At 50.7% G+C, this 137,005-nt stretch overlaps 11 protein-coding genes across 26 annotated transcripts in view; 4 read left to right on the top strand and 7 right to left on the bottom strand.

Annotated features, from left to right (window-relative positions):
* The window catches only part of Spred3 (sprouty related EVH1 domain containing 3), a 10,487-nt gene extending 5,649 nt beyond the window's left edge, over positions 1-4,838 (bottom strand). Inside the window, exons 1-4 of one of the 4 annotated variants that reach the window (XM_036191371.1) lie at positions 4,191-4,244; positions 2,571-2,751; positions 1,364-1,532; positions 1,194-1,270 (exon numbers count right to left, since the gene is read on the bottom strand). In XM_036191371.1, coding sequence (XP_036047264.1) covers positions 1,194-1,270; positions 1,364-1,532; positions 2,571-2,747 — 423 coding nt within the window. In that variant the 5' untranslated portion in view covers positions 2,748-2,751; positions 4,191-4,244. Of the gene's footprint in view, positions 1-1,193; positions 1,271-1,363; positions 1,533-2,570; positions 2,752-4,190 lie in introns of all 4 variants that reach the window. The other 3 variants (XM_036191367.1, XM_036191377.1, XM_036191365.1) reach the window with 3 other exon arrangements.
* A 272-nt stretch (positions 4,839-5,110) lies between these two features.
* Positions 5,111-8,623, top strand: Ggn (gametogenetin). 2 transcript variants are annotated; one of them, XM_036166424.1, is made up of 3 exons: positions 5,111-5,173; positions 5,868-7,784; positions 8,412-8,623. In XM_036166424.1, the coding sequence occupies exons 2-3, from the start codon at positions 5,887-5,889 to the stop codon at positions 8,527-8,529; spliced, it is 2,016 nt and encodes a 671-aa protein (XP_036022317.1). In that variant the 5' UTR covers positions 5,111-5,173; positions 5,868-5,886; the 3' UTR covers positions 8,530-8,623. The 2 variants fall into 2 exon arrangements, with proteins under 2 accessions (XP_036022317.1, XP_036022308.1); XM_036166415.1 differs by lacking the exon at positions 5,111-5,173 and having other exon boundaries at positions 5,728-7,784.
* Positions 8,624-9,371: 748 nt separating this feature from the next.
* On the bottom strand, positions 9,372-15,605 carry Psmd8 (proteasome 26S subunit, non-ATPase 8). The gene is made up of 7 exons (XM_036176934.1): positions 15,212-15,605; positions 14,142-14,214; positions 13,924-14,026; positions 12,247-12,412; positions 11,360-11,460; positions 10,698-10,809; positions 9,372-9,939 (listed from the first exon to the last, which is right to left on the bottom strand). Exons 1-7 carry the CDS (start codon positions 15,575-15,577, stop codon positions 9,802-9,804), a joined length of 1,059 nt encoding a protein of 352 aa, XP_036032827.1. The 5' UTR covers positions 15,578-15,605; the 3' UTR covers positions 9,372-9,801.
* Positions 15,606-21,370: 5,765 nt separating this feature from the next.
* Positions 21,371-51,444, bottom strand: Catsperg (cation channel sperm associated auxiliary subunit gamma). Its single transcript, XM_036185738.1, has 29 exons — positions 51,384-51,444; positions 51,073-51,260; positions 50,908-50,961; positions 48,066-48,210; positions 47,829-47,955; positions 47,600-47,696; positions 46,209-46,364; positions 37,360-37,528; positions 36,142-36,279; positions 34,060-34,119; positions 33,825-33,944; positions 33,282-33,332; positions 33,042-33,171; positions 31,815-31,926; positions 31,417-31,575; positions 31,216-31,325; positions 30,164-30,377; positions 29,226-29,288; positions 28,937-29,135; positions 28,723-28,841; positions 28,457-28,537; positions 28,318-28,374; positions 24,775-24,931; positions 24,551-24,614; positions 24,355-24,450; positions 24,042-24,131; positions 22,058-22,150; positions 21,832-21,931; positions 21,371-21,745 (listed from the first exon to the last, which is right to left on the bottom strand). Coding segments are annotated over exons 1-29 (3,408 nt in total). The 5' UTR covers positions 51,385-51,444; the 3' UTR covers positions 21,371-21,487.
* LOC118593590 (serine/arginine-rich splicing factor 4-like) lies at positions 51,424-53,049 on the bottom strand. Its single transcript, XM_036203109.1, has one exon. It carries the CDS (start codon positions 53,047-53,049, stop codon positions 51,424-51,426), a length of 1,626 nt encoding a protein of 541 aa, XP_036059002.1.
* Positions 53,050-59,264: 6,215 nt separating this feature from the next.
* On the bottom strand, positions 59,265-67,353 carry Kcnk6 (potassium two pore domain channel subfamily K member 6). Its single transcript, XM_036185798.1, has 3 exons — positions 66,925-67,353; positions 59,725-60,120; positions 59,265-59,501 (listed from the first exon to the last, which is right to left on the bottom strand). Exons 1-3 carry the CDS (start codon positions 67,244-67,246, stop codon positions 59,278-59,280), a joined length of 942 nt encoding a protein of 313 aa, XP_036041691.1. The 5' UTR covers positions 67,247-67,353; the 3' UTR covers positions 59,265-59,277.
* On the top strand, positions 67,278-83,065 carry Yif1b (Yip1 interacting factor homolog B, membrane trafficking protein). Of its 5 annotated transcripts, XM_036185759.1 has the most exons (10): positions 67,278-67,432; positions 72,517-72,669; positions 72,740-72,934; positions 79,045-79,283; positions 79,380-79,484; positions 79,573-79,651; positions 79,758-79,815; positions 80,705-80,860; positions 80,935-81,028; positions 82,783-83,065. In XM_036185759.1, the coding sequence occupies exons 3-10, from the start codon at positions 72,880-72,882 to the stop codon at positions 82,936-82,938; spliced, it is 942 nt and encodes a 313-aa protein (XP_036041652.1). In that variant the 5' UTR covers positions 67,278-67,432; positions 72,517-72,669; positions 72,740-72,879; the 3' UTR covers positions 82,939-83,065. The 5 variants fall into 5 exon arrangements, with proteins under 5 accessions (XP_036041652.1, XP_036041645.1, XP_036041660.1 ...); XM_036185752.1 differs by having other exon boundaries at positions 72,517-72,934; positions 82,783-83,064; XM_036185767.1 differs by having other exon boundaries at positions 67,280-67,432; positions 72,517-72,925.
* On the bottom strand, positions 83,058-83,811 carry C1H19orf33 (chromosome 1 C19orf33 homolog). The gene is made up of 4 exons (XM_036203049.1): positions 83,790-83,811; positions 83,572-83,723; positions 83,394-83,459; positions 83,058-83,228 (listed from the first exon to the last, which is right to left on the bottom strand). Exons 1-4 carry the CDS (start codon positions 83,809-83,811, stop codon positions 83,130-83,132), a joined length of 339 nt encoding a protein of 112 aa, XP_036058942.1. The 3' UTR covers positions 83,058-83,129.
* A 10,882-nt stretch (positions 83,812-94,693) lies between these two features.
* Positions 94,694-117,602, bottom strand: Spint2 (serine peptidase inhibitor, Kunitz type 2). The gene is made up of 6 exons (XM_036200947.1): positions 117,058-117,602; positions 98,436-98,495; positions 97,591-97,644; positions 96,702-96,863; positions 96,446-96,484; positions 94,694-95,148 (listed from the first exon to the last, which is right to left on the bottom strand). The coding sequence occupies exons 1-6, from the start codon at positions 117,161-117,163 to the stop codon at positions 94,982-94,984; spliced, it is 588 nt and encodes a 195-aa protein (XP_036056840.1). The 5' UTR covers positions 117,164-117,602; the 3' UTR covers positions 94,694-94,981.
* A 5,511-nt stretch (positions 117,603-123,113) lies between these two features.
* On the top strand, positions 123,114-127,141 carry Ppp1r14a (protein phosphatase 1 regulatory inhibitor subunit 14A). The gene is made up of 4 exons (XM_036200961.1): positions 123,114-123,532; positions 125,354-125,434; positions 125,875-125,907; positions 126,937-127,141. Exons 1-4 carry the CDS (start codon positions 123,332-123,334, stop codon positions 127,063-127,065), a joined length of 444 nt encoding a protein of 147 aa, XP_036056854.1. The 5' UTR covers positions 123,114-123,331; the 3' UTR covers positions 127,066-127,141.
* Positions 127,142-135,664: 8,523 nt separating this feature from the next.
* Positions 135,665-137,005, top strand: part of Dpf1 (double PHD fingers 1) — a 13,927-nt gene continuing 12,586 nt past the window's right edge. For 3 of the 8 annotated variants that reach the window (XM_036195429.1, XM_036195409.1, XM_036195400.1), the window contains exons 1-2: positions 135,837-135,899; positions 136,335-137,005. The exon at positions 136,335-137,005 is cut by the window's right edge. Coding sequence is in view for 5 of the 8 variants with exons in the window: in XM_036195419.1 (XP_036051312.1) it covers positions 135,757-135,899 (143 nt within the window). In the remaining 3 variants the exon portion in view is untranslated. Of the gene's footprint in view, positions 135,900-136,334 lie in introns of all 8 variants that reach the window. The other 5 variants (XM_036195446.1, XM_036195381.1, XM_036195419.1 and 2 more) reach the window with 4 other exon arrangements.

The raw sequence follows: 137,005 nt of genomic DNA, 5'->3' as shown, positions 1-137,005 counted from the left end.
CCTGTAACCCCACACTTGGGAGACTGAGGTGATGGAAGGATCGTGAGGTCCAGCTGCCTTCATCTCCTGACAGAACCATGGCCACAGCTCCATGGCCCTCCCTCCCGACGCCTGCCATCAGTTCCCTCAGCAGAGCCAAGGAGATTCTACTGATCATTAACTGACAGCAGAGCCTTCCTTCACTCAGAACCCTCTATGGCTTCATCCCTCAAGGTAAAGGAGAAAGCCCTTACAGTGGCCGGTAAGATCCCACACCATCAGGCCCTGGGTCACATGACCTGGCCGTGTGGTAAGGCCTTGTCTAAAAACACAAAACAAACAAACAAAAACCGATGGCATCAAGGATGACTCCGAGTTTACAAGCCTGCAGCTTGGGCAGTAACTAGAACATAGAATTATCAATGCATAGCCAGGTGGGGAATGCATATGCCTTTAGCCCCAGCACTCAGGCGACAGAGGTAAGCGGATCTGAGTTTCAGGCCTGCCTGGTCTACAGGGAGGGCTACACAGAGAAACCCTGTCTCCAATAAAAAAGAATTATCAATTCATTTGTCCATGTTCTCATTTTAAAGTTCATTGCTTTTTACATTTTATCTTTTTCTCTCTCTTTCCCATTGGACTAAAGCACTAAGAAAAAAAGGAAGTTTGCTTTGCTTACTAATATATCCCTGGTGCCTAAAACGCTGCCTGGTGCTTTTTAAGTACCCTTGACCAGATGTATGAGTCACAGCAACAGAGAAAAACGAAGCAGGCCGTGAGGGTGCGCCCCTGTAATCCCACCATGTAAGAGGATCCAAGCTGCAGATCAGCCTAGGCCACAGAGTGAGAGCCTCTGCCACCATACCCCCCCAATCCGTCCCAAAAAAAGGAAGGAAAGAGAGAGCAGTGAGCAAGCAAGCCACAAACAGGGACACACACAAATGATCCCAGCACTCAGGAGGACCTAAATCCAAGGTCATCCTCAGATACATATGGGACTTTGAGACTGGCCTGGGCTACATTAGACTCTAACTAAAAATAAATTGATAGATACATATAAAAGAATAGAGAAACTACAATGGCCACTATCCATTTGAGCCTGATTTTGTGTCCCCAGCATGTGGCCTTTTGCCAGATCCACAGCAAGTATTTAGGAATATTTGCTGACTAGAACCACCACCCCCCATCCTCCCATGGCAGATTCCAAGACTCACCGTCAGAGGGCAGGGGGTCTCTGCAGTGTCCTGGGAAGGGGAGGAGGAGGAAGAGGAAGAGGAGGGAGTGAGCGAGCCTAGGGCAGGGAGAGAGGCAGAAGTGAGTCCCCAGACCCCAGCTTCACCTATATCTGTCCCCCAGCCTGGGAGTGTGTGCCTACACTACTCACCTCGGCTGAGTTCAGCCAACGCAGCTAGCAGACTCTTCTGGAACTCATCAGCCTCTGCGGGACTCTGAAACGTCAGCCCAAACTTGCAGTCACCCAGGCTCCAGTGGTGGAAGATAGGGTTCACTTTGTTGTAAACCAAACCTGGCCTCAGGGGACACTCCAAGGTGGTCTGAGGGGCAGAAAGGGGATAGGGTGGTGTGCCAGCCCCTCTGTATATCCCAACTACTTCATTCTCAACACCAGGTGTACCAAAACACAAACTAACATATCCTAATCTTAGGGGACATGTCTCTGATTCTGCAACATTCCTTCAATCCTTTGATTTCTATACTTATCTAATTTCTTCCTCTGATGTCCCAGTAGGAACCTCCAATCTTATTAAATGTCAAAAAAAAATTAACCTTTTCTTATAACCTAACATGCCCTGCTTTGACTGAAGAAAAAACGTTATTCACACTTTACTGGACGTATCAAAATATTACAGCCAATTCCCTTCTGATGCTGTAATAATCCCCTGAAAGCTGGCCCAGAGATGCTAACCTCCTACACAGCCCACTCAATGCTGACCACCCCTTGATGTCCCCTCCATGTCCTTGTCTGATCCCAACACTTCCTCTACACTGTTCCTAATGCCCTGCTTTGAAATGCATCATCCTTCCCAAGCTTTCCTTTCAAGAAAAGGGTCTCACTACCTAGCCCAGGTTGTCCTGGAACTTCACAATCCTCCTGCCACAGTGTCCCTAGTGCTGGGATTAGAAGCATGTGACATAGGACTGTCAATCATATGTGACATATGCAGACCCCACAGATGCCTCCAGATACTTAGGGCAGACAAGAGCCAGTTGGTAGAGGGCATCTCTGAACAAGATGGAGCCAGAAGAGGATTCTGAGCAGAGAAGGGACATGATGTGAGTTGGGTGTGAGCTGGGTCGTTGGACAGACCGGGGTTGGAAGAGGAGCAGGAACAGGACAGGAAGGCCATTACCCAGTAGCTGTATGACAGAACAGCCAGAGAAGCAGCCAACACAAGTTTCCCAATACCCCATCCCACCCCCAAATCCCAGCTCTTAATTCCAAACTCCATCCCATGGCCCTCTCTGAGTCCCAGTTGTAGGGGGACAAATGACCTCTCCTGTCCCCCCCTCTCCCCAGGCCCTTCCCTCCTTCCCCAGAGTTCATCCCATTCCCACACCCCAGGGTGGCTCACTTTCTGGTCCCGAAGCCGCTCCCCGTGGATGACGTAGTGCCCCTGGCGGGCCCCCCCCTCGGGCCTGGCCCCTCGGACCCGACATACGCTCACCTGGCTGAGGCCCCCGCCCCCCACAGGCAGCCAGCCCCCACTGGAGTCATCTCGGGCCATCACCACGGCTCGGACCCGCACCATGTACCTGGAGGAGGTGAAGAGGACAGGGACAACACAGGCCGTGAACTCAAACCTTGCTCCCCGATTTTAGCTCTCCCTCCTTTGATCTGCTACCTCTGGATGGGCCTCACCCTCTAGCCACCAGCACCCCCACCCCTTGCCCACTTTCTTCTATCATGGCCTCTTTCTTCTTGGTGACATCTTGCCCACCTACCTCTTCCGTCTCTACCTTTTCTCACCATCCCCACCTTTTCAGCATCTTCCCCCATCCCCCCCCCCACAGCCTGGGTTGGCTGCTTCCCCTCCCCCTACTGCTTCTCCCCTCAACCCCAGTCTCCTTCCCTCCCTCTCATCACAAACCCATAGCCCCACCCATTGTCCCCCTCACAGCTGGGTTCCTGCGCATATCTATTTTCTCTGGACCCATCAACTCAGCTTCAGTGCCCCCAACACTGCCTCCGCACCCCAGTCGCCCAGGCCACTAGCTGGGTGAGAAACCTTGGCTCTTTCCCCCCACCCTTTCCCGGATTTATGAATGAGACCGGATGCAAAGCTCACTGAGTCACCCAGCAACCGGGAGATGGGCAGGGAGCAGAGAGAGAACCAGAAATGGCCAGAAAGAGAGGCCGAGAAGGAGATGGAGGCAGAGGAAGCCAGCAACCAGCCACCGAAGAGATCCAAGGAGCATTTCATTCACAAAAATCAAGGCTGCTCCCTTTGGTCTCAGTTGAGGAACGCCAAAGAAGACAGATGGAGGGGGAGATAATGATCCATCCCCTCACCCTCCCCGGTCCTTCAGAAACATTTTACCCCGCCCCCAGCTTAGGGGATGCAGCCCTCCGCCCAGCAATCAGGATTAGCATCCAACCCCACTGCCCACCAGCTCAGGGACCCCGGAGTCCCAACCTTAGGGAGCCAGGCAATGAGTTCTAGCCCCCTCCCCCACCTGCAGGCTGTCGGGTTTCCCCAGCCTTTCAGGAGGGGAAGGGGCGGCCACAGCGCCCCCAGCCCCCTTTTCTCAATGGGATGGGATTTTGTGAATGAGCAGTCACGTGACACTGCTTCCTTTGTCCGCCCGCCTCCCCCAACAACAGGTGAAGCTGGGAAAGAGGGCAGGGGTCCCCCCCAAAGGCCTAGTTGACATGGGGCACTGAGATCTCGGGGTGTCCTATGTTCCCCACACATCTATTTTCCCAGGGAGAGTAGTCCTCAGAGTTCCTCAATGGCGAGGGTCCACGACAGAATTTTGTGAATGGGGCATGCTCGGAAGAAGTCCAGGACCCCCAAATGGAAATTGGTACCCAAATGGCTACCGCGTAGATTGGGGCCCCCACCCCTCTTGTTCTCCCAGCCGGTGTCCGCAGGGAGCAAGGGTGGGCAGAAGGGTGCAGCTGCGGTCCTGGCTGCCCCCTCTCCAGGGCCGGCGAGCTCGTCAGTCCCCCGCCCCCTCGCCGCTCTGGGCACCTGCCTGGGAGGCTCCGGCCGGGCTCCGAGCGGCGGCGACGCGGCCTCCTCCTCCTCCTGTTCGCTCCCGCTCCCTCGCTGGCTCCGGCGGCGCTGGAGACGGGCACCGGGAGCCGGGGCGAGGGGGGAGCGAGGGGGAACCTGGAAGACGTGGGGGGGGAGGGGGCGGCTTGGGGGAGGGGTAGGAGCAAAGCGGGCGTACTTGCCCGCTGGGTCCTAGAGCCCGGCTCGGGCTGCAACGAACACCCCTTATAGTCCCCGTCTTCTCGGGACCCAGAGGGGGATCCCCCATTTTCCCACTTATCTGCACGGTTGGTCCCTGATGATGTGCGAAGGGAACAGAGATGGGGCCTGGTCTCAGGATTCTAGAAGGAAGGTGGTCCACGGTCTGGGCTCTGAATGGGAGGGGCGGGATGCCTGGCAGGGTTCGAAAAGGGAAGGGGCCTGGGAGCCTGAGTAAGGAGGAGGCTCGGACGCTGAAGGAACAGAGAGGGTGCGTCACGGAAGGGGCGGCAGGGTGGGCCTTCTGAGCCGCCCGAACCAGACAGGGTCTTGGCCAGAGACGCTGCCGGGACTTAGTAGGGCGGAGCTTGGAGATAAATTTCCTTAGGGGCAGGTCAGATAAGAGGCCCAAAAGGAGGAGCTACGTAGCAATGTTCGCAATGGGCGGGGTCCAGGGAGGGGCCTAAGGGAGGGGCGGGGCACTTTAAAGGGTGGGGCATAAGGTGAAGGGGCCTGCCCGGCAAGACACCCTAGCATTTCTAAGGCTGATCAAGTTCGAAGGGCTGCGCTCAAGCTGGCCCACGGGGGCGTGGCCTCGAGCTCGGGGCGGGGCCTAGATCTCGGGGGTCGTCCTGGCCGTCTCGCCCACTTGCCTTCACCCGCACACCCGTTCTTTTCGGTTATTTTCTGCTACGGCCGTTCCCCATCCTGCCCTGGGTCCACGGGGCCATGGCCTGATCTTTGGTCGGCTGTAGGAGTCGGTGAGTGGGGTCTGCTGAGCGGAGGAGCCGGGGCGGAGCTTGAGGGAAAGGGGTGGAGCCTAAGTTAAGAGCTGTCACAAACGGCGAGCGGGAAAAGTTTAGGAGGCTTGAGGATTTGCTGCCGGCTGAGAAGAGGGAGGGATCCAAATGATCGACAGAGAGAGACGGTGGGTGATCGGAGAGTTAAGACTGAAGGGCCGGGGGATTAGTTAGACCACAGTCCTTGTACTTGTCAGCGGAGGCGGACCTGACCCGGGTGGGGGCGGGGCTTAGGCCTCGGGGACCTGGTCAGAGTGTTAGGGTAGAAGCCTCTAGTTAGTCCTTGTTGGCTACTGGGCATAACCATCATTATCGGTGTGGTTTAAAACTCAACAGAGAGGCTGGCGAGAACTGACCCCTGAAGCCTTGAGACCCCCAGGGTGGCCAAAGTGTTAAGAACATGGCCTAAGCACCCGAGGAGTCAGGGTTGGCACCTCAGCACGTTAATAAGTTGGGTTCGAAGGGTAAGAACCGCAGCTTGGAGAGCATGGGGGAGTGGGCGTGGTCATGAAGAGTCGGGAACTGGAGACTGGAGAGAGAGTATTGGAGGGCAGGGCAGACCAATGCAGACAGGGACAGTCCAGCCAAGAACAGCCCGAGCCAGGAGTCCCCGCAGAACCCGCCGACTGACTGGTGGAAGCTTATTTAACCACAGTCTCCGACCTCCGTCGAAAATGGGGAACGTTCAGTCGGAGCCTTCCGCGGGCGGGGGCTCCCGGAAAGAGCAAGCCTCAGACCGCGCATCCGACTCCCGCAGGACGCCTCTGGTGAAGCCCGAGGTGACCCCCTCATCCCCAGCCATGCACCTGGCTCGAGGGCTGGGCGTCTGGTTCCCTGGCAGTTCCGGGCCCCCGGGACTCCTGATACCCCCGGAGCCCCAGGCCTCACCCTCGCCCCTGCCCCTGACCTTAGAGCTGCCCTCGCCAGTGACACCACCTCCAGAGGAGGCGGCTACGGCGGCGGTCTCCACACCACCCCTGCCCCCCGTGGGGACCCTGCTGCCCGCCCCATCTAAGTGGCGAAAACCCACGGGCACTGCAGTGCCTCGGATCCGCGGCCTGTTGGAGGCGAGCCATCGTGGTCAGGGTGACCCTCCGAACCTCCGCCCACTGCCACCGCTGCCCCGGCAACTGACCGAAAAAGAACCGGTCCCGAAGGCCCCAGCTCCACCTCCGACGCTCCTGGAGCCTCGGAAGCAGCAACCGCCAGCACCTCCGCCTTGCGACCCGCAGCCTCCGAGCCGCAGAATCACTCTGGCCTCTCCGGCCACAAGCCCCACAGAAAGCCAGGTCAGGCACAGCAGCGAGGGTCAGGCGGCCGGGGGAGCCCGCGGAGGGGCGCCTCCCCAAGCCGGAGAGGGCGAAATGGCTCGGTCTGCTACTTCCGAGTCCGGTCTGAGCCTGCTGTGTAAAGTCACCTTCAAGTCCGGGCCCCACTTGTCCCCCGCGTCGGCCTCGGGTCCCTTAGCAGCCAAAGCCTCACATGGGGCCGGCGGTGGAGGAGGACTGTTTGCCTCTTCGGGGGCCATCTCTTATGCTGAGGTCCTGAAGCAAGGTCTTCAGCCTCCTGGAGCCACTCGCCCCTTGGGAGAGGTCCCTCGTGCAGCTCAGGAAACCGAGGGCGGTGATGGAGATGGCGAAGGGTGTTCTGGTCCCCCTTCGGCGCCTGCTCCCCTTGCCCGGGCTCTACCGCCACCCCCTTACGCCACCTTCCCAGGTTCAAAGCCCAAATTCGACTGGGTGAGCCCTCCCGATGGCAGTGAACGGCACTTCCGATTCAACGGGGCTGCCGGGGGAATCGGGGCACCCCGACGACGCACAACCACGCTCTCAGGGCCTTGGGGCTCCCCTCCACCAAGGTCAGGTCAGACGCATCCAGCTTCAGGGCCCCGGAGGCTCACACCAGCCTTGTTGGCGCCACCCATGTTCATCTTTCCAGCGCCCACCAAAGGCGAGCCTGTACGCCCAGTGCCTCCAGGTCCACAGCAGATACCTCCGTTGCCACCGCCGCCGCCACCGCCCACACCACCAACCACTCCGCCACCGGCGCCACCACCCACACCGCAGCCACGGGCACTTCCGAGGACGCCAATACTGGTGGCCCACCCACCTAACCCAAGCCCTGGCCACGTGGAGTCAGCCTTGGCTCCTACCCCTGCCCCTGCTCTGCCCCCTACCGTGGCTGCGGACCAGGCTCCGCCCCCGTCCCCGGTCCTGGCTCCGGCCACATCCCCAGCTCCAGCAACCACCACCGTTGAGCCGTCACCACCAGTGCCCCAACCCACCAAGACTCGCACTCGCAAGAACAAAGGTCCCCGAGCGGCCCGGGGTGTGATCCGGGAAGAGGTTACATCTGGAGATGGTCCTCGAGAACTGACTGCTGCTACTCCAGTGACTGACGGCAGCAGTGGAGGGGGTGGCGGTGGCAGCAGCGGAACACCCACAGCGGGGGCCCCTAACAAGGGTGCAGTGCGCCACTGGCCGCCTTTCGAGGTGCTTCATTCTTGTCCTTCCAAGTGCTACTGCCGCCATCAGCCCCGCCACCGCCGCCTGCCCCGCAACGTGTCTGCCTGGTGAGGGAGATGGAGGGATGGAGAGTAGAGGGCGCACTCCCAAGTCCAGCACCCATTTCCCTCGATAGAATAAGATTCAACGCTCTGGCATCCTGACCATAGGCTGACCCCTTGACCTAACTGAGCCCCAGGAGCCTTGACCCCTGACTGCCTTTAGCTCAACCCCTCAACCCTTGGTCCTGTGGTCTTCCTGTTGGTCTGACTCTCTTCTGCTCTAACCCTGTCCCTGAGGGCACTAGGGACAAGTTTTCTCAGGGATGGCACAAGGAAGCAACTGTCTTTCTGGAACCTGAGGGTGGATAAATAGGCCCCCAACTTTCCTGGGCCCAGTGAAATCCCCACCTTCCACACCTTTTCCCAAGGCCCTGCCCAGACGCAAGGCTTTGGCTGCAAAGGTTACTTCCCATCGGGGAGCACTGTCCCTCCCCTACCTTCGCTGCTCTACTATGCCCCTGGCTTGTTGCCCGGTCTAAGCCCAGCTATGGACTAAATCCTGCCTTGGCCTCCTTTGGGGGTTTAGCTAGGGCTCATCACATTCCAATTTCACATGGACGTACCTATGCCCATGGGGAAGGTGAAGCCCAGAAAACTACACAGACAGACCCTGTCAATTCTTCCTTCCCCCAGGCTGAGTACGACCACCAACCACCTGAGTGAGCCTCCCTGGGTGGCCACCGTCAAGCTGGCCGGCTCCCTAGTAGCTGGCCTGGAGCACTACGACTTGCAGGCCACCCATTCCAACTGAGTTCGGTCTGCCCAACACCCTCTCTCTCACCTTCTTTAATAAAGTACCCAGTCTACACAGCTTGCCTAGCTGCCTATCCGTTACCACCGGGGAGGCTGAGGTGCAGAGATGAGGAAAGCCAGGCTTTAAAGAACAACTGCGCGCACCAAGTAAGGTGACCGGGCCCAAAGCAGTGATGAGAAACCAGTGAGCATCCACCAAGTAAGGTGACCGGGCCCAAAGCAGTGATGAGAAACCAGTGAGCATCCACGCTTAGGCCCAGGCCCAGGGTCTTGTCCCCTTTACATCACCAACGTTGTGGCTGAGCCAAGGTCATGGGTCCCTCTGGAGCAACAGTGAAAACCAACTGGCTTTCTCAAAAACTCCGCAGGTACCTTGGCCAGACTTGGAATCGTTCCTTAAACAGTTTCCCAACACAGGCTAGTGGGCCAGCAGGGTCTGCCGTGGATATCACTCTGTATAAATAAAATGCTGATTGGCCAGTAGCCAGGCGGGAAGGAGAGGCGGGACAAGCAGAGAAGAGAATTCTGGGAAGTGGAAGGTGGAGAGAGAGACACGGGCAGCCGCCACCATGACAAGAGAGAAATAAGGTACTGGTAAGCCATGAGCCACAGGGCAAAGTATAGATTAATAGAAATAGGCTAAATATAAGAGTAAGAGCTAGACAATGGTAGGCCTGAGCTAATGGCCAAGCAGTTTAAATAATATAAATGTCTGTGTTTATTTTACAAGTGGATTGTTGGACTAACAGGGCTTGGTGGCACCAAAGAGAAGCTCTCCAACTACAAGGGTCTACGTTATAAATTACAATGTTGGCTCAAGGAGGTCAGACAAGGCATATCCACATCATGGCCCATACCATTTATTACAGAGGGCACAAATGGTAGCCCACAGACAAGCTCAGTTTCACGTGTCATTTGAAAAATTATTTAATCCATGGCCAACATTTTTAAAAAATTGAGACACATGGTGCTTCACTGAAAAATCTAGTCCCCTGGCCCAGCACCATAATGCATCCACAGCTGGCTAGAAGAGTCCTCAAGCTGGGCCTGTGCTCTCTTGTGGGCTGCTGGGCATCTACACTTAAAACCCAGAGCAATGGCTACTGGGTAACACATACCCAGGAGGCCCAAAGGCCCCCAAACTCCCAGGAGCAACTCTCCCACTGTCCCACTGGGAGACTAGGGCCCATAAAAGGTTAATTCGCCTTTATTGAAGGCCAGCCTACACTGGGTTTTTGGACTAGCCATGTCCACCCGCCCTGGCTGAGGCTCAGACAATCATCTCCAGCTGCCGGGCATACTCGATGACCTGTCTGGCCAGCTCCGTGGAGGGGATGGTGGTGTCTTCTGGCTTCTGCTGCTGGCTGGCAAAGCTGTAGTAGTTGTGAGGGCCCAGGACCCAACCTCGCTGAGGGAAGAGAAATCAGAAAGAAATAAATGGGTGATCCCACAAGCTGCTCCCCACCCCATGTAGCCACCTCTCAGTATATCGTGACTCCTCTCTTCACAGTTCACTGCCACCAGATTAACTGGAGGCAAGAAATGTCACTCCACATTTGACATTGGCACCGTAATCACGCTCCTCTACGGGTCTGTAACGGGACTGTTAGTGCCTCTGAGCAATGAGAACAATATCTGGTCCAGTCAGCAGTTAACAGCTGTCACCATCACTGCTCAAATCCATTGCTTTGACAGTCTGCTCTTGAGCCTGGTGTCTCAGACCACTGGGCTGGGCTGGCAGCTTCAGTCTGTTCTTGGCCCTTCTGCTTCCTGGACACCAAGGTCAGTGTGCAGCATGAGTCAGCATCCCACGGGGCACTGCTGTACTCACATGTTCCACCCCACATGAAGCAGTCTTATGGGACAAGCTGCTTCGAAGGGATTCTGCTAAGGGCAAACCTAACATGCAGAGCATCCTTGGACCTAGTGCCAGGCACTATGCTAAGCTCTACACCTATGTCAAACTCTAGCCCCCTTCTATGGAAAGGCCAAAAAGCTCAGAAAGACTGAGCCATTTATCTGAGGTCTCGCAACTGGATTTAGCATGGGCAGTCTTAATTCTTCTAGTGTCCCCAAGACTACCCATACTATGTACTGTTGGGATAGGGTATTACACCCTCCATTCCCCAACCCCGACCCACAATCCTTGTCCCACACCCCAGCCACCTTCTTGGCATAGTCTGTCATCTTTTTGGGTGTGTTGAAGAAGAGAATCCGGGTAGCCTCAGCAAAAAGGATTTTCTCATAGGCCTTCTCAATGCATCCTGCGATTTCATCCCTGTGGGAAGGTGATAGTTCTCACTATGGAGCAGACAACCTCCTAGAGGACCCTGTCCTCCTGGGGCAGTCTCCAGCACTGAGGGCTTAGAAAGAGGAGACTACCTTGAGCAGTCAGTCACAGCAGGCACAGGGAGTCTTTTCACATAGGAACCTTCACCAGAGCCCAGCACCCTTCTTCAGTGCAGAAGAGTGCTTGTCTAGCCCACCCCGAGCACAGGCCCACCCCGAGCACCACATAAACCCAGCTATGCTGGTGCGTGCCTGTACTCCCAGCAACTGGGAGGTGGAGGCAGGAGGATCAGGTTCATGGCCAGTCTCGGCTACATGAAACCCTTTCTCAATTGCCCTACCTTCAAAAAAAGACATCAGGGCTGGGAGTACAGCCCAGCACTAGAGCACTTGCTGAGTCTGCACAAAGCTCGGATCCAACCCCCAGAAGGGGGAAAATCCACTATGAAAACCACCAAGGCATCAAATGACAGGAATCGGGGAGGGTGGCATCTGGGGAAAGCAAGGCCAGGAAGTCTGGGGACCCAGACCCCACATACCTGATAGTATCCAGTAGGATGTCAATGAAGAAAGTATAGCTTTCAGCCGGGATGTTTCCCTTAGCCAGGAACACCTTATTGTAGCTACCCTCCATCAGGTACTGCCAAGGCCAAGGAGGAAAAGGAAGAGGATGAGGTAGCACAGGGGCCTCCCTGCTCCCTTGGTGCCTCCCAATGCCTGCTCTACCAGAACATCTTGCCACACAGCCCACCCATTCCCAGGAGATTAGGTTCTTCCTCTTCCAAGAAGCCTTACCGGCTTACACACCCACCCTGGCAGCCTACTCTGGGCTGGCATCCAACCACCTTTTCTCCAGTCGTAAGGGGAGACAGAGGTGTACCACCCCAGCCCCCACTCCACACACCTAAACTGCTGCACCTACTTGCCACTCTGCCACCCTCCCCACAGGAAATCCCCTGGAGGCCTCAGCACCGGATGCCACTTCCTCCCGGCTCCCAAGGCTCTACCCTAGCCGTACCCCCTTGTTGCTCTACCTTCTCTGCTGCCCTCAGATACTGCAGGCGGGTTTTAGCCTCAAGACACAGACAGCCTCTGCCACATGACCTCTTAGTCCTCTCAGATCCTCACTGACCCCTGGCAGGCCCAGGTTCCCATAACCCTTTGTGTTTCATGCACCACACAGATGACTCATTCTTTTGGTACTCAATGCTTCCTCCCTCACTGTCTCAAGATGAAAGGTTTTACCTGTTTGATTTGCCTTAATGTGAAAACTACCCTGGTGAATGGCACACATCTGTTTTTACTGCTGGTTAACTGAGTTGGTGGGCTGAAAACGGCTGAACCCCGATCATTCCTCCAGGAAAACTCACCTCAACTTCTGAACTGACACCACCCACCTCAGCCAGGTTCCCCTGCCCAGACTCACTTGCTCAAGGGACACAGGGTGCTTGATGTAGACATTGGTCTGGATGTCCTTGGCAGGCAAGCGTTCTAATTCTGTGTGGAACTCAGCCACTCGGTTCTGGGATAACAGGAAGAGGAGGTTGAGGCCCAGGAGCTGGTGCATGTAGGCTGACTCAGGAAGTTGTTCCCTGTAAACCAGGAGGGAGGGAACCAAGGTTAGCAGGTCTTAGGGACCTAACCAAGTGCCTCATCTACCTTCTAGAATCCTTACAACTACTTGTAGGAGTTCAGACAAGTGAGGTACAGAGAGGCAAGAAAAGCCCCACGTCCTATGGACCAAGTGAGGCACCTCAATTCACAGTCCCCATCTATTAGATAGCTGTCACTAAGCACACACCACAGAGGCAGGTAAACACAAGTGAGTTCAATGGCTAACCTTGGTATAAAACCGTAAGAAGAGCATCCAGAGGTTAGGTACTCAGGAAGTAGAATGTTTACCTAGCATGAACAACACTCTGGGCTCAGTCCCCAGCACTGCATAAACCAGACAAGGATGTGCACACCTGTAATCTCAGCTATTGGGAAGGGGGGGTAGGAGTATCAGAAGTTCACCCTGAGCTACACACTGAGTTCTCAGCCAGCTTAGGGAACAGGAGACAAAGTCTTCAAAACACAACAGCTGGGTGTGGTGGCCCATGCCTTCAATGCCAGCACTAGGAGGCAGATGGGGATGGCAACAAATTTAAGGACTTGAACTACACAGCAAAAACTCAAAAACAAGTGGTGCCGCACGCCTGTAATCCCAGCATTGGGAAGGCAGACGCAGGCGGATCTCTCTGAGTTCCAGGACAGCCAGGGTTACACAGAGAAACCCTGTCTCAAAACAAACAAAAACCCAAACAAACAAACAAACCAGCAGGGGGCAGCACTACCCATAATCTCCAAGTAAAGGCAGGTGGACTGCAGTGAACACTGTCTTAAAACCAGCAAATAGTGAAGCAGAACAGCATCCTATTAGCTGCTATAGACATGTCAGTTAGAGGAGTCAAGAGTACAGCCTAGCCGGGAGGTGGTGGCGCACGCCTTTAATCCCAGCACTTGGGAGGCAGAGGCAGGCGGGTCTCTGTGAGTTCGAGGCCAGCCTGGGCTACAGAGTGAGCTCCAGGACAGGCTCCAAAGCTACACAGAGAAACCCTGTCTCGAAAAACAAAAAACAAAAAATAGAAGAGTACAGCGTAGCAGATGAAGGGTAACAAGTAGCTGCCCAGACAGAACAGAGGGGACAGAGTGTGAGGACCAGGGAAAACAGGTCGGGGAGGTGGAGACGGCTCAGCAGAGAAGGGGTTCAATTCCCAGCACCCACATGGTGGCTCACAGCCATTTGTAACAGGATCTGACGCCCTCTTCTGGCCTGCAGCCATACATGAAAAACATCCATGTACATAGAAATAATAAATAAGTCTTTAAGAGAAAGGAAAACCGGTTAGAAACTTAAAGAAATGGGCACACAAACCAAGCAGACTACATACCCAGTCTCAAGACTTCCAAGTCAACCCGTCCCTCCAGCTTTTGGGGACAGAGCTAAGAACAGCAAGGGTACCCAGGCAAAGAAGCCAGCAGGGGAGGGAGGAGCCAGAGGTGATGAACTACCAAGTAACACCCCCCCACTCCAGTCCCTCCCCAGAGGGCCCCACCTCACTTGTAATCAAAGTAGTAGCATTTGAGCTGGGCCATGTAGCGTTCGAAAGAGGGGATGTCCTTGCATAGGATGCTCCACTGGGCCCCAATTTCCAGGATGTCACCTGTTAGTAAGGGAGTGGCTCTGAGTAGTGACTGGAATCCCTCCTGGGATCATCACTACCATCATTCTTGCCACCTCCCTGCCCCCGTCACCCGCCATCATCCAGTGACACTCACGGGCCAGAATGAGCTGCTGTTTGGTCAGTTTGGTCCCTGTGGTTGGCAGGAAATTGAGCTCCAACAGAACCAGCTGAGGGAGGAATGAGGACGAGACTTCAAATACAGGTTACCCACTTTCAACTTTGATGTTGCTCCGACTTGGACAATGGAGCTTACGAGCATCCTAACTCGTACAACTGCTGTGAGTATTAAGGGAGTCAGTCGGTCCTGGTAAAGGACAGCCTGGGGCCGAGCACGCGGAGGCTCCACAGGATTACCTCATTTTACAATTAACTCTACTGGGGAACAGGAGGCACTCAGTGCCTGGCCCAGTGGAATCACGGGGTGGGGAGACACTGTGATCTCAAGTCTTACTGTTGTTACTTCCGGCTTGTTTGGGGTTTCTGTTTTGTTGAGACAGGATCTCCCTATGCAGTCCAGTCTGGCCTATAACTGGAGATCCTTGTGTCAGCCTCCCAAGTGCTAGGATTACAAGATACCATTCCTTAGTAAACTTAGGGACCTCAAATATGTTTTGTTGTTGTTGTTTGGGTATTTATTAGCAGTAATAGTAATTTTTTTTTTTGAGATGAGGTCTCTCTATGGAGCCCTAGCCGCCTTGAACGTGCTACTGGGGACCAGGCTGGCCTTCCATACATCTGAATGTGTTTACAACCGAACCTCATGCTCTTCTGGGTTCGGTACGGGGGAAGGGGGGCGGGCAAACTATTGCTTTTGCCTCTTTCCACACATCCTTAACCTCCGCTCTCCCACAGCTTGCCTCGCCTTAGTCTTTACCACACATTCCCTCACCGCCCGTCATCCTAACCTTCAGTCCCCACTCCCTCGTTCTACATTCGGGTGTGCCTGATCCAACTTCTGCCCCTCCAAACGCCCACGCTGTAACCTCCTCGTTCGATTCCGCCACTGCAAGGGCCGCCTTCGGTCTGCGGCAGCCACCTCGCTCCCGAGCCCTCCGGGCCCACCTTCTGCGGCTCCCCGTCGCCCTTCCGCTCCTCGGCCCTCTCTACTAGCCTGAGCGCCGGTCAGCGTCCCCGAGCATAGGCACCTGGGGCCCGCCGACCTACCTTCAGACGGCCCAGCTCCTCTCCACATTTACTAAGATTCGGGCTCTTCCGGTTCCACTCGTCCTTGAGTTGCTCGTACATGCCGGCCGCTGCCTGCAAGATCGCGCCCGAGGTGGCCGCGGGCCCCGAGCTCGAGACGCCGGGCGTCCCGTTCACCGTAGCCGCCGCCGCCATCTTCCGTGATGCGGCAAACTGCCGACCTGATTTACGGCAGCGACGCCGAGAAATGGTCTCCCGGCGGAAATGAGGCCGAGAGGTGGAGCCCAAGGCTGGAGGCGGAGCTACGACCGCCAGCTTCTGCCTGCCGCGGCTGGAGCGCCGCTGCTCTCGCCGGGGCGCCTTCCCAGCCCGGCCCTTAATGAACATGTCAGAGCTCCGCCTCTGCTGTCATTCAAAATGGTGAGCGGAAGTCGGTTTGCTCTAACTGAAAATGACACCCACAATGCCCCGCCCGTTCCCGTAGTCAATATGGCCGCCCTTGCTTCAGTCTGTGGAATTTTCTTCTTAAGGGTACCGTCTCTAAGCCAAGAGGTGGCGACGTGGAGCCATTTGGAAAACTGTCAAGTATCACTACATAGACAGGCTTTGAGAGAACTAGCAGGTGGGATTTAAAGTCAGGTCGCTCAAGTTTATCGGAGTATCTCACATTAAATTCTTCCTCCTGTTTTTGAAAGTAAAATACAGTTATGGAAGCCGGGCATAATGGTTCAGGCCTTTAATCCCAACACTCAGGAGGCAGAGTTCGAGGCCAGTTTGGTCTATGCCAAGAGTTCCAGGACAGCTAGAGTTACATAGAGAAACTTTGTCTCAAAAAACCAAAAATTGCCCAGGCGGTGGTGGCGCACGCCTTTAATCCCAGCACTCGGGAGGCAGAGGCACGCGGATCTCTGTGAGTTCGAGGCCAGCCTGGTCTACAGAGCGAGATCCAGGAAAGGCGCAAAGCTACAGAGAGAAACCCTGTCTTGAAAAACAACAAAAAATTTATATGTGTAATATAATGTAATATATGGTCTCCCTACAGAAGTGAGGCGGGTAAGTGGAGCCCCAATTATATATATAATTACTACAGTTTAGAGAGATGGCTCAGGGGTCAAGAGCACTTGTTGCTTTTTCAGAGGACTTGGGTTGAATTCTCAGCATCTTCATGGTGGTAACTCTGCAACACCAGTTTCAGAGGATTCGATGATCTCTCTGACCTCTGAAAGCATCAGGAACACATGTGGTGCACATACATACATGCAGACAAAACATTCATACATAAAAAAATGTTAAAATATCACATCATTTTCCTTCCCCTTTCTTCCTTCTAACCCTTCCCATATAAGTCCCCACCAAATTCACAGCCTTTAGTCTTGTTTTCTCTGTTGTGTATTCCTAAATAGATAAATATGGCCTGCATGAATATGATTTCAGGGCTGACCATTTGGTATTGGATATCAATTGGAGAGGTTTCCAGGAGAAAAACCATTGCTGTCCTCTTGGCATCCCTTCCATGCCTGGGGTTGTCTAGGGTGGGGCCAGGGGAGATTCTCCCCTGCCATGTTATCGTGCCCACTGATGCCCTCCTGGTCATCAAGTCTTTCTGGACAGTCATGTCCTTGAGACTTCATGGGTGTGGTTCCCTGACACTTCTAGAGGCCTTCCATATGTTTATTCATACTTATACACAAATAATTTAAGCATAAATGTATGAACTGTTTACATAAATTATCCAGGCTTATGGCTTCAAATGCCAAAAGGAATCAGAGGATTCACATTTGTTTGTTTTTAATATTTATTTATTTATTTTGGTTTTTCGAGACAGGGTTTCTCTGTGTAGCCCTGGATGTTCCAGAGATTTTTTTTTTTAAATCACTAATTTATAGCCATTTGGGCAAGAAACTGTTCTTGCCTGGACTGCTTGACAAAATGTTGTATCAACTGGACATGTAGGAGCCACAGGAAGGTGACCACTGAACTTTGCAAGGTGAGATGATCCCTCAGGTTCCTGCTTCACAGGAGAAATTGCCAGACATTCTACAGGACACAGAGAAAAGTGACTGAGAGACTAGGCCTATGGGCTGAAGATGCATGGATGCCCCAGTGTTACAGAGGAACTTTGGATGACTGTCCAGGCAGGCAGCTGTCTCTTGTCATTCTAGATTTCTGGAAGTTGCTTACAATGCTCTTCCTGTTTACTGAGATAACTGTAGCTGTGTATCCTGACAGGGGTGTGTGGGTTCACTCAGATCCGTGGAATAAAGACTCAGAGGCACCTTAAGAATGTCTTTAGCCTCTTGATGGCTGTAAGGCAGGTCCAGCCTTAAAGGACTGAAGCTTTTTCCTTCACCTAAGGCATATTTATTTACTCTTTTTTACAGTTTAGATAGTTAATTTCCACACCTTCAAAGCAACCCAAAAGGAGCTCCGAGAGACCAAATGCCAGGTGCAAATCACTTGAATTATCAGGTACCTCGGTTTTCCTGGGTTTCCTGGACCAAGTTTTGCATAGGCCTTTGATCCCTGGGGGACTCTCTGATCCTTGACTCTCAGACAAGATTCACATAGGGTGGTTAGAGAAACAAAAGGTGTGGTTAAACAAAGGAAGGATTAGGGGTAGGTGCTGCTCTCTGGAGCCAGGCCAGGAGCTCAGCAGGAATGCCGCCACAGATAATATTGTATCCTTCTGAGGTCTTTGATGTAGGACTAGATAGTTATAATTATAATTGTCCCTGGTTATGATAAAAGATAAATTAGATATGAAACCTTAGACTCACAAACATAGGATAGATGAAAAAATTTAATTTTACAAAATACAAATAGACTAAATATTGTAACTTTAATTCTTTTTAAAAATTTTTTTAAAGATTTATTTATTATGTATACAGAAGAGGGCACCAGATCTTATTACAGATGGTTGTGAGCCACCATGTGGTTGCTGGGAATTGATCTCAGGACCTCTTGAAGAGCAGTCGGTGCTCTCAACCTCTGAGCCATCTCTCCAACCCAGTAACTGTAATTCTTGCTTGATAACTGTTTTGTCATATATAATTTTAATAGGTTAAAGTTAAAGCCTTCCTTTTGTTTAGACAGAAAAGGGGAAATGAGAAGGGAATGTCTTTCTGTATGCTGCAAATATGTGTTTCTCTGATTGGTTGATAAATAAAGCTGTTTGGCCAAAAAAAAAAAAAAAAAAAAAGAAAGAAAAGAAAAACCACCAACAACAAAAGACTCCCTAATTTATTTATTTTGGAGAGGGAGCTTGCCACAGCACTAGTATCATCGGACAAATTAAGAGAGGTAGTTCTCTCTTTCCATCATGCAGGTTCTGGGGTCACACCCAGGCTGTCAGGCTTGGCAACAAGTACCTTTACCTGCAGAACCATCTCACCAGCTGGAATTTTCCAAGTTTTATCCCAACATCCACTTCCTCCACTGGTACATAAATACCCACCCACCCCAAATTCTGAAATCCTCCCCAAAGAGCCCTGTATTATTCTCAGGGTAGGGTTGCTTGTCTCTGCCTCCTGCCCCGAGCAGAGCTGGGATTATAGACCTGACCATCACATTGCTGTTGATCCTTTTGCCTTTCAGACAGCCCAGTTTCCTCAGAACTGCCATTGCCCACACTAGTAAAGCATTAGGTCGAGATTGGCCACCTCAGCATCAGGAATGGATATGCCTGACTTAAACTTGAAACTTGGGCTTCTATCTCTGCCACTGCCCTGTAATTAGTTCAGTGGTGACCTTGTGATCCAAATCCATATAACCAGAGTGACAACATGGCTTCTGGCTGGACTTGTAGAACCCTCATCCCTTCGTTCTCTGAACAGTATGGCATGCAAATCACAGCCACAGAGGGTGAGGACAGAAGTCTTGAGGTCAAGTCCACATTCAGAGGGGAAACTACAGAGAAGCAGAACCAGGTTTCTGTAGACCCTGAAGGGTTTCAAAGTCATTCTTCAGTTACATAACCAGTTTAAGGCCACGTGGAAAGAAAGGGGTGGGGGAGCAAGCAAGCCGTAGAGGGACCTGAGACACAGATCAGCCGCTAAGACCACATGTTGCTCTAGAAGAGGACCCTGGTTTTGGTTTCCAGCTCCCACATGTCAGCTCACAACTACTTGTGATTCCAGTTGCAAAGGATCCCATACCTTCTTTATTGTCTCCATTGGCACCAGGCACCTACATAATGCATGTATTATGTATGGTGATATTTTGTTTGTGATCTAACAAATACAGCTTGCCTGAAGATCAGAGTGGGGAGCTAAGCCACTAGTCAGCCACAGAGGCCAGGCGGTGGTGGCACACACCTTTAATCTCAGCACTCGGGAGGCAGAGGCAGACAGTGTGAGTTTAAGGCCAACCCGGGCTACACAAGATTGATACAGTCTAAAAGAGAAACAGTCAGGCAGTGGTGGCACACATCTTTAATCCCAGCACTAGGGAGGTGGAGACAGAAAATGATATGGCTGGGCGGAGAGAGGAACATAAGGTGGGAGGAGCCGAGCTCAGTCTCCTTTCAGGCTGAGGATTGGGGGGCGGGGAGAGGGAGGGAGGGAGGGAGATAGGAAGAAGAGAAGAAGGAAGGGGAGGGACGGACGGAGGGAGGGAGGGAGGGACGGAGGAAGAAGAAAGGGGAGGGAGTATGGGGATCATGTGGTTAAATGTGCTTGCCACCAAACATGACAGCTGAGCTGGAATTTGGAACCCACATGGTAGGAGAAAATCTATGACTGAGTTGTTCTCTTACCCCATGTGTACACTATGGCATGTGTGCCACCACCAATACACATAAATAAATGAGTGTAGTGGAAAAAAACAATGGCAAAAGCCTCAAATTGCCAGGCAGTGGTGGCTCACAGCTTTAATCCCAGCACTCAGGAGGCAGAGCCAGGTAGATTTCAGTGAGTTCAAGACTAGCCTGGGCTACAGAGTGAGTTCCAGAAAAGGATCCAAAGCTACACAGAGAAACTGTTTCAAAAAAACAAAAGCCTCATAAACTACTTCTATGTGGAATACTCAGGTGCAGGTTGTACTACTTGCAAGTAGTACAAGATCCTTTCATCGGGGCCTGGAGAGATGGTTCAGTGGTGAAGAGCCCTGGCTGCTCTTCCAGAGGACCAAGGTTCCATTCCCAGCACCCACATGGCAGCTCACAACTTTAACTCCAGTTCCAGGGTCTGACATCTTCACACCAATGCACGTAAAATAAAGTTAAATAAATTATTTAAAAAACAAAACCCACAAAATCCTTTCATTGCCCATAAGCCACTAGACAGACACTGGCACTCAAAATACATACTGGTTGCTACAACCAGGGCACCAAATTATCAGAACGTGATGCAGGCAACAGAGAGAACCCAGAGTGAGTATTCAGCTGGACCTGAGCGCCGCAGCCAACAGGAATGATGTCAGCCATAATTGCCTGTTCTCCGACAGCCATCCTGAATAGCTTCTCAGCAAAATCAGAGTGGAATTTGAAGCTTTACAATTGCTTCCCAGCACCAGTACCGGGACACATGCTTGACTTTTTAAATCATTTATAGTTTAAAGGATCTTTCTTTTGTAGTCTAAGCCAGCCTGGAAGTAACCGAGTGACCCAGACTGGCCTCAAATTCAGAATATTTCTGTTCCCTCAGGCTCCCAAGAGGTCAGATGACAGTTTGAGCCACCCCACTAGCTAGCATTGTCTTGTTTGTTCTGATGGGTTTTTGTTTTGTTTTGCTTGAGACAGGGTCCATGTAGATCTGGCTGGTCTGGAACTTGCTATGTAGACCAAGCTGACCTCAGACTCAGAGTTCCACCAGTCTCTGCCTCCTTCCTCTGCTAGGATCAAAGATGCACACCTGGCTTAATTTCAGACATTATTAATGTGTGTGTGTGTGTGTGTGTGTGTGTGTGTGTGTGTGTGCAGGCACACACTCATGTCACACTTTTTTGTGTATGTGTGCACACCCCATGCATGTTTAGTTCAGAGGACAGTTTCAAGGACTCAGTTCTCTCTTTACACCATGAGTCTTGGGACCAGGCTGTCAGGCTTGGCAGTAAGCTCCAAAGTCTGGGCCATCTTGAAAACGTAGATTCTGGTCTTTTAATGGTAACTACAGCTGTACTGGTACAAACCAAACAACACATGAACCCTCCTGAAGACTCAGGGATTCTGAAATGAGGCTTTATTTGGGTCTGAAGGAGACACAAACATTCTAGCAAATCAGAAAATCCTGGGTAGGTGGCAGGCTGCATTCCCACAAGGAGAGGCCTAAGGGTGTATAAGGAAGGGTACAGAGAAGAGACTCAGGCCACCACTTCCTTCTCCAATGCATTATCCACTTTGGAGCCTGCTTGAGAGGGAGCCTTGAGACTTGGCTCTGAGACTGTCTGAGAGTGGAGGCTGAGGGCTGCACTGGAGGTGGCATATGTGTAGAAGGACTCAGCTGCCATGATGTTGTTAATCTTCCAGCGTAATGAGACCCAGGCCTTCACTATGTGGGGCCAAAGGAGGCAGAACAGGATGTAGAAGATTACCAAGCCCACAAACAGGCTGCTGGACACCTGCAAGCACAGGACAGTAGTCATGGGTACACAGTGTTGAGTGAACCCCTGCCCATCCAGTAGGGAAGCCTTTGACTGCCACTCACAAGGACAATGAAGAGAGACCGCTTGGCGCTGAGTGGTAGCCCATGCAAATGCAGTACAAAGATGAGCTGGTAGTCACAGTATGAGCTAGTATCTACTCCTCTGATGAGGGAAGGGAGTCCGATTGGGTTAAGTAGTTGGGGCATCTTCCCATGGAACACCTTCCCCCCGAACCCCACCCCTGCCACTGCCTCTCTGCCCCTCACAGAGGCTCCGTGCCTGGCTTACCTATTGCTCACCAACAGCTTGAGGAAGAATTCAGGTGCAAAGATGCTTTGGGGAGTGATGTCATGGCATGGGGAGTTCTCTAGACACAGCCACCTACCAGGAGTCAAGTTCAGGCATCTGTGCCACTTACACTTCCAGTAAGTGCCAGCTAAGTACAATCTCCATCTTCCCCAGGCTCTTTGTCCCTTTTGTAACTATGGTGTTTCAGACTGAACTCAGGGCCTCACGCAAGCTAGGTGAGCACTCTCACTGCTGAGCCAAGCCCCACCCTCAGCCCTTCCATAACGCGGTCCAGGCAAGTGTCCTCCCACAGAGCTGCTGCTACCTCAGCGCCTTCATTGGTGAATGCTAGCCCGGCGGCGGGCGGCGTTCTCCCACAGAGCCGAGCCACACCCAGTCTATAGTCTCGGCCTTCTCGGGCCTACTCAGTCCACTGGAACCGTGGTACCCCGGCTGAGCGCCTGCCCTGGAGCAGGCTGTTCACTCGCTGCCTGCTGCCTCCCGGCCTCCACCTGCCAGTCCACCCACATGTTGGCTAAGTACCTACTGGATGCCACCTTCCTCCCACAAGCACCGTCTAAACACAAGCTAGGCACAAACTCACATCTTTTCTCACTTATTCCCTCTTGATTTTTGTTCAGTAACCCTGAACTAAACACGGACTTGTAGGCTAATTTGTTCACTTGCTGCCTTGTGGTATCATGGTTTTCCTTTCACTGAATCAAAAACGGTTATCGAGCCCTTACATACTAATGAACTCATTCATTAACATCTCCATTTAACTGTCAATGAATGCTGACTATGCATTAATTTGTTCATTCTTCACTAAAAAGGTTAGAGCTGTGCTATAGAGGAGAGAGACCGACCGGTCCTTCAGGAGACTGTGACAGCTTAGAATGGTGAGGACCAAAATGTAAGGATATATGCAGGCAGAGGGTCAAGAGGGGGCGGGAGGTGCAGGCAAAGGGTCAAGAGGGGGCGGGAGGTGCAGGCAGAGGGTCAGGGAATGGGGGTAGGTGCAGGCAGAGGGTCAGGGAATGGGGGTAGGTGCAGGCAGAGGGTCAGGGAAGGGGGGAGGTGCAGGCAGAGGGTCAGGGAAGGGGGGGAGGTGCAGGCAGAGGGTCAAGAGGGGTCGGGAGGTGCAGGCAGAGGGTCAGGGAAGGGGGGAGGTGCAGGCAGAGGGTCATGGAAGGGGGGAGGTGCAGGCAGAGGGTCAGGGAATGGGGGGAGGTGCAGGCAGAGGGTCAGGGGAAGGGGGAGGTGCAGGCAGAGGGTCAGGAAGCAGGGGGAGGTGCAGGCAGAGGGTCAGGGGAAGGGGGAGGTGCAGGCAGAGGGTCAGGAAGCAGGGGGAGGTGCAGGCAGAGGGTCAGGGTGGGAAAGGCATGTGGGAGTCCAGAGGAGCCGGCTGCCCACCTGGAAAGAAAAGGCATGGTTAAGCCCTCCAAAGGAAGAAGCATGTGAGCCAAGTCCTGAAGACAGAGTAGGAGGCCCCAGACTTCCAGGAGAGCCTCTCTATACAAAGGCTAGCCCTCCTTGGGAAACACAAAGACAATTAATATGACTGACTATTGGGAAGCTTCTCAGAGGCCACAATGGGCCAGAGGGATGGGGGCGGGGGACGACTTGTGCCAAGAACATGTCTGTAACCCCCGGAATTTCAGAGAGCAGAGAAGGACAATCATAATTTTGAAATGAGGCAGAGCTACACAGTGAGACTCTGTAAAACAAAACAAAGTAAACCCAACAGGCTAGGGGGTGCTGGGGATGTAGCTCTGGTGGTAGAAAGCTGTCTGGTGCGCACCGAGCCTAGCATCCCCGGTGTGGTGGTGCACACCCGTAACCCCAGAACTGGGGAGAATGGGAAGAACGAGGGCATCTTGGGGTAGGTAGCAAACTCAAGGCCAGCCTGGGGACATGAGACCTGAGCATCCAAACAAAACCAAACAAGCCTGGAGAGCATGGAGCCCTTGGGACTTGTACTCACTCGATCCCTGGGCTCTGCTGAGACATTATGTAGAACTTCTTGTCCTGGGTGGTCCTCTCGGCCTTCGTTTTCCAGATGAGGCTACTGGTTCTGTGCAGACCCGAACAGTGTCAGGGTAGGTTGAGCACAACAGTTATCAGCATCTAAGGGCGTGGTCCCGGTGGGCAGTGGGGAGCCTAGGCCTCACTGTAGGGGGCTCTGAGGCACTGGTGGGTGAGGTTTGCAGCAGGAGTTCCCTGCTTAACTGGAAGTGGGAGAGGAGCCCGCAGGCCAGACCCACCAACTGTGGACAGGGGCCCCCCCGAGGGATTACTTGTCCAGCGGGCTGTTGTAACGGTAGATCTCCTCCTCTGTGTAATCTCGGATGGCATCAATTGTGGGACCTCCGCCCACCACCTTCAGCAAGTAACTGCAGAAGGCAGAGGCAAACATGGGCCCCGATGGTCTTGAACTGTGCACCCCCTCTCCACTGGCCAAGGGCTGACAGCCTGCAGCCCGTCTTTTCTCACCTGCCTAGGAAACGGCCAGAGTCTCCCGTCACCATGTCTTGGACTAAGAAGAAGGGCTGAAATACTGTGGGTTATGAAGGAGAGGAAGGAGGAAGAAATGAGCTTTGTCCAGAGAGGGGCAGAAGGGAAGTGGAGGGACTCGGGTGAGAGCGGACGGGGTCGGGCCGTGGCAAAGGGAACGTGGGAGGGAGGGCAGTGAACTTGGGAGGAGGGATGGGACACACAGTCACGGAAGAGGAAGCACGGCATCTCAGAGTTGGACACCACACAGTCGAAATAGTGTTTGTTTAGCTGCCGGGAGTGCAGAATCGTGTAGGTGACATCGAAGGCCAGGCGCTTGCCAGGGGGACAGCCGATTAACAATGGCACCATCAAGTGACCCTGGGTAGGAAAAAGACCTGCTGCTGGGGGATTGCCAGATTGCCATGAAGGAGTAGAGAGAAAGCCTCCCCTCTCTCACACACCAGACTGCCAGCCCCCCTCACCAGCACAGTTGGCCACATTGCAACCCTTAGTGACACATTGCCTGCCTGCTTTTTCTCTGCAGTGCGAAGGTTGGAACCAGGGCCTTCCTTGAGCACTAAGCAAGCGCATTACCACTGAGCTACAGTTCCAGCCTTTGTTTGTTGTTAGTGTTTTTAATATTTTATTACATTTTAGAATTTTGTACAATACATTTTGATCATATTCACTCCCCTTAACTCCTTCCAGATCCAACAACACTTCCCTGCTCTCCTCAACTTCATGTTCTTTCTTGTTGCTTGAGACATGGACTCCTTATGAAACCCTGGCCGGTCTGGAAATTACAACATTGACCAGGCTGTTCTTAAACTCACAGAAATCCTCCTGCCTCTGCCTCCCAAGAGCTGGGAGGATTAAAGGTGTAGGCCACCAGGCTCGTTTTCCTTGGTTTTTTGAGATAGAATCTTCTAGAGCCCAGGCTGTCCTTGAACTCTCCATCCTCCATCTCCCCAGGAATCATAGTCATGTCCTACCACATGCAGCTAAAACAGTATTTCTGATAAATGCCAAGGCTTATGTAGCAATTCCTGTGTATAAGGCACTGGGTAATGTTAAGAGCTTAACATATTTTCTTAAGCCTGTGTGAGCTATATGAGCCCTATATGTTACAGACTATTAATATGCCTCACTTTGTTATTATTTATTATTGTTTGTTTATTTGAGACAGTATCTCTCTGTGTAGCCCTGGCTATTCTGGAACTCACTTTTGTAGACCAGGCTGGCCTTGAACTCACAAAAATCCATCTGTCTCTGTTTTCAGAGCACTGAGATTAAAGGCATGCAACATCATGCTAGGCAATATCCCCCATTTTAGAGACGGCAAGCCATGTGTGATGGCACATACCTGTTGTCCCAGCACCTAGGGGGTTAAGGCAGGAGGATCTGGGATTTGAAGTCAAATCCTGGGGTTATATATAGCAAGACCCTATTTCAAACAACAAAAACAGGCAACAAAAGTGAGGAGCAGCTGGCTGTGGTGGCTCAGGTTCTAATCCCAGCATTTGAGAAACCAATGACAGAGAATAGTTGTGAGTTCAAGGTTAGTCTGGGCTACACAGTGAGTTCAGACTAGCCTGTGTTATAGACTGAGACCCTATGGGGGGTGGGGGTGGGGGGAGGGGAGGCTTGTTGTGGTGCTTTGCCCTGTAATCTCAGTACTTTGGAGGGGATGCAAGGAGGGTCAGGAACTCAAGGTCATCCTGAGCTACATAGCAAGTTCCTAGAAAGTCTGTGCTATTGGAGACTGTCTCAAAAGCAAATAAACGGAAAGCTAGACACGGAAAGGCCAAGCTCCTTGTTCATTCTCCAGAGCTGCACAGTAGAAAGGGCTAGAAACGGAGGGACAGGACCCACATACTGCTAGCAACAGGATGTGAGGCCACTGATGTCTGCACTTGCACACCACTTCCACTCACCTCTCCCAGGTCTGAGTTTGGACCACAATCCACCAAAACGAGTATGTGAGACTAGAGGGAAGTAGAGCCCGGAATGAGAGCCATGGGTCGGGGAGCCCTCGTGACACTGTCTTCAGAATGAAGACTCTCTAGGCCCATTTGGGGCTAGATTATGACATCCAGAGATTGTGGCCTGAGCTTGGTGGGTGTACAGTAAGCATCTCCCGAACCAGGCCAGTCACTCTGGATAAATAAGCCAGCTTTCACTAGGCTGGTGGGCATCTAAAATGCAGTCTATTCAGAACTCATCCTAGTTAATGGACTTCCGTGTCTCCCAGATGTTCATGTGGAAAATTTTTGGCCCTAGGCTGTGAATGTAGCTTGACCCTATAGAACACTAGCCTAGAATACACAGTGAGGTGCTTGAGGAGTCTGACTCAGCTTCTGCCTCCTCAGTGCTGGGATACAGCCATGGTGGCAGCCATGCCTGCCTAGCTTCCTATTTCAGCCCTTCCAAACAGATCCAGAAGGCTGGCCCACAGCTCATTGTACAGTCATGATCAGCATGTGTGCGTCTCTGCACTCCTTCTCTAGCAACACAAAAAGGAATCCGGCTAAGGAGGCTGAATCAGGAGGGTCAATATGGTTTGAAGCCAGTCCACGTGGCAAAGTGAGACCCTGTCTCGAAGGAAGGAAGGAAGGAAGGAAGGAAGGAAGGAAGGAAGGAAGGAAGGAAAGAAGGAAGAAAGGAAGGAAGGAAGGAAGGAAGGATGGAAGACCATACCTAAAACCTCAACTTTCTTCCCTTCTCCCTTACCATTCTGGAAGACAGACAGACAGACAGACACACACACACACACACACACACACACACACACACACACACACCTGTTCCCAGCACATAGCCAGATGTGAACATCTCGGCCTCTTCCCTCTTACTCTCCTGTCCTCCAAGTCTCTGCCTATCACTCCCATTTCCCACTGCCTGCGGCGCTCCAGACTAGCAATGAGGAGCGCCCAGTGAGTTTGCTGGAGGGTGGACAGGAAAGTTGTGGAGAACAAGGACTCTGGGGCCTCTCTAGGCGCTCCAGGCCTCAGTGCTAACTGTATGCAAGGTGGATAGCACATGTGTAAGCAAAAGAAGAATCATAAAACCAAAGGTGAGAACAAAGAACATTTGAGAGAGAAAATGTAAAACAATGTGTGAGGGTTGGTGCGAGGGGCGTGTCTTAGCGGTAGAGTGCCTGCCCAGCATCCTCAAAGGCCTGAGTTCAATCTCTGGTACTGGAAATGAGGGCATGGAGTGGAGCAGTGTGGAGCAGTATGTGAAAGGGTTGGCCATGCTCTCAATATGCTGCACATGTGTCAGTTGGGAAAAGAAGCCAATGGACATTTCCTTGTGATGAAATACAATTGTAAAAGCACACAGGCATGTGTGCAGCCTACAGAGCTGTGAAGGCAGCCATTTCAGAAACCCTTCCTGAGGGGTGAGGGCATGAGTGAGGACCCCAAATGAGAAAGGGGAAATATGAATGCAGGCACTGGAGACGTGGCTCAAAGGTTAAGAGTACTGGCTGCAACTGCAGAGGACCCGGGTTCCATTCCCAGCATGACAGCTCACAACCATTTGTACCTTCAGTTCCAGGAAATCAGATGCCCGCTTCTGGCTCTGCAGGCACCAGGTGCACACACATGGTGAACAATCATACATGCAGGCAAAATAGCCAACACATAAATTAAAAACATGAATGCATTTGTGGTGTTCCCAGGACAGCAATGGGAACCAACTCTGGGGCAACTCAACCCAACCCTCCACTCTCAATACCATGCCCAGTACCCAAGTTCTAGTACTTGCGTGCTTGTCCCAAGGTATGTGGTCTGGAAGCATTTTCCAGAAGATCCCAACACCTGTGGGTAGGAGTAGGTGATGTTAGGGACCCACGGGCCAGTGTTCTCTCCCCACACCCTTCCCCCCAAGCTTGGACCATACTTTGACCATCATGGAAGACTTCTTGAGGTTATGTCCACTGATGCCCTGATCATAGCAGACCTTTTTGTCCTTGATTGTAATCTGAAGTAGAAGGAAGGGGAGACCAGAATAAGAGGGTATCCAAATCTGTCCTAGGATCCAGAGACATTCAAAGACCTGATAACTGGGGCTCAGAGGGGCTAGGAAGAGCTGTGGCTTTCCACTGACTGTGCAGAGGACCAGAGGGACAGCGGCCAAGGCCCGTAGCTCCTCTCTGGCCTTCTCACCTTGTAGAGCACTGCTTTGCGATTAAGAAGGACATCCTGATTCACAGATACATCAAGGCACTGAGGGTCCGCAACAACCGCGGCCACTGCTAACTTCTTCTCCACCTGGTAGCTGGAGCCTGCCAGGGAGGAGGGAGGGGCCTGCTGCCTGGGATCCACCCCCGGAGGATCCAGGCCCCGCCCCTCGGTTGTCAGTTAGGATCCGCCTACAGACCGGAGCTGTCACTGAGCATGAAGGTGTCCTCATGCCCCGTCAGGAAGACGGTGAAGCTAAACGAGGCGCCCTTGTCCAGGAAGACAATCTCGGGCATCCCGTGGTCTTGCGAGATGTTGTAGAGCTTTTGGTAGCTGCTCATGTCGATGTACACGCCTTCCGCTGCCAGCCAGTTGCTGGACAGGTAGAAGTAGTAGTCCTGGGTGCACGGGGTGGTCAGCTAGTGCACGCTGCGCCAGACGCGGAGGCCCAGTGCTGCCCTCCGCCAACTCCCAGCCTGTCCACCTACCTTGTACCGTGACTTGTGTTCCCACCAGCGCCAAGTGGGATCGTGCACCGGATCCGCGTAGGGCTGTGGGACGGTCAGACACCGTGAGGAGACGGAGGAGCCAGACAGCTCTAGGATGGGTTCAGTTCACAGCCCAAAGTAGGACATACACACCCCAGCCCGCCCCCAAACCCGGCTTCCTGTGTCTGTGTGAGCTTGTGGAAGCCAGAAACCTTGCTTGTGTTTCCAAAGATGCCACCAGGGAGTTCTCACTGAACCCTGGCCTGATTGATGGGACTAGACTGGCTGGCCACTGAGTCTCACTGATCAAACCTGTCTCCACCTCCCAGAGCTGGGATTACAGGCCCAGCCCTCAAACACAGCTTTTTCTGTGGGTACTTTGATTTCTACTAAGTCCTCGTGTTCTGTGCATCTCTCCCCAGCCCCTGGATTTGTTTGGTTTTTTGGTTTTGTTTGGTTGTTTTTTTATTGATACAAGGTTGCACTATATAGCCCTGGCTGTCCTGAAACTCACTATGTAGGCCACAAACTCAAGAGTTCTGTCTGCCTATGCCTCTAGAGTGCTGGGGTAAAGACATAAAGGCTGCACCATCACACCAGGTGCCCACCCCAACCCCCTCTCCCACACATATGCCCTTTTTTATGGCAGAGTCTCGTGAAGCCAAGGCTAGTCCTGAACTCCTGATCCTCCTGCCTCCACCTCCAAAGAGCTGAGGTTACAGGCATGCGCCAGCAACTGTAACCTAAACTTGGCTTCCTGGCTTTTAATCCAAGAGTCTCACCTCTAAGAACCACTCTCAAGTCCAGCTCAAACCTGCTGCCTCCGGCCCCTTCACTCTCCCCATATCTTTGAACTTCAGGCTCCAATCTGGCTGCACTACCCCCTCAAGCTCATTCCTACAAAAACAGTTCCCTCTTCAGTTCCCCCAAGTGCCCACCTTGTCATACTTGGAGTGCAGCCACAGCAGGTAATAGACAAGGCCTTGATAGACAGCAAGTGTCTTATTATTGTGGAAGCCCAGGGATTCGGAGACCAGAGGTGGCGGAGCATGGTAGAGCTCCTGACGTGCAAGATGCTGTTTTTTCGGTAGGTCATGTAGACGCATCACCTTGAAGGGGCAGAGGTCGATGAAGGAGGGCGTCTTGTAGTTCCTGGGCAGCAGTGGGCGATGAGCATGCAAAGGGAGATAGATGCTGGCTCCTGTGGGGTATCAGGAACGTGCCCGGACCTACATTCACCACTTCTGAGTTGCTGGTTCCCCAAATTTCCCCTGGCTTATACCAAACTCGGCTCAGCCCGGTCATGTTCAGCAGTCTCTGGACACCCTCCACATCTCCTCCCACTTGCTCTCCAGGGGATGTCTTCTCTCCCATCCCCAGCCTTGCCTCTCCCCCACCTCCAGCTGCTTTTCTGGCTCTACCCTCTGCAGATGTCCAGCAGCTTTTCTTTTCTTCCCCCAAACAGTCTCACTATGTAGCCCAGGCTAGCCTCGAATTGCAAATTCTTCTGTCTTAACCTCACAAGTTAAGACTGCAGATGTGGCCGGGTGGTGATGGTGCACGCCTTTAATCCCAGCACTCGGGAGGCAGAGACAGGTGGATCTCTGTGAGTTCGAGGCCAGCCTGGTCTACAAAGTGAGTTCCAGGACAGGCGCAAAGCTACACAGAGAAAGCCTGTCTCAAAGGAAAAAAAAAAAAAAAAAAGACTGCAGATGTGGGACATTGCTGGGGTCTGTCAGTCACTGAACACCTGGTCACTGTTCCTCCTTAGGGCCTTCACGAGTAAGGGTCCCTTGTCTAGACACCCTTCTCCATTTCCTCCCCACCCTCACTAACACCTCCACTTCCTCCTCCCCGACGCCCCAAGCCCTCCAGCTGTACCACTCTGTTCCTTTGAGCATCCCCATCAGCAGCTTATCCCTAAGGTGGCTCTTGGTCCTACCCCTGGGCTGGGAGCTCTCGGTCTTCTTCATGGTCCCCATTTTCTCACCCTGTGTTCACCAGTGTGTAGGGGGTGTTCTGATCATACAGCAGCAACTGTGCCACAGGCAAGAGCCTCTTGACCAAACGTTCATTCCCGGAGTCAACAAGATATATCAGCTGGAGCCAGAAGCAGGCAGGTAAGCTGGTGGGAACCTCCTTGTAACCCCACCCTGCTCCCCATCTCCACCCTACCAAGCCTTCATGGTACCTGATAGAGCTGCCCATCTTCATAGAAGAGGGTGACCAAGAACTCTTGGTCCGCAAAGAGGGAAGAGTGTTCCAGCTTCTGCAGGCTGAAGTAGATATCCCAGCCTTTAGATGGGACCAGCCGGTACACATCATAGCCACCTTCCAGAAAGTACCAGATCTGGGGATCCAGCAGTCATCATATAAGGGGCTGTGGTAAGAACTGCAACCTTTCCTACTCTCCCACTGTGCTGTGACAGTCTCTGGAAAAGTCTCCTACCCTCTCTGAGTTCCAGGCCCCTGTTATGGATAGGGCTTCTACTGACATTATTTTGGGATCCCTTAAGGGTGTTCACCCTAACAGGGCAGGAGGGATTAGGGGGTGAACAAAGAGGGCTTGGGGAGAACAGGGTAGCTCACCTCTTCTCCTTCTGTGACAAAAGCCATGTCTCCTTGGTAAGAGCTGACCATGTATTTGATGACGGAGTCCTTGGGGAAGTCCGCCAGATAAATGAAGTGTATCCTATTGTAGCTGTAGAGGCACAGAGAGGGAGCTCAGAGGATGAGGACAGCCGGTATCCTTAGACATCTGTTTCTCCCATAGTATAGCATGGGACTCACTGACTGTCTGCTGGCACTGTAAACAATAGCAGAGGGGCCCTGTAACCCCGGCTTCAGTTTCCACCACTCTTTGGAGTGTCCTTGTGCCCTGGATCCCTATCTCCCATTTTCTGATGTTTTTGGGACCCCAGGACTCAGCCTTCTGGCCTAGGTCTCCAGTAAAAGCCCCATCTTTCCGACAAATGAAGTCCCAATGGCATACCATCTGAGCCCTGGATCCAGACATGCCTGAAGCTGGATCTTGATATTTCTAAATATAAGTCAATAAATTCTTTGTGCTTAACTGATTTTTGAATTAGGTTTCTTTCTTTTAGAACCAAATGCATCATGAAAGAGCAGTTTGCCAACTGTCCATGAAGATGGCATCAGGCCCCTGAGATCATGAAGAATAAGAAGACAGATGAGTAGGAAGAGTTTTGAAGAGCCCCGGGAAATGCTTTCTATTGCTCACATGTGTTTTTACACAGGCTGCTCGAGCTGGGCTGGGGTGACTCATAAGAGAGTACCTGTGTGTCACCAGTGGGGGCTGGGCCATGGCTCCTCAGGGGACTACTTGCCCCACATAAGCAAGACCCTAACTGGAACAACAACAAAAGCCTGCTGAAGGCCTGGAAGGGTGGCTTAGAGGGTGAGGGCATTTGCTGCTCTTACAGGTAGGTTCCAAGCACAGTATAGCTCCAGCTCCAGAGTTTCTAATGCCTTTCCTCCATATTCACCTGCACTACGATGTACACCACCACACAGACACACATGGGTACACATAATTAAAGTAAAATAAAACTTTACTAGGCATTATGGCATACGCCTTTAATCTCAAGCATTAGGTAGAGGCAGAGGCAGAAGCAGATGGATCTCTGAGTTCAAGGCCAGCCTAGTCTACATAGTGAGTTCCAGGACAGGATAGTGATACCTGTCTCAAAAAACAAACAAAAATTATTTATACAAATATATGTGTATGTGTGTGTGTGTGTGTGTGTGTGTGTGTGTGTGTGTGTCTGGGTCACTGGGGAGATGGCTTATGCTTACCTTTGCAGGATGAAGTTGCCCCAAATGTACAGCATATTGTTGAATGTGTTGAAGAACAAGCCCTTGGGTATCATAGCAGTTCTGGTATAGGTCTCTGTCCCATGTAGCACCAGGAAGTCCAAATCCTGAGCTGACCACAGCAGAGGAGGAAAGGATGTAGTGGAGAGGAGTGATGGTCGGTCACCTGGGCTCTTCCCGGCCACTGCCCACCTGGAAGCTACCCTCGAACTCTGGTCCTACCTTCTGGGATAAACTGTGGTATTACGTAGAGAATATTCAGCTGCTGGGTCTCTAAAGGTAGGAAAACAACACCCTGAAAGCTGAAGAACTCTCAGTATCTGGAAGCAGGACAAAGCTACCTGCTCTCCAACCTTCACATGAGACTCTGTTGGCAAATGGGCTTGGTCTATATGGTTGAGTTCCAGGACAGTTAGGACTACATGATGAGACCTTGTTTAAAAAAACAAAACAAAACAAAACAACCCACAAATCCCCACCCATCTTAAAAACTCCACTGCTTTCCATTTAGGGCAGACAGAATACCTTCCTTGATTTATTACATGGTGTGTGTGTGTGTGTGTGTGTGTGTGTGTGTGTGTGCGCGCGCGCGCGTGCGCTTCTCTTGTCCTCTTCAGTCTCTCCACTTGTCCCTCTTAATTCGCTCCCAGACACACTGGCTTCCCCAGCTCACTCTGAGTGCTAAGAGTGGAGTGTTGGGGTGGACATATGGTCCACAGTCCAGGCTCCTGCACATTCCCGCCTGACTCCAGGCAACCTGATTACCTAAGTTAAAGCTGAGTAGGTAAAAGATCTTAACTAATTTCATGGAGAGGGTCTCCACCAACAATAGCAAGTTCTTCTCATCAGCGATGTACGTAGCCCAGTTGATGGAGCAGTTTGAACCTATCGGGGAGAGTAGAATCTAGAGCAATCTAGACCCTGACTTCTTCCCCATACCCCTCTCAACCTTCTCAGTGGCCCCCACCCACCACCCCAGATCCCCCCAAAAAATGAGTACCTGGTAACTTATCACATATTGACCAGCTATCCGGCATCATCTTGAAGGAAACACGACCATCTATGGATCAAAACAGGTCCCATGCTCAGGACCTTTTTAGCCCACCAGCACCTGTAGGGTTATCCCACCCAACTAGCACCCCATGGGGGCCCCACACCTTAAACCTCTTAACCCAGGGACTCTAGGGGTTAGGACTGCCTTCCATCTTTCTCATCTCTACACTTGACCTAGGGTCTCAGAAATGTTCTTAGATCTGGTGATGTGACCAACAGAAGCCAATCAGAGTGCATGCTGTGGCTGGGAGTTAGAATTAACGAAGCAAGGTGTGGTGATACACACTGGTGGTCTCAGCATTCACTCACTGGTAGATTCTGTACAAGTTCTTTAATGCTGAGCCAAGCTCTGGCCTGGTTTTATCTTTTTTAGTTCATATAGCTTCCAACTCTGGATCCTTCTGCCTTAGCCTTCCAAGTGTTGTGACTGCATGTGCATACCACCATGTCCAGTGTATTTATTTAATCTTCATATCAACCCAAAGAAATAGACTATTATAGTATTGTCATCTGGTCCCATTTTACAGGTGGAAAAGTGAGATCAGTGAAGTCATGTTACATATCCAAAGCCACAGATCTAGGGTCCCACGGAGCAGTCTGTGGAGTCTGTGTTATATTTAGTCACCATGTGATGCAATAATAGGGGCTTATCAGCACTTTTGCAAACAAACGAACAAAAAACATAAAAAACAAACAAACACATCTTTCCAGATGGGCCTGGCAGAAGCCTGGTGGGAAACTAAAAAGAGGACAAGCCCTGGGGCTGGAGAGATGGCTCAGAGGTTAAGAGCATTGCCTGCTTTTCCAAAGGTCCTGAGTTCAATTCCTAGCACCCACATGGTGGCTTAAAACCATCTATAATGTGATCTGGTGCCCTCTTCTGGCCTGCAGGCACACATGCATACAGAACACTGTATACATAATAAATAAAACTTAAAAAAAAAAAAAAAAAAAAAAAGGAAAGGAAGAAAGAGGACAAGCCCTGAGTGCTGGTACAGGCCTTTAATCCGCGGGACAGAGACAGGAGGGTCTTCGTGAATTTGAAGCCTGCTTGGTCTACATAGTGAGTTTCAAGACAGCAAGTTACATACTGAGATCCTGTCTCAAAAAACAAAGGAATGAGATGAAAGTGTAGAACGATGAGGAAGGCATCTCTTGTTTCATTTCTTTGACTATGGAGAAATTTGGGTCAGATTCCCGCTTAACAATGCCTGCGAGCATGCCAATTAACTTTTTATTTCATGATTTATTTCTTTTCTGTGTGTGTTTTGCATGCCTATACGTATGTGTACCACCTGAGTGCCTGGTGCTGGAGGAGGCCGAGAGAGAGCTTCAGATGTGCTAATGAGCTGCCCTGGGAGTGCTCTGAAGTGCTCTTGGCTGCTCAGCTGCCTCTCCTATCCTCTCTCTGCTTTTCGAGAACAGGTCTCATTATGTAGCCCTAGCTAGCCTGGAACTCCCTATTTGACCAGGCTGGCCTCAAATCCCTGTATGCTGTGCACACGAGGGGGTCATAGGGACAGCTAGTGGCATTGGTTCTTTTCTCCCACCATGTGGATCCCAGGACTGAATTCAAGTCTTCAGGCCGAGCAGCAAAAGGGCCTTGACCAGCTGAGCCATCTCACTGGGCCTTGACCTTTATTAATTTCTTTAGTATGTGAGTGGTCTCACCAGCTTGCTTTCGTGTTTCATTTTGAGATAAGGGTCTCATTGTAGCCTGGCCTGGCCTTGAACTTCCGATGATCCTACCTCTCCTTCCCAAGTGCTGGGAAAGCAAGCAAGCATCGCACCATCCAGCTTTGCTGACCTGATTTTTGAGTTGGGTGTCTGCCCTTTAAAGCCAAACACATCATATAAAGTATCTAACACTGTTCAAGCTGGATCTGAACCAATGCGTATCCATGTCCATGCACATGGAACAATCCTGAGCCTGCCACCTCTCCTGAGGACACATGGCAAGGAACAGGAGCTCTAGGTGAGAAGGTGTAGAAAAATGTCTCCTGAGCTTCCAGATAACACAGGCTTTTACCTGTAATGGTCCCGATGTGAATATAACCTTCATTCTTGCCAGTGGTGAGGGCCAGGATGTACTCAGAGCCATTGCCATCGACGAAAACTGGGCACAGCTTCTTGATGCACTCGCTAGCCAGGACACGAACCCAGCTGCCTAGAGGGACAAGCGTGCGGGCTCAAAACCAGGTGGTCAGGCTGGTGTCTGGACCCCAGATCTCCTTCCTTCTAATCTTACAAACCTGTTACCTGTCCTCTTAGCCTAGAGCAACACTGCAGTGTGGTATTGGGGGGTCTCTAGAGCAACACTTGTCAGTTCTGTGGCCCTCCCTCATCCTTTACCTCTGAGTTCCAGTCTGTTATGACCGGCTCTGGTTTGGTGAGACAGAGTCTTACACTGTAACCCTAGCTGCCCCATCTGGAACTGCCCAGCTTCCTGCTGCAGCTTCCCCAATGCTGGTGTGTGTCAGGTGGGGACCATCACACTTCTCCTGTGCTCCCCTGGTTCTGACCTGAGTTTTGGACATAGTGAGGCAAATAAGAGACCCTTCTAGCTTGCAGCCACTAACAAAAAGCTTCCCTGGGGATACTTAGGGACAGAGGAATGGACAGTTGCTGGACAAGAATCACCATGAGTCAGCATGGAGGCCACAGATTACAGTGAGTCCCTGGGTAGTAGAGACACCTATGCCTGCAGTGAGTCCCTGGGTAGTAGAGACACCTATGCCTGCAGTGAGTCCCTGGGTAGTAGAGACACCTATGCCTGCAGTGAGTCCCTGGGTAGTAGAGACACCTATGCCTGGAGCCAAAATGGCTCATGAGTTTCTCATTCAGGTATGCCAATAAACAGGAAGACCCACTTTTCTTGTTTGTTTTTCAGAGGGATAGGGTTGAGGCAGTTCTCACTAAGTTCTCCAAGCTTTCTGGAATCTAATATGTAGCCCAGGATTGCCCTAAACTCGAGATTCTCAAGTGCTAGGATTACAGAGGTCTGCAGCATCCCCACCGTGTGCCTCATGTTCCTAGATCCACACATAGCTGAGGATGACCATGATCTCCTGGCCTCTGTCTCACAAGTGTTGGGATGACAGGTGCATAGCACGGTGATGCCTGGACTTTCTCCTCTGGTTAACATCCTTCTTGGTTTTGTTTCTCCAACACCCACAGCTCGCCCGCCTCGCACCCCAGCCCGACACCCACAGCTCGCCCACCCCGCACCCCAGCCCAGCTTTCTCACTGCTGTAGCCGCCATCGAAGAGCGCAGAGTAGCTGCCTGTGAAGTAGTAGACCAGCTGGTTCTGCCGGATGAAGAGCGTGCTCTCCGTAGAAATGGCATCATGGATGGTGGCTGAGAAGTCAAGTATGGGGCAGTAGTAGGAGCCAACCCAGCAACTGTCAATGCTCAGCTGCAGGAGAGCAAAGACCAGGTGAGCAAGTGCCTGGGGCCTCAGCCTCCAAGTCCTGCCTGCCTGCCTGCCTGGGGTAAAAATTTTTTTTTTTTTTCCGAGACATGTTGTGGGATACTTGTACACTGTGTGAAGATGTGTCGCTGTGATTGGTGTAACAAAAATACTGAACATCCAATAGCCAGAGAGGAGAGTATAGGCGGGACTTCCTGGCAGAGAGAACTCTGGGAAGAAGAAGGGCTGGATTTGCCACCAGACATGGAGAGGAAGCAGGAGGGACAGGATAGAAGAGAGGTAACAAGTCATGTGGCAGGACATAGATTAAAAAATATGGGATAATTTGAGTTATAAGAACTAGTTAGGAGCTGGAGAGATGGCTCAGAGGTTAAGAGCACTGACTACTCTTCCAGAGGTCCTGAGTTCAATTCTCAGCACCCACATGGTAGCTCACAACCATCTGTAATGAGATCTGGTGCCCTTTTCTGTATACATAATAAATAAATCCTTTAAAAAAAAAAACATTAACACAAGCTGGGCGGTGGTGGCCCACACCTTTAATCCCAGCACTCAGGAGGCAGAGCCAGGCGGATCTCTGTGAGTTTGAGGCCAGCCTGGGCTACCAAGTGAGTTCCAGGAAAGGCGCAAAGCTACACAGAGAAACCCTGTCTCAAAAAACCAAAAAAAAAAAAAAAAAAAAAAAAGAACTCGTTAGGAAAAAACCTAAGCTAAGGCCAAGTATTCATAATTAATAATAAGGCTCCATGTCATTACATATGGTACCCAATGTGGGGCCACATATATCCATATAAATCCTTAAAAAGCTTTAAAAAAAAGTTTTGAACATGGAGTGAGACATGGCTTCCTGGCCTGGTGACCAATATCTCTCAAGTAGGCTTGGTACTTGTGGCTTACAGAGGTGCGGCTTTTTTAAGAGGCCCTGATATGGCCAGGTGGTGGTGGTGCAAGTCTTTAATCCTAGCACTAGGGAGGCAGAGACAGGCGGATCTCTGTGAGTTCTGGGACAATCTGGTCTATAGAGCAAGTTCCAGGATAAGTCCAAAGTTACAGAGAAACCCTGTCTTCAAAAACCCAAATAAAAAACTAAAGAGGTCCTCCTGCTATGCAGCAGAGCACCAATGACATCCGACCAGTGGACGGCCAGATAGAAATGCCTGTGGCAACGTGGACACAAGTGTCCCAGAGCTGGGACAGTTAAGTGGGCCCAAAGAGGGAAGAGCCAGCCATCACCACCATGTGCTGAGCTAGCCATGCTGCAGAGGGCCTGACAAAGTATAGCCCAGGGAGTTTGGACCTTGTATGGTGCTTTGCTAATTTTAATTTTTTAAATGCTAATGAACAGAAAATGGCAAGGCTGAAAGACATTAGATTGTGAAAAGACCTGCTAAATTAAACCAACTTACATACTTTAGGAAGTTATGGCTTCAAAATAAAAGTCAGGATATGTGTTGCATTATGGGAGAGGTTGTGCTTTTGGTTTCATGGGAAATGAAAAGCCATAGATTCCTTCAAAATTAATAAAGATCAGATTTGATCTGAGGAGACCTCCTGAGGATCTTGGCTAGACATGAGGAAAAAAGGCAAGAAAGACTACAGGACAGGTGACATATATAGTGATCCGTCTATGTGGGAACAGCTCTGAGACTAGATGAGACATGATAAATCTTGTTGGCTACAGAGCCCTCATGACTAATTATTACATGCCATCCTTTCACACAGACGGATAGAGATTTATATTACAGTTCAGTTATGTAGTCCAAACAGCCTTACAAAGTTGACAGATGCCTTTTACCTGCTCAAACATAGAACAGAGAATCATCTTTAGCTGATTTGTGCACACGTACATTCCATACTTGTATTAATACAGATATGTATGTTACCTTTAAAAGTCTGTATTTTTTTTTTAAGATTTATTTATTATGTATACAGCATGTATGACTACAGGCCAGAAGAGGGCACCAGATCTCCTTACAGATGGTTGTGAACCACCATGTGGTTGCTGGGAATTGAACTCAGGACCTCTGGAAGAACAGTTAGTGCTCTTAACCTCTGAGCCATCTCTCCAGCTCTGTATTTTTTTTTTTTTTAAGGATCAAGACATCAATGATGAAGTAAGCCAGGTGACCCAGCCTCTCAGAGTGACTCTGTTGCAGTTTCCTCAACAATCTGCAGTCAGAGCAGCTTCAAAGCATCTAGCTAAGAAGGTCCAGCCTCACAGACTACTTCTGCCAGGACCTCAGGTAAACCCTGCACTTTCCCTTCACAGAGAGACTAAACAAAAAATAATACAGTTAGCTCTCCCAGGACTGGACCATTACCCCAATTTTCTCAGGTTCCCTAGAGATGCCAGCACCCCCAGACAATAGGAAGCAGTCTAGAGAACATGACACCCACATTCCCAAGAGGTGGGGTGGGTGGTTTTTGGTCATTTGGTGAGTTATGAAGGTTTGTCATTGTTTGGGGGAGGGGGGTTCAGTGTGAGTTGCTATTGGTCATGATCAGGGAGGAAACTAAGCAAAGGAGATTAGATTCAGAGATCTTGTTCTGAAAAGAAAAAAGGGGATATAAGAATGATAAGAAAAAAGGATAGATTATTGAACTAAAAAACTAAACTACTAATCTCAAATATTTTACAATGGTATGGATTTTTGTGTATAAATACAAATGTAAGGTTTTTGTTAGACATACTGCATATATGTTTCTACTCTTTTTTAAAGTATTGTACCTATGCAGCTCATTTAAAATGTAATATAAAGTTTTAGTCCTTGAAAATTATTATTACAAACTATTTAAGTTAGTTAAAAAATGCAGGTTAGTAGTCAGCCATCTATAACAGTCAAATTTGTGGCCATATTAGGTATGTTTTCAAGATCAAACAGAAATATAGATATTAGATAGATGGTCTTCAAACACTTCAGAGACCTACAGAAAATGGCATTTAAGATGTTTTAATAACATATGGCTTTTCATGACATGTCTACTCCTGCAACACCAATTTACTTCAAAAAGGATGATGGACATTAAAGAATATCCACATGGAATTTGCTTTCAGTATGGCAAAGTTAGCCACTGTGCAAAAAACTGCCTTTGCCTCAACTGCTGACAATATATTGTCCAAACTGGACAAGCAGGCACAAAAAAGGTGACTGCCAACTTTGCTAAGACAAAGTAGGACAGTCCTTCAAAATTCCTGCTTCACAAAAAGGTCTGTAGGCCAAAGATGGATGCCCCAATATTGCTGAGGAATCTTGGGTGTTTGTCCAGGCAGCCAGATGTCTCTGTTGTTTCTATAGTTTTGGAAGTTGTTTGCTCTGTACTTCCTGTTTATTCAGGTAATATTATATCCTTCTCTTGTCTTGGATGGGATTGAAGACTAAAAATTTATAGTTACAGTTTTCCTTGTTACCAAATTAAACAACTCACAAAAGAGATATAAAATGTATAAGGTTAAGAAACATAAAAGCTTAAATTGTTTATCTAAAAAATGTTTTAAGGTCTAAAAGGATATTTTGGGACTGATGAGTTATGATAAAAAATGGTTTAGGTATAAAACTTTGGACTCATCAAGACTGAATAGATAATTTCTCCAAATTTGCCAAATAACAAATAGACTAGACGTTATAAATGTAATTCTTACCTGGTAATTGTTCTTATTGTATATAGTTTTACTGTGTTAGAGTTAAAACCTTTTCTTTTTATTTATACAAAAAGGGGGAAATGTTGTAGGATATTTGTACACTGTGTGAGCATGTGTTGCTGTGATTGGTGTAATAAAAAGCTGAATGGGGGCTGGAAAGATGGCTTAGAGGTTAAGAGCACCAACTGCTCTTCCAGAGGTCCTGAGTTCAATTCCCAGCACCCACATGGTGGCTCACAACCATCTGTAATGAGATCTGGCACCTTCTTCTGTATACATAATAAATAAATCTTTAAAAAAAAAAGCTGAATGATCAATAGCTAGGCAGGACTTTCAGGCATCAGGAGAACACTGGAAAGAAGAAAGATGGAATTCCCCAGCAAAACACAGAGAGGAAGCAGGAGGTGTGGTATAAAATAGAGGTAACAAGTCATGTGACAGGACATAGATTAAAAAGTATGGGATAATTTAAGTTGTAAGAGCTAGTTAGGAACAAGCCTAAGCTAAGGCCAAACATTCATAATTATTAATAATAAGTCTTCATGTCATTATTTGATAGCTGGCTGGTGGTACAAAGAAGGTCTCTCTGTGTAGCTCTGGCTATATTGGAACTCGCTCTGTAGACCAGACTGGCTTAGAACTCACAGAGATCCACTTGCCTCTGCCTCCCATGTGCTGGGATAAAAGTCGTTCACTACCACCACCTGGCAAAAGCTACTGTTCTAACTGCTTAGATAGCCACACTCCCCCAGTGTGGCCAGTTTGGGTATGGTACACAAACTGGAGTTAAACAGTGTACACTGTATTCAAAAATCCCTGTGCCTCTGTCAGAGTTCTGCTCATATGGAAAGAAAATACCCCATGTTGAGTCCAGAGAGATGGCTTAGTGATTAAGAGTACTAGCTGCTATTATTTGGCTTAAAAGGGCTTACTGGGAAATGTTATCATTTTTACTATTTTCCACAGAGAAAATATTTTCCAGTTTCAAATAACCCTGGACTTTTGAATTATAACCTGTTTTTATGTTCAAGCTATCTGTGTATTATTTCTCTTGCAGTTGTATATGTTTTTACATTCAAAAAGAGGGACAAATACTATAGAATTGTATTACATGAAATATATAGAATATACAAATTCATAGAGACAGAAAGAGTAGATGTTATCTCAAGATGGAGAAGAAAGGAATATAGAGCAATGATGTCCTAAGTACAGAATCTCTGTTTTGTGTGATAGAAAAGCCCCACAAATAGACAGTAGTATCAGGACATAATATCATGAATGTAATAAATCAATACAATTAATGTAAGTAATAAAAAAAAAAAAGACTGTAAAAAACATTAAAAAAAAAAAAAAGAGTACTAGCTGTTTTTCCAGAGGACCCAGATTCAATTCCCAGCACCACTTGGGACGTCACAACTATCTATAACTCCAGTTCCAGGGAATCCAGTGCCCTCTTCTGACCTCTGTGGGGAGATCAGCACACTTAACTGCTAAGCCGTCTTTACATCCCCATGTGTGTTTTAGAAAGAGTGTTACTCTGTTGCCTTGGCCAGCCTGGAACTTACTTTGTAGATCAGGCTTGTCCTCAGACTCACAGAGATCCCCTTGCCTCTGCCTGTTGACTGCTGAGATTAAAGGTATATGCCACTGAACTGACTTTTTTGGAGCCCATTCCCTGTGGTGGGATTGCTGTGGATATCGCTCTGTGTAAATAAAGTTCTAATTGGCTAGTGGCCAGGCAGGAAGTATAGGCAGGACAAGAGAGAAGAGAATTCTGGGAAGTAGAAGGTTGGAGGGAGACACCGCCAGCCGCCGCCATGAGAAGCAACATGTAAAGACACTGGTAAGCCACACGCCATGTGGCAAAGTATAGATTAACAGAAATGGGTTAATTTAAGATAAAAGAAGTAGATAACAAGCAGCCTGCCACGGCCATACAGTTTATAAGCAATATAAGTTTCTGTGTGTTTTCTTGGTTGTGTCTGAGCGACTGTGGGACTGGCGGGTAAGAGAGATTTGTCCTGACTGTGGGCCAGGCAGGAAAACTCTTAACTACAGTGGGATACCTTGCTCAGCCGTGATACAATGGGGAGGGGCTAGGCTCTCCTTCACCTTGGTATGCCAGGCATTGTTGACTACCATGGGAGGCCTTACCCACTCTGAGGAGTGGATGGGGGTAGAGTGGGAGGGAGGTGAGGAGGCGGGAGAAGGGGAGCGAGGGGGAACTGGGGTTGGTATGTAAAATGAAAAAAAAAATTTAATAAATAAAAAAAAAGGTATATGCCACTATTCCTGGTTCTCCTTCTCTCTCTGTCTTTCTGTCTCTCTCTCTGCATATATATATATTTCTTTTTGTTGTTTTTTTGGGGGTTTTTGTGTTGTTGTTTTTGTTTTTTTGAGATGGTTTTTCTGTGTAGCTTTGCACCTTTCCTGGAACTCACTCTGTAGACCAGGCTGGCCTCGAACTCACAGAGATCCACCTGGCTCTGCCTCCCAAGTGCTGGGATTAAAGGCGTGCGCCACCACCGCCTGTCATATATTTCATTTTTTATGTGTATAGGTGGTTTGCCTGCATGTAAATCTATGCACATGTGTGTGCCTGGCTCCTAGGGCGGGTGATATCCATGACTTCCAGGTCAGTCTCGTCTAAATAGCAAGTTCTAAGCCAGTCAGGGTTAAATAGTAAAACCTTGTCTTTTTGTTGTTGGTGGTGGTTTTTCAAGACAGGGTTTCTGTTAGTTATTTGGCGCTCTTGCCCCACGAGGAACACGTCCTGAAACACGACAAATCCACAGAAGAGTTGTTTATTGAGATAGGAGAGAAAAGAGATGTGACAGGCCTGTGGGAAACACACGTGGTCAAGAGAAAGGGGAGAAGAGACCTGTGCAAAATGGCGCCGGCATTTTAAAGGGTGGGCCGCGCACGTGTACAGGACCGCATGTGGCTACTCCACGAATGCACGTAGATTACATGGCTGTGCGCGCTTTATGCAACCATGCAAAGCCAGGAGTCCTAGTCACGCAAGATGCTTTGACCTGGAAATGGCTATTTTGAACCGAAAATAACTAGGCGGGATTGTCTAGGTCCGCCGGGCATGCCCAACCATGTGAGCATGTTGTGACTTCATATCAGTTCCTCTGTGTAGCCTTGGCTGTCCTGGGACTCGCTCTGTAGACCAGGCTGGTCTTGAACTCACAGAGATCTGACTGGCTCTGCCTCCGGAGTGCTGGGACTAAAGACATGTGCCACCACCTGGCATAAGATCCCACCCCGTCTTACCAAAATAAAACAGAACAGAAATGTAATTGCCCAATAACTTTAAAATTATATTTCATGGGCTACAGGGATGGCTCAGGGGTTAAGAGCGCTGGCTGTTCTTCCAGAGAACCCGGGTTCAATTCCCAGCACACACATGGCAGCTTACAACTGTCTGTGACTCCTGTTCCAGAAGATCTGACACCCACACACAGACATGTGGACAAAACACCGATGTACATAAAATACTAATAGTTTTTAAAATGTATATATTTCATTATTTTAAAGTGTGTGTGTGTGTGTGTGTGTGTGTGTGTGTGTGTGTGTGTATTAGAGAGAGGGACGGGAGGGAAGGACAGAGAGTTGATTTGTATGTGAGTGCCAGTGGGTTCTGGGACCTGATTCTCCTGCTTAGCTACAAACTAAATATAAGGCCAGTTGGGGTTGGGGATTTAGCTCAGTGGTAGAGCGCTTGCATAGCAAGCGCAAGGTCCTGGGTTCGGTCCCCAGCTCCAGAAAAAAAAAAAAAAAAAAAAAAAAAAAAAAAAAAAAATATATATATATATATATATATATATATATATATATATACACACACACACACACACACACACACACACACACACACACACACACACATATATATATATATATATATATATATATATAGCCAGTTTGTGGTGCCTGAGACTCTGACTCAAAAAACCAGTCAGGCTAGACCAGGATAGGAGCATCACTATGGTTACTATTTAATACTGAAAGAAGTTGGGGCTGGAGAGACGGCTCAGAAATTAAAAGCAGCACTCACTGCTCTTTCAGAGGACCATGGCCAGGTCACCTCACCTCAAAAAGAGGGGAATAAAAGAAAAGGAAAAGAAATAAAGAGTCAACGCTTAGGAGGCAGAGGCAGGCGTATCTCTAGGAGTTTGAGGACCGTCAGAGCTGCACAGTGAGACTTTGTTTCCAAAGCACAAACACAAACAAAGCGAGAAGTAAAACAACAGACTGGGCTGTGGCTCAAAAGTGCAGCACTTGGATACACCAGGGAGAGGCTGGGTGTCACTCAGCAACAGACTGTTTGCCAGGCATGAGACAGGCGCTGCATTCAATCCCAACACCCACCCACCCACACACACACAGACACACCCACACACAGACACACACACACACACACAGACACACACACACACACACACACACACACACACACACACACACACACACGAATTTGAACCTAGAGCTAGAGATACGGCTCAGTGATTGAGAGTGTGTACTGTTCTCACAGAGGACTTGAGTTCAATTTCCAGGACCCACACGGTTTACAAGCTCCTGTAAGTCTGGCTCCAGGAGAGCCAGCTCCCTCTTTTGGTCTCCTGGAGTATTCACTCACGCAGATACATGCACATTTCAAAAAGTGGGTTTTCAGAACCAGGGAGGCTACATAGCAGGGGGGACCCTAGGATGACTGTGGCTTATAATAAGTTTTGCCACTTATTATAAGTGCCAATCGCTAGGCAAGCCTCAGTGAAATATTTCACTATTAGGATACAAATTTGTACTGTATCAAGTTGATAACAGAAAAAAAAAATAATTTTTTTTTTTTTTTTTTTTTTTAAGATTTGAACCTGTTTCCTAGCAGTAAAATTTTTCTTCATTACCCTGTTGCTGGAGACTGGCTTATCTTTGGAGTCCCATTCTGTAGTCCCAGACCCCATTCAGGGCCTACAAGCCAGCACTGTCCAGAAGCCCAAACCTGTGGGCATCACTCACCTCCACAAGAGAGAAGTCCTGGAAATTAGTGTCAGAAAACAAGATGGTCTTCTCATCTTCAATGCCCCCAAGGATGAGCACAGGTGAATGGTTCTGCGTGTACCACAGGGGTCTCGATTTTGAACGCTTAAAGTATTTACTCCTCAGAGTAAAGGTCTGTCAGAGGAGCAAAAATGCCATTCATCCCTCCCTGCCTGGCTACACTCCATCTCAGCCACAAGCCAAAGTCCTCACCCCAGCCACAAAGCCTCTGCAGTCTGGGGCCACCTCCCTAACCTCCCTCACTCTGGCCAGTCCCATCAGGACCTCTTCCTTTTCAGCTCACCCCAGAGGCTTTGCACCAGCTGTCTCCTGATTCCTTTCCTTTCTTCCATCCCCCTTTTCTGAGGTGAGGTGTATTGAACCCTAGCAATGCTAGCAAATACTCGGAGCTACATCCTCATCCTCATGATGACTCATTTGCCAGCTGAATGCACAGTGAACTCAGCACACGGGTGGAGGGCTGGGGAATTAGCTCGGTGGTAGAGCTGCTGGTCTAGCATGTACAAGGCCCTGGGTTCAAGCCCTATCATCAGTACGATGGAAGGAGAGGTTCCTGAAAGTTGTCGTCTGACTTCCACATATATGCCACGTGTGTGCCCCGTCACAAAACAGATCAATGCAACAGAAAAGCTAACTGAGTATCTAAGGCCAGGCTTGGTGCCTCACATCTTTGATTCTAGCACTTGGGAGACTGAAGCAGGAATTTCACAAAGCTTGCCTAGTCTGCATAATGAGTTTGAGACCACTGTGGATTATATTGAGACCCTGTTTCAAAAACAAACAAACAAACAAACAAACAAACCACAGGACACTATAGAGGGGCTGGTGAGATGACCTGGCAGGTAATGGCTCCTGCTGCCAAGTCTAATATCTTAAGTACAAAATAATAATGTAATGAAAAAAATTACATGAAATCCAAAGGTCCTGAGTTCAATTCCCAGCAACCACATGGTGGCTCACAACCATCTGTAATGAGATCTGGTGCCCTCTTCTGGCCTGTAGGGATATGTGCAGAACACTGTTTACATAATAAATAAATCTTTAAAAAACAAAACAAAACATGAAATCCAATGAGACAACGGGGAATCTGCTATCATCCTGTAATTGTGTTTACCTGGAAAGCATGAGGCTCTGTTCAGTCATCAGCACCTGGGGAGGGTGTGTGTGTGTGTGTGTGTGTGTGTGTGTGTGTGTGTGTGTGACCCCTCCCTTACAGAGTCACTCTGAAAAAGGAACCAAAGGGTACATTTAGGAAAATGTTAACTGGGGCCTGGAGCTCAGGTAAGTTGCTGCAAATGGGATCTGTGTTGGCTTGGGAGATACCAAGGCCATGCGTGTCTAATTTATACCTTCTCCCATTGGGCGGTCGCCACCTCATATCCTATGGTGAAGATGGGGTTACCACTGGCATCTCTCTTCAGGTAGCCATTAATATTCACATAGAACCTGCAAGCGGGCTCCAGTGAGGAATGCCGTGTCAGGGTACCTCACAGCTCAGAGCCACCTTCCCCTTCTCCTCCCTTTTGCCTCCCCTGTTCTGGGGCCTGGCGTTCCTGAGTGTGCCCTGGGCTTGAATACCTCTTAGGGGGAATGTAGGGCCCCAAGCCATTGCTGCGGATGTCCACGCTCATGACCACGCTGCCGTTTTTGGTGGGCATGGGTGCGTACCAGTTCAAGGCGCACATGACCTCTGCTACGCAGAACCCTGCTGGTCGGATGGGGCACTGAGGCACTAGAGACTGCCAGAAGCCCCTTCAGGCCTCAGAGCGCTCCCAGACACCCATCTCCACTCACCACCGCCCCGGTTTGGCCCACCTGTGCTGCGCAACGGGGCGGCCTCCATCTGAATCTGCAGATTTTCGATCTTCCAGCGATAGAAGTTGACTGGGTACTTATAGCTGATCAGGATTACGGGTCTCAGGCCCATGAGGTGGCCCTTTCGGACCAGCTCCTCGTCATTCTGAGGATGAAAGGGCAGGCCTTAGTGTCAGGATCCATCTGTCAGGAGCTCCCTGTCTGAGCTGAGCAGAGACGGCAGGCCTTCCACCATGGAAGAATAAGAGAACATGGCTGTGCTTGTTCCCAGCACTCCGAGGTGGAAATAGCAGGCTCTCCAGTTCAAGGCTAGCCCGGGGGTGGGGACACTTCGGGAGTTGGAAGTCAGCCTGGGCTATAAAGTGAGAGTGTTTCAAAAAAAGAAAAATCTAGATGCCAGGTGTAGTATCGATCACCTCTCACCCCCTCAGGAAGCTGAAGCGGGAGATCACCACAAATTTGAGGTCAGCCTGGTCTCTAAATGAGTCCTAGGTGAATAAGGACTGTGTATCTATTTCCATGGGTTTATATTTTCTGTCTCTGTCTATATCTGTCTCTCTCTCTCCCCAGTACCCTCTTCTGGAATCTGTAAGCATCAGGCATGCATCTTATATACAGACATACATGCAGTCAAAACACCCATACACTAAAATAAAATTTTTAAAAAGCAAAAACTTTTGAGTGGAGGGTAATGACTCCTATCTGTAATTCCAACACTCAAGTAACAGAAACAGAAGAATCAATACAAGTTCAAGACCAGCCTGATCTAAGTAGTGAGTTCTAGGCAAGCCAGTAAGTAAGTTGTCTAGTAAGACCTTGTCTAAAAGACACAAAAACAACCTGGCTGTGGTGGCCCACACCTTCAATCCCAGCACTGGGGAGGTAGAGGCAGGTGGATCTATCTCTGAGTTTGAGGCCAGTCTGGTCTATAGAGAAAGTTCCAAGATAGCCAGGGCTACACACAAAGAAATAAACCCTGTCTCGAGAACCTTAAAAACAAAACAAAACAACAGAAAACAAAACAAACAAACAAACAAACAAACAAAGCTGGGCATGGTTGTACATACTTAGACTTCCAGTACTTGGGAGAAGGAGGCAAGACAAAGATCCTGAGTTCAAGGACAGCCTGGGACACATAAGACTCTATTTCAGACAAACACAAAAATAAGCAAATGTTACTTGTGTAACATTTGCCCAGCCCACGGCTCCTTATAGTATATTCAACCCATTTTATTATTTTATTCTTTTTGTTTTGTTTTTGAGACACGGTTTCTCTGTGTAGCTTTGCACCTTTCCTGGAACTCCCTTTGGAGACCAGGCTGGCCTTGAACTCAGAGATCCTCCTGCCTGTGCCTCCTGAGTGCTGGGATTAAAGGTGTGCACCACCACCACCACCCCCATTTTATTTCTAAAAGCAATTTAATAAATATTTTTGTGGTATTTTATGGTGAGTGAATTATATCTCAATAAACTTAAAACTTTTTGTTAGTGTTTTGAGAAAGGACCTTCCCACCAGCCCAGGCTAGCCTCCTTAGTGCTGTAATTAGAGACAGGCACCACTGCTTCTTTTCACTTCTTTTTTTTAAGATTTATTTATTTATTTATTTTTGGTTTTTCAAGACAGGGTTTCTCTGTGTAGCTTTGCGCCTTTCCTGAAACTCACTTGGTAGCCCTGGCTGGCCTGGGACTCTCTCTGTAGACCAGGCTGGCCTTGAACTCAGAGATCCGCCTGGCTCTGCCTCCTGCGTGCTGGGATTAAAGGCATGTGCCACCACTGCCTGGCTAGATTTATTTATTTTACTTAATGTGCATAAATGTTTTGTCTGCATGCATGTATGTATCCCACATGCATGCCTGCTGGATCCCTTAGAACTGGGGTTATGTATCGTTGTGAGCCACTAAACGGGTACTAGGAGTCAAACTCTGGTCCTCTGCAAGAGTAACAAGTATTTAGCCAATGAGCTATCTTTCCAGCCCTGTTTTCATTTTCTTTTCTTTTTTTAAAGATTTACTTGCATATATACCTGCATGCTGGAAGACAGCATCAGATTCCATTATAGAGGGTTGTGAGCCACCATGTGGTTGTTAGGAATTGAACTCAGAACCTCTAGAAGAGCAGCCAATGCTCTTAATCACTGAGCCATCTCTCCAGCCCCTGCTTTTTTTTTTTTAAAGATGTATTTATTTATTATGTATACGGTGTTCTGTCTGCATTTATGCCTGCAGATCAGAAGAGGTAACCAGATCCCATTGTAGAGGGTTGTGAGTCACCATGTAGACACTGGGAATTGAACTCAGGACCTCTCGAAGAGCAGTCAGTGCTCTTAACCTCTGAGCCATCTCTCCAGCCCCAATAAATATTTTTTAAAAAGATAACTGTTAATAGACACAGGATTTTTGTTGGATGGGGGATAATAAGAGTGATTAGGGGCTGGGGATTTAGCTCAGTGGTAGAGAGCTTGCCTAGCAAGCACAAAGCCCTGGGATTGGTCCTCAGCTCCGGCAAAGAGTGTTTAGGACAAAAATAATGACGGTTGATGTGATTATTTGACTGAGAGTAGCCCCATGGGTTCATATATTTGAATGCTTGGTCCCTAGTTGTGGGCCTGTTTGAGAAGGATTAGGTATGGCCTTCTTGGAGGAGGTGTGTCACTGGAGGTGGGCTTTGCTATAGTCCCACCATTCCCAGTTAGCTCTCTCTGCCTAGTGGGAGAATGAATGAATCCTTAAGGCCTTCAGGGTTGGCGGAGTCTACTATTAAAGTGTTTGGGAAAAGATTACTGAAAATAACAGGGAGTCGGAGACTTCCTGAAATCGCCTCACTCACACCGTAAACTCTCACCTTTCCCATACAGGAGAAGTTGACTTTCAGGTAGTAAGGAAAGCCCATATATTTCTGTAAGGAAAGGTGGGCGAAATATCCAGTCAAGAGGTGTACTGACTCAGGATCCCTCTGATATTTACTGACCGAAGATCCCTTTGATACTCTTGGCCCCAGTTCCCTCACCTCCCGCGGGTCGATTGGCGAGTCTACCAACTTTTGGAACACCTCCGTCACTGTATCCATGGGTTCTTGATCCATAAATCGATCCTTAGAGAGGAGCGTGCCTACTCTCTCGAACTTGTTCAGGACAGCAAGCCAGCGGCAGTTTTGGAAATGTTTTTCCGCCCACGACTTCCACGACAGCAGTAGCACTAGCAGCAGTACCCAGAACGCCCATAGATATGGTTTTCTTGGCCACACAGGACTGACAGGGCACATGGCTGGCCAGCACACCATGCAGCTAGAACCTGGGGGATGTGGGGGTCAATACTCACTTGCAAGTCTGCTCGCTGGGGCTGATGTCTGGAAAACCGCTCAGTTCTTGCCTTTCTTCCCGCCCCTCTTCCTGACTCCACTTTGGATCAGGCTTCGAGCTCCCGCCCTGTTCCTGCCTCTACTTCTGCCCTTACTCTCAACCCTAGCCCTGGTCTTACTCCTGGCCACGCCCTTACTCTTACTCTCCGCCTCGGCCCTGCTAATACTCCTGGTCCTGCCGGTTCTCTTACTCTCAGCCCCTCCCCTACTAATACTCCTCGCCACGCCCCTGCTCTTGCTCTCGGCCCCGCCCCTGCTCTTACTTCTAGCCTCGCGGCTCTTTTCACCCCGCTTGCCGGGCGCTCTCTCTCTCCTTGCCCTACCCTTGCTCTTCTCTATGCCAGCTGTTAGAACTCCGACTCTACTCTTCGCCAAGTCTCTCTTTTTGTTTCTTGCCTTGCCCTTCTTTTCCCCACCCTTACGCCCCTCGGCGATCACCGACTTGTTCCTGGGCTTGGCTCCGCCCTCGCAGGCTGCCCCGCCCTCACACCGCTCTTCGCCACGCCCCTTCCTCCTCTCTCCTGCCCTGCTCAAGAGCCGGCTTCTAGTCCTGGTCTTGTCGGGCTGTGAGTCCTTGCCCACGCCTCCGTCCACGCTGCGCCCCCTGCCCTGACTCCGGCGCCGAGTCTGGCCGGACGTCGGCTTTTCGCGGGTCTTTCCCTCCTGGCTGCGCCCCTTGCTGCGGCTCGGGCGCCGAGTCTGGCCGGAGGTCGGCTTTACGCTGGACTTTCTCTCCTGGCTGCGCCCCCTGCCCTGACTCCGGCGCCGAGCCCGGCCGGAGATGGACTTTTCGCGGGACTTTCTCTCCTGGCTGCGCCCCTTGCTGCGGCTCGGGCGCCGGGTCTGGCCGGACCGGGTCGACCCTTCTACGGACTTTCTCTCCTGGCTGCGCCCCTTGCTGCGGCTCGGGCGCCGGGTCTGGCCGGACCGGGTCGACCCTTCTACGGACTTTCTCTCCTGGCCACACCCCTTGCTGTGGCTCGGGCACCGGGTCTGGCAGGAGGTCGACCCTTCTACGGACTTTCTCTCCTGGCCACACCCCTTGCTGTGGCTCGGGCACTGGGTCTGGCAGGAGGTCCGCACCTCGCTCTTCTTTCTCTCCTGGCCACGCCCTAGGTCCTGGCTTCTTCCCCTCCCTGGGTCCTGGGCAACCTGGCCCTCCTGCTTCTGCTCCGATCCCCGACCCTTCTCCCGCTCCGCTGGTTTCTCCTCAGCGCCCGCCTGCCCCTCCGCGCCAGCCCTCTCCTGGGCCTGCGCCTTCTCCGCAGGGAACCTTTCCTGCTCGCGGGGCCTCTCTACTCCTCGAGATCTCCCCTCGCCCCGGGATCGCTCTTCTCCGGGTGACCTTCCCTCGCCCCGGGATCGGTCTTCGCCGGGCGGTCGCTCCTCGCCCCGGTCCTCCCGTTTGTCTCTCTGTTCGCCGTGCTCCCGCTCGAAAATAACTCTTTCCTTGTCCCAGTATCTGTCTTCGCCTCGACTCTGCCCGTGATCTCGGAGACTCTCCTTGCCATAGACCGTCCTCTGGCCGCAAGACCGCCCGTCGCCCCACACCCACGCTGACTTCGCGATCCTCACTGTCCCCACCGACACCTTTTCCCTCCACCGTTTCTCAGCTTTCCTGTCCATGCCCTGAACGTCAGCCCGCTCTATGCCCCGCCTCTTCTAGCCACGCCCATACTCCTCCGAGGCTTCAGGTCTAAACGACGTTGGCCGCCACCCTGCCTTTGCCACGCTTTCTTTGCCTGGTCCCTGTGCTGGATGCTCCTTCGCTAGCCTGTCCTTGCCTTCCCACCCCTGCCCTCCCCTTCTTAATTCCCTCCCGCCCCCCTCATCCCCTAGGATGGCACCGCCCCGCTGTACCAGTCACTTGGTTAAAACCGGTCAACCGTTGCTTGTTCCACCCCTCTTGCCAGCTCTTAAAATGGCCGCTCGGACTTCCACCTTGCGCGAGGCACGCCTATGTGGCGTGCGTGTTTCCATTGTAACACGCACTCCCAACAGGCGCCTAGGGCTTGAGAGCTGGCCGTGTGCGACTCCGGCTCTCAGGTATGTGGCAGGCAGAGGTACTAGAAACGCGTAGCTCTGTGCTAAGGAAGCCACCGAGGAATTTATAATGGTTGTTCTAGCAGTAACATTGTGCCTACTTGACCTCTAGATCAAAAATCCTCCTGAGAAAAGGCTTTCCAGAACCTCTGGGAGAATGAGCTGTGATGTGGAAGTGGGTTCCTATAATTAAATCAGGCAGCTAGTTGAAAATGAGCCTACTTAAGAGTTGGGACCCTCTAGTCCACAGCCTGTAAAACAAATGACTAACAGGCAAGACTTTAATTACTGTCCAGAAGATTGGGACCTAAGTCTCATCTCTGGTCTGCTACACTGTGAACTAGATAACAGTCTTCCCAGGCACTCAAATGGTGCACATTCATACACATAAATAATTATTTTAATTTAAAAAATTACTGCCTAAGGATCCAGTATGGTGGCACATGCCTTTAATCTCATCGCTCAGGAGTGGAGGCTGTGAGTTCAAGGCCAGCCTAGTCTACATAGCTACTTCCGAGTCAGCCAAGTCTTCTGTACAATGAAACCTTGTCTTCAGTGAAACCTTGATGGAAGAAGGGGGAGGGGAGGTGGGAGGAAAAGCAGAAAAGGAAGGAAAAAGAAAGAAAAGGAAAAAACCCAAAAGGTTGGGGGCTGGAGCAGTTGGTGGAGTCTTCGCTTAACCCGGTGTGCAAGCCAGTGAACACCCACAGTCCCAACTCTTTGGAGGTAAAGGCAAGAGGATCAGAAGTTGAAGATCCTCCAAGGCAACACCGGAAGGTCAGGGCCAGACTGGGCTACAAGAGATCCTGTCTCAAAAGAAAATAAAAAGGCTGATTGTGGTGGCCTGTGCTTCCAGTCAGTTCTCCAGAGTCCGCCTCCCACCATGTTTCAGAAGCGCTGGGATCACACATAAGAGCTGCTACATCCAGCTGGCTGTTCCCATGACTCCTGAGGATTAAATTCAGGTCCTCAGGCTTGAGTGGCAAGCGCTTCTAGCCACTGAGCTATCCCTAGCTCATAGGTGTAGACCGACCTGGCCTTGAACTCATAATGTCTAATCTCTGACTCCTCAGCATATCCTGCCAACATGCTGCTACAACTGGCAAGAGGTTTTAGAACTAGCTTGAAGCCTGCCCAGAACTTAGATCTACCAAGGTCTCTTTGGTTGCTGTCCACTTAACCTTGGAGAGTGTGCCCAATTCTACATCATACTCTTAGGTGTCTCCTAAATCCTTCCAGAGGTCCCAACAAAGAGGCAATACGATTTCAATGGCACCTTTATTCCCAGGCCTACATAGCAAGTGCCAGGCCAGCCAGAGCTTTATGGTGAGACCCTGTCTCAAAACAACAACAAAATACCCCACACCTGAGGAGGGAGGCACGGCCAGGTGTGGAAACTGAGGCAGGAGAATCATGAGTTTGAAGTAGGCCTGGCAACACAGAGAGCACACTACTTGGCCTGAGTAAACATTCAGTAGACTAGCTCTTTTCCTTTGTATTCTGGCATTTACCAGTTAAACACTGCTTATTATAATATATTGGAGGCCACTCTTTTCTCTGAGCTCCAATCTAGTTGGCCAACAAGACAGAATTACTCATGTTGAAATTCTACACCACCAAATTGTTAATCTAATATTCTGAATAATCAGAGGAGGGGACAATAGCCAAATCTCCAACCTGGCCAGTTTTAGTTGTAGGCCCCTCTGTTTTAACTTTTTTTTTTTAAGGAAAGTAACTTTCAGACAATGTGTCTGGGTTTTGTTCTGTGCTTCTCTGTTTCTCTGCCTTCCCAATCTCTTTTTCTCAGACACTGGCTGGCCTAGAACTGGCGATATAGACCAGGATAGCCTCAAACTCAGAGACTGCCTGCCTCTGCCACTTGGATGTTAGGACAAGCAAGTCCCCAACTCGACCTTGAACCATTGCTTCCCAGTCCTAGTTTTCTGTTGTTTGAGACAGGGTCATCTAAGGCTGCACTAGAACTCACCATGTACCTAAAGATAGGTTTGGCCGGGCGGTGGTGGCGCACGCCTGTAATCCCAGCATTCTGGAGGCAGAGGCAGGTGGATCTCTGTGAGTTCGAGGCCAGCCTGGGCTACAGAGCTAGTCCAGGACAGGCTCCACAGCTACACAGAAACCCTGTCTTGAAAAACCAAAACTAACTAACTAAATAACTAACTAAATAACTAACTAACTAAATAAATAAATAAATAAATAAATAAATAAAAGATAGGTTTGAACTCCCAATCCTCCTATCTCTGCCTCCCGAGTGTTGGGAAGACAGGCCTGTATCACCACATTTGGCTTATGAGAACTTTTTTTTTCTTGGAGCTGAGGACCAAACCCAGGGCCTTGAGCTTTCTAGGCAAGTGATCTACCACTGAGCTAAATCACCAACCCAATTATGAGGACTTCTGAGACTGGTCTTAATCTAGATCCAGACTGGCTTCAAACCCATGGCAATCCTCCTGCCTCAACTTGGTGATTCCAACTTGAATTACTGATTTATTTGTTTTGCCATACTGAGAATTGAACCCAGGACTCTGTGCATGCTGGGCAAGTGCTATTCTGCTGAAGCAAGCCCTCAGGCCTAAATTAAAATTTTAAGTAATTACATTTATTTATTGTATGTGTATGCATGTGTTTATGTGTTAGAGGACCGCTTGCCAGATGGCTTAGTGGTTAAGAGCATGTACTGCTTCCCAGAGGACCTGAGTTCTGTTTTCAACACCCATTTCAGGCAGCTCACAACTGTCTGTAATTCCAGGTCCAGAGGGTCTGGCACCTTCTTCTAGTCCCCATGGGCACCTGCACACATGTGATATACATAGACACATACACACACATAGATAAAAAAAACTTTAATAAGAATACAACAGGACGTTATTAAAGCATTTCTATCTTAGTGGACCTTCCTTATTAAGAAGCAGAATTCAGAAATGAGGGGAGAGTTAGCATTTGACTGACTCCCAGATGGTGTCCTCTGGGATTTATAGATTAAATTGCTGACTGTTCAAGTCCATGAGGTAGTTCTGAAAAAATCCCATTTCACAAACCAGCAGCCTGAGGCACCAATGGAACACAGGGACATTAGGGCTCAAACTCACACGGAGAGCCTTGCCTCCAGAGCCAGTAGCCACCACCACTTCCCAGTCTAGTAGTAGCACCCAGACAAGGTGGAGTGATGAAATACACGGATTTGCACATTCTGTACTTCATGCACAGACGATATGCAGAGAGAGGCCTGGGAAGTCAATTGACACAGCTGGACTTGTGTGGAGGTCAAAGGACCTTCTATGGCAAGGAACAAAATTTGGGGAGTTGGTTCTCTCCGTCCCCTGTGGGTTCCAAGGCACTAACTCTGATTGTCAGGGTTACACAGCAGGTGCTTTCCCCCAAGAGCTAGTTTGCTGGCTCAGATTTTTCAATGTGTTTGTGTGCGTGCACGCCCACATGTGTGTGCGTGAGTTTTCATGTGGAAGCCAGAGTTTAATATCCAGTTTCTTCCTCAACTATTTTTATTTTTTTAGTTGTGTTGTGGAGACAGGGTCTCACTATAAAGCTCTCACTGTCCTGGAACTCACTATGTAGATCAGGTCAGCCTCAAACTCACAGAGATGCACCAGCTTCTGCCTCCCAAGTGCTGGGATTAAAAGTGTGTGTCACAGGGCCCAGCTTCTAATTTTGGATGCTGGAGCTTTCACGGAACCTGGAGCCTACTGATTTGCCCTGAGGACCCCTAGCCTGCCCCCCCCCCGCCCCCAAGCACTGGGATTACAGGGTCCTGTACAACCACATCTAGCATTTTTTATGTAGGTGCTGGGGATAAACTCAGGCCTTTGTGCCTGCCTGGCTGAGCCATTTTCCCAGCCCCTGTAATCATAAATTGTTTGGTTTAGCACCTGGGATAGATGTGCTCCACCACTGAGAACATCCCCAGCTCCCTTTGGAGTTTGGCATTGTTATTTGTTTTTAAGTGGCCCTGGCTAGCTTCTCTAGCCTTCAGCCTCAGCCTCCACAGTGCCAGGACAATAGGAGTGCCACCTCACCTTGTTTCCTCGTGTGACTTTCTAGCACGATCCGATGATGAGCTAGCCTTCCTTCAAACCCTCAGTCCACCGCTTGAACTTTGCACTGCATGCACTAAAAAGAGCTTGTCTGGTCTCCATGCCTGGGTCTGCGGCAGCCATGTGGACACCAGGAGGAGAGCACACATGGGAGCTAAGCCTTCAGTAGAGAGAAGCAGAGGAGAAAGGCTGAACCCAGAGCCAGTAGGCCCTCCATAACTGTGGAGAGTATCATGCCAGTGGCTCTCCCCCTGCATGCTCTGACCAAGTACAATGTAACAATTAGGTTATCTCAGACAGGCCAGTCAGGGGTTTGTTACTTACAGCCAACCCCTTCCTAAGTGATACAAATGTATAAATACAGTAAGTCCAGTCTTGAGAACAAGTACCCTTCTACAGCCTGCTCTCATGTAGCCTGGCACTATGTCCCTTTGCTTATATGTATTATTATTATTATTATTATTATTATTATTATTATTATTTTATTACTTCATTACGTATATTATTTTGTTATATCACCTGGCTCCTGCTATGTATCCCAGCCTGGGCTGAACTCTTTTTTTTTTTTTAATTAAGAAAAAATTTTTTCATTCATTTTACACACCAATCAAAGATCTCTTCTTCCCTCCTCCCACCCCCCTCTGGGTTGGAACTCTTAAGCCTCCTGCCGCAGCTCAGATTATAGGCATGTAATACTGCACCTGGCTGATGTCATCTTTGGGAGAAGTATTATTATGGTCACCATTTAGCAGACACAGGGTCCCAGAGGTAGAGTAACAGTTCAAAAGCGTGGGCAGGACAAGGCACACTCAGGAAGTGTACTCACAGGGCACACTCAGGAAGATTGGCTCCAGAGCCCAGGACCATCAGTTAGTGCCCAGTAAACAGACAACACAGCATCTCCATGGGGCTATGCTAAGTGGCATCTCTCATGCTACTTGGATCTGGGCTCATATCCTAGATTAGTTCCTTGCCTGCTAAGCCATTGAGGGAGATGCTGGCCCATCCCAGGGCTGTCCTACATGACCCATAGACACCTGAGAAGAAGGGACAATTTTTTCCCCACTGGCAGGTCTTGGGTCTTGTCCCTTCTTCCAGGAAGCCCACCCGGACACTTCAGGGCTGTTCCTCAGTCCTAACTACTCTGCCTCTTCCAGTGCCTGCTGAGACTTGTCACTGTCCAGGGACAAGTAGGTGAATCAACCTCGCTGGCCAGTGAGCCCCGTAAGAGCAGGGCCCAAGCCACTTCTAATACTGTGTGCCTGGTACAGAAGAGCAGGACAGAAGTGAGGTCTGTGGATGAGTTCCAATACCCTTTGCATCAGACGCTGAGGATCCCAAGGTTCGGAATGGGGAAATCACTTGGCCAACACAGAGCCACTAAGACAGTGACTGGAGTGAAGTCCTGGCCCAGCCCAGGAGAACCAGCAACCGAGGTGTGACTGACAGGCGGGAAGAGAGAGAGAAAATAGCAACCACAGAGCCCATTAAACCACCACTCACCAATGAAGTCAGAGAGCCCAAGCGCTCAGAGTATGAGAAGGAATGAGAGAAAAAGGAAGAGGAGAAAGTAACTGTGGTAGCTCCCTGAGGAGCCCAGGACGTGGCACAGAGCACCTCACCTCCCAGTGGAGTGCTGTGAAAGACAGGAGCGCGCGTGTATGGGCATTCCTGTTGGTCCACTCTAGTCACGTGGGGCCCAAAGCCCAGGCCAGGTGTGTCCAGGCTGAGAGCACCTTCCCAGCTACCTGGAGATGGAGGCATAGTTAGCGTGAGAGCCAGCCGCGAGGTGCTGGTGCAGATCTGTCTGGGTGTCCAGAATGTCCACCTGGTCGTCCTCATCCTGGCTGAGGTTGGCAGGGTCCGGATTGGGCAGCAAGATGAGTTCAGTGAGGCCATGGAGGTCAGATACATGGTGGAAAGTCTGCAACAGCAGCACCATGGCAACCAGGCCCAGGAAGAGGTATGCTGCAGACATGGGGGCGGGGGAGAGAAGACAGGTAGATGGCAAGGTGATGGGCCAGCTTCAGGCTCAGATTCCAGGGCAGGAATGTGGTCCTATAGGTGCCTCTCCCCTGGGACAGCTGGGTGGCACTTAGGACCCCTTCAACACCCCTTAGGACAGGGCCATTTCTTGCTGAGAGCCCCCCCTCTGCCAGCCCACAGATGCCCAGCCAGCTATACAGCTCACCTGTAACAAGCACCTTGTAGAGGGCCCGGTAAGGCTGGCCAGGGGCTTCCCCAGGGACATAATCCCCCAGGCCAATGGTGGACAGAGAGATAAAGCAGAAGTAGAAAGCGTCCAGAAAGCTCCAGGCCTCTTCAAGGTAGGCGAAGACCGCGGCTGGCACCAGGAAGAAGACAGTCATTATGACCACCAGCAGGGCCACCAGGTGCCAGCGGGCTGCCCGCTGGGGGTGCCATCCCCAATGCAAGCTCAGCCAGGACAGGGGTGCATGGGTGAGCAGCAGTGACAGGCGCTGGGCCGATGCAGTCAGAAGTAGCATGGTGATGGGCACGCCCAGGAGCGCAAAGACGATGGAGAAGGCTTTGCCTGCATCTGTCAGTGGGGTCGTGTAGCCATAGCCTGTGGGGAGAGGAGGAATCCTGCACACTGGCACCTCCACAACCTGAGGCCCCAGTTCCTCCCAACCCCACTGCTCCCCCTTCCTCCCTGTCTCCACTGGCGACAGCTCCATCCAAGAGCTGTGGTTTCTTTTGAAGCCCAGGGGAAATCCCATAAATAAACCCTTGGGCCTCAGCACAAGGCCCTGGGTTCGATCCTCAGCTTCAAAAAACAAACAAACAAACAAAACTTTCTTCCCTAGTACTGGGGGTTAAAATCCATAGCCTGGTGCAGCCAGGGGATTCTAGGCAAGTGCTCTACCACTGAGCCACACCCCAGCCCCTCACTGGGGGATTCTAGGCAGGGGCTATACCACTGAGCCACACTCCAGCCCCTCACTGGGGGATTCTAGGCAGGGGCTCTACCACTGAACCATGCCCCAGCCCCTCTCTGGGGGATTCTAGGCAGGGGCTCTACCACTGAGCCACACCCCAGCCCCTCACTGGGGGATTCTAGGCAGGGGCTCTACCACTGAGCCACACTCCAGCCAGCTACAAGGACTGTAAACCTTGTATCTTGCCCTTGGAGGACTGCTTCTCATCACCTATTTCCTATCTTCAGCACACTGAGACCGCCCAAATCAACTGGTGCCAGGTCTTTGAAATCCTGGGCTTCAAGCTGGGTGTGGTGGCGCACGCCTTTAATCCTAGCACTCAGGAGGCAGAGGCAGGTGGATCTCAGCCTGGTCTACAGAGTGAGTTCCAGGACCACCAGAGTTACAAAGAGAAACTCTGTCCCAAACAAACAAACAAACAAACAAAAAGAAGAAAGAAGTCCTTGATTTCTGGTGAAATGAAATATACCATTGGAAGAGGTGTTGTTGTTGTTTTGTTTTTGACACAGGGTTTCTCTGTGGAAAACTGACTCTCTGGGAATTTGCTCTGTAGACCAGGCTGGCCTAGAACTCACAGAGATCCACCTGCTTCTGCCTCCCAGGTGCTGAGATTAAAGTTGTGTGCCACCACTGCCCTACAAATGTGAACTTTGCTTTTGGGTTTTTGTTTGTGTGTTTTTTGAGACAACGTTTCTCTGTATGGTCCTGGCTGTCCTAGAACTTGCTTTGTAGACCAGGCTGGCCTCAAACTTATAGCGATCCACCTGCCTCTGCTGGGATTAAAGGTGTGTGCCACACTGCCTGGCAGGGAAGAGGTTTTAATGATGTTGAATCTGTTTCATTTTCCAAGGTAGTATGGACTCGCAGCTTGACTCTCAGTGATGGTGCTGAGTCGTTGTAGATGTCCGTCCAAGACTACTGCAGCTATGCACTGGACAGATCCACCCTCCCGCCAGTCTTTTGAGCACTGTTCTCCATGAGGCCATTTTAGTGAAGTCCTCACCTGGGACCTCACACTCGGTTTCTAACATATATCCCAATTGGGCAGAAAGACTCCTTGGGAAGCTAGGCCTGGTGCTCCACACCTGGAGGCTCGGACACAGAAGCTGAGGTGAAGGATTGGAAGTTTGAGGCCAGTATGGGCTATAGAGAGACCCTGACTTGAAAAAGAATCTTGTTGGTGTAGGGTGTGGACCAGTGATGGAGCACTTGTCTTACATGAGTGAGGCCCCAGGCTTCAGGGACCGGGTGGAGGGAACACTCTTAAGCAAAGTTTAGTAAGAGTTCCTTTTTATGCCTATTATTATTATTATTATTATTATTATTATTATTATTATTACTACTACATGTATTTTGGGGGTCTGGAGAGATGGCTAAGTGGTTAAAAGTACTTCTTGCTCTAGCAAAGACCCAAGTCTGAGCCTCATCACCCACAAAGTGGTTCACGATTATCTGTAACTCCAGTTCTAGGGGATCCTGGCCTCAGCCTCACAGAGATCTGCCTACCTCTGCCTCCTGAGTGTTGGAAATAAAGGCTCACATCATACAGCCTGACAGGATCCATCATCTTCTGACCTCTGTGGACACCAAGCATGCATGTGATGCACATATGTGCATGCAGGCAAACACTCATAAAATAATAAGTCTAACAAATCACAAATAAATTTTAAATTACATACTTTTAAATTGCATTTATGTGTTGTATGTTATTTATTATATGGCTGCTGTGCCCACAATGTACTGAAACTCATGATCCTTCTGCCATTCTCCTCAAGTGCTGGGCTTACCACCTCTGGGCTTTTTGTAACCTTTCAATTAGCATATATTAATTGTATAAAATAATGGGTCTTATTATGACTTTTTCTAACATGTATTTAACAATTTTTTATTTGTCTTTTGGGGGCTGGGTCATTCTAGATGGACCTAAACTCATAGTCGTGGGTCCTGATTCAGACTTAAAAATATCTATTTTAATTTTATGTGTATATATGTGCACCTGAAGTATGTATGTGCACCACATGTGTGCAGGAGTCTGTGGAGGTCAGAAGAGAGGCCAGGTCCCCAGGACTGGAGTTACAGACAGCTGTGGGCTTCCTTGAGGGTGTTCAGAACTGAACCCAGGTCCTCTGCAAGAGCAGTGCTCTTAGCCACGTCTGTAGCCCTGGCCTCAGACTCCTGAGTGTTGAGATTGGTAATGCTGGCCACCATGCCAACATTATCACTCACTCCCTGCCACCCTTTCTCCTGCCCCCAGCTCTTCTCTACCTTGCTGTGGGATGTTCTGTATGTCAAATGTGTTGATCTGATTGGTTAAAATAAATAAAATGCTGTTTGGCCAGTGGCCAGGCAGGAAGTATAGGCGAGACAAGAGAGAAGAGAATTCTGGGAAGTGGAAGGCTGGGTAGGGAGACACTGCCAGCCACTGCCATGACAAGCAACATGTAAAGATACCAGTAAGCCACAAGCCACGTGGCAAAGTATAGATGAATAGAAATGGGTTAATTTAAGATAGAAGAAGTAGATAACAAGAAGTCTGCCATGGCCATACAGTTTTTAAGCAATGTAAGTCTCTGTGTGTTTACTTGGTTGGGTCTGAGCGTCTATGGGCCTGGCGGGTGAGAGAGATTTGTCCTGACTGTGGGCCAGGCAGGAAAACTCCAACTACACTACCTTATCTTGATGTTTCGTTTTAGTAATTTTCCATCACTGGCCCTGATACATTCACGTGTTGAATTCTTTTACACACACACACACACACACACACACACACACACACACACACACACCCTTCCTCCTTTTCCAGTGCTGGGGATGGAACCTCACACAGGCCAGGCAGTGCTCTACCACACACACACTACCACCACCACCACCACCACCACCACCACCACCACCACCACCACCACGTCCCTTACGGGTGCCTTTTCCGAAGCAGCTCTACGGCTGGCTGAGACAAGTGGTTCCCTGGTGCATCCTAGGCAAGGTGCTCTCCACTGAAGCCCACACCTCTTTAACTTCCTAGTCTGAGACAGGATCCCACTGAATCTCCCAGGCAGGCCTAGAGGTTGGATCTTCATCAGCCTCCTGATACCTGGGACTACAAGCCCGTACCACCAAGCCTGTCCACAGTACCTTTTTTGCATGCCAAACTATATGCATGAGCCCTAAAACGGAACTTCCTTGTTCCTGCTAACTGTACAGGCTGGCTTTCAGAACTGACCTCAGAAGACCTGCAGTTTGGTGGAACCAAAAATCTCAGAGCAGAACATGGGGGGGGGGGGGCAAAACAGGCTCCTGTGTGCCAGATTTGAAACTAGGGGAGCCACCCACAGTGGCAGAAGGGATCAGATTTTCCCACAAGCTCCATCACGTCCAATGTACCTGATATATGTAGATTATTTCACCAAAACTGGTGATTAGAACCACTCAGCCTGTTTCCCCAGCTGAGAAGATTCTTAGCTGCTGGAGTCATGGGAACAGGTCTTGACTGCCTCTTTGTCTGCAGCCTTTCCTAATGTTATTTGTTTTGAGACAGGGTCTGACAATGTATGTAGCTTTGTCTGGACTGGGACTCATAGTAATTCCACTGCTTCCGCCTCTGGACTGCTAGGATAAAAATGTGTCACCATGTTCTACACCACCCTAGCTATGTGACCACGTGCAAGTTGGCCAGCTTCTCTGGGCCTTGGCTTCATAGATAACAGATAGCCAGGCTGTGCCTGTGGCATGCCTGTCTCCCCTCACTTGTCCATCCACGAGTGCCAGGGGTGACCTGCCAGAAATCAGAATCTGAGAGGAGAGACACAAGTGCCTGACCCCCAGGGAAGTCCAGAAGCAGGTCAGGCCAGCTCAGGAAGCTTGGGGAAAGCTAGCCTCAGGGGAGATGGGTTCATTCTTTTCTGTGAAGAGTCACCCAGATCTGTAGCTGGTGACCTCAGTTTGCTGGTCACACACAATGAGGGCCCCAAATGGGGGAAAAAGCCATCCATAATTATGTGATGCAGCCAGCTGGGGAAATAGTTAAGAGTGTGGCTCAGCCTCTGTCCCATTTGAAATCTTCAAAAGAGGTCACTTTACCTCGAGGGAGGGGCTGTAGAGCTGGCCTCTGAGGGGTTTCCCAGGTCTGGTGTGAGGATGGAAGGGACTTTCCAGGAGGAACTTCCCAGGGTTCTTAAGGGCTGGGGGTACAGGTAGGGGTGGGTCTCAAAGAACAGTGCTAATATTTGTGTATAGGTGGTGTTTTTTAAATTTTATTTTGTATGCAGTATGAATGTATGTGCACAGATGTGTCTGTAGAGGCACAGATGTGTCTGTAGAGGCACAGGGGCCAGAGGAGGATGTCTGAGGTCCTGCTCACTCCCTCTAGCTTGTCTCCTCAAGCAGGGTCTCTCACTGAAGGGGAAGCGTGCCAAATGTGCCTGTCTCAGCCCCAGTGCTGGGGTTACAGGCTTGCACAGCCATGCTCAGCGTTTTACATGAGTGCTGGGGTTCTGGTAAGCATGGAGTCTTCCCCCTGTTTTGTTTTGTCCAGACAGGGTCTCATGTAGTCCAGGCTGGTTCTCTGGCTTTGCTTCTGCCTCCTAAGGGGTGAGGTGTATACCACCATGCCCAGCTGGGGAGTCCATAACCTTAAAGCAAGACCAGGATCCTGGTTTAAAGGGAGATCCAGGGTCCTGGTGCCCCAGGAACCAGGCACAGGCACCAGCAGGTTTCATCTGGACTGGGCGGAGTTCTTGTGAAGCCAGCACTCTTGAGCCTGGGGTATCCAAAGGAGGCAGTGACATTGCTAAGGTCCTTGCTGGGTGTCAAGGATGGAGTGAGGAATGCTCTTGGTGTGTGTAATGGGGGGGGGGGGAGAGGGGCGGGGCTCTGTCATAGAGGGCCTTGAGTGTCCCAGGTAGAGAGAATGGCCTGTCTCAAATAGTCTGGGGCAGGGCTGGGTGGCAAGGGAAGTTCCAGCTGTAGGGTGTGGAGGTCCAGCCCCAGGACATCCCCTCTGCCTGGAGAGTCCGTGTGAGCCTACTGGTCACCTGAGGGAGGTGTTGGAGGGGACAGCAGGTGGAGAGAGTCAAGTCTTTGGACTGTGTCCTGGGGTGGGGATTTGTTCTCACTGAGCAGGGGCACAGTCTGGAGATAGGATGGGGGTCCCATCCATGGCTTTAGGTATTCCGACTGCTGTAATGTGTTCTGCCGCTGAGCTACGCCTCAGCCCTCCTCACCATTTCAGCGTTGAAAGAGACCCCCATGGCTGGTCCTTGTTTTGGAAAGGGCTAGAGCTTTTGCTGGAGGTAGTTTGGGGCAGGAGTCTCAGCTTAGGGAGCTTCAAGCTGGACAGCCAATGAGTCTTCGTGGAGAACACTCTGAGTTGGTTCCCTTCTTACCCAGCTGTTGGAGCTGCTGATCCAGGAAGCCTGAGTTAGAGTGGAAGACCACGGGGAGAAATCCTGGCAATACAGGGGAGGTGGGAAGATGGGTGGAGTCTGTGTCAGAATGGGAAATATGGGGGCAGGAGAGACGGGTGCCTTTGGTCTGGGGCCCTTGCTGGAGAGTGCTCAGCGTGGAAGGGATCCCAGAAGTAGTCTCAGGTCTCCCCTAAAAGTCAGGCTCTGGTGACGGTGCCCTGAGATTACTGACTAGCAGTAGGGCCTGAGTTCAATCCCCCATCCTGCATCTCGGTGATCACCGGGAAACTAAATTCAGGAGGAAGCTGATGTGGGCTGTTCCAGGAAGGACCTATCTGGAGTCAGGAGACAAGGCTGGAAGAATGTTGTGTCACCCTGATATGGACACAGCCTCTGAGGTCAGGGACCCAAGGAAGGTCTCAGGCCCTTGCGGATTATAGATGATAATCTTAGGCCAAGAGGGTTAAAAGAGGAGTGGATGGTGAAGCACCCCTTTAATCCCAGCACCTGGGTGGCAGAGGCAGCTGGGTCTCTGGGAGTTCGAGGCCAGCCTGGTCTACGGATCAAGTTCCAGGACAGGCTCCAAAGCTACACAGAGAAACCCTGTCCCGGGGGAAAAAGAAAAAAAAGACAGGAGTGGAACCAGTCCTGGAGGCCCACACCTGCAATCTCAGCATTTTAGGAGGCTGAGGCAGGGAGATGAAGTTCCAGGCCGGCTTGGGCTCCAAAGAAGGTGCTATCTCAAGATCAAACAAACAAAAGGCAGCAGAGGGGGACCCAGATGCTATAAGAGAAGTTATTATGAGGCGGTCTCTACTCCGAGGGAACTGGGGTGTTTACTACTGAGAGGAAGGCTTGACTTGCAAGAGGATTCTCCAGAAGGGGCAGCTGAGGCTAGTGTGGGTCTGTTTCGGTGTTGGGAACAGGGATTGTTCTGAGAGGATCCCGCGCAAGCCCGAGACGATTTGGATGAAGGTGTATCTTGAAGGACCCGGACGCTGGCCGGGGAGTGGGAGGATGGCCCTCACTTACCCACGGTGGTAACCAGCGTGCTGGCGAAGAAGAGCGCCGAGGCGAAGTCCCAGGCGGGGTCCGAAGCGTTGGCTGCTCCCGAGGCGTTGGCCAGCACTGCGCGTCCCAGCCGTCCCGCCGCCAGCACCCGCTCCACGAAGGAGTCCAGGGCGGCCGCCGCCACGCACGGGCTGTGCCGCAGCAGCTGCTCCCGCAGCGTGCCCAGCTCTGCCCGCAGCCGGGCTTCGTGCGGCCGCTCCAGCTGAGCCACCAGCAGCGCGCCTAGCGCCAGGTACCCGGCGTAGACAGCCAGGGCACCGGCCAGGAGCGCGCCCCGCCGCATGCTGCCCGCACAGCCCCGCCACCCGCTGACGTGGCCCCCGCCGGCCCACCGCCCGAGGTCTGCTTTTAGTTCCGGGAGCTCCAGGCGCGGCCACCGACGCCCCGAAGAGGAAGAGGAAAAGGGGGAGGAGCGGGGCTGGCGGAACGCCCTGCTACTGGGAAACTGAGGCACGCCCAAACACCAGGTGTGAGTACAGGACTCGGGAGGGTGGAGCCCGACGCTCCCGGATCCCGGAGCCCGACGGGATGGGAAGGGTGGCGGCGGAGTTCTTCCCTGCCTGAAGCTTCTTCTAACTCCGCTCCCCGCAGCTTCCTAACCCTCGGGAATGGGGGCTTCTACCTATAATCTTAGCACCGGGAGGCCAGGGCAGGATTGCGGCGAGTTCCGGGCCAACATGGAGCAAAGCGAGACAGGCTTTTAGTAAGATCAGGCCTTAAAGCACTTGCCTCAGCATCTCCAGTGCCGTGCGTACTTGGCTTTGAGGCTCTAGGATGTGGAAGAAGTTGTGGCGTTGACTTGGGAACGGCTGACCCGGAGTCCCGGGAAACTGTTGGAAGAGACTGCATGACTGTCTCAAAAGACCGAAAAACTAATAGATAGCTTTCGTGGTGGCTCACCCCTTTATTCCAGCACTAAAGAGGCAGGGGCAGAAGCAGAACTCCGTGAGTTCGAGGCCAGATTAGTCTACATAGTAAGTTTTAGGGCTCCATAATATGACCTTGTCTCAAAAACAAAACAAACAAACAGCACAAATCACAAAAACATAACAAAACAAAACCCCAAAAGATTAAGGAATAAAGCTCTGGTGTGAATGTGGTGGCTTACACTCAGCATTTGGGAAACAGAATGGACGGTCACCACCTCTAGGCCAACCTGGGCTAGCTAGTGAATATTTGCCTCAAAAAGGTGGAGGGGAATGGCTGGGGAGATGGCTAAGTGGTTAAGAACATTAGCTGCTTTCCCAGAGGGCGTGGGTTCGATCCATTCCCAGCATTCACATGGTAGCTAACAACTGTCTGTAACTTCAGGGGATCCAATGACCTCTTTTGGCCTCCTCGGACATCAGGCATACACATGGTGCGCAGACATACATGCAGGCAAAACACCCATACACACGGAAATAAATAACAAACAGGCCAGGTGGTGGCGGCGGTGGCGGCGCACGCCTTCAATCTCAGCACTCAGGAGGCAGAGGCAGGTGGATCTCTGTGAGTTCGAGGCCACCCTGGTCTACAAAGCGAGTTCCAGGACAATCTCCAAAGCTACAGAGAAACCCTGTCTCGAAAAAAACCTAAACAAACAAATAAATAGATAGATAAACAAACACATATATTTATATATAAAGTCAGGAATATCTCCTAGGGACCCCTACCCCGATAGAGCCACCAGACCCAGGGGCTAAGACGTTCTTGTATACATTAAAAAAATTTTTTTTAAGCCGGGCGTGGTGGCACACGCCTTTAATCCCAGCACTGGGAGGCAGAGGCAGGTGGATCTCTGTGAGTTCAAGGCCAGCCTGGTCTACAGAGCAAGAACCAGGATAGGCTCCAAAGCTACACAGAGAAACCCTGTCTCAAAAAAACCAAAAAAAAAAGAAAATTTATTTTTATTTTTTTCAGAGCTGAGGACGGAACCCAGGGCCTTGCGCTTGCTAGGCAAGCGCTCTACCACTGAGCTAAATCCCCAACCCCACATTAAAAATTTTAAAGGTGGGGGAGCTGTGTATAGGAAAACTCTGTGTCTAAAACAACAACACACTAGTAAGTAGCCTAGGGGGTAGCTCATGCCTTTAATCCCAGCACTTGGGAGGCCAGCCTGGTATGCAGAGTGAGATCTAGGTCAGCCAGTGCTACAGAGTGAGACATTGTCTTGAAAATAAATAAGGAGGTAAAAATAAAAGAGGGGGTTCCCTCCATTTTCCCCATGGGTTCCCCCCAGGCCTCTACAGCTTGAACTCATTGCTCTCCTTCCAGCTGCAGGGAGGGCAGACCAGAATCCTGCCCACAACCAGACCACAGCTCAGACACACTCTATTTATAAAACTGTGGTAATTCTTGGGACAGAGCCCAATGTGGGGCTCTGTCTATGGGAAGAGATGCTTGATAATAAAAAACAGTAGCTACAGTGTTGCAGGCTCAGGTCAGGTCCTGTGTACGGTCAGCCTTTTAGTGAGTCCTCAATCCTCCCAGAAGAGTCCCAATAACCAAGAAAACTAAGGCTTAAAACAGTGCAGGGAGCCGGGCAGTGGTGGGGCACGCCTTTAGTCCCAGCACTCGGGAGGCAGAGGCAAGCAGATCTCTGTGAGTTCGAGGCCAGCCTGGGCTACAGAGGGAGATCCAAGGCAAGTACCAAAACTACACAGAGAAACCCTGTCTCAAAAACAAAAACAAGACAAAACAAAAAGTTCCAGGTCTGGAGAGATGGCTCAGCAGTTAAGCACTTGCTACTTTTGTAGAGGGTTCAGTTCCAAGCACCACATGACATCTTACACCCAGCTGTAACTCATATTCCAGAGGATCTGGCACCCTCCTCTTGCCACTGAAGGCACCAGGCACATATGTAGTACAAAGATATACATGCAGGCAAAATATCCATACACAGAAAATAAAATAAATAATTTCTTTAAAAAAAATAAAAGCAGCCGGGCAGTGGTGGTGCACGTCTGTAATCCCAGCACTCGGGAGGCAGAAGCAGGCGGATCTCTGTGAGTTTGAGGCCAGCCTGGTCTACAAAGCAAGTTCCAGGACAGCCTCTAAAGCTACAGAGAAACCCTGTCTCGAAAAACAAAACAAAACAAAAAAATTAAAGCAGAAAAGAACAGATATTGTTGGGTTCTCACCATTCATGTCACATAGCTTACAACTATAATTCCAGTTCCAGGGGATCTAGTGCCCTCTGCTGGACTCTGCAGGCAATACACCCAGATGTACATACCCCCACATATTTACACACACAGCTGAAAAATAAAAATAAGAGCTGGGCAGTGGTGCATGCCTTTAATCCCAGCACTTGGGAGGTAGAGGTAGGCAGATCTCTGTGAGTTCGAGGTCAGCCTGGTCTACAGAGCGAGTTCTAGGATAGCCAGGGCTACATAGAGAAACACTGTCTTAGAAAAGAAAAAAAAAAAGAGTCTGTACTCTTTTTCCAAGTATCCATCCTATGTTTTTTGTTTTGTTTTGGTGGGTTTTGTTTGTTTGTTTGTTTGTTTGTTTTTTCAAGACAGGGTTTCTCTGTGTAGCTTTGCGCCTTTCCTGGATCTCGCTTGGTAGATCAGGCTGGCCTCGAACTCACAAAGATCTGCCTGCCTCTGCCTCCCGAGTGCTGGGATCAAAGGCGTGCGCCACCACCGCCCGGCCCATCCTATGTTTTTCATTTGTGGTGGTAGGGATAGAACTCAGGGCCCATTATATGCAGGGCAAGCACTCTACCAACTGAGCTATAGGCCTATTGTCATGTCATTGTTTCCTAAACAATACAGAAATACAACTATTTACATAGGACTTATTGTATCAGGGATACGAAAAAGAATTTAACATAGATTTAAGGGGCTGAGTAGTGGAGCTCTTGCTTAGTCACATGGAACCATAAGTTAGATCTTCAGCACCTAAACATGAAAAGGTATTATATATAGACATATATACATACATATCATGTGTATGTGTAGATAATGGTTTAAACTATAAGGAGGGATTACGCATGTTACATACAAATACCGCCCCATCTGGCCCCTGAACTTTTTTTTTTTTTTTTTTTTTTGGTTTTCCAGGACAGGGTTTCTCTGTGTAGTTTTGGTGTCTGTCCTGGAACTCACTCTGTAGCCCAGGCTGGCCTCAAACTCACAGAGATCCAACCGCCTCTGCCTCCCAGTGCTGGGATTAAAGGCGAGAGCCACCATGCCTGGCTAAGCACTGGCTACTCTTGAAGATGATGCATGATGCTGTGCCCCAGTGTCTGGAGTGCCACACTTCATGCACTATCATAACTTGTTATTTTACTTTTTTTTTTTTCCCTTAGAAGGGATTTTAAGTAGACCAGGCTGGACTTGAACTCAATACATAGTCAAGGGTGGTCTTGAATTCCTGATCCTCCTGCTAGCAGCACATCCCAAGTGCTGGGGTTACAGGTGTGTGCCAATACATCTATTATATAAAGGATGTGAGCGTTTGAGGTTTCTGCTATAGGTAGGATCCTGTTATCAACCTTCAACAGACACCTACCTACAGGTGACTCTTCACCAAAGAGGCTCACAGCAAACCCAAAACATCACAGAGGAGATGAATCAAGACAGGATGAAGGAAGGGCTGAGGATGAGAAATGGGGTAAGTGCCTAGGAGTCGGATGTTAACACAGTGGCAAGATGATGTGTCTCAACACTGCAACTGAGGCAGGGCTCCTCCCAAGAAGCCAAGTTCAGCAGAGGAAGGGGAAGCCGAAATGATAGGGTCACTTGCGAACCTCCTCCTCCTGGAGTGCTATCTCTTCAAAAAGTCATTTCCTCCTGATTTTCTTTGCTTGAGATACGTGGAGGAAAGAGGGCCAGCCCCTTTCTGTCGGTAATCCCTGGATTCGGACGATAGAAGTAGGAAAGCCAGGGGTTCAGGGTCATGTTTAGTTTAGTGAGTTCAAAATTAATCTAGACTGTGGGAGAAGAGAAAAAGAACACCCAGGGACACAGAGAAGGAAGTTAGTGTTCAGGGCTCTCTGCTAGAAGGTGCACTTGTGTACATTCAGCTGCTGGGGTTTTTGGTGGACAAAAGTTTTGAAGGAGAAGATGCCACGTGAGAACATTTTTATGGATTCCTGGGAAACTGCCTGAAGGTGCCTATGAAGAAAGACACACAGTACTTCTGCCCTAATATGACTCTCGAGTGTCTCTTTTTCAATCTATTCTGTTCTATTCTATTCTATTCTGTTTGTTTGTTTGTTTATTAATTTTTGGTTTTTCAAGACAGCATTTCACTGTGTAGCCCTGGCTGTCCTGGAACTCACTCTGTAGACCAGGCTGGCCTCGAACTCATGGGGATATGCCTCTGGAGTGCTAGGATTAAATGTGTGCGCCACCACCGCCCCCATCTTCCTTTTTTTTTTTTGAGACTAGAGCTCATTATGGTCAAAGCTCAGGCTGGCTTTGAACTCACGACTTTACTTCAGCTTCCTCAGTACAGGAATACAGAAGTAATCCACTATTCTAAACTTCGTTTCTCACCCTAAATACTTTTGTAAACGATAGGGACATTATAATTGAACATCCTTCCTTCACCCTTCTTCAGCTTCGCTGTGCTCTCCACTAACCAACTCGAGAGCCGGCCTGGAAAGAACTACATTTCCCGTCGACCTCTGCGCTCTACACAGGAACGTTTTCCTTCCGGCCTGAAGCCTTCTATTCCTAGGGTCGTACCAGCTTCCGCCCCGCTGCCCCTCAGGTACGGCCTCTCCCTTTACGTCCTGAGCTCCAGTTCCCTCCTCTTACGTAAGCCCCCGCCCACTCTACAGGCCTTCCCCCTAGAGGGCGTCGCTCTCTCGCGCCATCGTGAGACCTATTGGCTCTTCGGCACCGCTGGGGCGTGGCTACGGGACCCGGGCGGGTCCATTCCGAACAGCGGCTTAGGCGTTCGCGGCGGTGGCGTCGAAGCATGCACGCGGCAGGTTTGGCGGCGCCGGCGGGGACGCCCCGGCTGCGTAAGTGGCGTACGTGGCTGGCTGAGGAGATCGGGCGGGCGAGGGTGTGGCGGGGCCGTCGCGGCGGTTGGCGAGGTCACTCCAGGTCGGACGGAGGTCAAGAAATCCAGGACCTCTAGGTGTGCACAGCGCAGGGATGCCAAGTCCGGGTAGGGGGCGCATTGCGGGTAAATTCCTTTAAAAGAAAGCAAGTTGGAGTAGAATTTAGTGTGATGTTCAGAGAAACGCGACTTCCATTCATTTGCAGTCAGCGATTTGCTCTCCTGTGCTCCCCACTCTGCAGAGGCGCCCCAGTGCCCACGAGCTGTCGCCCACGCTCCATAGTACCGCCGCCCGGGCACTCCGTGTGCGGCAGGGCATAGTTACACCCCATGTACGATCGGAACTAGTATTTATCGCCCTGTTAACCTTTTCTCGGCTGCGAATTTGTATTCCTCTTTAAGTTCCTCTTGGGGCGTGTGTGTGTGTGTGTGTGTGTGTGTGTGTGTGTGTATCCTGTTTATTTCATTTATTCTTCTAACATATCTTGCTCCAGTGAACCTTATGCCAGGCCGTGGGCTGGAATTTGGGCATACACTAGTAACCACCAAAGCCCTGGTTCTTGCTTTCTTACAGCTAGAGTTCAGGAAGAAGACATTTAACTAGGAAGCAAGTGTGTCAGTCAACAAGAGTAGTTGAGTAGTAAGTAGTGAGAGAGAGTAATCTGGGATGTACTAGGGCTTGAGGAGGCTCCGTTTACCCGCTTCACTCTAGCATTAGTGTCTGGCAGGCCGGTGACGTGTGATGCAGGGCATCCAGCAGAGGCCAGCTAGCACTTGTTCCTGTCTTCATGGAACTGCCAGTACAGAGCAGAGGTCAGGAACAGCCTGGAGTAATGGAGCTGCTGAGGTAGAAGCAGAGGGAATGAGGTGCCCTGGTGCACACCTGTAACCCCAGCACTTGGGAGATGGAGGGAAGATTATGGGTTCAAGGCCTGCCTGGGCAACGTGGTGTGACTGTCTTTAAAGAAAAAGATGGGGATGTCAGGAGTAAATTCCGAGAGATGGCTCCTGTTAAGAGTACTTGCCACCAAGCCTGACTACCTGAGATTGATCGATCACCTGGGCCACATGGTGGGAGAGAACTGACTCCTAAACGTTTTTTGACCTAGAGAGAGAGAGGGGGGTGGGATGTTAAGAAGAATTAGTTCTTTCTGAAAAGAATGCTGAGCAGATGGGGGTGTGGAGTACACAGGCTGGAATGGAGACGTGGAATTCAGTTGTTCAGGAATTCAGGCTTGAGGTATCGATGCTTCCTTGGAGAGGGCATACCTAATGATGAAACACCTAGGGAATTCATGGAGGGAAAGGCTATGGAGTCCTGTGCCAAGAAAATAAACAATTGAGTAGATATGGAGGAGGGGAACGAGGACCCTGGGCATTATGAGAGGGAACGAATGAGGGAGGTCAGGAGAAGGGCACACTGAGCAGAGCCCCGAGTGTGACATTGGCAGGGTGAAGGGTGTTTCAGGACAATAGTGTTGCATGATGAAGCAGAGTTTGTCAAAGCTGGGACCTGAGAGGAGGCCTTGGGGCTGGGGCCAGAGTGGCTGGCAGGGCTGAGGACAGGTCACACAGGGCTGTTAGAACTTGATTCACAGCACAGTGCTCCCTGATCTCAGGCAAAAGATGAAAAGGTAAGCCAGGCGGTGGTGGCCTGTAATCCCAGCACTCGGGAGGCAGAGGCAGGCAGATCTCTGTGAGTTTGAGGCCAGCCTGCTCTACAGAGTGAGTTCCAGGACAGCCTCCAAAGCTACAGAGAAACCCTGTCTCGGAAAAAAAAAAAGAAAGAGAAAAAGAAAAAGAAAAAGAAAAGGCAAAGGTTTATGTTCATTTAAAAGGATCATGCGGGTGACATGGCATAAGTACTTGTGAGGCAGAGGCGGGAGGATTACCTGTGAGTTCAGAGCCAGCCTGAGCTACAGAGCAAATCCCAGGGCAGAGCAAGGACTGGTGGTGCAGGCCTATAATCCTAGCTGCTTGGAAGGCAGAAGCAGATCTCAAGTTCAGGGCCAGCCTGGGCTACATAGTTCCAAGTCAGCCTGGCCTGAAGAACTTAAACTCTGTGTTCTGTTTTTTTTTTTTTGTTTTTTTTTTCTACTGAGACAAGTACCTACTATGTAGCCCTGGCTGGCCTGGAATTCACACAGTAGCCCAGGTTGGCCTCAGACTCACAGAGATCCACCTGCCTCTGCCTTCCGAGTGCTGGGATTAAAGACATGCACCACCACACCCCAGCAAGACCCTGTCTTTAAAAAAAATAAAAAGAGGGCCAGTGATGCAGCTAAGTGGTAGAACACCTGTGTAGCACGCACAAGGCCCTGGTTTCCAATGCTCTGACTTCAAAAGAAGTATCTAGTTGCCCACTGGAGACTCCTTCAGGGGGGCTAAGAGTAGGCAAGGAGCCTGGCATAGTGGTACACACCCGTAACCCCCACACTCCACATGAGTTTGAAGGCAGCCTGAGCTACATAGCAAAGCCCTGACTCAAAACACTGGAAGGAAAAAGAAATTAGCTAGGACCAAGTGAGATGCTTCAGGGATAGAGGGGAGGGTAAGAGGCACTGGGTGAGAAGTAGGGGACTGTTGGCTGGATGTCAAAGTGGCTGGGTGGGCAGAAAGGTGAAGCCTGGAGGTAGAAGACCTGAGGCTGGACCCAGAAGGCCTCAGATCAGCTGGAGATGGAGCCCAGATGCCAAAGGCACTGTGGATGTGAGAGCTGATTGTGAGCGAGATTGCATTCAGTGAGAGGAGGGCAAGGCTGGAAAATTAGGTCACCCATTTCTGAGAGCTAGAAAGGACCCAACCCAGAGGATGTCCAGGAAGGCAGGAGCATTGGCTGTCTTGTCTGCTGCTATGTCTACAGCAGGGGCTCATGACACAAGTCCTAGCCAGATGTTCTTGGGGTGAGCATGCCAGATGAGTCAGTGGTTACAGGTTGGCACCACCTGGGTGGATGGTACCAAATGCTTAGTTAGATGGGAGTGGAAGAGTGAGCTGGGCCTGAGGTATAGGCCTATTGTCCTAGATACTTGGAAGGTTGAGGCAGGAGATACTTGAGTTCAAGGCCAACCTGGGCCAGCTATACAGTAAGACCCTGTTTTTAAAAAGGTGAGGGAGGGCTGGAAAGATGACTCAGTCAAAGGCACCTTGTTCAGGTGTGAGGACCTGAGTCCCTGGCACCCACGTGAATAGGTAGGCATGGCAGTACTTGCTGTGATCCCAGCCCTGCGGAGGCCAAGATAGGGTTCCTAGGGCTTGTCCAGCTCACATTGCCAGATCAGTGAGCTCCAGGTTCAGTGAGCAATCCTGTCTCAAAATATAAGGTGGAGAGGATCTCAGAGACAGCTAGTGTTGACCTCTGGCCTCTGCACACACATGCACCCTGAGTGCACATACAAACATGTACACCCGGGGCTGGAGAGGTAGCTCATCAGTTAAGTGTCTGTGGCTCTTACAGGACCTGGTTCTGTTCCTGCACACACATGGTAGCTCACAGCAGCAGTCAAAACTCATCCACATTAATTAATAAATCTTTCAAAACAAAAGATAACATGTTTACATAATCCCCCTGCCTCAGCCTCCTGAGTGCTGGGATTGCAGATGTGAGCCACCATGCCCAGCTGGAAGTTTATGGGAGTATCACAAGTCAGTTTGAGAGACACCAGAGGAGACAGTTGAAGGGCAGGTTCACTCATGGTCCGATTGCTCCTCCTGACCTTGCAGTCTTAGGTACATAGTTCCCTGTGCCACAGCAGTGCTATCCTGCTCAGCAGTCAGGATCTGGGCCCAGGGGCTAGCCCCACCTCCCCAGACAACACCTCCCACCCCTGCTTACACCAGTCTTGGGAAGGAGGGGGTTCCTCCCACTTCCTCTCCACACCCCAACCCAGCATAGTTTCAGCATGTCCTGCCCCCTGGCTCTGTACATAAATGGCCACTTTCAATATCCCCACCCCCAGCAATGGCCACCCTGGTCTCTAGCCTGGCCCACTCCGCAGCCGCTACTCTTCCAATGGTTCCCTGCTCCCACAAAGTCAGATGGAACTTTTACAGATTATGTTGGGGTTTTTTGTTTTATGCCATGCTGGGGAGCTGAGCCCTGTGTCTTGCAGCCCTGTACCTGGAATATGCTTGGTTAGCACTCGACCATTTTTTTTAGTGGGGAGGGAGGAGGTTGTGCTTGTTTGTATGTATGCTAGAGGTCAGCCTTGGGTTTCAGTCTTCAGGTACTAGCTACCTGGAGCTTGGGGTTGGTTTTGTTATTTAAAATAGTTTATTTAGGGGCAGTGTTCGATTCCCTGGAGTTGACTTTACAGGTGGTTGTGAGTGCTGGAAATTGAACTTGGGTCTTCTGGAAGAGCAGCAGGCATTCTCCATAGCTGAGTCATTTTCCCAGCCCCTCCACCTTGTTGTTCCCTTGTTTGTTGCTTTTTTTTGGGGGGGGGGTGTTTGTCTTTTGAGACTGGTAGTGCTGGCAACCTGTATGTAATCTTCCTGGTTGTCCTAGAATTCCATCTGTAGACCAGGCTGGCCTCGAACTAAGATCCTGTAGTACTGGGATTAAAGATGTGCAGCACTGTGCCTGGCTGAGCAAGCTCTTGGAAGGGAGCACTGACTTATAATATCTGAGTGACTTTGAACCTCAGCTTCTTCTTTTTTTTTTTTTTTTTTTAATTTCATGTGGTGTTTTTGTCTGCATGTATGTCCATATGAGGGTGTTGGATCCCCTGGAACTGGAGTTACAGACAGTTATGAGCTGCCATGTGCATGCTGGGACTTGAACCCAGGTCCTTTGGAAGAGTAGCCAGTGCTCGTAACCACTGAGCCATTTCTCCAGCCCCAAACTTGAGCTTCTTTGGTCTGGTTTTTCTCCTCTATAAAATGTGGATAATAGGGGCTGGAGAGATGGCTCAGAGGTTAAGAGCACTGGCTGCTCTTCCAGAGGTCTTGAGTTTAGTTCTCACCATCCACATGGTGGCTCACAGCCATCTGTAATGAGATCTGGTGCCCTCTTCTGGCCTGCAGGGATACATGCAGGCAGAACACTATATATAATAAACTAATAAATCTTTTAAATAAAATAAAATGTGGACAATAGCATGCTGCCTTGAGAAGCCCATATCCTCTCCTGGGTACATCGTACTTTCTGTGATTCTTTGGGAAGCCCATACCATGCTCTCTGTGTGTCTTCTTTTTCTGAGCACCTCTCTCTTAACCCTTGTGCGTAAGCCTATATTGGAATATCTTTATTAAATCCCAACTCTGCCTTACTAAAAATAATTTTTAAAATGCTAACAGCACCAGTTGAATCAGGCTGGTTGTGAGTGAATGAGCTTAGCTATCGTGATGTGCGTGTGGTATGGGGTCAGTGCTCCATCAGGTAAACAGTCACTGCACTAGGAGAGAGACACTCTTGGCGTTACACCTGTTCTGCCGTGCACTGAGCCCGGGCTCTTGTTCTAGCCTGGCGCCTGGCTGGGCGTTATTTTCCATGTGCACACAAGGAGTGAGTGCACAACCTAAGCCTGTTGGAGGAGCTGGGTGAGTCAGCCGTGAAGGAGGTGCTGTTCCCACCCTGGGGTGGGAGTCCTTCCGGTGAATGAAAGAAACAGGTCACCCGCAGTTGCTGCTCAGTGCTGGCGACATCAGTGGAGGAGGGATGGGTGGGGCTGCCCTGAGAGGTTCACTCTATGCAGCAAGACCTTGGGGGAGAGAGAGAGCCACGGAAGTGCGAGGAGGAGAGTAGTCCAGGCTGAGGCGTGGCTGAGTATGTGCCCCATGTGTCAGGGAACCCCGAGAAGCCCAGCGGGGGAGACTAGGGAATACAAGTGTGGAAGGAGTAGGAACAGGGCCCTGTTTGTCATGGTGGCACAGGCTTGTGTACCAGGGCCATGGAGCTCTCTCTCATCATCACCCACCATCATGTCTAGATAGGGAACGTGAGGGGTGAATGGTGGGTGGGGAAGTAAAGGATGGATGATGGGCAGATGAAGCAGTGACGGACAGCCCATCTGACATCACAGCTGTGGCTGGGGCAGGTGGTGCAAAATGAATGAGCCCTCTCCATTTCTTCTGCAGCCTCGAAGCGGAGGGTCCCGGTATCCCAGCCAGGCATGGCTGATCCCCACCAGTTTTTCGATGATACGAGTTCAACCCCGAGTCGGGGCTATGGAGCCCAGCCGTCACCTGGTGGTCTGGGTTACCACTCCCCTTCCTCCTCACCTGAGGCAGCCTTCTTGGCTAACCCTATGTCCAACATGGCGATGGCGTATGGGAGCAGCCTGGCCGCTCAGGGCAAGGAGCTGGTAGACAAGAATGTGAGTAGGCCTGGCTGGTGGGCTGTGGGCTGTGGGTGAGGGGCAGCAGGCAGGGGCCACAGGACCTCAGGCTTGAGCTTTGCCTCCCCTCCCCAGATTGACCGCTTCATCCCTGTCACCAAGCTGAAGTACTACTTTGCTGTGGACACCGTGTATGTGGGCAAGAAGCTGGGCCTGCTTGTCTTTCCCTATCTACACCAGGTCAGCACCACCCGCTCAGCGCCTGCCTGGAAGCAGGGTGGGGGGACCTCACCCTGGGGTCCTGACACTCCCCGAACTCTCTCCACAGGACTGGGAGGTACAATACCAGCAGGACACCCCAGTGGCCCCCCGCTTTGACATCAACGCTCCAGACCTCTACATTCCAGGTTGCACCCTCCCACCACTTCCTGGGCATGTCTGGGAGAGATGTGTGGGTGCCTGGTGACCAAGGAGGGCTTCCCCTCCTTTGACGAGTGTCTCTGCCTTCCACAGCCATGGCTTTCATCACATACATCCTGGTAGCCGGCCTTGCACTGGGGACCCAGGACAGGTAAGGAACCTAGAGCAGGAAGGGGCTGGGATATGAGAGGTCTCAGCTCTCCTGTCTTAGAACCTTGCTCCTAACTGCTTGGTGGAGACAGTCGTCACCTCAGTGACATCCTTCACCCACCCACATGAAGCCCATCGCGCCCTTTTGTGCAGGAGGACCTAAATCCGCCCTCCTTCCTTTGGCCTCCACCCACACAGCTGCCCTATGTTCACAGTCCTCTAGGTGAGCTGTTCCCCACCATCACCCCTATACTCTTGCTCTAGTAGCATCTGAAAGGGATAGTCTGAGAGGTGATCCTGCCCCCCCCCCCATTCTGTCCAGCTGTCTTGGCTCGAAGATCAAGCCCCCGATCCTCCCCACCTCCTTGCTCACCCTGCCCTGCTGGGCTGCCTCAGGGCCCTTGCACATCCAGTTAGTACCTTGACTCAGGAATGTGCTCTTCCCCTCCATGTGCCCAGCACCTGCTCATTCACTCTGGTTCCCATCCTATGTCACTTCCTAACCTCCAGGCTGAGTCAGGCCCCACCTCTCACGCACAGCTGCCTTTCCCTTCCCTTTTGTGGCACTGAAAACAAGTGTCAGCAGAAACAGTGGCTTCATTTCTAAGGCTCCAGGGCAGAGACCAAGGCCCTACCCCACCAGCTCCTGACTCTTTAAGCTTCAGCCCAGCTGTCCGTTCTTTAAGGAGGAATTCTCCTGGTACCCCTCACAGGGCTCGGAGGCCCCCCATTCAAGCCCTGACACAAGTGTCACTGTCTGGGTACTGACCCACATCCTTGTTGGTGGTCCCTGCTCCATCTCCAGGGGTCATCAACACAGGGCTGCCCCAGGTGATGTTCACAGGGTGTCAGCCAGCCCATGACAGAGCAAATGTTGTCACTTCTGGCAGGTTTTCCCCAGACCTCCTGGGACTGCAGGCGAGCTCGGCACTGGCCTGGCTGACCCTGGAGGTTGTAGCCATCCTGCTCAGTCTCTACCTGGTCACTGTCAACACCGACCTTACCACCATTGACCTGGTGGCCTTCTTGGGCTACAAATATGTTGGGTGAGTGCCCCTACCCTGCCCGCCAGTCGCAGACCTTGGCCTCTTCTTCAGACCGCTCTTTCCTTCACTCTCAGGATGATTGGTGGGGTCCTCATGGGTCTGCTCTTTGGGAAGATTGGCTACTACCTCATGCTTGGCTGGTGCTGTGTGTCCATCTTTGTGTTCATGGTAAGTGGGGCTAGGGGTGGGCAAGACTGAGACCACAGGCCTCCTGGGCAAACCTGGGGAGGTCTTTAGAGCATCCAAGTACAGAGAACTTAGATCAGTCATATTGCTGAACCGGGAGGGCTTAGAGCACTCCAAACCAGGAGGCTGGGAGCCCTCCTGGAAGAGGGGTCTCCTGTATGGGTTCTCTGGGAAGAGCCAGAACCAGTCAGGATGCAGGGTTGCCCAATACAGAGGCTCTAGGTCCGGTGCTCACCCTCACTTCTGTTCTGTATCCTGGGCTTTCTGCCAGTACGCCCCTGCAAGGAGGCTGAGTCCTTCCAGTACTGACTGAAGGCAGTAGGGACTACCATGCGTAGGTTGGCCCCATGCTGTATTCAGGGTGAGTCATTTCCTTAAGCTTCCGTCTCTTCTGTAAAATGGGGTGCCTCATGAGTGTACCTCAGGATCTTGGGAGGATTTAGACCCAGCATGAATGACAAGCAGAGGGCAAACACTGGGATTGTCGGATAAATCTGACCAACAAGACTTGATAACAAGTCTTGTTATCATTTAAAAGTTAAAGGAGGGGTTGGGGATTTAGCTCAGTGGTAGAGTGCTTGCCTAGCAAGCGCAAAGCCCTGGGTTCGGTCCTCAGCTCTGAAAAAAAAAAAAAAGAAAAAGAAAAAGAAAAAAGAAAAAGTTAAAGGAGCTGGGGAGACGGCTCTGTTAGTGAAGAAGACCTGAGTTAAATCCTTAAACTCCACATTAAAAAAAAAAAAAAAAAAAAAAAAAGAGCTGGGCAGTGGTGGCGCACGCCTTTAATCCTAGCACTTAGGAGGCAGAGGCAGGTGGATCTGAGTTTGAGGCCAGCCTGGTCTACAGCAAGTTCTGGGACAGCCAGAGCTACACAGAGAAACCCTGTGTCAAAAAAACCAAAGAGGAGGGAAAGCCAGGAAAGGACCCATACCTTTATAGTCTCAGGGCTGGAGATGTGAAGACACCTGGGGCTCACGATCTGCCAGCCTGGCCTACTTGGTAAATGCCTAGTTAATAAGAGACCTTGTGTAGAGGGGAAAAAAAAAGGGTAGACACCCAAGGGTGTCCTCTAGCCGTCACAAGCATGTGTGTGTGCCCGCATGCATGCACATCCAAAAAACTGAGCATTTGGGGGCCTGTGAGGTGTCCAAGCAGGTAAAGGGCACTTGCCTGATAGCTTAAGTTCTACTCCTGGTAACCACAGAGTAGGAGAGAACTGATTCCTACAAGTTGAGCTAACTTCCATACCAGAGCTCAAGTGCCCAACCCCACAAAAACAAATACATAAATATTAAAAAAGAAAGAAAGGAAACAAAAGCCGAGTGGCTCAGGGCTGTAACTCCAGCACTGAGAAGATTGAGGCAAGTGGATCCCCACAAGTTTGACGCCAACTTTGACTACATAGAGAACTCGAGGCCAGCCAGGACTGTGTATCAAGATCCTGCCCTCTACCCCCTCAAAAAGAGAACGCACCTAAGTATGAGCAAAAAGAAAAGAGCTCTTCTGGCTTGTCTTGAAAATGAGTCTTCTGGGGCTGGGGTGTTATGCAGAGGTAGGGCACTGTCTCCGGGTAGGCGGAAGCTGCTAGGCCACGCCCTTCGGGTCGGATCTACGGTGGTGCTGCTCACCTGGCCTTTGCTTCTGGAACCCACAGTGGTTTGCTCACAGGCCCGGGGAGGCCGCAGAGGGGCAGGGACCTCCCCACTGACCCATTTCCCCACCCTCCCCCTGGTACGCAGATCCGGACACTGCGGCTGAAGATCCTGGCCCAGGCGGCGGCCGAGGGGGTACCGGTGCGTGGGGCACGGAACCAGCTGCGCATGTACCTGACCATGGCAGTGGCGGCCGCGCAGCCGCTGCTCATGTACTGGCTCACCTTCCACCTGGTACGGTGAGCGGCCAGCCTCGCCTTCTGCTGCCACATTCATCTCGGCCGACCCGGGCCCCCGTCCCCCCCACCCCCCAACCAAGGTGCTCTTGTCGCCAGCTGCACACCCGCAACAATAAAATGACGGGCTCAGCACGGCCTCCGCTCCTGACCGGCAGAGGGCGCTGGGGAGCGGGGCGGGCTGCAAGCTTTAATAGGTTAGTGGGGGGCCTCCTTCTTTTTCTTCTCCTTCTTCACCTTGGGTTTCTTGGCCTTGTCCGAGGAGCGTTCCTGCTGCTTGCAGCCGGTGGCGTGCTTCTGAGGCCAGGACGGTGGGCGGGAGGAAGAAGAGGTGGCCAGGTTGGGATTGGAACCGGACCTGCCCCACCCGCCGCAGCAGGGATCCTAACCTGGCCCTGACCAGGGCCGTGGCGGGCCTGTCTGGGGTGCTGAGAACATGCAGGGAGAGGAGCAACCTCTTACCTTTCCCTCCCCCTCTGAGTCGCTGGAGCTGCTGCTGCTAGAGTCAGAGGAGCTGCCGGAGCCATGCTAGATGGGGGTGACAGGGAGCGGGTGACGCAGCCTCCAACCGAACACCCAGGGCAGATGCCAGTCCCCGTCCTGGGCCCTCGGCACCATGCCGGGTGGTGAGGTGACTTACCCTTGGCTTGTGAGACGCGCCTGCCTCTGGTCGGCCCGGAGCTTTAAGGGGACAGTGCTTGGGGTTTCCCACTTGACCTGCCCCCTCTGGCTTCTTAGAACCATGGCCCAGGGCTGCAGGGGAAAGAAAAGTTAGATGGGTTGTGCAGGCAGCTGGAGAGTCCCTTCGGTGGGAGCCCCCACCTCTCACCGCAAATCACCACTCCCGGGGAGCATTACCTGCGGACAGGTCGAAATCCATGGCGATGATGACTGGAAGGTCTGAAAGCTTAGGCAGTGCTTGGGGCAGGGGGTGGGGCCGCACGACATGCCCCCCCAGGAATTCTGCGAGGCCCCACCCTCTGGACCTTTGCACCCCTCAACTCTTAGGCCCTGACTCATTCACTGCACTGCCGCCGCTCCCAGCCCCACCCAGACTTTTCCTCTGTGGGAAATGGAGGTGGGGGTGGCTGTAGGTTTCTGGGGAAAGGGTTGAGACCTGTCATGAATTGACCCCTTCACAGAGGTGCTTGCTTCAAAGAGTCTTCCATGGCCGCTGAACAAAGTTAAAGACATTCAGTGCATCCTGGGAGCAGGGGAGCTCGGGTTCCCGGCCCTTCCGGCCTGAGAAAAGTAGTGTCAGGGATTTGGAGCCCAAACTAGTGCAACCTGGTGGCAAGCTGGGAGGAAGAAGGCCTCAGCAAAGTTGCCCCCTGGGGTGATGGTGGAAGACAAGGCAGATGGGTTAAATTCCTAGACTGGTGCCTGGCAGAGTAAGTGCTCGTGAAATGTGTTGCTTTGTTTTGATAAAGGCAGGTGTCTTAATTTGGGTTATCAAAACAAACACAGCAGTAAGTGGCTTAAACAGTAATTTAGCTCATAGTTGTCGAGGCTGAGAGCTTGGTGCCAGGCAAGAGCAGAGACAGACCCCTAGTATGGAGACGCCTGTCCTTAGTTACGTCATCAGCCTGGGGCGGCCCAGCCTAAATAGCGGGCGGGCCCTCTGTGCCTCTCCCTTTTCTTTCTGCTCACTTCCCCGTGCGGTCTCTCTCTGTCTCCTCTGTCTCCTCTGTCTCTCTCTGTCTCTCCCCTCCCTCCTCCTCCCCCTCCTCCCCTTCCCCCTACCTCCCCCTCCGTCTCCCTCCCTCTCTGTCTCTCTCCCTCTCTGTCTCTGTCTCTCTCCCCCTCACCCCCCTCTCTCTCTCTTCCAATAAAGCTCTAGAAAGGTAACTATGGCTGGTGATTCTTCCGTGACTCTCCTCCAGCACTCTCCTCTGTCGGCATGGCCACCAGTGCTGCCGCCTTAACTAACAGCCTGCATCCTGCAATTCGTCTTGGCTTTTCTTATGTCTGGATGTAAGCTCTCTTCCTAATGGCTCTAGTCCCACTGGGGAGTTCCACTCTCAAGATCCTATTACCTTCATCAGTACCTCTTCAAAACCATCACATTTATAAAGGACTGGGCTTCACCACCTAACATTTTTTTTATCACAAACATTAGCTCCAGGCTGGAGAGATGGCTCAGAAGTTAAGAGCACTGACTGCTCTTCCAGAGGTCCTGAGTTCAATTCCCAGCACCCACATGGTGGCTCACAACCATCTGTAATGAGATCTGGTGCCCTCTTCTGGCATGCAGGGATATGTGCAGACAGAACACTGGATATATAATAAATGAAAAAATCTTTAAAAAAAAAAAAAAGGGCACAGTGGTGCAGGACTGTAATTCTACTCCTCAGGAGGCCTTAGGAGGATTTAAAGTTCTGTTATAGCTTGGGCTACATAGCATGATGGAGTGTCATGGCGCACACCTTTAATTCTAATACTTGGGAGGCAGAGGCAGGCAGACACCTGAGATAGAGGCCAGCCTGGTCTACAGAGCTACACCCAGGGCTCTACCTGTCTCAAAAATGAGGCTGGTGAGGTGGCCCATTGGGTAAAGACACTTGCCAAAGCTAATGAGCTGAATTCAATCACTAAGACCCACATGGAGGAGAGAACTATCTCCTGCAGGTTGTCTTTGGACCTCCACAGGTGCACATCCAGGCACATACTCACAAAATGAGATAACTGTAATAGAAAACTATTAAAAACAAAACACCCACTCTATCTGCAGAAGTGAGCGTCTGGGCAGGAACAGGTGGCTGCTTCCGGGGTCATGAGCATGTGCCCTCCAGATGCCAGCTTCAATGTCAACTTGCAGAGACACCTGCCCTAGTTGCTGCAGGTCCCGTCATTCGAGCACGAGTTCGGTGCTTATCCTTATCTGGAATGCTTGGGTTTTTTTGTTTTTTTCCAGACAGTGTGTGTGTGATACAGCCCCGGCTGTCCTGGAACATTTTTGTAGATTAGGCTGGCCTTGAACTTACAAAGATCCACCTACTTCTGCCACCCCAGTGCCTGGCCACTGAAATACTTTTTAAAAGATTTTTAACATTTTACGCGTGTGTGAATGCTGTGTGTGTGTGTGTGTGTGTGTGTGTGTGTGTGCGCGCGCGCGTGCCAGAAAAGGGTTGCCATCCCTGGGAACTGGAGTTACAAGTGTCTTTGAGCCACTGTGGGTGCTAGAAACCAAACTGCGCTCCTCTGCAAGGATAGTAAACGCTCTTCACCACCTCCCCTCTTTAAAATTTAGATTCGTGTGTATATGGCTGCTTTGTCTATGCATGCCTGATGCCTGAAGAGGTCAGAAGACAGTGTCAGATCCCCTGGAGCAGGAGTTACAGTTGTGAACCACCATGTGGGTGCTGAGATTAGAACCCATGGCCTCTGGAAGAGCAGCTAGTGCTCTTAACTATTTAGCCATCTGTCTAGTACCCACCCACCCCCCTTATTTGGGACAGGGGTCTCATGTAGGCCTATCTGGCCTGGAACTCATATAACCAAAACTTGTCTTAACATATGTGGACTCTGTATCCAAAACCCAATACCCCATTCTACCCACAGGAACAGAAGCTGAGAAGTACAGTGAGGCAGAGGAGCACTAAGTGTGTGGTCTGCTAGCGGGAGGGGACTTCCAAGTGAAAGCCTCACTGGAGCTGTGCTTGGTTGCCTGTGGTTGTGAGGCTGGGTCTCCAGCAGTGGGGGCCAGCTTCAGGCTTGTGTTAACTGAGGATGATCCTGAGTGGAGGCAACCCAGATGTGCCAGCCTGCTTTGCAGTTTCTAGACTACAAACATGGCCTGCCTGGACTACAGAGTATGTTCCTGGCCAGTCTGTACACCTTAGGGAGACCCTGACCCAAAGGAGAAAAGGGGTGGTGGTGGCTGGGGCTTATCTCAGGGGTTGATCACTTGCCTAGCATACGTGTGGTCCTAGGTTAAATCCTCAATAAAAATAACCATCTTATAGATAGAAGTAAACTGGGCCAGGCATGGTAACACAGGCGGATTTCTGAATTCGAGGCCAGCCTGGTCTACAGAGCAAGTTCCAGGACAGCTGGCCCACACAGACATACAGAGAAACCCTGTCTCAAAAAAACAAAAAAACAAACAAAAAAAAAAATGGAAAAAAAAAAAAAGATAAAAGTAAGTGAAGATAGGAAGGTGTTGTACACACAAGGGTCAGAGGTTCAAAGGCCTTGAGGCAGGAATGATGTCCAAGGATCTTTAAGGAAGTCCTAGTGGGAAGACCCGAGAGGCTGAGGTTAGGAGTGTGGGGACCTTTGGCCTGTGTCATGGGGTGGGGTGGGGCGAGCACTGATGGTTAAGCTCATGAAGGTTAGGAGGGAAAGTCTGTCCAGTTAAACTCCATGAGGGTGGAGACCCTGCCTGCCTTGCTCCTCACCCACACATGTGACTCAGAGTGGTGTGTACCTGGTGTCGCCTCATGGTTTACCTCTGACTGGGGAGTGCCCACAGGTACACCTCAATTAGCCCTCACTAAGCACTCTGGACCTGTTTTCCCTTGTGCAAAGGTGAACAACTGGCCTGTAATTCAAGCACTGGGAAAGGAGTGCTGGAGGATTACTAATTAGAGGTCAGTCGAGCTACATGGTAAGATCGTGTCTCCAACGCCACAGTGGGGCTGGAGAGATGGCTTAATGGTCAAGAGCACTTGTCCTTGCAAAGGACCCGGGTTCAATTGCCAGCACTCACATGGTGTTTTGAAACTGTGTATAAGGGCTCTGGTACCGTTTTCTTACCTTCATGGACACCAGGCATGCACATGATGCTTGACTTAGGGTTTCTGTTGCTGTGAAGAGACACCATGATCGAGACAACTCTTTTTTTTTGTTGTTTATTTGTTTTGTTTTGTTTTTTTGAGACAGGGTTTCCTGTGTAGCTTTGCGCCTTTCCTGGAACTCATTTGGTAGCCCAGGCTGGCCTGGAACTCAGAGATCTGCCTGCCTCTGCCTCCTGAGTGCTGGGATTAAAGGCGTGCGCTGCTGCTGCCGCCGCCGCCGTCACCGGCCCGTGACAACTCTTATAAAAGAAACATTTAATTGTGGTGGCCTGCTTACAGTTCAGAGGTTCAGTCCATTATCATCATGGTGGGACATGGCAGTGTGCAGGCAGACATGGTGCTGGAGAGGTAGCTGAGAGTCCTACATCTTGCAGGCAACAAGAAGTCGACTGAAATACTGGACAGTATCCTGAGCATAGGAAACCTAAAAGACTGCCGCCACAGTGACACACTTCCTCCATAAGGCTATGCCCACTCCAATAAAGCCACACCTCCTAATAGTGCCACTCAATATGAGATTATGGGGCCAATTACACTCAAACTACCCTAGTGCACATACATACGCATGAACAAAACACTCATATGCACAATCTAAAAATAAAAAGATAAGCCGGGCGGTGGTGGCGCACGCCTTTAATCCCAGCACTCGGGAGTCAGAGGCAGGTGGATCTCTGTGAGTTCGAGGCCAGCCTGGTCTACAGAGTGAGTTCCAGGACAGCATCTCAAAAACAAACAAAAAGGAAGAAAAAAGGAAAAAAATTAGAGGGGCTGGAGAGAGAGTTCAGTGGTTAGCCATGTGCTGTGCAGAAGACCGGAGTCGAGTTTCCCTGAACCCATACTAGGTGACTCCCAACTTCCTGGAACTGGAGATCTGACAGCTTCCAACCTCCACACATGGCATACGCTCACACATAGACTAAAATTAAATCTACTTTTAAGAAAACAAGCTGTCGGGCTGGAGAGATGGCTCAGCGGTTAAGAGCACTGACTGCTCTTCCAGAGGTCCTGAGTTCAATTCCCAGCACCCACATGGTGGCTCATAACCGTCTGTAATGTGATCTGGCGCCCTCTTCTGGCGTTCAGGCAGAACACTGTATACATAATAAATAAACCTTTAAAAAAAAAAAAAAAAAAGAAAACAAGCAGGGTGTTGGTGGCGCACACCTTTAATCCCAGCACTTGGGAGGCAGAGCCAGGTGGATCTCTGTGAGTTGGAGGCCAGCCTGGGCTACCAAGTGAGTTCCAGGACAGGTGCAAAGCTACAGAGAAACCCTGTCTCGGAAAAAAAAACAAAACAACAACAACAAAAAAAAACAAAACAAAACAGCCCTGTGTAGTGGTACATGCCTTTGACGCCAGCACTCCAGAAGCAGAGGCCAGTAGATACCTGTGAGTTTGACTAAGGCCAGCCAGGGATGCATAGTAAGACATCATCTCAAAACAAACAAACAAACAACAACCAAGTTGGGGTTGGGAACATAACTCAGTAAATATGACTGCCATATAACTGAGTTCAGATCCTGAGCCTGGGGAGTGCTGGACAAGGTCGAGTATTTCTGTAATCTCAGTGCTCCTGGGGTGAGGCAGGAAGCAAGGATACACCCAGATGCTCATGGGCCAGCAAACCCAGAGCAAACAAGACCTTGACTGGGCTGCAGAGATGGCTCAGAAGTTAAGAGCACTAACATTGGCAGCTCTTCAGAGGACCAGCACTCACACAGTGGCTCACAGCCGTCTGTAACTCCAGTTCCCAGGAATGAGATGTCTTCTGGAGACACACATATACTCAACTATAACTAAATAACAAAATAGAGAGAGAGAGAGAGAGAGAGAGAGAGAGAGAGAGAGAGAGAGAGAGAGATATCTTGTCTCAAGATAGAAAATAAGGACCAACATCTGAGGTAGTCCTCTGCTATGTGCTCCAGTGTGCACACAGACAGACAGACAGACAGACAGACACACACACACACAGAAAGGGTGGGTCTTACCTCAGTGGTAGAGAGAACACTTTCCCAGAATCCAATGAAGGGGATAGGAGTATGGCCCAGTGATAGAGTACTTGCCTAGCAAACACAAGGTCCTGGGTTCTGTCTCAGTTCCACAGAATAATAAAATAGAAAAAAACAAGGAAACAAAACTCAACATCTCTACCTCTTAAAGAAAATACAAAATCTATGCGCCCTAAACAAACAGCATAGATGCAGCTCTAACCTTCCCTTCCACACTGGGGGGCGGTGTTGAACCTAGGCCTCTGCCTTGGCCTCCATAGTAGCTGGGATTACAGGCCTGTGCCACCAGGCCCTTCTAGAGTGTGGCTTCTCGGAGCCCAAGCACATAGCGTAGACTGTGGAGCAACAGAGGCTTCTGTACCCCGGAGCTTCAGTAGCACTGTCGTGCTGTGCTCGTTTCAGAGTGGGAGAGTGGGAGGATGCAGCTTTGGCTCTAACTCCCACCTCCACCTTCCCCTCACCCTGCACGCATTGTGCCTGCCCTTCTGGCAGTCAAGTTCACCTGAAAGCTGAACAGTGGCGTCACTTCTTCCTGTGGAAGCCCAAGCTGGTGGGAGGCCAAGGCGAGTTAATGGAGGAGCATCTCCACCTGCCTGCCGTCTCATGTCAGGCCCGGCTCACTGCGGCACAGTCCTCTGAGACACAGGAGGGATAGGCACCTCCTGTTGGTCTCTGGTTCCTTGCCTTCTCTTTTGTTACTTCTGCCCCCAAAACCTTGGTGCCCAGGGTGTTCAACAGTACCATTAGCCCCTCAAGAAAAGGGGCTTGCCTCTTACAGGCCTGCAGCAATACAATGCTGGTGTTTTCACATGGGTGCCTCTCCATTTTTACCTGGAGAAGGGCTCACTCGAACCCTGGGATTTTAATTTCTTATTTCAATTCACAAATATGTTTCTGGTCAACAATTAGAGTAGGCAGGGAAGGCAAGATGCTGAGGGTCCCAGTTGTTGGGACAGCTATATGCCTGAGGTCACATATTTGACTGGAAAAGTGAGTATGGGGAGGGCTGGTTTAGTCTCTCCTGGAGTTTCCAGGAACAGAGGCCCAGCTCCTATAAACATTATCCCCATTCAGGCACATCCAGGCAGCTGGATGGACTCACAGCATGTAGAGACCATTTTCTTGTTCATCAGACTGAAGCACTGTACTGGCCTGTGACTACCATAAACACAGCGGTGACCCCTGAGACACTGATCAGCAAATCTGGGACCATGTACTAAGGGGCCAAGATGGGCTTCCACTCAGTTATCAATCCAGAACTTATTTCATTCTGCTTCTAAGTTAACATCCTAGCTGCTAATATTTAGATGCTGGGCCAGAAGCTGGCTTTCTAGCTTCTCAGGAACAGCAAAGCATCAGCGTCTTTGCTCACAGAACCAGAAGACACACATGCCCATACAGTGGGTGGTTACAGGAGGAACATAAATAGGTAAGGGCATAGCTCAATGGCCTGCCAATTGCCTCACATTAACAAAGAGGCGTTCATTATAAAGGTTGGAGAACCTTCAGATAGCTTTATATCTGAGAGCTCCCCTGCTCCCTAAACATGTGAGATGTAACCACAACCCTAAAGAATGACCTCTACAGTGCTCAGGATCACCTAGTCTTGAACTTTGAAGCCCTAGGGTCTTGGGTTCCGGGTACCAGGGATGGTATGTTCCCATTCCAGGAATGACTTAAACGGCTTCCTCTTCTAGTGCCAGCTGGCCACCACAGACCCGTTTGTAGAGTTTGATACAAGTACAACAGTTTTGCAAACTTCTGGTGAGCAGAGACCCACATAGGTGGACTTTGCTGGCTGTCCAGTTCCCAGCCCTAAACCATGTGGGCTTCTACAGAGTATGTGGCTCCACTCAACACTTTGATCAATCCAACCAAGAGGGCAACTCCTTCACCTTGTTTCATCCCCAGGCAACAAAGTGAGGCATCCTCAGTGTACCACCCTGAGCCTCAGGCCAGGGAAGGATTAGCACATCTTACAAACTGGATGTATCTAAGGCTCTATCATCCATTGGACCTTTAGGGTTACTGTCAATCACTATCAGGGCCAAAACGGCAACTGGCCCAGTACTGTAAATAGACATTAAGACACATAGGGCATTTGGCTTGAGCCATTAATAAACTTGACATGGTTGTCTGGTGTGTGTGTGTGTCTTCTATCATCCTAGCTGGAGCAAGATGTGTGGGTCCATATGGGATGAGTCCATGTCCAAGACCTGCACTAACAGCAGCAGGTACTGGACAAAGCAGGCTTCAATGCTGACAATGGTTTATTTTTCAATTTAAATTTTATGTGTATGGGTGTGCTATAGTGATATTTTATTTGTATTGAAATGTGATTTTATTTGTATGTCAATAAAGTTGCCTTGAGGTCAGAGCAAGCCAGAGCAGAAGCCGAGCAGTAGTGGGGCACGCCCTTAATCCCAGCACTTGGGAGGCAGAGCTAGGCGGATCTCTGTGTGTTCAAGGACACAGCCAGCATAGCAGACACACGCCTTTACTTTCAATACCAACCATAGAAGACCTGGAGGTCTGTACAAACAGGCAGTGACGAGGAGGTCATGTGGCTGGGTTACAACCAATAAGGGAGGAGAACAGAAAGTCTTTAAATAGACAGGACGCACAGAAGTAGGTCTCTTGCGGAGAGGAGGAACCACAGAAGCAGTGAAGGGTAAGGTTTTCTGCTTTAGCTCTGACCTTGTGGTTTTTAACTCTGCAACTGGCTTTGTGTTTCTTATTTAACAAGCAGGATACATCTACAGTGTGCTGCTTGCATGTATGTCATCAAGTGGGTATTAGACCCCCTAGAACTGGAATAACAGATGGTTCAGAGCCACCGTGTGGTTGTTGGGAATTGAAATCAGGTCCTCTGCAAGAGCCATCTCTCCTGCTCAAATGTTCTTATCTTGGAAACAGGGTCTCATTGTATAGCCCAGGTTGGCCTTGCTTCTGAGTCCCAGGATTATAGGGGTGCACCACCACCTCCAGGCCAGAATCTCTTAAAAGTATCCATATGCCAGGGAAGCAAGGACTGTGGTTACTTCCAGGAGGGTGGCCCAAGAGATGCCAGTCTGCCAGGAACATACATGCCTCAGGACCTGTGTGGAGGAAAAGGAGTTTCCCAAGAGTCTAGAGGGGAGAGGAAGCCCACAGGGAGGCAAGGCAGCAGGGCCAGGCAGGCCTCACTTGAAGACCCCATTCAGCCAGTGCTGTGTCAGAGCAACAGAATAACCATATGACACTTGACGGAAGTCTGGCCAGGCCTCTAGTTAGCTGCCCTGTGGCCACCTTCAAAGTAGAAGAATGCTGAGCCACAAAGGGAGCAATTACAGGGCCAAAGGGTGCTTTCCACCCAACTACCAGAGTCCAATCCCCGGACCCACCCACATGGTGGGGATAACCGATTCCTTTGCTTCTGACCTCTACACACAGACTGTGACACACACACACAAAACAATAATAATAAATAGTAATAAATTAAAAAAAACACAACAGGATTATTACTGACCCAATATAGTCTTTAAAAAAAAAAAAAAAAAAGACTAGGGGCTGGAGAGATGGCCCAGCAGTTAAGAGCACTGACTGTTCTTCCAGAGGACCCAGGTTCAATTCCCAGGAACCACATGGCCACTAACAACTGTCTGTAACTCCAAGACCTGACACCCTCACACAGACACACATGCACACATGCAAGCAAAACACCAATGCACATAAAATAAAAAATACATTATTAAAACAAAAGCAAGACTAGCTGAGTGTGGTGGTGCAAACCTTTAGTCTCAGCACTTTGGAGGCAGAGGCTGTCAGATCTCTGAGTTCAAGGCCAGCAGGACAGCCAGGGCTACACAGAGAAACCCTGTCTTAAAAACCCAAAAAGAACCAAGACTATCCCCTTTTCAGGAGGATCTTGATAGGCTGCATCCTAGTCCAGCTGGCCCACACTCTTTAAGGTGGTTTGAAGGGAAATAGCCCCTTTAGGCTGATAGGGAGTGGCACTATTAGGAGGTGTGGCCCTGTTGAAGTGTGTCACTGGGGTGGGCTCTGAGGTTTCAAGTGCTCAAGCCAGGCCCAGTGTCTGTCTTCCTGCTGCCTGTCAAGATGTAGGACTCTCAGCTCCTTCTCCAGCACCATGTCTGCCGGTGTGCTGCCATGTTTCCGGCCATGATGATAATGGACTAAACCTCTGAACTGTTTCTCTTTATAAGACTTGTCACGGTCATGGTGTCTCTTCACAGCAACAGAAACCCTAAGTAAGGCACCCTCCACAGTTGTACCAAAAGGTAAGCTCTAGTCCTCAGTGGGTCCATAATTATTCACAAGTGTGGCCAGGATTTTCAAAATATGAAAAAGAGGAGCTAGAGAGATGACTCAGTGATTAAGAAAATTGGCTGGCTTTGAATTCATAGATCCACTTGCCTCCACTTGCTGGAATTAAAAACATGTGCCAGCACTGCCTGGCAAAAATAAATCTTAAAAAATAAATCTTAAAAAATTTTTGAGGGAGCTTGGGATGCAGCTCTGTCAGTGAAGTTCTTGCCTGTCACAGAGGAAGTCCTGGGTTCCATCCTTAGTACTGAGCAGTCTAGGTGTAGTAGACACACACCTGGAATGTCAGCACTCAGGAGCTGGCAGCAAGCTCACATCCTATCAGCTCCAAAAGAGCTTAAAGTCAGCTTGGGGCACACAGGACCCTATCTGATACAGAAAAAACAAAAACATACTCTGTCTCTAAAACACAACAAGGGAGCAAAGCCCATCTGCGGATGCACATCAAGTTTTGAAATAGACTTGGGAAGATGTTATTAGTAGTCATACACACACACACACACACACACACACACACACACACACACACCAAAAACCAAACCAAAACAAAAAACTACATAGTAATTTATTTTAAAAGGCCCATTTTATTAAACATATATTTTTTCCCTTCAGAATCCCAATTAAAAAAATTTTATCTACTTAAAAAAAAACCACATAAATCAAACAAACAAAGAAAGCAAGCTACCAGGACTACTAGTGATGCTAAAGGAGGCCATGGGTGGAGAGGCAGAGGGAGCTACTGAGAGGACTAGTCAGGAGATCTAAGCAGCCAAACAGGCCTAGGAAGTACCTCCCTGACCCTCCTTACCATGGCAACCAAAGACCAAACTTCCCTAATGATCTCACAGATACAAGCAGTTGCTCTAATTTAAGAAGCACGTGTTCTCCCTCCCTGCTTCTCCCAGCATCAGGGCCTTTACAAGACATAGGTGTTCTTCACCAGCTGCTCCTTGTCATCCCCAGTGCTCCAGACGGTGCGGAGAGCACGCTCCTGCTTCCTGCGTGCCACGCGGATCAGGCAGACCACAGAGGCTCCCAGGAGGAGGATCAGGGCCATCACGAACAGCCCCACCAGGATCACCGCTGGAATAAGAGGGGAGAGGTAGGGCAAGGAGGAACATAGACAGAGAGGTCCAGCAGCCCAAGGGACTCAGAAGAGGACCAGATGCCCTCCTCAACCTGGGAATCTGAAGATTGCCTGCCAAGGTGATCCCCTGCAATGCCACATATATAGAATGGCTCTTGTATTTTATAATTTTATTTATGTGTGTTTTGCCTGCATGTATGTCTGGGCACGACTGAGGAAGCCGAAAGAGAACACTGGATTCCCTTAACTCGTGTTACAGATGGTTGTGAGCCACCATGCGGTGCTGGGGATGGAACCTGCGCTGTCAGATTTGGAGGCAAGCACCCTGCCTGCTGAGCCATTGCGCCAGCCCTATTCTGGTTATCTGAGACAAGGTCTCAAGTGGCCAACATGACTTTAAACTTCCTATGTAGCTGAGTCTAGCCTTGAACCCCTGAATGGCAACAGAAGAGGCCCTGGAGGTGGCTGCGTGAGCAATGAGGTCTGGCTGGTGAGGGTGTACTCAGCAGTGCTGGAGGCCCAGGATTCCTAACTGCAGGTGAATGACTGCGGCTGCCCCACTGGTCAGTTAAGATGCTTCCTTTCCAGGTGGGGCTCTATCTCAGGCATGTGACTCCTGTGACATTTACCTGGCTTCCTCCTCCCCTGACTATAGGAACTCTCTCCCCTATTGGAGCAATCCCCTGCCTAACTCCACCCACAACCAGCCTTCAAGACCTAGGCACCTTTCCAGCCCCAGCCCTGAGAACTGGATTCTACTTCTGGAACAAGGAAGACTTGTTGGCCAGGTCTTGGCTCCTTAACAGGGAAAAAGAGCAAGAGGCCAAACCAGTATGGCAGGTCCACAGGCTAGCACTCACTGTGCAATCAAAGGCTCAGAAGTAGGAGGGTGCGGGGTCTCCTCACCAGGCCAGATTGTCACCTGACACCCCTGACCACATCTTCATGCCCCATGGCAGTTAAGTCCCCTCCAAACCTGGAGTTCCCCTAGGCTTGTGTGTGGACTCCATAGGATAGGCCTGCCTACCAGACCCTCCCTCCCTCCCCGTGGTCCAGTCTGCCTAGGGGTTCAGGCTCAGCCCCCACTTGTGTAGTGTTTACTGTAGGACAGTGTCCACAAGTCCCAAGCTGCCTAGCCACTTTCACAGAGACACAGCACTCTGCCACAAGGACATTCCAGGGAGGAATACTATAAGCAAGGCAGAAAACACAGCTGGGCAGGGCCCAGTTAGTCCAGGAAGGCCAGAGGCAGGGAAGTGGGAGGCAGGTAGAGAAGGCTAAGAGGCCACTTACCTTTTGTTCCAAGGGTCAGAAGAGGATACACCTGTTTGCCTAAAGAGAACACAAAATGCTGAGGTCAGTCCACCGTGCTCTCCATCCTCAGGACTGGGACCAAAATGGGTCCCCTCTGCCTCCCAAACACCGGGGCTCTCCCCAGGAGCTCTGGAGGCTCTGATGGACATTTCCAAAACCCTCACTTTAGGGAGAGGGACAGGGAAAGGGCCTCTCAAGGGGCCTTGTGGTCCAGGGATGGGGTCAGCTGACTTGCCAGAGCACCGTTGCATGCACGCCTCCTGGGAGAGGTAGCTGTTCTTGTTGCCCCGGCACCCGCCGTAGATGAAGCTGTCACAGGAATTCTTCTCAGTGTCATAGTACCAGCGAGGGAAGGCTGCGCGGCAAGGCCCAGTGACAGCCTTTGGGACACAGTATTCTAGAAGCAAGAGCAAGAGAGCCTCAGGAGGACCAATCAGCAGGGCCAAGAGGAGCAGAGGCAAGCCTTGAACGCCTAAATGGACTGCTCAGCAGGTGGAGAGTGCCAGCCGCATGCTGAAAGGCCTGGGGGTCAGACACAGCCAGTCTGGACCGTGGACGCCAGCTGTACATTTTCTCTCTCCTCTCCCCTCCCCCCCCCCCCCCCACGCGTGCACGTGTTGTTATGAAATTGTGTGGTCCAGAGTGGATTTTGAACTCATAGCAATCCCACTGTCTCAACCCCCCACCCCCCGAGTGATGGGGTTTCAGTTGCATACCACCAGGGGTGGGGGTAAGGGTGGGGGCTGGATTCATTTTTGGCCCCTTGTAGACAACCATATTGTCTGTAGCCCACACAGTCCCAGGCACCTTACATGCACTGGGCACCCTCTTCTCTGTTCTGGGACCTTCACTTTACACATGGGGATCATGCACAGGGCACAGCTCCTATCCACAGCCACAGAGCTGAGAGTCAAGGTGTAGGTAAACTCTAGAAGCACACAGCCCACTGCCTTCACTCTGCTGGCACAGAGATTCCTGACAGCCTGGACACCCACTGCTGCCTGCCATTCTAATCTCAGCTCTAAAGTACAACCACCTGGCAAGGTTTGAAGGCCCTGCTTAACAAGTTCCTCCTAGTGAGTCTCAATGCCAACCACATAAGGATACAATTTTTTAAGTTTTACCTTCATAATTGAAGATCTCATCAGAGAGGTCCTCAGAATCCTGCTTTCTGGGAACTGCAACACAAAAGTCTGGTTAGGAAGTACACAGGATGATGGACCTAGCAGGGCTGACTGTAAAGGGGCCATGGAGGAACATTAAAAGGGTAGACATATCCCTTGGTCTGATGTCCTCTGGAGCACAGGCCACTCTGAATGAACACTGGAGGTAGGTGGGACTCCTGCCCCTTCAGTAGTTACTAGGGAAACTACCTGCACCTGTGTTTCTGAGGCGATCAAGAAAATAGCTTTGTTCACTTCCTGACACTCCCAAGAACTTTTATTTACTGGGGAAATTTCCTTCAGAGATAGGCTGGAAATAAGAATCACCACGCAGGGTCCTACATAGCAACAAGGGCCTGGGCTAACTGGGAAGTGCTCTAGCCTCGCCCGGGCTGTGTAAGCCAGGCAAGCCCCAGCAGCCGCCCAACTCCCACCTGCACTCTGGGGTCAGATACACAGGGCCAGGGCCCAGACTGTGAGGAGAACTGTCCCCATCAGGGGCATATAGTCCACCCTGTGTGGAAGGGACCACTCCCCCAGGCTCCTGCCAGCACTACAAGCAAACTAACACAAAGCTCTAGATGAAGGGTGGGCAGCAGAGGACCCCGTCCAGCAGACAGCCACCTGGAGGGAAGCCAGGGCCTGAGCCATAGCTCTGCTGTCTACAAGCACGAGTCCTCAGCCCTCGTGTTGCTGGCCCAGGAAGGCACAATGCTGGTACACTGGAGGTAGAGGTGGAATTATAAGTGTCCTTCACAGTTACCACCTGGGTGGCCTTCATCCCTCCTGGCTCTTTGTGGACTTACCACTCAGGACCGAAGAGTCGGCTCCATTCCTGTCCCTGGCCACACCATCGATGGTGCTCTCTGTGAGGGACAAAACCAGAGAAGAAAAGGCACTGTCAAGTGGGCCCTGTGCACCACAACCAACCGTTCTGTGGAGCCCCTAGGGTGTCTGAGGGCCATAAGCTTTTGATACTTAGAGGAACCGGGACTGCCTGAGGAATCAGCACAAGCTGGAGCAAAAAGACTTTACATTTAGTCAGGGCTCCACATAATCTGTTGAGCCCGTCACTCACTCTCTCTGGAAGTAGAGTTGGAGTTACAACATTTTGTTTTGTTTTTTTTGAGACAGGGTTTCTCTGTGTAGTTTTGGAGCCTGTCCTGGATCTCGCTCTATAGACCAGGCTGGCCTCGAACTCACAGAGATCCTCCTGCTGGGATTAAAGGCGTGTGCCTGCTGCCACTACCACCCGGCTGAGTCCCGACACTTTTTTTTTTTTTTTCTTCTTCTTCTTCTTCTTTTTTTTTTTTTAGCTGAGGACTGAACCCAGGGCAAGCGCTCTACCATTGAGCTAAATCCTCAACCCAAGTCATGACATTTTTAATATAGATCTTTAAAGTCTTTTTTAGTGATACTTTAAAAATTAGTTTGTGTGGGTGGTGGCGGTGGCAAACACCTTTAGTCCCAGCACTCAGGAGGCAGAGGCAGGCAGATCTGTGAGTTCAAGGCCAGCCTGGGCTACAGAGTGAGTTCCAGGAAAGGCACAAAACTACACAGAGAAACCCTGTCTCGAAAACTAAACAACAACAACAACAAAAAGGCCAGGCGGTGGTGGTGCATGCCTATAATCCCAGCACTTGGGAGGCAGAGGCAAGTGGATCTCTGTAAGTTCAAAGCCAGCCTGGAATACAGAGCTAGTCCCGGACAGGCTCCAAAGCTACAGAGAAACCCTGTCTCAAAAAGCCAAGAAGAGAAAAAAGAAAACCAAAAAGAGAAAAAATTAGTTTGTGTGTATGTATGCATGTGTCTGTCATGGCGCACCATGTGGAGGTCAGATGACAACCTTCAGGAGTCAGTTCTTTCCTTCCACCATGTTGGCCTTTACCCACTAAGCCATCTCACTGTCCCCATTTGAACACAGATCTTAAGCAAAGAAACATTAATGGAGATGCTTAGGGAAAGGGTAGGACATAAGTGGTGTGCCTTTCTCAGGGAGAGCTGCCTCTACATTTGGGGAGAAGGGTGCTTTTCTTCTAAACACTTATTATTTAAAATGTGTGTGTGCCTGAATGAACATGAGCTGATATGTACCATCCACCTACAGATGCCTAAGGAAGCCAAAAAAGAGTACTGGATTTGGGAACTAGGGTTTAAGGTAGCTGTGAGCTGCCTGATATGTGTGGGTGCTGGGAACTGAACCCTGGTCCTCTGTAAGAACAGTAAATGCTCTTAACTGCTAAGCCATCTTTCCAGCTCCTTATTTTGACTTTTTAATACAGACTATCACCCTGTCCCTCAGACTGGCCTAGAACCGTATAGTCCAACTGGCCTCAGATTTGTAGAAATCCTCCTATAGGAGGATTAGGCGTAAACTATCCCATCCAGTTTGTATCTTATTTATCTAGAATTTTTAAAGGCACAAAACAGTGCAATGTTTTAATGTTGCACCACACACTCAGAGTGGCCGAGACGATACACTAAGCCTGGTGATGTACTTGTGTAAGGCCTAACAGGCCGAGGCAAGGTGGTCAAAGCAGCCAGCCCAGGCAGCACACAGACCTTGCCCCAGTAGAAGAGAGTGGGTGCGGGCGCAGAGTGAAGCAACAAATAAACTTCAGGGAGTTTCCTATGTGGGTTTTGTTTTTTTTTTTCTTTCCGAGACAGGGTTTCTCTGTGTAGCTTTGCGCCTTTCCTGGATCTCATCCGGTAGACCAGGCTGGCCTGGAACTCACAAAGATCCGCCTGCCTCTGCCTCCCGAGTGCTGGGATTAAAGACAGACAATCTTGCTACATTGCCCAGGCTGGTCTCTGGAATCCACCTGCCTCAGCCTCTCAATTTGGGAGCTGGGTAACACTGTGCCTGGCATCTGATGTCATGTTGTCTCCACCACAAATTAAGATGGTGGGTATGTCTGGGCCTGGCCTGATGTCATTTAGCAGTCACTTCATAAACCAGCCCACCTCAGTCTGCCTACCTGTACCCTCATCAGGCCACTTTCCGGCAATCTGCTAAAAGGCTTGCCTATGTAGACTGAATGCAGGCACAGGGACAGTCAGGTCCCCTGGGAGGTTCTAGTTCCCGTTACAAGTTAATAAACTGGCTTACACCCTCAATAGGACTGGCAAAGGACTCCAGGGGCCAGTGGCTCTGGCAGTTTTCAGCTTGCCTTACAAATTCCTTCCCATGAGAGTGCCTAAGACATACAACCAATTGCCCACCAAGAGCTGTCTGTCCAGGCCCTTGCAGCTGGGGTCAAGTTCTGGATCATGTCCAGGGAGACAGTGAGTGCCTATGCCCATTGTCACTTCAACTCTCTTTCTAAGATGGTCACAGAACATCAAAGGGGAGCAGACATTTCCCAACTCTTCCCCTCCACACAGGAGAGGCAAACACACAGAAATGACATTTTCTTCACTCAGTTTCCCAATGAACTGGTTACCACTCAAAAGGTGAAGGACTGGCCTGCACCATCTAAAAATCACACCCTAGCTAGGCATGGTGGCGGGTACCTATAAGCTAAGCACTTGAGAGGCAGAAGCAGCAAGATCCAGACTTTGAGACTTGCTTGGATGACACAGTAAAACCATGTGTCAAAACACTAAAATCAGTTCCTATCCCCCATCTCTCCAAATTCCCCAGAAAAGCAAACTGTCCTTCCTCATGCTCAGACTTGAGCACTTCACCCCCTGCAGCAGACCTGAGGTCACTGTCCAGGGCCACTGCTGATCGCCTTCACACAACCTTAAGATGCCTATCTGATTTCTGGATGCATAGCTCAAAGCCAAGAGAGACTTGCCAGCAAGTGAGGAGACAGAGGTAAAAATGACCCTAATGCCCAGAGAGCAAGGGCCTGTAGGAGTGAATCAGGAGGCCTGGAAGTAGCTTGACTCTTTCTGGTAAGAAATAGAGAGCCCTAGAAAGGCCACTGTGAAACTGGTATGGCCATGGGACCAGCACACTGGGCCTGCTTTTGCTTTTGAATCCCACACCATCCCAGGTTCTGAACTGAGTGAAGACCCAGCAGACAGAAAATATCCACATCCCATCAATGAACTCTAAGCATCAAATTCTCCAAACTCCAGTCTTACCAGTGACACCAGCACACTTCTCAAGACACTCCTCCTTGCTCTGGTAGTTATTGCCATTGCCTTCACAGCCTCCATACACAAATGGCTGGCAGGAACCATCAGTAACATTGTACCACCACCTGGGGATGGAAGCCCGGCATTTCCCCACTACCTTTGAAAGGCCACAAGACTCTGAAACAAAACAGAACCCATGCGGGTTGATGCGGGCAATCCTAGGGTCAAAGGACACGCACATATTCTATAGGACAAAGTCTGGGGTCTTCAAGATATTCCAAAGAAGCAAAGTATTCTGGGCATGTCAGTTCCTCTTGAGCTGGTCCCAAAGCCTATGCTGATTCTGCCTTCCTTATATGGAAAGAAACACCACCTGGCAACCAAGTCCAAGCACCTGATGCAGCTGCAGGTGGCTTCTGTCCCTGACTTCTTCCTTGACAGAGATGCACAAGTGTGAACGTGGCTCAGCAGAGCACTTGCTAACACATGCCAGGCCCTAGAGTCCAGGCCTACATACCCTCCCACAAAGACAATCAATACAAACACACTCAAATCCAAGAACCTCAGACACAAGCTTCCTATAACTGTAGTTTCTCATCTCTAAAGGGCAACACAGCTCATAGGTCTGGGTTCCAGGAAGTCCTAAGATTTGCCGTTCCAATCAAAGAGAAAAATATCAACCATGATATTCCGGTCAGACACATTTGCAGTCACTGTTAGAGGCTGGTCAGGGGGGCTGTGGATAAGGTAAGGGAATTGCTGGAACTAAAGGAGTTCCTATTCTTGGAGGGCCTCAAGAATGGAAAGCCACCAGAACCAGATCACAAGTTCCATGTCTTCCTCCACAGTGGCACACTGTCCTCCCTACCCCAGCTCAGAGGCCAATCTGATGAACACCCAAATGACAGTGTTCAAGCTCAACTGTCCTGGAGCCGTGCATGTGCTCACAGGCTGCAACTTGTTCCTCTCCAGCTTGCTCACGCCAAGTTTACTCCACCATAGGAGACAGTCTTGGATTTGTGCTTCCACTGCATCTCTCAAATTATTAGGATGATGGGCATGGAACCAGATGGTCTCAAAACACCGATCTATAGACACAACACATTGTTATTGCTCCTTCAGCAACTCCCATACATGCCAGAAAAGGAACATCCCAGCACTGCTGAGTACACCCTCACCAGTCAGCGAGACCAGCACAGGCCTGATGACCTGGGTTCAACCCCTGGAACCCCCCGCCCCCCCAAGAGGCTAGATACAGCGGCACATATCACTCCCAGCCTTCCTTCAGCACTGAGTTAAAGATGCTTGCAACTACATCTGGCTTTTACTTGGGTGCTGGTCCTCTTGCTTGTGACTTGAACCATCTCCCTAGCAGGGCTCATGGCACAGGTCTGTCTTCCCAGCTACTTGGAGCTACTTTCCAAGAGGGATGGAAAGTTCAAGGCCAACTTGAGGAATTTATTAAGATCCCATCTCAGAATTTAAAAAAATACTAGAAAAACCAGTGATGCCTCACTCAGTGGTAACACACTTGCCTAGTAAGTACAAGGCTCAAGGCAATCTCAGGAAGGAAAGAAAAAGAACCAGCTGGTATACACCTGCAACAGGTGCTTCTGACAATATGCCAATGGTCACAAACACAGGATGGCTCAACAATGCCCAGAGTAAACACCCCGAACAGAATCTTCTGGTTTCGATTTGGCTCAGCCTACACACTGCCAGGTGGAGGAGGCAGCATGGCCAACAAGACAAAATGAAGAGGACCACAGGACCAGTCAGGATCCCACAATGAAAACATGAGGGGCACCGTGGTACAGAAGTCATGCTGAGCCGAGAGTCCTGGCAGCCACCAGCTGCGATTGTTGTTGCTTTCTGTAGTTTGGGTACAGTGAGCTGGTGCACCCCCATAACCCCAGCTTGTGGGGCAGAGAGGCAGGAAAGCAGGAGTTTAAAGCTTATCTCACCCAGCAACACAATGAGTCCAAGTACAGCCACAGGACACTATCTGGACCAAAAAACTGGCAACATTGGTAAGATGATTCAGCACTTGCAGCCAAGCTGGACAGCTTAGTTCAACCCCTGGTACCTGCATGGTGTAAGAATCCACTTCCAAAGGTGTCCTCCTCTGGCCTCAAGTGCTATGGCCAAGCTTTTGAGAGGGCACATGCACACAAATACATGCTAACTAGAAATAACAACAACAACAACAACAACAACTGTAATCTTCACAATGAAACAATCAACAATAAACCCCTTTGCTTCCAAACAAGGGCACTGAAGTTGGGAGAGGAGACCTAAACTCCCTCTGATCTGCTCAGAGCCCAGGTGCTAGGACAAGGGCTCCTCAGAGCAGCAGAGGGGAAGCTCAACTGACATTAATAGGCAGTGGGAAAACAAAACAGAGCTCCTTGGAAACCAGCATTCCTTGGGCCCTTTATCACAATCTGAGAGCCCACAAAGGCAAATTGCCTCCTTTGCTCTCAGTTACGGGGTCACTGCAGTAACATGCCAGAAGTGCTAGCCAAGGCTGAAAGGATGTGGTTGGACATAATTTCAGCAAGTTATTGCTTAATAAGGGCTTTCACTATTAAACAAAAAAACTGAAAAATGATTTAGTTGAATGTTGTGGCGCACACCTTTAGTCCCAGTACCCGAAGGCAGAGGCAGGCAGATCTCTTGAGTTTAAGGCCAGCCTGGTCTACATAGCCAGTGCCAGACCGGCTAGAGATCCTGTCTCAAAAAAGAAAAAAAAAAAAGAAAAGAAAAAAAAAGAAAAATGACTGGTCTGAGTTAACTGCAAGCAATCATGAAAGGTATGTATGTCTCCTGTTCTATTTCCTGGTTCCTTCTTTTCAGTGCTGAGGAAAAGCCCATGAACTACACTGTGGCCTCAAGTCCTACATGCCAAGCAAGGCACAGTTGTTTTGTTTGTTTGTTTGTTTTTTGGAACAGGGTCTTTACAAGTTGCCTAGGCTGGCCCCAGCTTCCCAAATGCTGGGGTTACAGGTACATCTAACCTAGAACACAAAATTATTCTATCGCTTCCAAATCCAGTAAGAAAACCAGGAAGGCTGGGTATATGTGGCGGTCATCCATTCCCAATTCCAGGACTCAGGAGGCAGGGGCAAGGACCACCTCAGATTGGAGCCTAGCTTGGTCTACTCAAACTGAGTTCCAGGCCAGCCAGGGAAACCCGTCTGTCCTTTTATATCTCCTACATCGTCTCCCCATGAACACCAGGAAGAAGCTCGTAACAAATCCTAATGTGACAGGCGTTTAGAACATCAGCTGCTGTAAAATCACAGACTGTCTGGAGTGCTGTCAAAAAGAAACTGGTTTCTCTGGTTCTCAGGTCACTCATTTTAACCAGACAATCTGCAATGGTTGCCATGACTTCACTCTACTCTGCCAAATGCGAAGATCTGTTGTCACTTTTTTTTTTTTTTTTTTTTGAGACGGTCCCTGCCTTCCTATAACGCTATGTAGACAAGGCTTGTCTCGAACTCACAGCCTCCTAAGAACTAGGAGACACCAAGCACCACCTGTTGTCACCCTTTAAAAAGGACATTTCACAAACTCTATGCTCCTAAGCATTACCAGTCTGGTTTTCAGGCTTCAAAAGACAGACCTAATTATTTCTACAAATACACAGCTGCAGCTATACTTACTGCAATGAAAGTTTACTTTAGAAATACACCAAATATGCTGAGAGATACAGGAAATACTAACGCCAGTGTATGTATCACATCTAAGCTTAACACTATGCTTCTGAAGCCGGAACCTGGGCCCTCATATATTATGTAGTAGGCAAGTGCTCTACCACAGAGGCATGTCCCCAACCCTTTCTCATCTTCCCATCTGCTCTCTCCCAATGAAGTTAACAACCATCTGGATCTTGGTGTTTTCTTGATGAAACCAGGTTGTATGTAACTTGCAAAGTCTGTCTTGAACTTGCGATATGTAGCTGTGGATGGTTTTGAAGGAATGATCCTCTTGTCTCCACCTCCCCTCTCCTCCCCTAAGGCTGGGATTCACCACTCCTCCCAGCCCTTTTTCTTTTTTGAGGCATCGTCTCACACAGCAGCCCAGACTGGCTTTGAACTCAAGCCTCAATCTCCTAAGGGCTGTGATTTCAAGTGTGTACCTCCATATACCAGGCTTCTTTCACTTATGTTTCTATATCCATTCAGTTTATTCTTGCAGGATGTATGCATGCAGGGAATGAAACCAGGGTGTGTGAAGCAAAACCTCTACCACTGAGCTAAATCCCCAACCCCTAAAAGCAATCTTATACATGTGATCTTTAATGCTTGTTAAACTGCCACAGTTGTAATCCCATCACTCAGCAGACAGGAGGCCAATCTGCGCTACACAGTGAGAACCTGTCTCAAAATAAAACAGATCATCAAAACAAATCAATAATTTGGTTACAGATGTGAAAGCAGACATTTACATAGCACATTCCATTTTGTGTGAGATAGGGTCTTACTGAGTAGCTCATGCTGACCCTGGTCTTACTATGCAGACCAGGCTGGCCTGGAACTCACAGAGGTTACCCTGCTCTGTCTCCCAAAGGTGTGCATCACCACGTCCAGCTACATCTTTAATATTGGAAACTGAAGTGCCTGTCTTCTCCCAAACAACAGAGCTTCTGGTATTCTCATCACACTTCCAATGACATGGCACAGGCTCCTCAGTTGGCCTCTTCTGCATCTAGAGTCACTTCCAACATTCTAACCTTTTCTCCTGCAGTGTCCAGAACCTGATCTGAGGGCGGGCATAGTAGGTCTTAATCGTAGGACAGAGTACCCAGCACTCACGAGTCAGAGGCAGGTAGGTCTCTGTTGAGTTCCAGAACAGCCAGGGCTATATAATGAAACTGTATCTTAAAATAAATAAATAAATAAAGCCCCTGCTCTGAGCTGCTGTACTCTATAAACGTCCGCTGTCTTCACTCCCTCTGGGACACCCACCACACAGAAGTAGCACCACCTCCCTGGTTTCTGTGAAGCCTTTGCAAGCTCTACTGTGTGGCGACAGCCTCTTCTGGGGGCAGCATCAGCATGGCCAGGTCTTCCAGCAGTGTGGAGCTCACTGCCAAGGTTACTACTTTCTCTCTAGGTACATTTGTTTTCTCTGCAGTCCCCTCTATCACTCATTCCTGGAAACTGTCACACAGGTTATCACAGGGATGAGGGCAGTACAAATCACATGCTCTGCTGAGTATAATAACCAAGTGGAGAATGCCAAGTGGCCAAACAGCATCAGCAACTCCTCAGGAACCAGTCAGCTCATACAGCCATCTCAGCAGCTGGGCCAGCAGCTGGGGCTGCTCTCCCATCCCTAGTACTCACAGCTAATGAACCCTAGAGGCTCACACACGAACTCTACCACAGATCCTCAGATTACTGAGTAAAACTGGTAATGAAAATTCAGGCATGTGGAAAACTGCCTTTACCACAGACTTTGTGGATTACACAGTCTCTGACAACTGCCATCAGAACAGCACAAAAGCTGTCCTAGACAATGCATAAATGGATGGCTGAGCTACCACAAATGTTGTTTATGTGCACCAAGACTTAATTTCATATAATTTCCAAATCACAACATAGTGTTCCCTGGATTTTGTTCAACTATTCAAAAACAAACTACTGGGTGTGGTGGCACACACCTGTAAACCCAGCACTTGGGGGTAGAGGCTGGCATTTTTACAAGGTGCAATTTAGGGCTGGGAGACTGGTGAGAGGTTCAGTGGGGACTGGCTTTTAAAGCCCGAGGACCTGGGTTTGACCCCTAGATCCCAGTGGAAGGAGATAACTGACTTCCAAGTGCATGGCAGTATGCTAGTGCCCACCTCCATGCACATACATCATCATACACACATAAATATGGTAATAAATAAGAAACTAAAAAGATAATGTTACTTCCTCCTTTGAAGAGTGTTTAGAAAATGCCATTCATTGCCATGACATACTACAACTTGAGAAGGGAGAATCTACAACCCAGACTTTGAAGGCTTGCATCCCTCACCATACACATTCCTCAGTTTATCCTTTGCCAAAAAGCCTAGCCAGTGCAGAAGGCAACTCTCTGCTCTTCTCATTAAAGCCACTTAGAACTCTTAAGGGTAAGGATAAAAGGGAATGGGGTTATTAGCTATGAAGATCTTCAGATAGTGTGAAGGCCATAAGCCACCCAGGTAGCAAAAGCAAAAACAGATTTCAGCTGGACGTGGTGGCACACAATTCTAACCCCAGCACTCAGGAGGCAGAGGCAGGTAGATCTCCGTGAGTTCGAGGCCAGCCAGGGCTATGTAGTGAGACCCTGTCTAAAAGAGAAAGTGGGAGTAGAGATGGAAAGGGGGATGAGGGAGAAGAAGAGATCAGTCAGAGCAGGATCAACTGTTACCACATCCACACAGGGCTTGATGCTCACAGATTTACAGCAGCTGAAAAGTCCCACCAACACATCTGTTTGCGCCGGCCAAACAACCCGAGACATCCAGATAAGGGAATACTCTGAGCTGTTAAAAATAGACACGTGTGCGCCAGGGTAGAAAAATGTCCAAGACAGAGGAGTGGAGGGCAGAGTATTTTTTAAAGTTAGAGTTTAACAAATGTAGTTCTGGCTGTCCTGGAATTCGCTCTGTAGCCCAGGCTGGCCTCAAACTCACAAGAGATCCGCCTGCCTCTGCCTCCCCAGTGCTGGGATTAAAGGTGTGCACCCTTTTTGCTTTCTTAAATCTTTTTGTTAGAAACTGATTTATAAACCAGGTGGCAGTGGCGCACGCCTTTAGTCCCAGCACTTGGGAGGCAGGGTCTCAAAACACACACACACACACACACACACACACACACACACACACACTCTCTCTCTCTCTCTCTTTTTCTCTCTCTCTCTCTCTCTCTTTCTCTCTCTCTCTCCCCACCCTCAACTAATTCCCAGCAGCTGTGGTGCTGCTGTCCCTAATCCCTGCATGCTTCCACACTAGGAAGTAGACAGAGGAGGATCTTGAGTTTCAGGCAGTCTAAGCTAGAGACCTTATCTGAGAAATACTTGTTATGTAAGGTTAGGATGTAGCTCAGTCATAGTTTAGCATGTGCATGGGTTCAAATCCAGCCCACAGAAGAGGCTATTTAGGGGTGAGGGTGTGGCTTAATGTCAGAGCAGAGCTCCCTGAGTATTAAGAGCAAAGTGTAAAACAAGTGTTTGGGGAACAGATATTATATGGAAGATGGATGAGCATTCAACTTACTATGTGAATCTAGATGCCTGTCAGAACAAAATGGGACTGTTTTCCCTTTTTTCCTTTTCTTGGCTTGCTCCCTAGCTTGTGTCAAACTTGACATCCTTCTACCTCAGCCTCCTGAGTGCTGGGATCACACTCAGAGCCACCACTCACTCCCAGCAGGGATGCTCTTCAAGACTGTCCTGAGATGGAGGGGTAGTGTGAATTAGCCCCATTCAGGATAAACTGGGCCCACCAGATGGGGATGTGTGCTTGCCCATTAGGCCCAGGCCCTAAGATTTGCATGGATAGGAGGGGGAAAAAGCCTTACACAAGGAACATTACTGTAACACACCCCAAATTCAAGGGCTTATAATAAGCCCTCTGCAGTACAAAGGAATGGCCAAAGGAGGTGACCCAGTAGGAATCATTTAGGAGAAGTACGTAACACAGATGATCGTGGAACACCTGAGGCCCAGGAAGGAAGCTGTTCCTGTAAAGGACTAGTAGTGCATTCATCCTGCCTCTGACCGGCCAGTTTCCTGGCAGCTTCACTGACCTTGTGTTTATTTCCTCATTCATTTGGGGGGGGGGGGGGGTACTGAGCAGTGGTTGTAAGGATAAGTGGTGGTTAAGGGAGTCGAGTTTAATTCCTGAAACCCATGAAAGGATGGAACTGATCCCTATAGGTTGTCCTCTGGCATGCATGCACATGTGAGCACATGCATATCCACACCCACAAATAAAAAATTTTAAAATTTAATGAAGGGCTAGAGAGACGGCTCAGTGGTCAAAAGCACTGGCTGCTCTTCCCTAGGACCAAGGTATGAGTCTCAGTATCCACATGATGGCTCACAATATTCTGTAACTCAGTTCCAGGTGATTCAACACCACCTGCTGGCCTCAAGGGCATACATATAGTGCACAGACCAGTATACAGGTAAAACACCCATGCACATGAACTAGATAAAAATGTAAAAGTTTAAGTCTACAGTAGTGAGATTGAATGCAGGCCTCATACATGCCAGGTGAGGGCTCTACCACTGAGTCACATCGCAGCCCTTTCTAGTTTCTATTTGGAGGAAGGGCCTCATGAAGTTGTCCAGAGTGGCCTTCAAGCTACTCTGTAGCCAAGGCTTTAAAGCTTTTGGTTCTTCTGCGTCAGTCTCCCTGGTAGTACCACTAGGCTTGGACAAAAAGCCTTGTATTCTTCGGTATAGCAAGCCCACGTTCTCTGGTTTCACTGGCCAGACACAGTGGCATGAGCCTAAATTGCAATGAGGATGCCAAGGCTAGAGAATCGCTTCACCTTACAAGTTCAAAGCCAGCATGGGCGACACAGTGAAACATGAGCTCAGAAAGCCAGCCCCACAGTTTTTAGTGACTTTGAGGGTAAAGCAAAGGCCTGACTCCCTTTATGATTTATAACAAGGACATGATAATATAACTAGTAGAGCCTGTCTGTGTGATTACATCAGTTTTGGATCTAGGGAGTACAAAAGTGTTTGGCAAGTTTATTTGTAAGCACTGGCCAGTGGCCTTCCTTCAGACTTAGCTTCTGGCTGTGGAACACAACATTAATCTTTTATTCCTTGGTTTGAGACTAGGTCTCATGTAATGCAGGCTAGCCTTGAACTCAACTGCTATGTAGCAGAGGATAATCTTCAATTCTTTCTTGCTCCCCCAACCTCCACTGCCCAGAATGCTGGAATTACAGGCTGGAGCTGCCACAGAGCTGGTTCATAGGCATTAAGAATGATGGAACCCAGGGCTTTAAGCATTTGAGGCAAGCACTCTACCAAATGAACTGCATCCACCCCAGCTCCATGCCATCAATCTTGAGGCTATCTTGACCAAGTAGAAAGCCAGTTAGCTTCCTCTTCATAGACCCGTAAGATGCATCCTGCTGCTTTGCCCATTCACTGCCTAAAAGCAAAGCAAAGGAGGTTCTCCTGATATGGTACTGAGAACTTAGGTGCAAAGATTTAGCTATAAATGCTTAAAATAAGCCAGGTGCCGTGGTGTGGCTCTGTAATACTCTGGGGCCAAGGTAGGACAACTGGTTGCTATTTGGCAAAAAAAAAAAAAAAAAAAAAAAAAAGGAGGAGGAGGAGGAGGAGGAGGAGGAGGAGGAAAGCTTTAAAGCTTTCAACAAGGAATAGACACTTTATGAAGGCAGGACTAACCACATATTGACATTGCAAAAATGAGGACCAACAGCAGATCTCACTGGAATTCAGCAAAGCAAAAGAGTGACAGGGACAGAAAAAGGCAAGACACCCTCGGGGCAGACAGTACTGAAGTCTCCCGGATTTCTTATGTCCCAACAGCATGTCTCCAGTGGCCTGGTCCCTTGTCTGCACCATGGCACTTTGGTACAGGAGTGCAGATAAAGAGTTAGGAAGCAGAAAGTGAGGGAACTGGGGAAATAAGAAACCCGGACTTCAGCTACTGGTGTGTTGTCTCTGTTGTGGTTGTTTGAGACAGGGTCTCAGGTAACCAAGAAGGGACTCAAAACTACTGACCCTTCTGCCTCAGTTTCATGAGATGCGATTACAGGCTTGCATCGCCATACCTAGGGATGAGACTCATGTTTTTCATGAAAGCAAAGATACTGGACAAGAAGAAACTCAGAGCTGTTTTGCTAAACAACATACTTGTCTATTGAGACTCATGTATGTCAGGCTAGCCTGGTACTCCATGTAGCCAGGGATAACCTCCATGACCTCCTGATCTGCCTCTATCATGCCTGGCCTTTTGTGCTGTTTGGTTTTAGAGGGGCCTCACTGTGTTCCCAGGGCTTGTCTCAAACTTTTGGGCCTAAGTGATCCTCTTGCCTCAGTCTCCCAGAACAATGTTTTAATACTGAAGTTCTAAAGTTGACAAATACTTTCCCCACTATGTACCTTGGCTGGCCTAGAACTCACTTTGCAGAACAAGCAGGCCTCCAGGTCTGAGGGAGTCACCTGCCTCTGCCTCCTAAGTGCTGGCAGTAAAGGTATGCCCCCCCCCCTCACCTGGCTCTTTGCCTCATGGTGATATATAAAGCTATTTATTTTGGTTAGCTTCTATTTCCAGTACAAAGCCTACTAATACCCATCTCCCCAGGTCTTGGTGTCTGGGATGTGCCATTATTAGAAGTAATTCACAAGTTTTAAAACCCCCCTGGGTAGTTGTGAGAAAAGAACATTTATAATGACAAGTCCAACTTAAAATTACAAGGGTCATAAAATTTTGGTGTTGTGGATATAAAAATCTGACCTTTAAAATATAAAATATTTAGATGTAAAAGTTTATATTTTATAAACTATTGGCCCAATGCAAACAACCACTCCTATCGTTACTTCACATTCATCACTAAAATGGGACTATGAATTCTACCTTTTACCTTCATCCATAGCTTGACCTCCATATCTCAGTGGAAAAACTTGCACGGAAATAAATCCTCTCATTCCTCTCCGTGGCATATACATGAGTCCTGTGTGTGTATCACGCTTGTGTGTAGCAGTCAGAGCTCAAGCAGATGTGCTCCTTAATTGCCTTTTTTTTTTTTTTTTTCAGACTATGTAGCCTTGAGCTTGGAGCTCCATCTGAATCCTCCCAGTGTTGGGATTAAAAGTATAGATCACCACTCCCAGCCACTCCACCTTATATTCTGAGACAGGGTCTCTCACTGCATCTACAGTTCACCTAGTCTGGCTGCCTTGCCAGTGCTAGGACCATAGGCCTACTCTGCAATACCTGGCTTCTTACCTGTGTGCTGAGAAGCAGCAGCAAGCTCTTACTAACTCAGCTCTCTGCCTAACCTGTTTTGTTCAGTGTGCTGTTTGGAAAGCTACACGGGGGGCCTCGCATTTATTAGGCACTTAGTAAGTATATGTTGGCTAAACTAATAAGTATTTCAGACAGCCTTGCCCACAAGCAGGACAACCACCTCTTCGATGTGACCTGCTGATACCAAGCCCAGATGCACTTTGGCTCCTAAGCTGCTATGCTGACCATCAGGGTCATAACCACCCATCTGATCAAGGAAAGGAACGACCCAGGGACTAATGGCATGCTCTGGGACTGGTGGAAAGCATGCCTTGCAGATTAGGTGTTGGAAGTCATAACTAACCCAGGAGGCTAATGGAAACTGATGCTTGCTTGAAAGTCAGCGGAGGCTCTGGAATGAACGTTGTTGGGCTTAGCTCCAATGGAAATTCCCAAGAACCATCAACAAAGATCAAGTAACCATTAACAGCTGGTGCCTGAGGTGCAGCTAACAGTTACTGGCAGCAGGAACTGAACTTAAGTGATGACTCTTAAAGGAATTTCCAACTTGGGAAAACTATGTGATCTAACCTTGTAATAATGACCAAAATTATATTATTTCAGCCAAGGTAGGTGGCACAAGCTTGTAATCCCAGCTATTCAGGAGGCTGAGGTAAAAGATCCCAAGTGCAAGGCCCACCTGGGCTACAGAATGAGTTCAAGGCCAACCCAGGCAACTTGGAGTCAGCCTCAAAATAAAAAAGCAATCAGGCGTGACATATATTATAACCCCAACACTTGGAAAGCAGAGGCAGCACGATCAGTTCAAGGTAATGCTCAGCTATGTATGTGAGGCCAGTCTAGGTCATAAGACACTTCTTCTAAATAACAAACATAAATATAAAAGCATACAAAGTGCTTGCCTGGCATAGGTGAGACCACAAGTCAGACCTCAGACCTAAAAAGAAAAAATGCAGGGTCCTTTATGTATCAGGATTATCACCTAAGGATTAAAGAAGTAAAGCATTTGGTAAAGTGGCTTTTCCTCTTTTAGGAGGTAACATGCCCCTCAAGAACCGTCAGGTGTCAACTACTTCCTTTACTAAAGGGAGTACAGTCCCGAAATGAGGCCACACCAAGACGTACAGGGCAGGCAGGTAACCAAAGGGAAGGAATACCTAGACTTGGAAGTGGCCTGTTTCACAAAGGTTCTTGGCTTTGGCCTATGGGGTGCTATGTGGAAACACAGGCCTGTATTTTGCTCGGGTCCTATCAGACCTTCATACTTCAGGCAATGCCCCCAAATTAAAAATTAACATTAAAAATTCCCAACTTTGGAAATCATACAATTATCTTAGGTTGTGAAGACCTGTGTGTCTCTATGGCAGACTAAGATTGTTCCTGAATGCTAGATAGAAACAAACACCTGGTGCAGGATCAGCTTTCTCCTGCTTGCCTAAGTAACCAGTGAACCTGCCATACCATTCCCACTGCCCTCAGCCACCAACACTGACAATGTCAGACCACAGAACATCAACCACATCCATTCCCTGCTCTCCATGCACAATCCTCAACAGCCTGCTCAGTCCTTACCTCCATCCAACTCCTGCACCCTCTCATTTTTTTTTGTTTTGTTTTTCGAGACAGGGTTTCTCTCTGTAGCTTTGGAGGCTGTCTTGGAACTCGCTTTGTAAACCAGGCTGGCCTCGAACTCACAAAGATCCACCTGCCTCTGCTTCCTGAATGCTGGGATTACATGCGTGCGCTACCACCTCCCGGCTTCTTTTCTGAATCTTTAAAAAAATTTTAAGCCAGTTGGTTGTGGTGGGGTATAACTTTAATCCCAGCACCCTGGGAGGCAGAGGTAAGTGGATCTGAGTTCTAGGACAGCCTGGTCTATAGAGTGAGTTCTAGGACAGCCAGGACTACAAAGAGAAACCCCAATTTGAAAAACAAACAGAATAAATTTAATTTCAAAAGTGTATTTTATATGTATTAGTGTTCTGCCTGCCTGTATATATATATATACACACACACCATGTATACACCTGATGCCTGAGAACATCAAAAGAGGGCATCAGATCCCTTGAATCTGAGGTTATGAATGCTTGTGAGCCATCATGTTGTCACTGGGAACTGATCCTCTGCAAGAACACTGAGTCATCTCTCTCTACCCCTTTTGAGCCTTCGTGATACCTTTCTCTAACAGAAGCTAGACCCCTGCTTCCAGACCATTCTCCCTACACGCTCCCCATACCTCTGTGGCAAAAATGCCTATCATCAGAGTAGAAAGTTGTACCGTCTGCTGACCTAGCACCTCTCTTCTCCACAATCCTTCCCTGGGGTTCACTGCCTCAAGCTGTTCTGACTTGTAGGGATTTCCAGTTAGACAAATGAGCCTTGTCCTGTCTGTCCTCCAATGACTCTGTCCTCCACATCACCTCTCAGTCTAACACTAACATTTAAATTTCTCCAGAGCCACAGTTTCATCACCCATTCTTTCTAGTTTTCTAGGTCTTTCCTTCCAGAACCTCAACTCTAACAACCTGTTGGCTCTACCTACCACCTTTCCGCTTCCCCTCAGATACTGGTGTAGATAAAATTCCATGAACAGCCTTTCATAATCATGCCTGTCCATGTTCCTTCACTTCCCTTTGTTGGCACTGTGCAGCTGCGTGCCAGAGAAACACCCCACCTGAGTACATGATTTTGCTTGCTGTGAAAAACCAAAGCAAACAGAGAGGGGACACACACACACACACACACACACACAATCAAAACTGCCTCCTGCCTCAGATCAAGCTGTTGAAGCTTTCTAGCAAACAGCACTTGAGATAAGTGAGGGCAGCAGTTCACCCGGCCAGACAGCTGTACTTTAGAAAGGTCAGTAGGTCTGGCCAGCTGCTGCAGTTAGGCCAATGTGAACAGAAAAGGACTGTTCAGCAGGACAGGGCCTCATCAGTTACCATGGTGTAACCTTCCAAAGGCCTATAGCACATCAGGTTGGTACCAGGCTTAGAGGACACACAGAAGCTTAGAAACCATAACCAGGTGTAGTAACAGGCCAGGTAACTACAGGTATAAGGCGACAATAATGTCTTCATCTGAAAAAGCCCCTAAGGGCTGCTGGAGGCTGGTTTATGCTACAATGATCAACAGCCATTCTCCTGACTCTGGATCTAGAGCTGAGCCTCTCCTCACTGGTCCTTGGCATTCCCAACTTTTTTCCCCCCCAGTCTTTGACACAGGAATAAACCATTCCTCAGAAGCTACCACAAAAACAGCCTGACTGCCACACTTCCTACTTTCTCTTTCATCCAAGAGGTTGACCAGAAGGCCTGGGCCATGTGGCTGCTGTCCACTTCTCCTATCTCCTCTTGCCCTTCCTCACTTCTGTTCCAGCCTTGGGGACTGTCTTTCCCTTGATCACAACCAAGTTTACTCTGGACCCAAGGCTTTTGTTCTCCACTGCTCCCACTGGACGTCGGTCCAAAGGTCTTGTTTCAGTTGCCACCTCATCCTTCCTGTTGGGACTCAGGTGTCACCCTCCTCAGACACCTTCCTAGCTAGGTGCCCCTGTTCCCACCCATCTATTGTTGCCACTTGGTCATTTAATCTTTGGCAAGTACTCGCTCACGGGTCTCTCCCACTGGAATCCAACCTCTGTGAATGGAGGAACCTGTCTCTTCTGAGACAACTGCTATCCACTGTCCTCACCGATACTCAGCGGGCCCTCAACGAGTTTGCTGAATCAATGAATTCTTTCAACAGAGATCCTTCCAAAGCTGGCGAGTGCTTGTCTGAAGTACTAACAATACTCGAAGAAGCCAACCCCAGCTGCTGAATGCCAATATCAACACTCTCATACCAGGTGCTTCTGCTCGGGCTGGCACCTTGGCAAAGCTCCTCCCTTCTGCCACTGCTTTGTCCTTTCATTCGGAAGGCTGTTGCCCTACATCCTAACAACAGGTGTCCTAGGAGCGTCTTCCCTGTACTCAAAGCTGCCAACAAGTCAGCCAAACAAATCCCCCCTTTCTGAGGCCTGGCTCCCCGCACCCTGCTCCCCGGGGCTTTGTTTGGGCATGCAGTTTCCGCTTCGTTTAGCTCACCCACTTCCTGCCCAGGAGACCAGCGCCACGCCTTCCTGGATCAATACCCGATCTCCTTTCCAAGGGACACTTTGCTTATTACCCTTACACCTCCGCGCTCGCGGCTCACCCCGACGTGTCCCCAACCTTTCCGCCCCTCCACCGGCAGGGCCGGCTCCCCCGGCTCCCGCGCCCACTTTCACCATCCCCAAGAGCCTGCGATCCCCGTCAGCTGCGGCCTCCTCCACCCGCTCCCCTGCGCCCGGCCCTCACCGTGGACGTCTAGGTCTCCGCCGGCCGCCTCGGCCCCGGAGAGGAGCAGCGAAGCTAACAGGGCGAGGAGCGCCCGGCCCCGCCGCGGCCCACACAGCTGCGCCATGACCTGCTGCCCGCGCCGCGAGCCAGGCCTCGAGCCACCGGCCGTTGGGGACTCACGGGCAGGTGCGGGAAGCCCAGGGGCGCGCACGCGCACTGGAGGCCCGCGAGCTCAGGTGCGGCTGCGCCCGGAGCGGGAAGGGGACCGCGAGGCGCCCGGGTCCCAGGAAGCCCCTTTTTCGGGCCTTTGGCGCGTACGACGCCTTAGTCGGGTCCCAACACGGCCCTGGACGCCAGGCGACACTCGGCGACTCTCCCCCGACTTAGGACTCCACGACGCCTAACGTCCGGGGGGCGGGACCGCGAATGGCGGACGCTGGAAGTTAGAGAAGGTGGCGGCCGGGCTGGGGGTGGAGCGCACCTGGAGGGGCGGGCCGGGGCGGAGCGGACACGGCGCAGGCGCGGAGGGCGGCACCTGAGACGCCGCTCTCCCACCTTCACCTGGGACCGCCCATGGCTCATGGGAAGGAGGCGTGGCTGTCCTGGCCCCGCCCTCGCCGGCCCTGGCCCCGCCCTCGCCGGCCCTGGAGGGAGGGGGGGTCCTGCGGCGCGCTCTCACCCTTCCACGTGGGTTTTGGCCCCGACGCCATCGTGCCTTCGCTCTTGCGCTGAGACTAGGGCAAGAGACACACACTTCTGGGAAGACTGAGGCTGTCTGCCCGCCTTGCTTTAGCCTTCTGTTAGGGATTTTTATTCTGCCCACATTCAGCGCTCACTGAGCCGTGACCAAATGTCCCCGACTCAGAAGTGACCACGCCAGACTGGCCTGTGTGTCGTCAGACAGGCGCAGCCCGGAGTAGTGATGCGGAAGCAGAGGGAAGAGGGATCAGGAATGCGATGGGGAAATCTAGGGTTGAGTGAGCAGGGGTTGGGACGTGGAAACCAGAGCACGGTAGGAGCCCGCCCACACAGGTTCCCCATTCAGCGCGACAGCCAGCGGACAGGGCACTGCCTGGAAAAAGGTGGCACGTCCCGAAAACAGCAGGGTTCCCTGGGCCCTGTACAGGAAGATAAATACAGTTATAGGGCCGTCTTAGGGCAAAGATCAGAATCTTAGGATGAACAGACCTGAAGCGGGTCGGGGTGGGGACAGAAACCACAGGACCAGGCTGGGCTTCCGGGAAGAGGGTCCATATAAACCGGATGGATGAAGCAGGACTGACAGAGTAGAAGACCACTACTCTGTAATTAAGATAATTACATTATCACTGAAATTAGTGCCGTTAGCTGGGAGGTGGTCGCCTTTGATCCCAGCACTCTGGGCAGAGGCAGGTGGACCTCTGAGTTCGAGGCCAGCCTGATCTACAGAGTGAGAGCTAGGACAGCCAGGACTGTTACACAGAGAAACCCTGTCTCGAAACACACACACACACACACACACACACACACACACACACACACACACACGAAAGAAGGAAGGAGAAAAGAAAGAGAAAATGATGCTCTTGGGCCAGCACCTGCCGCCAAACCTGATGCATACATGGTGGAACTGACTTCCCGAACTTCTCCTCTGACCTCTACACTTTAGCCATGGCACTTATCCCACATACATATAGACACACAAATAAAAATAAATGTATTTAAAGAAAAATAAAATAGTGTTCTTGTTATTATAAACAAGGCTGGCTTGGTTGCACATGCCTGTATTTCCAGCAACAGTGGTCAAAACTGGGATAGTCCAAAGCCAACTCCAGCAACAATCAACAACCCCTGTCCCTTGAAAACAAAAGGAAACAAAGCTGCCAGGTACAGGGTGTAGCTCAGTTGGTAGGATGCTCACCAAGCATGCAGGAAGTCCTGAGTTTGATCCCCAGCAACACATAAAACCAACCTTAGTGGTACATGTCTGCAATCCCAGCATTCAGGAGCTGGAGGACCAGGACCAGAAGGAGATCAAGTTCATTCTCAGAATAGTAAACTCAGGCCAACCTGTGCTTCATGAAACCCTGCCAAGCAAAAGAGAAAGGAAAGAAAATAAAACCCTGAAAACTGGACAATGCATTTGGGGCTGGGATGGTCTAAATCAAGAGATCCTTGGAATTGGCAGTGGAGGAAGAGCTCAGTGAGAAGTCGCCTCCATAACTGAAGGAAAAGAAAAGGTAAGGAGCAAATACTGCAAGATCAGGAGCAGCGGATAGGTCTCCTTTTTAAAGATTATTTCATGTGGGTGAGTGTTTTGCCTGCATATATGTATGAGCACCCCACCACACGTGTGTACCTGGTGCTCACAGAGACCAGAAGAGGGCATTAAGTCCTCTGTAAGTAGAGTTAGAGGTGGTTGTGAGTTATCATGTGGATGCCGGGAACCAAACCCCAGTCCATGGCTCCTTGTTTGCAGACAGTCTCTCTGTGAAGCTGGGGCTGTTCTGGAGCGCACTCTGTAGACCAGGCTGGCCTTGAAAGCGCAGAGATCTGCCTGTCTCTTCCTCTGGAGTACAGGGATTAAAGGCATGTGCTACTGTTGGGGAATATCATTTTAAGGCGTGTTACTTTTGTTTATGTTACATTTGTTTAACTCTGTGAATCTGTGCTACTTTGCCTGTCTAAGACACCTGATGGTCTGATAAAGAACTGAATGGCCAATAGTGAGGCAGGAGAAAGGAATAGGTGGGTGAGGCTGGCAGGCAGAAAGAATTAACAGAAAGAGAAATCTGGGAGAGAAGAGATCTAGGAGCCAGAGGAGGAGGAGGACTCCAGGAGCCAGCCACCCAGCTACAGAGCCAGACAAGGAGTAAGAAACAAAGAAAGGTACACAGGAATAGAAAATTAAAAGCCCAGAGGCAAAAGACAGATGGATTAAGTTAAGAAAAACTGGCAAGAAACAAGACAAGCTAAGGTCAGGCATTTATAATTAAGGATAAGCCTCTGTGTGATTTATTAAGGAGCTGGGTGGCGGGCCCTCCAAAAGAGTAAAAAACAACCCACAACACGCCACCTTGCCCATGTCATAGGAAATCTTTTGATTAGATATCTGGGTATTGTGGGAGCCAGGCCACTGCCGACATTCTGTTGTTTCTCGGCTCAATACAGTGTCTCCCTTAAGCATCTAAGATAGTTTTATGCCTGCCATCTTCGTTGTCTTGCTTGAAATTCTCAGAACTTCAGTCTCCACCCTCCCAGCTCCCCACCAGGGTCTAAGTTGTGCCTGTAAACATCACTAAATGGCTGGAGGTCATGGTTGGGGAGACAGCACATATTCATTCCCTGGATCACTGAAGCATGTCCTTGCACAGCGCACATTGTGAGTCAGGTCTTCTGAAGATGCAGGGGACGTACAAGAGTGAACAGATCCTGGCTATGTCGGAAGTCACATAAAGAAATGGCCAGTCGATGTTTGATGCTTGGAGTGATACTGTTGGAATACTCCTCAGGTGGGCTCAGTGGCCCAGGCCGCTAATCCCTGCTAATAGAAAGGCTGAGGTAGAAATATCATGAAGAGTGCTGGACAGCCTGGGCTACATACCTGAACAGTCCAGGCTACATAATGGAGTGCCTGGACACCCTGGGCTACATTATGGAGTCTCAAAAAAAAAAAAGAAAAGAAAAAAAAAAAAAGAAAAGAAAAGAAAAAGAAAGAGCTGGGCACAGCAATGTCCTCTTTCAACCCCAGCACTCCGGAGGCAGAGACAGGCGGATCTCTGTGAGTTTGTGACCACCTGGTCTACACAGGGAGTTCCAGGCCAGTCAGAGCTACAGAGTGAGACCGTATCTCAAGAGGTTTGTTTAATTTATTTCACATTTAATTCTAGGACTTGGGAGGCAGAGGCAACTCTGTGAGTTCAAGGTCAGTCTGGTTTACGTAGTGAGTTCCAGCTTAGCCAGGGAGAAATCCTGTCTTGAAAAAAGAGAAAAAGGCCAGGTGGTGATGGCGCACACCTTTAATCCCAGCACTCAGGAGGCAGAGGCAGGCAGATCTCTGTGAGTTCAAGGCCAGCCTGGGCTACAGAGAGAGTTCCAGAACAGACAGGCTCCAAAGCTACACAGAGAAACCCTGTCTCGAAAAAAAAAAAAACAAAAAACAAAAAACAAAAAAACAAAAAAACAAACAAACAAAAAAAAACAAAAAAAAAAAAAAGAGAAAAAGGTTTATTTTTATGTGTATGAGCATATATGTGCACTATGTGTGTGCCTGGTGCCCTTGTAGGTCAGAAGATGTTAGGCCCCTTAGAAGTGGCATTGCAGGTGGCTGTGAGCCACCATGTGAGTGCTAGAAACAGGATCTGGGTCCTCTGCAAGAGCAGCCAGTGCTTTTAACCATGAACCATCCTTCTAGCCCGTGTGCCTGGCTGTTTACATGGGTCTTAGGGAGCCAAACTCAGGTCCTCACCTTGCACAGCAGTGCTTTACTGCCTGCAATAGCTCCTCAGCCCAGTGTGTTCCTCTTTGCCTGTTCCCAAGGTGAACTCCCTACCTTTGCTACAGCCCTGGTTGAGAAACAGACAGTAAAGCAAATGAGTAAATCATACACAACTTGAGAAAGTGCTGTTGTGCGGAACTGAGCTCAGGGTAGAACACCCGCTTGCTCAGCATGTATGAGGCCTTGAGCTCACCCAGTATTTCAACAATATAGGAGGTAAGGTTCTTGCTGCTTCAGACCCGGGTAAGAAGACTTGCAAAGTCAAGGTCTCCCCTTATCACCCTTGGTAACATTCCTACCCATTCCATCTCTCCTGGTTGTATAATAAACTGTAGACACATTGTACTTACTGTCTCCCCCAAGTGTGACCTCTGGGTAGATTGCCTCCTACATTGTTTGACGCTTGTTTCGGGCACAGTGCCTGGTATAGCAGGCACTTGATAATATTAAATTTTTAAAGTATTTATTGTGTATGTGAGTTTGTGCCCTTTGCAGGAGCACTTGGAGGCCAAAAGAGGGCGTCAGATCCCCTGGAACTGGAGTTACAGATGGTTGTGAGCCAGCATATGGGTGCTGGGGACTGAATCCAAGTCCTCTGCAAGAGTAGCCAATGCTCTTAACTGCTGAGCCATCTCTCCAGCCCCACCCCATCCCCATGTTTTTAAGAGAATTCTCACTATGTAGCCTAGGCTTACCTTGAACTTTCATCTATCCCCCTGCCTCAGCTGTTCAAGTACTCTTAGCCACCCCACCTCAAGTGCTGAGATTCATCAAGCCTGAAAATGCTATTTATTTACTTATTTATTTATTTATTTATTTATTTATTTATTCATTCATTCACTCACTCGTGTGTGTGTGTGTGTGTGTGTGTGTGTGTGTGTATGTGTGTGTGTGTGTGTGTGCGCACGTGCGCGTGCGCTGGTGCTGTGGTCTGAGGATAAGTTACAGAGTTGAGACAGAATCAGGTCCTTAGGCATTGCACAAAGCCCCTTTACCAATGGATCTCACCCTTCCAGGCTTTGTTTGTTTTAAGACAGGGTCTGCAGCTCAGACTGTCCTGGAACTCGGAAGCTCACTATGTAGCCTATGCTCACCGTGAATTCCTGAATCTCCTGCCTCCACCCTCTAAGCGCCAAGGGTTACAGGCGGCTGACACCACTCAACAAATACCGTGTGACACAAAAAAGAATGGACAGATTGGTGAATGAATGAGGTAAACGAAATGGTAGTTCAAGGGTGAGGCCCAGCTCGGAGGCGGAGCACTTGATTAACTTTCCTGAGGTCCCAGGGTCCATCTCTGATCAGCTTCTAAGAAACAAAGAAAAGAAAAAGAGTTGGGTGTGGCGGCTCAAGGCTGGATTCGAAGCACTTAGGAGGTAGAGGCAGGAGGTTTAGGAGTTCAAGGCCAGACTTGGCTAATTGAGACCCTGTCTTAAACCTTGGGCTCTCAAAAAGAGAAGCTGCCGGGGGAACCCCTTACAGCGAAGCCCCGGCGCCCCTGTAGCGCCCCTCGATGCCGCCAGAGGGCGCACAGGGCCGACCCCAGAGCGTGTCCCGGGACCCCGCCCCGGGATGTGCACCCCGAGCGCTCTCAACTGAGGGTCCCGCCCCCTGGCCCCCTCTGCATCCCGCAGGACCCTGGCTTGAAGCCTGCACATTAGTCTGCTCGCCTCTGCAGGAAGGGAAACTGAGGCCCGGCGGCCGGAGCGGGGCGGGTCCCAGAGCGCGAGCCCCCGCCCCCGGCGGCCCCGCCCCGGCCCGTAAGAGCCCCGAGAGCGAGGCAGGACTCAAGTGGGGACGGCGGGCGGCGGCGCGATGGCAGCGCAGCGGCTGGGCAAGCGCGTGCTGAGCAAGCTTCAGTCCCCGTCGCGGGCCCGCGGCCCGGGGGGCAGCCCCAGTGGGCTGCAGAAGCGGCACGCGCGAGTCACCGTCAAGTACGACCGGCGGGAGCTGCAGCGGCGGCTGGACGTGGAGAAGTGGATCGACGGACGCTTGGAGGAGCTGTACCGCGGCAGGGTGAGACCCAGAGGGACCGGGGCTGGGGGACGGAGGTGGCCTGAGACACTGGCCCTCCAGCCGAGACCCTGCGACCTCAGTGTCCCTGGTACATGCTCACTGGTACACAAGCTGGTGCACCGGCCGACCTTAGGGAGGAGGACACATGCCCTGAGGTCTCGGTGCTAGGGGCATCCAGCCTGTGGACACACAGAGACATGCACCCAGGTTCCCCAGACGTGTGTGCGTGCAAACAGCTGGGAAAACCCAGGGGTGATCGTATAGAGGAGATGAGAAAGAATTGGGGCGCCAGAGCCAACATACTGGGAGAGCGGATAGGGAGAGGGGATGTCCTTAAGCCAAACATAGCCATGGGTGAGAAGGCAGATAGGACAGCAGAGACTCTCGGCAGAGGAAGCAACAGTATGCACAGATGACGGAAGTCACAGCCGCTCAGAGGCACAGTGCTAGGAGTGAGCCACACACAAACTTAGAGAACACTAATGGCTGAACTCCAGGGACAGCATGGCCTGACGTGGACACAATAGCATGCACACACAGCACAATCCCCCTAAACACAGAGAGAAGAGTTACAGCTGCACAGAGATACACATCAGTTTAAGCTGTAGTGCTCCAAGCTCCAATAGCTATCCTGGGACACAAAGTGATCAAGTTACCTAGGACCCTCCATTATCTGCTGACAACAACATCAAGCCTACAAACCCCAGGATGGACATCACAGCCCCGTAGGCACACACATCTGTGGAAATTATAGTTAGAACCGGAGTTAGAATGGTGCCTCAGGAATTAAGACCTTTAGGAACCACGCTGGGCGTGGCGGCTAAGGCCTGTGATCTCAGCACTTGGGAAGCCGTGGATAAGGAGAGACAGTGTCCAAAAGATTCAAAGCAAGCCTGGCATGGTGGTGCACACCTTCTAGACAAAGAAGTAGGCAGATCTCTGTGAGTTCAAAGCCAGCCTTAGTGTACATAGTGAGTTCCAGGCCAGTAAAGATACTAAGACAGCCACACCTGAGCAGCAGCCACACTAGATACATTCTCTGGTCACATAGGCCTCTGAACCAAGCCAGAGGCCCCTCAGTCTATGGCCCAGCACACATAGACGTTCAAGGTCTCGTCCCCCACACAGGCCAGCACCTTCACTCTCCAGCTGGGCAGCAGGACTAGAGGCTTAGGCCCAGGGACTTCTGGCCCAGAACAGCTGGGCCTTGTCCCCATCATGACCAGATACCTTTTGTACCACAGTGCCATGAACTCTAGCCTTCCCTTGGAGACCATTTTTGTTCCCAGCCCACCATATGGAGCCTAGGTGGTCACTTAGCTGACCCAGCAGCCGGCAGTGTGGCCCAGGGAGGCCTGCCTGGCCCTAAGCCCAGAAGCCTTCCTGGTCCCCAGGGGAAGGAGCCCGCCCCAGCAGGCTCCCTTCCCCCACACTCATTGCTAAGTAAGACTTTCCCTTGAAAGGGCAGAAGCCAACCCGAATCCCAGAATCTGACATTCCAACACTCGACCGGGCCTGCTTTGCCAGTAGGCACTGCAGCCAAGGAGAGAGCCCTGTGTCAGTCCCAAGGCCCCCGGTGCCGAGTCAAGGGAGCAGGCATCGGGCTGGTACCAGGGCCCTTCCACCCATCTGTCACCCCACCCCACCCCCCAACACCCAGATGTCCGCCTCTGTGGTGCTGTCCCTGACTGCCACATTATTGCAGCAGGCCCAGCCAGCTGGGCCTGGGGTTGATGGAGTGCCTCCAGAATCCTGGACAAAGGCTGTGGAGGGGTACAGGGGGGCCATGGGCTCTGACCAGCCCGTTCTCCCTGGCCTTAGGAGTCAGACATGCCCGATGAGGTCAACATTGATGAGCTGTTGGAACTGGATAGTGAAGACGAGAGAGGCCGGAAAATCCAGGTAGGTGGGGAGAAAGGAGAAAGCCACACTACCCCCCCCCCCCAGCCCAACATTTTGCAGGGCTCTGAACAGAATAGCCCAAGTTGACATGTTTATTAAATACTTCCTACGCCAGACACTAAATCCTCTGCAAAACACTATAAAGGTTGGATTATTTGCTCAGGATCACACAACTCGTCTTGACTAGAACTAGGAGCCAGACCCAGACTGCCCAGCTGCCGTGTCCTTGCCCTCTGACCTCTCAGCAGAGGGTTGGCATCTGGCCTTCTGATCTGGTGGTTCAGCCCTGCCTCTGCCCCGGGTTTGTGCTTGGTCTGCCTCCACATGGGCAGTTTTGGCAGTCTATTGTCTTGCTCCCTTGCGGAAGGGGAGGGCCTCTCAGGGAATCGGTGTCAGTCATTTACTGTTGTTTTTGTTTTTGTCGACCCCCCCCCCCCCAGGGACTCTTGGAGTCCTGCACGAATCCCACGGAGGTGAGTTTCTGCCCTTAAAGGATTGGTCCCCTTACCTTTATGGGGGAGGTGGAGGCCGGCCTAGGGAACTCAGGGAGCCCCTATCTCTGTCCTGTTCTTTGTCATCCTTGTCTCCTCCTACCTCCCATCTGCCACCCGCTCCACAGGCAGCTGCCTCAGAGCCCCTCCCCAAGCGGCTCCTGTTTCTGCCCATATGGTGCCTGCCCCTGGCTGGTTGTCCTGGTTGTCTGGGGGGCTCACCCTCTTTCCATCTCTGTCCCCTGTGACTGTCTCTATCATCCTGGGGCTCCCTGTCTACCTCTTGGGGGCCTCCCATCCTGCAGGTTCTGGAGCTGGGCAATGCAACCCTCCCACTTCCTTCCCTGCTTAAAAAGGGAAAATATCCATGGCTCTCCCCTCTGCTCTCAGCTGCCTGAGGGACAAACGTCACTGCCTGTCAGTCTGCCTGGTGCTGGCTCAGACCTGGTCTCTGGGGACTGTTTCTCAGCATGAGAAACATCTTCTGTCTGAGCCTGTGTCTGTCTATAATTCTCTCAGGTCTGAGTCTTAGATGGTCTCTTCATCTCTATTATTTCGTTTTATGTGTATATCTGTTTTGCCTTCATGTATGTCCGTGTTCCACCACATGCATGTCTGACACCCATGGAGATCAGAAGAGGGTGTCGGGTCCCCTGGAACTGGAGTTACAGACAGATGTGAGCTGTCATGTGGGTGCTGGGAACTGAACTGGGGTCCTCTGGAAGAGCAACAAGTGCTCTTAACCACTGAGCCCTCTTTCCATGGGGTCTTAGCATGTAAATTCATAGCAATTCTCCTGCCTCAAATGTGATTACTGGCTCAGGCAGTAATTGCAGCTCCCCCTCCCCCAGTCTCTATTCGCCTCCTCCCTTCTCCTTTCCCTTGATCTCCCTCTCCTCCCTGCTTGGCTCCAGCTCCTTGAATAAGCTGTTGCCTGAAGAGGTGCTGGCATGGGGTGGAGGCCTGCCTCCCCCCACCCCCTCTGTTCTCAGAACCCCACTCTGTTCGCAGGACTTTGTCCGGGAGCTGCTGGCCAAGCTGCGGGGCTTGCACAAGCAGCCAGGCTTCCCACAGTCCGGTTGCTCAGATGACCCCAGCCTGAGCCCCCGCCAGGACCGGGCCCACACCGCCCCACCCTGACCGCTGCCCGTCTCTGTATTCCAGCCCCAACGCCCAGATTGTTTCTAAGTTGTATTTAATGGTTCTGTTAACCGCTTCCGGTGTCTGGCTTTTCCTCTCCCTGCTACTGGCCTTCGGCAGCCCCTGCCCTTGGTCCCCAAGCCACAGCTGGCCCTGACAGATGGAGAAGCGTTCCTCCTGGCCTCAGAGCCTGAGAACATACCCTGCTGACCCCGAGGCGTCCCGGAGACTGACATCCTGTTACCACCTCCCCCCAAATGGAAGCAGTCCCAGCTTCTATGGGCCACGGGAGATGTGGAGATACTCACGGCCCCCGTGACCCATATCATCTCCCTATAGGGCATCACACAGCAAAGAGGCCATTGGTCCACTCCATGGAGAATGTGCTTGGTGTGGTTGTTGGAGTTGAAGCCATAGATGAGCAGTAATGACATTAGAGAGAAGGACCTGAGTGACGAGGGAGGGAGGGAGGGAGGGAGCAAGATACGCACAATGGCACTGTGGGTAGGAGGGGCCACTGGCCCTTGAGGTGGAGAAGCAGAACAATGGGACAATGGAGGGCCTGCCTAGAATCCCCCAGTGAGGGGCTGGGGTGTGGCTCAGTGGTAGAGCCCCTGCCTAGAATCCCCCAGTGAGGGGCTGGGGTGTGGCTCAGTGGTAGAGCCCCTGCCTAGAATCCCCCAGTGAGGGGCTGGGGTGTGGCTCAGTGGTAGAGCCCCTGCCTAGAAACCCCCAGTGAGGGGCTGGGGTGTGGCTCAGTGGTAGAGCCCCTGCCTAGAATCCCCCAGTGAGGGGCTGGGGTGTGGCTCAGTGGTAGAGCCCCTGCCTAGAATCCCCAGTGAGGGGCTGGGGTGTGGCTCAGTGGTAGAGCCCCTGCCTAGAATCCCCTAGTGAGGGGCTGGGGTGTGGCTCAGTGGTAGAGCCCCTGCCTAGAATCCCCCAGTGAGGGGCTGGGGTGTGGCTCAGTGGTAGAGCCCCTGCCTAGAATCCCCCAGTGAGGGGCTGGGGTGTGGCTCAGTGGTAGAGCCCCTGCCTAGAATCCCCCAGTGAGGGGCTGGGGTGTGGCTCAGTGGTAGAGCCCCTGCCTAGAAACCCCCAGTGAGGGGCTGGGGTGTGGCTCAGTGGTAGAGCCCCTGCCTAGAATCCCCCAGTGAGGGGCTGGGGTGTGGCTCAGTGGTAGAGCCCCTGCCTAGAATCCCCAGTGAGGGGCTGGGGTGTGGCTCAGTGGTAGAGCCCCTGCCTAGAAACCCCCAGTGAGGGGCTGGGGTGTGGCTCAGTGGTAGAGCCCCTGCCTAGAATCCCCCAGTGAGGGGCTGGGGTGTGGCTCAGTGGTAGAGCCCCTGCCTAGAAACCCCCAGTGAGGGGCTGGGGTGTGGCTCAGTGGTAGAGCCCCTGCCTAGATTCCCCAGTGAGGGGTGGGGTGTGACTCAGTGGTAGAGCCCCTGCCTAGATTCCCCAGTGAGGGGCTGGGGTGTGGCTCAGTGGTAGAGCCCCTGCCTAGAATCCCCCAGTGAGGGGCTGGGGTGTGGCTCAGTGGTAGAGCCCCTGCCTAGAAACCCCCAGTGAGGGGCTGGGGTGTGGCTCAGTGGTAGAGCCCCTGCCTAGAATCCCCCAGTGAGGGGCTGGGGTGTGGCTCAGTGGTAGAGCCCCTGCCTAGAATCCCCAGTGAGGGGCTGGGGTGTGGCTCAGTGGTAGAGCCCCTGCCTAGAAACCCCCAGTGAGGGGCTGGGGTGTGGCTCAGTGGTAGAGCCCCTGCCTAGAATCCCCCAGTGAGGGGCTGGGGTGTGGCTCAGTGGTAGAGCCCCTGCCTAGAAACCCCCAGTGAGGGGCTGGGGTGTGGCTCAGTGGTAGAGCCCCTGCCTAGATTCCCCAGTGAGGGGTGGGGTGTGACTCAGTGGTAGAGCCCCTGCCTAGATTCCCCAGTGAGGGGCTGGGGTGTGGCTCAGTGGTAGAGCCCCTGCCTAGAATCCCCCAGTGAGGGGCTGGGGTGTGCTCAGTGGTGGAGCCCCTGCCTAGAATCCCCCAGTGAGGGGCTGGGGTGTGGCTCAGTGGTAGAGCCCCTACTTAGTACAAACAAGATTCCAGTTTTATTCCCAGCTATGCCAAAAGAAAGAAAAGAATCTTTGAGGGCTTCCTGGAAGAAGCGGCATCAAGGCAACAACTTCCACAGGCCGTTTCAGCCATAGCTGCAGACTGAACTTGGAAGCAGAGTGGTTCCTGTTGGGGTAATGCCAGCTATTGATCAGGATGGCAGTGTCGCTGGAGCTAGGTAGGGAAGTCTACAGCTCAGGGATTATCGATGCCTTCCCTCCTGAGTTAGAGGGTGCCCTGGAGGGTCTCAGCAGTGGAGAGCGGCTGTTTAGCACCAGCCTATGGAAGTTGTTGATAGAGTGGCTGCTGAGGTCCTGGTCTCAAAGTTGGGATGTCTAGAAAAACATCTCCCCCATCTCTCTAGTGAGAGTGCCCACCCCACATGCCACCCAGCTGCCTTGAGGATCAGGGTCCCAGGGATCTGAGCCATGGACCAGCAAGGAAAGACTGGTTAACATCTGGGACATCCTGGCTGTCCGGCTCTGCTGCTGGCCTAGCTGTCCCCACACAGGCTTCTCAGCCTTCCTCAGTGTGAAGGATTGAGTGGGGGATGGGAACCTCGCGTGGCTCCCATCACCTGGACTGCTGTCCCAGAGCACTGCGTGAGCTGCGGCACATCTACTTCCCTTTCACGGAATCTGGTTTTGGTTCCTCATGGTTGTGGAGGTGACAAGCCCCAGGTTCAGGCCCTGGGTGTCTACAGCGTTGGATCTCGGTTTCCTATAGAAAACAAGAACCTCACAGAGAAGGCCTGGGTCAACAGTACCATGTGCTAAAAGTCACACGGTCAGGACATGGTAGCACTGGGCTTCGATCCCAGCACTTGAGAGGCAGAGACAAATGGATCTCTGTGAGTTCAAGGCCAGCCTGGTCTACAGAGCGAGATCCAGGACAGCCAGGGCTACACAGAAACCCTGTCTCAAAAACAAAATAAAAGCTTAACAGATGATAGTGTTCTGCCATCCCAGTACTTGGGGCAGAGGCAGAAGGACTGAGTTACAGGCTGGGTTATGTAGCCTGGCCCTTCATCAAATAAGTAAAATAAAAATGAAAAATGAGCCAAGATGGCTCAGCTGGTCAAGGCCCTTTTGCTGCTCGGCCTCAAGACTTGAATTCAGTCCCTGGGCCCCACATGGTGGGAGAAAAGAACCAATGCCACTAGCTGTCCCTCTGACCCCCTCGTGTGCACAGCATACAGGGATTTGAGGCCAGCCTGGTCAAATAGGGAGTTCCAGGCTAGCTAGGGCTACACAGTGAGACTTTGTTTCAGAGAGGGAGGGAGGGAGAAAGAGCTCAGCAGCTAAGTGACTGGCTGCTCTTCCAGAAGACCTGGGTTCAATGCCAGCACCCACATGGTAGCTCACAACCAGTAACAGATCCAGGAGGTTTGATGTCATTTTTCTGGCCTCTGTGAGCACCAGGTACCACACATACAGGTAAACATACACAGTAGGTAAGTGTTGAAAAGGAGGTGTAGAGTGAGGATGCTGTGGGAGATGGCCACTTGTCGGCCACACATCGGGTGTTGAATTCTAACCCCAGCACTACATCAAACCAAAAAATTATGCCTGAGTTCAGATGCCATCTGCACTACGGCTGTGTGGTCTTAAGTCCTGTGACCTCACAGAGTCTCCACACCTGCATCTGTAATAAAGATGATTAAATGGTACCATTCCTGAGGGGCTGTGAGGTTCTCAGAAGAGATAAGATATGTAAACGTGATGAATCCTGTTATAGTGGAAAGGGGCCAATCGCCCCAACCAGGCAGGTGCTCCCTGGGAGCGCTGCGTCACATGCCCTGTGGCGTGATGCCCCTGAGGTTGACCAATGACCTAGTTCACCATCCTCTCACTGTGGCACAAGCCTGCCTGTGACCCACCCCCCCCATGCACAGTTTGCCTGCTTCTCAGGGTAGAAAAAGGAGCTTCTTTTCCCCACCGTCTCCACCCTGTTCTCTCTTCCCCTTTCCTCCAAACTTGTCTTACCCCAACTTTAGTCCAAATCCACTTCTGCAGCTTCAGTGACATTTGCCAGAGAGTATGACAGCCCGAGTCCCATCCTCGGTGAGAGGAGAGAGCACACGTCTGTGGGTTGTCCTCTGACCTCCACATTGCCCTCTCCCAAATAAGTCTTTTTCAGAAAGACAGTTTTTGGCATTTCCCCAGAAGTCAGTATTTCTTCCCTTGTCCCCAGTCTTGAGACTGCCTTTGAAAACATTCTTATTTAGATGCATGACTGTTTTGCCTGCATGCATGTGTGTCTGTGCACCACGTGTGTGCCTGCTGCCCAAGGCCCTCAGGAGAGGCCGTCAGAGCCCCTGGAACTGGAGTTGCAGATGGTTGTGAGCTCCACTGTGGGTGCTGGAAATGGAACCTGGGACCTCTGGAAGAGCAGCCAGTCCTCTTAATGTCTGAACCAGCTCTCCAGCCCTCAAATAAATACTTAAAAAATACTTTTAAAGTTTCTTTTTTCTGCCAGGCTGTGGAGGCCCACCCCTTTAATCCCAGCACTCAGGAGGCAGAGACAGGTGGATCTCTGTGAGTTCGAGGCCAGCCTGGGCTACACAGAGAGAGTTCTTTTTTTTTTTTTTTTTGCCCCCTACTCTGCTCTGGTCACCTGTCCCTTCACTGACGTCATCCACACACCATGACTTCTTGCCCCATAGGAAGGACCTGCCACCGTGCTTTCTGGAATCTCAGGTCCTCCTGTCACCACTTCATGGAATATCTGTTGTTAGAATTAACCTGATTAATTTCTTCCACAAATTTAGTGTGCCACCAAACTACCCATGAGTTAATTGTCTTGAGAGTCATTGCAGTCCCGTCCTCCCACAGCACCAGTTAGAAGTTGCTTGCTACCAGTGCCCCCTAGTGGCCATACTTACCTAACTGCAGCCTGTGCAGACGTGAAATCTGGCTGTTTGGGCCTTTTCCTCTTTTCCATTCACCCACTTATCGTTCTTTCTTGTCTGGGTCCCACGTTGCCCAGGCTGGCCTCAAACTTCCTATTTAGCAGAGGACAATTCTGAACTCTCCATTCTCCTGTATCCATCCCTTGAGTGCGGAAATTACTGACACGCAGCTGCTTGCCTGGTTATGGGAGCTAGTTTTAAAATTGTACATATTCCAAAGCTAGATGTGGGCCAATCCTGGAACTCTGGAGGCTGGGACAAGATATCAAGTTTAAGGCCAGACTGAGGTATGGCCAGAGTCTGAAAACCAAGTCCTGAGCCATCTTTGTCATCCAAAAGACGTGTTGCTTTACGCCCCTCCCCCGCAAATCTCTGTGCATAAACCCTGTCCATTCTGCAGAGCAGGCAGCGGAACAGGCCCAGCAGCCACGACCTGGCAGGGACTCGACCTGATGGGCAGTGAGGGAATGAAGAAAGGGCCGACACATAGACACGGGCAGAAAAGCTGGGGCCAGTTGGGCCGTGCAAAGCTTCACGGAGGGTCACTACTCAACAACTTGGGACTTCAGGACTTTCTTATATGATAACGTGGGTTAGCCCGTGTCAGTGGGAGGTCTCTGTGGGTCAGCTGTCTCAGGTTGCAGTTGCTAGTGTTGCATATGCTGTCAACACTTGGAGCAAAGGAAGGTTTTACCATCCTTCAGCGCCTCAGCCTTGGGCCACTCCACGGGTCTGAGGTATTGGGGTCCTCGATGTGGTTGTGTCTATGCCAAACAACACTACATATTCACTCAGGATGTCTTCCTGAGCATGCCACAATATTATCAGGATCGTCTTGAACTCCTGCTCCAAATCTCCACCTCCCAAGCAAAACCACCTCTGCTGATCACAGGCAGGTACTGCCGCACCTAGCTCACAGCAGCCTATGCTGCCGGGGTGGGGAGCAGACTCGGTACTCAGGCCTAGAGTTGGAGCTTTAGAACTTCATCTGTGTCTCCCTGGCTGACCCAAATATTTGGCTTGTGTCTTCTCCTTGCCAGGCTACAAGAACCGGCTCTGCAGGACAAAGGCTGAGCACAGTGCCCTCTGGTGGCCAGTCCTTTCGATTCCTGGTTGAAGAGAAATGACCAAAGATTTAGAACACCTGTAACTAGCACTCCGAAAGGGTGAGGAGCAGAGGCAGGTAGATCCCTGAGTTCGAGGCCAGCTGATCTACGGAGTGAGTTCCAGGAAAGCCAGGGCTACACAGAGGAATCCTGTCTCAAAAAAAAAAAAAAAAAGATAATAATAACATCGACAATAACATAGCATTGATCCCCCCAGCACTTGAGTGACAGAATGACCAGGCATCAAGGATGAAAGAGACCAGAACACAGGGACCTTGCCCAGTGATCAGGATCAGGGGGACAGGCCTCAAAAGTATCCACACACAGGCCATCCAGAAACACAGGAGCACGTCACCTTCAGGAGGGTCAGGAGCTCCTTAGGGGTATCCCATCATACTCTGGGGATAAGTAAATATGCCTATTCATATTCTGCTCCCCACTGGGGCTCTGTTCCTCCAACCTGCTATGCAGCCAAAGCAGGCCCTGAATTCCTCCTCCTCCTGCCTCGGCATCCTGAGAGCTGCCTATTAACCTTCTCTGCCCGGGACCTCCACTGGATGGCATCCTAACACAGCAGCTCCCAAGTTGCCCCCAGCTCAGGCCACTCCAGGAGTGCGGCAGACCACAGCTGGCCACCTTACTTCTGTCTGCCGGATGCTGGTTTTGGTGTGCCTCAGAGAGGCACAGGGGAGGGGCAGTGGAGCAGGGGACTAACTGGGAATCGTATTCACTCAGACAATGAGGACACAGCTATGAATGGGTCGACAGACCCTTAGGAGAACCAGTGTTTTTGTTGGTTGGTTTTTGTTTTGTTTGTTCGTTTTAGTTCTTCGATTCAAGGCTTCACTGTAGACCAGGCTGTCCTTGAACTCAGAGATCTAACCTTTGCTTCCTGAGTGCTGGGATTAAAGGCATGAGCTACCTCCACCCCTGAGAACCAGCATTCTAATGAGTGGAGGCAGAAAATATATATGCATGTGCGTGTGCGTGCATGTGCGTGTGCGTGTGTGCGTGCATGCGTGTGTGTGCGTGCGTGCGTGCGTGCGTGTGTGTGTGTGTGTGTGTGTGTGTGTAATATAACAGGTATGATAAACGTTCAGAAGTAAAGGCATTAGCTATGCCTGGTAGCACAGACCTGTAATTGTAGCAGGCACAAGGGCTGAATAATGAATTCAAAGCCTGCTTAGGCTACAGCGTGAGTTCAAGACCCACCTGGTCAACTTAGTGAGACCTATATCAAATAAAAAGTAAAAACTAGGGCCAGTGAGATGGCTCAGTGAGTAAAAGCCTTTGCCACCAAGCCTGATGACTTGAGTTCTATCTCTGGGACTCACATGGCAGGAGAGAATTTCCTCCAGTAAGTTGTCCTCTGACCCCCACACAAGCACCATGAACTGTGGCAGGGGTGCTGAGTGGGCATTCGTACATGTACACAAAATTGATTATATATATATTTAAAAGTAAGGCTGGCGGGGTTGGGGATTTAGCTCAGTGGCAGAGTGCTTGCCTAGCAAGCGCAAGGCCCTGGGTTCAGTCCTCAGCTCCAGGGGGGAAAAAAGTTAGGCTGGCAAGATGGCAAGCCAATCCTGAAGCCCCGACTTCTGTTCCCGGCACCCACCAGGATGGATGGAGAGCCTTGTTAACTGCTGTCTGAGTTTGGGATGAGGGGATTCATTGTCAGGTGTAGTGTGCTCTAAGACCTGGGAGGACAGCTCTGGCTTGGGACACAATCTGCTTTCTTCACGTGGCCTACAAGACCTCCCAACATCCGGATGGGTCCTTGCTCATCTTAAACTTGTCTCGATCACTTACGGTACCTTTCATTTTTAAGATTTAGTTTTAGATACATTTATTTTATTTTCTCTGTATTAGTGTTTGCTTGTGTGTGTGTGTGTACTTTCTACGTGTCTGGTGCACACAGAGGCTGGAAGAGTATTTTAGACCCCTGAAGCTGAGGTTACAGGTGATTGTAGGCAACCCAACGGGGGTGCTGGGAACTGAACCTGGGTCCTTTGGAAGAAGAGGAAGAGCTTTTACTTGCTGAGCTACCTTTCCAGCACCAGACTGTGAACTTCTTGAGAAGAGCAGTGACTGCCTTTTTATCATTGCTCTATTCTCAGAGCCTAGGAGAGGGCTTACCGTAGGTGCTCAGTCAATGAACAAAGACTTGATCATAACCTTCTGTTTTAGGACAGCTTTACGGGTTAGAGCTACTCAGACAAACAGGCACAGAAAAAAACTATTCCACATACCCTACGGGTCATCCACATCCCTTGGGGGTGGGGTGGGGGAGAGGGTGGTACAGGACTAGATGGTGGAAGAAGCCCCAGCTGGGAACCAAGCATCCCCTGAATGGGAAAGAAGGATGCTCTGGAGGGATGCTCAGCCCCGCCCTGTATCCCTAGCAACCAATGGGTGCTCCATCCTCCCAACGGCCCCTGGGACGTGTAGTCCCTGAAGGGGCGCCCTCGGGCGCTCCTGCTGGCCCCTAGACTCCAGGTCCCGTCGTGCGCCGGGAGGCGCGGGGATTGGCTGAGCCCCGCCCCCGGCCCGCCCCGCTTCGCTCGCGCCGCAGCCCCAAGAATGAATGAAATCGTAGCGCGCTGGGCGACAGAGCGGGCGGCGCAGGCCGGGCTGGGCCCGCGCGCGGCGGCAGCGGCGCCCCGGGCCGGAGGCGGCCCAGCCGAACGGGCCATGGCCACCGCCATTCAGAACCCGCTCAAGTCGTGAGTGTCCCCTCCCCTAGTCCCGACCCCTCCCTCAGGAGCTGGCCCTCCCCCGGCACTCCCCGGGGCTGGGGTGGGGGACGCAGCGCGTGGATGGCACGGATGGTACTCGGGGACCCCCTGTGCGCCCCCACTCCCCTGCGAGCCTTCCACCCCCTGTCGCCTCCTGGGGTTAGGTACGGGAGTCCTTCTGGGTCGCGAGGGCTCCTCTTCTTTGTCGCTGTCAGTGAAGGAATGTGGCGCGGGCTAGGGGGTGGCGGAGGCCGTGTCCCCACCCAGAGTGGGGGTAGGGGCTTCGCTCGCCTACTCCATCTCTGCTCCTCGGCGCCTTGGGGGGTGGGGAGGTGCACGGCTGCCCTGGGCGGGTGGGAGGTACCAACCTCTAAGTACGGACCGGGATCCTCACGCATCTCACCACCTATTCCCTCATCAAAGCACCATCCTCTTGTCGGGTCTTTCTTCCGGAACCCCGCGGCTGCAGAGTGGGAGCCGAGACCATCCCCGTTTGAGTCCTTGCTGCCTCCTCTCTTTGCTCCGGGGTCTCCAAAGACTCAGAAGTCCCGACGTCTCGGTCAGCTCGGACCGTGCAAGCCTCCTTCTCCCCGCCCATAGCCATCTAACGCGAGCACCTCCCATCCCCTGGAGGACCGGTGCTTCGGGAGCCGGTGCTGGGAGCGCCTCCCTCTCCGGGAATTCCCTCCCTTTCGGCTTGTCGCTGCTCTCCTCGGAGCGCTGGCCTCCTCTGGGCCCGGTGACTGGGAACCGGGACGCCGGGGTCGGAGGCTAGCCCCTCCCCGTCCCTCCTCGCTCTTTGCCACCCGACGCCGCCTTCTCCTTTTTGTATCTCCCTCTCGGTCCTTCCTCGGGATCACGGACCCCCGGGTCCCAGCGCTCTCCACCCCCCTTTCCCTGGCGGTGACAGCGGGTTACAAGTGACAGGAGCGTGGCCGCTCCCGCCCTCTCTCCCTGCAGGAGAGCGGCACTCCCCTCCCCCGCTCCCTACCGGGCGGAGGAGGCGGAGGGCGAGCGCCCGCGGCGCCGCACAAAGGGGCCGGGGCTACCTCCCCCTCCCCCCCCCCCCTGCGCTTATAGACTTGACCTTGAGC

Source organism: Onychomys torridus, chromosome 1 (genome assembly GCF_903995425.1).
Source record: "Onychomys torridus chromosome 1, mOncTor1.1, whole genome shotgun sequence".
NCBI lineage: Eukaryota > Metazoa > Chordata > Mammalia > Rodentia > Cricetidae > Onychomys > Onychomys torridus.
This window is presented reverse-complemented; position numbering and strand designations above follow the sequence as displayed.

Bases quoted from the DNA above. Each gene is read 5' to 3' on its own strand.
- Ggn (XM_036166415.1), top strand. From the start codon at position 5,776: ATGCAGACAGGGACAGTCCAGCCAAGAACAGCCCGAGCCAGGAGTCCC. The intron at 7,785-8,411 runs GTGAGGGAGATG...TCCTTCCCCCAG, and splicing joins CCCCGCAACGTGTCTGCCTG to GCTGAGTACGACCACCAACC.
- Psmd8 (XM_036176934.1), bottom strand. From the start codon at position 15,577: ATGTTCATTAAGGGCCGGGCTGGGAAGGCGCCCCGGCGAGAGCAGCGG. The intron at 12,413-13,923 runs GTGAGGTGGGGC...CCTGGTTTACAG, and splicing joins TGCTACTACTTTGATTACAA to GGAACAACTTCCTGAGTCAG. The intron at 10,810-11,359 runs GTATGTGGGGTC...ACCTTCCCACAG, and splicing joins ATCCTACTGGATACTATCAG to GGATGAAATCGCAGGATGCA.
- Catsperg (XM_036185738.1), bottom strand. The intron at 47,956-48,065 runs GTGGGCCAAACC...TCCGACCAGCAG, and splicing joins CGCCCCGTTGCGCAGCACAG to GGTTCTGCGTAGCAGAGGTC. The intron at 28,842-28,936 runs GTCTGTAGGCGG...CCTCCCTGGCAG, and splicing joins CATGCTCAGTGACAGCTCCG to GCTCCAGCTACCAGGTGGAG.
- LOC118593590 (XM_036203109.1), bottom strand. From the start codon at position 53,049: ATGGACAGGAAAGCTGAGAAACGGTGGAGGGAAAAGGTGTCGGTGGGG.
- Kcnk6 (XM_036185798.1), bottom strand. From the start codon at position 67,246: ATGCGGCGGGGCGCGCTCCTGGCCGGTGCCCTGGCTGTCTACGCCGGG. The intron at 60,121-66,924 runs GTAAGTGAGGGC...CTCTCCCCACAG, and splicing joins CACGCTGGTTACCACCGTGG to GCTATGGCTACACGACCCCA. The intron at 59,502-59,724 runs GTGAGCTGTATA...CCATGTCTGCAG, and splicing joins CTACAAGGTGCTTGTTACAG to CATACCTCTTCCTGGGCCTG.
- Yif1b (XM_036185759.1), top strand. From the start codon at position 72,880: ATGCACGCGGCAGGTTTGGCGGCGCCGGCGGGGACGCCCCGGCTGCGT. The intron at 79,816-80,704 runs GTAAGGAACCTA...CACTTCTGGCAG, and splicing joins GCACTGGGGACCCAGGACAG to GTTTTCCCCAGACCTCCTGG. The intron at 81,029-82,782 runs GTAAGTGGGGCT...CCTGGTACGCAG, and splicing joins TGTCCATCTTTGTGTTCATG to ATCCGGACACTGCGGCTGAA.
- C1H19orf33 (XM_036203049.1), bottom strand. From the start codon at position 83,811: ATGGATTTCGACCTGTCCGCAG. The intron at 83,460-83,571 runs GTAAGTCACCTC...ACCCCCATCTAG, and splicing joins GCGCGTCTCACAAGCCAAGG to CATGGCTCCGGCAGCTCCTC. The intron at 83,229-83,393 runs GTAAGAGGTTGC...TCCTGGCCTCAG, and splicing joins ACTCAGAGGGGGAGGGAAAG to AAGCACGCCACCGGCTGCAA.
- Spint2 (XM_036200947.1), bottom strand. From the start codon at position 117,163: ATGGCGCAGCTGTGTGGGCCGCGGCGGGGCCGGGCGCTCCTCGCCCTG. The intron at 97,645-98,435 runs GTAAGTCCACAA...TTTGTGTTGCAG, and splicing joins CGACTCTTCGGTCCTGAGTG to TTCCCAGAAAGCAGGATTCT. The intron at 96,485-96,701 runs GCAAGTCAGCTG...TGTTCTCTTTAG, and splicing joins GTGCATGCAACGGTGCTCTG to GCAAACAGGTGTATCCTCTT.
- Ppp1r14a (XM_036200961.1), top strand. From the start codon at position 123,332: ATGGCAGCGCAGCGGCTGGGCAAGCGCGTGCTGAGCAAGCTTCAGTCC. The intron at 123,533-125,353 runs GTGAGACCCAGA...CCCTGGCCTTAG, and splicing joins AGGAGCTGTACCGCGGCAGG to GAGTCAGACATGCCCGATGA. The intron at 125,435-125,874 runs GTAGGTGGGGAG...CCCCCCCCCCAG, and splicing joins AGAGAGGCCGGAAAATCCAG to GGACTCTTGGAGTCCTGCAC.